This window comes from Calonectris borealis, chromosome 8 (assembly GCF_964195595.1).
Source record: "Calonectris borealis chromosome 8, bCalBor7.hap1.2, whole genome shotgun sequence".
NCBI lineage: Eukaryota > Metazoa > Chordata > Aves > Procellariiformes > Procellariidae > Calonectris > Calonectris borealis.
Window position 1 is genome coordinate 34,982,640 of NC_134319.1, and position 142,985 is coordinate 35,125,624.

Here is a 142,985-nt window from a genome sequence, read left to right on the forward strand (position 1 = left end):
GTTAGGTAAGTGTAATACCTATGTCTACTCTGAGCGTTTTGATCAAAGTGCCCTTCTTCAAAAGGAAAATGAAGAACTGGAACAGAAAAACCAGACAAGTTTTCCTTTTGAAAGAAGATTTACTTTTATCCTGCATTTCCATTGGACATATTTAAACACTAATATTTCAATGATAGATTAGGGTTTCTAAAATTATGTTGCTTAATAACTAATGTTTTGACAGTATTTTTTTTTACTTTACATTTATATTTATCAGTATTATAACCTTAGAAACTGTTGTACTGAACTGCATCCATGTTAAAAGCAGAAGACTGTGACTGTAGTTTTCACATACTAGAATTCTGCAAAAAATTACTTGTGTTATTTGTTAATAATGAATTTTCCTAGTCTTACTACAAAGTTTAACAGCTAATCGACTAATAACCAAGAGAGAATTTATGGAGTAATGCTAAATTAGCAATTTGTCCTCGAATAATTTTAGTATTAATTTTATGTTGTTATTAAACTAGTATTATGTATAAAGATATGCACTGCAATTTTTTAAAAATTATGAACTGATTAATTGAATTGCATGTAGTGATGTGAGATTATTTCTTTTTAGGGATGATGTCGTACCTGAAAGTAATGATCACATGGAACATACTTTGCGTACCCCTGGTGATCCTTTCACTGTCCTTGATTCAAGAAGTGTCTTCTGAAGGTACTGTAACATACAAAGTTGAAGGGAGAGTGTCTAGGATATCTGACAAATACAAAGAATGCTTCAAATGCATCTTCATAAAAATACTGAGTTCTAGAACTTTATATTTATTCAGACAGGCATTTTGATTCAGTTTTGTCATCACTGAATATTTTCATACATATATTTTGGTACAGCATGGTCCTCTTTTTGGAGGAATAACGTATAAATATGAATATCATGCAAAATGTGTATGAACCTACTTCTTTTTCTGTAGACATGTTCTACAGATCCTGTCGCCCTCAGACTGACATATTTAGCTCAAGTGATTTGCAGTGTGATTCAAGGAATAATCGAAAATTACAATATCCACATAATTTGGTTAGAAATATTTAACTACAATAGGCTCAGGGAAAGGAATGTCTATACCGTGCTAAGTGCTTTGCTGTTAAATGCACTGTTATTACCACCACCGAGGCCAATTTTGGCAATTATTTGTCTAATACTACATATTTTTATTTACTCTCAAAGCTCTGTAATTGATTTCTAACTAAAGTAGCACCGTTATGAAGAAACAGAAGAACTTGCAGCCTGGCAAGTCCTGTGCTGTCACAGTTCTCAAGTAGCTATCAAGTTGTAGTGATAACATTGTGTATTACTTGCTGGTAGAAAATAAGTTATTACTACTTGATAGTAGAAGACATAACGTTTGTGTATCTGAGCAGCTCCTCAGGGCGCAGCAGGTGTCAGATTTGACCTGCAGGGCAGAGCAGTCTGACACTGCACCCTCGGTAGCTGATGGGAGCCTTCCTGCTATTTTCAGCAAAAATCAAGATTCTTGCCAACAGACACTAGAACCGTTTAGGCATTTTTCTTAGAAGTAACTTCGTAACTTACAAGTCATAAACTTAAAACAAATAAATGAATGAAAACGTGTTACTTTTTGGACTTATCTATATTTTCTTCCCATTAGGGAAGAAGGGTGCAATATATTGGGCACACATCCATAAAGGAAGATGCCTAGTTTCTTTTTTCAACTCCCCTATTAAGAGTCCGTTAACTTTTCCATTTATTCCCTAGTCCCGCTTCATTGTTTGTAAAGAAGTGATAACAGACATTATATCTAACTGCTGAAAATCACAATGTATATAATTATTTGTTATCCCATGGTCTTCCTTCATACACACACATGTGGAGTGTGTGCTGTTAGAAACTGTCTTTGGTGTTGTGTTACATGTTATTTCTCGTTATGTTCTTGTTGTTCCTCAATGTTTCAGCAGATTAACTCTGTTTTAGCTTGCTGATTGTTCAGCTTCTTTGTTTGTATTTAGGGGCGCTTCACTTGTGGTCCTGCATGTTTCATTTCCAGAAGAAGCTGTTAGCATGTTATGTTAGTAGAGATTTCACGTAGGAAGGGGAGTTGTTCCAGGGTGAATATCTGATCTGGCAGTGGAAGGTAACAAACCGCTGCCGAGCCTGAATGTGTGCAGTTTGAAAGCAGACCTCCCCACGTCTTGCTTACCACCTGTAACCTGCACATTTACTATTATCTAGCATTTTCCAACACTACAGCAGTCTAGCAGTAAGGCTGTTGTGGGATGAGCTTTTATGTTACTCTGCTAGGAAGTAATCTCCTAATTAACAAACAGAAAGTACTTTATGGAAGATTGCAGGACTAGATCCCAACTGTTCCTAATCTCAGAGTTGATACCAAATTCCTCTCTGACCTCAGGGGGAAAAAATAACGTAGAGGGCAGGCAGATTTTGAAAACCGCCAATAAAAATGGCTCCGGGCACCTGCATTTATTATGACAGTGCTCACCAGTTTGCAAGCTAAACTGGTTTTATTTGGTTATTATGTAGAACATTACAAAAAGTAAAATGAGTCTGTCGGGTATGGCGGTGTGGGCGCACATCTATAGCCATACTTAGGGTGAATTAAGGTTCAGAATAAGTCTGCAAAACAATATAGTGCCTGGCTGACATACTGCTTAAGATAAATCTGCATGGGCTAGTTTGGATGCCAGAACTGGTGTGGCCATATTACTGAACCAGTCCGCAGGGATTCATTAATCTTCAAGAGAAACAGGAAAAGTTAACCTCCAACCTGGGCGCGCTGCTGCCGGTCCTCAGGCTGGCTCAGAGCAAACCTCTGGTCCATATGCCTTCAGGAGGGGTTGCACCGGGCCCACAGTTCTGCAATACTGAGTGAAGAAATGGCATTCTGTAGAAAAAAAGATAAAGCTTACTACTTTGCCGTTTAGCGTTTCCTTACGTACCATTTCGGTTTGGCAATGTTTACACCGGTGTTGTGTGATTTTAGATTTATCAAGCTGTACAGGGAGATGTGGGGAAGGGTATTCTAGAGAGCATGACTGCCACTGTGATTTTAACTGTCAACACTACATGGAGTGCTGCCCTGACTTCAAGAAAGTCTGCACAGTGGGTAAGTTCCCAAACACAGCCAGTTCCTATCGGCAAGACTTCCCCTCCCGTTTGCTCCAACTCCCTACCACACCAGCGTCTCTCCTCTGAATGCTTACATGTCTCCTTCAGTTCACTGTGTCCTCGTTCTCCTCTCCTATGTGTATTGCTCTCCTCCTCAAAACCTCAGTGATAACCTCTCGCAACCCATTCAGAGAAAATTGTGTATCCACAGGTTATCACCGAGAAAAGGATTTTGCTTTTCAGAAGAGCAGAGCAGGGCAAGAGCGGGGGAACAGTCTACTTACTGCTTGTTTTCTTCTCTTAGTGCATTTGTACTATATCTGTTTGTCTCTTATACAAAAATTGGTAAAAGCAAAGTCAGAGTTTCCCAGGAAGAAATTCTGGGACATTCCAACTCAAGTTTAAGAAGTATGGAGGCTGTAGGGTCTAATCCAAAGTCAGAGGGTGTCCTTCCATGGATAGAAATTGATTCTGGATCAGAACCACGTCCAGAGTTTGATAGAAAAGATGGTTGGATGAGTATTATTTTATATGCTTTATTTATATGCAAAACTGTATAGTGTAAAAAAATACAGGTGTTTCAGACTGTTTTACTGAGGGTTAAAAAAAAAAAATTTCTTATGAATCCCCAATGTCAGAAATATCAGTGATTTAGATAACTGCAGTTCGTTACGCTACACTGTAGTTCTAGTAAGATTACAGGTGTAAGATAAGACTTCTTAGATCCAGCAACACAGTTCAAAATGCAGAGGCAGTGCTTCCTAAAATGCTAATTCTGACCGGCACACTGGAAACACTCGCACTTCAGTCTTTCCCTGACCTGATTTTGATTTGCGAGGGGACATCAGCATTTTTCATAAGTGAAAGTACATACCGAGGCATTTTAATTATGTAGGCTATTTATTTGTTGTGGGCCAGATTCTAAAGTTATTCTGGCATCTACATAACATTTAATGAAAGGCTTAAGGCTAGAGGAAGTCTTCCCTGTTCTACCCTAAATCTCTGCATTCAGGCAAGCACAGTAGGCGCCATCCTTAAAGGATGCAGGCAGTCTGACTAAGGACTGTTGCCCAGTTAGTGCGTGATCGATGCTCACTAAATTAGAGAAATGCCAGATATTGTTTATGAATAAAAACTGCCCTAACATCATAAAATAAAAACAATTCTCACCTATGCATGTGAGATGAATCCACTGGCATCAACAGACTCACTCCACATCTACACTGGTCAAAAGGCGTTCAGAATCCGCTTATACAGTAACCCTAATTTTGCTAGTGATTTAATTGTAAAATATGATTTTATGCGTGCCACAAAGACAATGACTTCAACAGAGACTTATGTACAGAAAAGATACAGGACAAGAATAATAGATCACATGGTAAATTCTGGAAATACCAAGTGATAGTTAATTTTTGGCTCAGTTCTGTGAGATGCTAAGCATCCTCAAAAAATATCCACCTCAGGTCTAACATAATCACTTCCATTTAACAATTAACTAAGTACCTATTAAAGGTACTACTTAATGTTAATAAATATTATATTGCAATGTAATGTAAATATTTAGGGTCAAATTTTGTCCATGAAAAACACATCAAGCATGTTTTGCTGAAGTCTGTAATAGACGTGCACACACTTTCCAAAACAATTTGGTCGTTATTTGATACGAAACTGAAGTTTTGCAGTGACTGAAGTGGTCAGAAGTTAACCAATTATGAAATATTAAAAGCATGTGGTTATTAATCATGTCAAAACATGGTAGATACTCCTTTAGTATTAATAATTTAAGAACTGTATTAAATAGACTGGGATAACATTTCAAAAATGTAACTTCATTAACTCATTCACACAGTTAAGTTACAGTATTTGCCCAGAGACACCAGGTACACTTGGTCATGACCTATTTAGGTAAATTATTTTTCAGAAATGCTTTGGTAGACAGCACTCTCAATGCAAAGTGGTACCCTGATGAATACCTTTTTGAAAACCCAACCCAGAATTTAAATACTATTCTTGAGATAACTGCTATTTGATTAGGGAAATGGAAGCCTTCTGTGATGGGACCTAGCTAAAGTGAACTCTGAGGTCACATTTTATCCCACTACAAATTCTAAACGGTCTCAATATACTGCAATGGCAAAGTGCGGTTCTGGTTGTACAGCCTGATCCAAAACCCACAATTACACAAACAAGTTGTGGATCAGACCAGAATAACCACCTGATTTTATGAAGCTGTTCTTTACATCAGCTTATGCAAATGACTTCACTGTAGAAAGGTCCCAGCATTAAATGTGAGCTAGCCAAAAATACTAACTCTTGTTCTGCCTTATGCAGCAGTCTCCTGCAGAGGACGTTGCTTTGAAGCCTTTGAAAGAGGAAGAGAGTGTGACTGTGACGCAGACTGTGAAAGATATGGCAAATGTTGCCCAGACTACGCGAAACACTGTAAAGAGGGTAAGGAATTTCTTTATTGCTGTATTTTTTCCTAGATGTATTTAAATATAGATGCTTTGCATTACCATAAAACATTAACTGTGCAGGCTTCTTAGGACACAAGAAGTTAGCTACTGAACAAAAAACAAACAAAACCAACAAAACCTAATTTCAAGAATAGATTGGGCATTTTCTCAAGCATGAACACTTTACTGATGCATAAAGGTAGATATACTGGAAGCCATCACCAAGATACGAATTCTGAGGGTAAAGTTTTATTTTGCGTTAGCCTCTTTTGGCACTAGCCATACTCTAATTTACTATCAGAGCCGTCACCCAGAATACGTGTAAGGCCAGGTTTGGCATGTGCACTTCCACTCATGCTGCTTAAGTTACATCAGTAATAGAATTCAAGGGCAGAAGCTGGGGGAAATGAATGACACATTGCAAAAAAAGTCTAGTTCGTCTTACAAAAAAAGTAGTAATGAAGGAAGGTCCAACTCCTTTAAATTCCCCACCCATCCAAAAGCGGAGAATACCTATACCCTGCATTGGGATAGCACTACTTGAACTTCCAGACCACTTCCTTTGGGTTACTGCAGCCACTGGCAGCATATTGAGATCCTAGATCCTCCCCGCCTCGAATCCAAAATGGGAAGAGCAGCCCAACACAGAACCCCGTCTCTGGGGCAAGAGGGAGGAACTGTAGGATTTGCCTGGTTAGAAGTAGTTAGACATTCACTGCAGTAAGAGGCATTTTAATGCACATTTAACCTTTAGGCTGCAAATTCAGTTCAGGGAAGGATTACTCTGACCCACAGTCGCTTGTGTTTTTCTGTCCTTCACTGCAGAATCTGATGGGTTTTTGTTAGCTGAGCACAGATCTGGAGGAGCAGTAGCTTTAATGACACCAGCAATTAAGTTCTGGTCTAGAAAACACCAACAGAATATGTTTAATTTCATCATGTCCTTAAACCTTCTGCTACTTATGGACCTACATTCATTTCTGTGAACACACTTGGCAAACATGGCTTGGCACCGGGTTGCTGCATTCACAGACCAGACAACCTCCAAGGCAGCCAGTTTCCAAAGCGTGCAGTTCAACAAACAAGATGAGTTATGGATTATCATTTATGAACCACTCCCAGTCCCCAGGTGCTGGCATAGCGGCTTGGTTTTGCTACTCAGTTGTACAGTAATTTATACTGAAATGGACTCTGTGTTCAGCATTTTTTGGCTGGATGTCTAGAAGAGGATAAATGTCTTAGAAGTGTCTTTAGGTGAATTTCCTGCCTTTGAAGTTACTTAACTCCTCCCTCTTTCTGCTGGAGCTTAACACACATGAATGCTCACAAAAGATAATTAGCTTTCTCACTTGTTCTTCAATTCAAATACAAGGAAAAGTTAACCAACCGCTCCTAATCTTAGAGAGTTTCTTCTAATATTTTAGTTACTTAGCTTTGCTATTGATTTTTGTCAAAAACCCAACAAAAGCCAACAAAAAATCCCCAAAACCCAGCCTACAACTCTACTCAGTATTTTGATATTTTCTCTATGCGTGAGAAACCTGTTAAACCTTCTGGAATAATGCAGTAACTTAAGGCCATGCAGCGAACTTTCATTTTGCCGTTTCTGCATCTTCTGAACACTTTGTTCTGTACAGTGAAGCTAAGTTTACAATGTGTACCTCGAGATCATTTTTATCTTTCCTATCCCCCAGAAGCCCTGTATCCCCAGAATACACATGCACACGCAGTTAAGGACTGGTTAAACATTCCCCCTGCCACTGCTGACTCCTCAGAGAGCTGATTCAGCTCCCGAAGTGTTTTTATTCAACAATTACAATTTCTCTCTCTTTCTCACTAAAAGCTTCAGGATATAGTCCACCACCCAACCTTATTTGCTTTGCGTACTAGCTTGCTATGAAAGTAAATCCTTTGATACCATGGTCATCACCTTACGAGACAAAAATACCACTCCTTTTGTGAAAGGCTCATTACACATAACCTATGGCAGTTACCAACTCCGTTAGTTGGACCAAAAAGATCCTGCAGGTACCCTGAGCTCCATCATGCTTTTTTTACAACTAACAATACCCTTCTACAAGGCTATGCTAGCGGGGGGAGAGGGTCTCACTTCCAATTGTGCAATTTGACCCAACAATGAATTAAAAAATATTTTCTAGCTCTTACTGGATGCAAGTGAAATTCCATGCAATCTTCAGAGTTGGAAGATCTGAACACAAACCTCCAATTTCTCCTAAAACTCAGACTACTAGAAGCTAGCTTAATACTTAGACCTTGCATTGTTTCTTTGGTCCATACCTACTTTGTAGCTTCTGTCTCTTTCAAAAAACAATTGCTTTTAAGATGTCTCTCTGAAATGATCACTTATGTGCAGAATTATCACATGTCTGAAGAACTACAATGTAACTAAATCTTCAGGGGATTATCAAAGTAAATGCTTGGCTAATATGCTAGCTCTCAGAGATACACTGTAGTGAGTTAGCCCCAAGACATCTGTAAGTCATCTGTAGTGAGTTAGCCCCAAGTCAAAAAAATTAGCTAACAAAAAAATTAGACAAATTTTCAGAATGTAGAGCTCCGCTCAGAATTTGTCTTTTTCCCACCTCAAAATTCACATTAGCAAAGAATGCCTCACCTCAAACTTCCAGGAAAAACATTTCTCCCATCTGGGATGAAACACTTCGAGATCCAAGGGTTTTTTTTCCTTTTTTTGCCCTGAGTAATACTTTAAAGGATTCTACAGATAGGAAGAAACTTAGATTTATATGGAATATGGTCACTGAAATTTTGTAATCGCCTTTTTCTTGTACAGTTGACACCAAGCACCTTTAAAGACAAACGCTCCCATTAACAGATTATTTTATTTCTTTCAGCACACAAAGAAAAGCCATCACCTAAGACTCCTCCACCAAACAAACCAACATCTAAAAGGTCATCCAAAAATGAGGAAAAGAAGCCAGAGGAAGTAACGCAGCCCCAGGAAGTTACGGAAGGTAGGAAAGCATATGAATGAAACAGGATGGGTGTTACCTGAAGGAACATTAAAGACCATTTTCCTGCTCTGGAAATAGAAAGCCGATGCGAGACATTACCAGACAGTTACCAAGCTTGGAAGCGCTCGGTTTATAAACTAATTACCTCACCTAGACCTCAGGATACTGACTTTGGAGAGGTCACTTAACACAGATGTTGGAGTGTGGTGATGTCTCCTGCGTCTCTATTAGATTTTCACACACATCTTCCAAAAATATGTTACACGCCATTGTCAGCTTTGGACCAAGTCCCCGGCTGGAACAGGAAGGGTGTTGTATTTTGACAGTGATGAATTGGCAGGACCAGGACAGGAAAGTCTCCTAGAAGGTTTCTCCAGCTTTAATCAAGCCAGGCTTCATGCAGCTTCAGAAAACACACAGAATTTATTTTTTCTGAACGGAAAATATGTTGCTTTCCTGTGTTCTTTGATATTCTGTTCCAGCATTTTAAGTGATAACTTGGGAGATCAGTTTGAACTTGAAACCTGAAGTAACAAGTATGAAATGAGACTAGAAGTCAATTTTGGCCAATATTTTAATCCTTACATTTTTTAATTTTTATTTTGAGTACTTGCCTTTCTGCTGTGGCAATTTCCTATTGCAAAAATCAACATAGCGGGTCAAATGAAACAAAATTAAGGACATTCAAATAACCATTAACAGGATCCCACTTGGCTTATGGTATTTCAGACACTGTGGGTGGGAGGAAAACGTATTCTGCAACGCTCTGCTCATAGTGCACTGTTTCTACAATACATTTACACAAGGATTATTTCTCACACTGCAGTATTTTAAGTTCTGGTCTGCTGGGACAGACACTGCATCAGGGCTGCTAACAGTCGTCAGGCTGTGACCATCAGCAACAGCTCAGATCTTTTTAGATTAGTTCAAAAGCTGAACAACATGGCCCCAAACCAGATGATGCTACACTTGGGGTTTTTTTCAGGTTTTCAAGAAACAAATGCCCATTCAGTTGTAATAGTAGAGAGCAACACAGCAGGAATCATAGAAAAAACCCCTATGTGAAAACAGAACTAAATGGCAAAACATCACAGAGATAACACTTAGTGGAGAGATTAAAAAGCAGAAACATTTACTGTTAGTTTTTGCTGAACATAGCTACATTAACAATTGTACTTAAGTCAGTGTAACTACATGTACAAGTAAAGAGAGTCAAAGCTGTAAATCACAAGGAGGAAAACCACCCAAGATACACAGATACAGCAGGAGATGCAGTCAGGTGTCTGCACTCAGAAAGTTTTCCTCATTTCCTTAGCTCTCTCCTTCAAGCCAAGGTGATCGGTGCAGGCCATGTTATAATTAAGGCCAGAGAAAGAAAGAAAAGAACAGACTGAGGAGGGAAGTGCCTCATCAGAAGGACTATATTTTATAGCGTGGTGCCCCTTCCACGATGAAGGATGGAAACACCAGGTGGCCTTACCTAGAAACACCAAACTAAAATCTGCCATGCTGTACTTGGAGTTGCGACAGGTTAGCCAAAAGGATTACTTAAAACTTAACTAAGCTGCTGCAAAGTCCCATGCAGACAAACGGAATTCACATTTAACCCAGTCCAGGCTAGTATGGTTCTTCTAAATTATTTATCTTTTGACAGTTACCTAAGTCCATAAACTTGCATTTATCAATTTAACTTAGGTCTCCACATATCCTTTTTTTTTTGCTAATTTAAATAAATGTTTCAACCACTTTAAAGCTAATTAAGTGCAATTTTACACAGAAAGCTTTTGGAGCAAAGACCATAAATACAACTATTGCTATTCAAAAGAGAAGCAGCTATTTCTGATCTGGTATAATAAATTAATATGCAATAGGTGCATGCACTGCAATTCCAATATCTTACAGTAATATATATTTGTTCTCATAGATACTGGCAGTGGACTGGAAAACAAAGTGACCAGTCCTGCTCCAACTACAACCACACCAATCAAAGCAACTACATCTACTCCAAAACCCAGTTTACCTCCTACTACAAGTACTACCACAACAGCAACAACTACCAAAGAGACCACTACGGCTCAGAAAGATACCCCTGCGACAACAGAGGCACCAACAACCGAGGCAGACTCTCCCACCACCCCCAAACCTGAAGACACAACCCCAGAGGCACCAACGACCAAGGCAGACTCTCCCACCACCCCCAAACCTGAAGACACAACCCCAGAGGCACCAGTGACCACGGCGGACACTCCCACCACCCCCAAACCTGAAGAGACAACCCCAGAGGCACCAACGACCAAGGCAGACTCTCCCACCACCCCCAAACCTGAAGACACAACCCCAGAGGCCACAGAGGCACCAACGACTAAGGCAGACTCTCCCACCACCCCCAAACCTGAAGACACAACCCCAGAGGCCACAGAGGCACCAACAACCAAGGCAGACTCTCCCACCACCCCCAAACCTGAAGAGACAACCCCAGAGGCACCAATGACCACGGCAGACACTCCCACTACGCCCAAACCTGAAGACACAACCCCAGAGGCCACAGAGGCACCAATGACCGAAGCAGACTCTCCCACCACCGCTAAGGTTGAAGATACAACACTTGAGGCCACAGAGGAACCAATAACCGAAGCGGAGTCTCCCACCACCCCCAAACCTGAAGACACAACCCCAGAGGCCACAGAGGCACCAACGACCAAGGCAGATTCTCCTACCACCCCCAAACCTGAAGACACAACCCCAGAGGCCACAGAGGCACCAATGACCGAAGCAGACTATCCTACCACCGCTAAGGTTGAAGATACAACACCTGAGGCCACAGAGGAACCAATAACCGAAGCGGAGTCTCCCACCACCCCCAAACCTGAAGACACAACCCCAGAGGCCACAGAGGCACCAATGACTGAAGCAGAGTATCCTACCACCGCTAAGGTTGAAGATATGACCCCTGAGGCCACGGAGGAACCAATGACCGAAGAAGACTCTCCCACCACCCCCAGCGCTGAAGAGCCAACCCCTGAGGCCACAGAGGCACCAACAACCAAAGCAGACTCTCCCACCACCCCCAAACCTGAAGACACAACCCCAGAGGCACCAACGACCAAGGTAGACTCTCCCACCACCCCCAAACCTGAAGACACAACCCCAGAGGCCACAGAGGCACCAACGACCAAGGCAGACTCTCCCACCACCCCCAAACCTGAAGACACAACCCCAGAGGCCACAGAGGCACCAACGACCAAGGCAGACTCTCCCACCACCCCCAAACCTGAAGACACAACCCCAGAGGCACCAACGACCAAGGCAGACTCTCCCACCACCCCCAAACCTGAAGACACAACCCCAGAGGCCACAGAGGCACCAACGACCAAGGCAGACTCTCCCACCACCCCCAAACCTGAAGACACAACCCCAGAGGCCACAGAGGCACCAACGACCAAGGCAGACTCTCCCACCACCCCCAAACCTGAAGACACAACCCCAGAGGCACCAACGACCAAGGCAGACTCTCCCACCACCCCCAAACCTGAAGACACAACCCCAGAGGCACCAACGACCAAGGCAGACTCTCCCACCACCCCCAAACCTGAAGACACAACCCCAGAGGCACCAGTGACCAAGGCAGACTCTCCCACCACCCCTAAACCTGAAGACACAACCCCAGAGGCACCAACGACCAAGGCAGACTCTCCCACCACCCCCAAACCTGAAGAGACAACCCCAGAGGCACCAGTGACCAAGGCAGACTCTCCCACCACCCCTAAACCTGAAGACACAACCCCAGAGGCACCAACGACCAAGGCAGACTCTCCCACCACCCCCAAACCTGAAGAGACAACCCCAGAGGCACCAGTGACCACGGCGGACACTCCCACCACCCCCAAACCTGAAGACACAACCCCAGAGGCCACAGAGGCACCAACGACCAAGGCAGACTCTCCCACCACCCCCAAACCTGAAGACACAACCCCAGAGGCACCAACGACCAAGGCAGACTCTCCCACCACCCCCAAACCTGAAGACACAACCCCAGAGGCACCAACGACCAAGGCAGACTCTCCCACCACCCCCAAACCTGAAGACACAACCCCAGAGGCACCAACGACCAAGGCAGACTCTCCCACCTCCCCCAAACCTGAAGACACAACCCCAGAGGCACCAACGACCAAGGCAGACTCTCCCACCACCCCCAAACCTAAAGAGACAACCCCAGAGGCACCAACGACCAAGGCAGACTCTCCCACCACCCCCAAACCTGAAGACACAACCCCAGAGGCCACAGAGGCACCAACGACCAAGGCAGACTCTCCCACCACCCCCAAACCTGAAGACACAACCCCAGAGGCCACAGAGGCACCAACGACCAAGGCAGACTCTCCCACCACCCCCAAACCTGAAGACACAACCCCAGAGGCACCAACGACCAAGGCAGACTCTCCCACCACCCCCAAACCTGAAGACACAACCCCAGAGGCACCAACGACCAAGGCAGACTCTCCCACCACCCCCAAACCTAAAGAGACAACCCCAGAGGCACCAACGACCAAGGCAGACTCTCCCACCACCCCCAAACCTGAAGACACAACCCCAGAGGCACCAACGACCAAGGCAGACTCTCCCACCACCCCCAAACCTGAAGACACAACCCCAGAGGCACCAACGACCAAGGCAGACTCTCCCACCACCCCCAAACCTGAAGACACAACCCCAGAGGCACCAACGACCAAGGCAGACTCTCCCACCACCCCCAAACCTAAAGAGACAACCCCAGAGGCACCAACGACCAAGGCAGACTCTCCCACCACCCCCAAACCTGAAGAGACAGCCCCAGAGCTGGTGACTGCAGCTAGGACTGTAACAATAACTGACAAAAAAGACAAAACAACAGCTAAAACTGTTACTACTCCTGTAACGGAAGAGCCGACAACTAAAACAGAAACGACCACGGTGAACAGAGAGATAACAACACCTAAGAAAGACAAAACTACTGTGCTTAAAGACTTGTTAACAAGTAGGAAAGACACAACTACTGTAACTACGGTGAAAACCGCTAAGCCAGCTGACTCTCCTAAAGGTAAGGACGATATTCCAAATACAACTCCTACAGCCAAGCAAGCTGTCACTACAACAGCTCAATCAGAAGCAACTACCATGGACAAAAAGACTGCAACAACGGCTGCAGAAGAAGAAGCAACCCCAGCTAAAGAAGACAAGACTCCCATACCAAAAGAGACTTCAATAGCTCAAAGAGAAGAAAGCCCTGTGACAACAGCAACTGTGACAACAGCAGCTGCAGCAGCTACAACTCCCATGCCCAAGCCCACTGTGTTGACAACAACTGCCAAAACAGATGCAACTCCTAAACCCAGGGAGATTGTGACAACAACTAAAGGAGACACAACTATGGAAACTAAGCAGCCTGTAGCAGCAGCTAAAGAGAGCCCAAGTCCTATTTGTGTTGTTGTAGAGCCAACAACAGCTGGTAAAAAAGAGGTAATGACCATCAAAGAAACTAGTGTCACACCTGAGAAAGAAATGGACGATGCCACTGAAAAGGCCCCTAGTATTGACAAGGGAGAGGAAACTACAGTTACCAAAGAGACCACGACAAGAGAGAAAAAAGACACAATAGAGGAAATGTTTATTGTTTCTAAAGGAACATCCAAGCCAACTATACATTTCCAGGAGGTTACTGACACGAGAGATGAGCCTCGTCCATCCGACCAGGAAACCCTGCCAGTAAAAGAAGAGCCTGAGATAAACAACAAGCCTTTAATTCAAACTGCAGACTTGCCAATTTTAACTGGAGAAACACAAGGTAATTGCATTCCGGTAGGTACAAAAGCACCCATAACTCAACCAGAGGGCACAACAAAACACGTGAGTAAAAGACATGCAAGACTCTTCTATCTGGTGCCGTCGTGGCACTCCTGTGCCGGTGGCCAACCATGACCACGGTGCTAGAGCTGCCAGCATCCGTTTTCAATTGTGTTGTTATGGAAATTCTCCATGTAGTTAGAACAGTGATCTTGTTTCAGTAATTGGTCCACCTGAAAAACGTTTGCTGTAAGTACTGTGGAAGATGCAAACACAAAAAGTCGAGGGCAAAGAAGATACGTTCCTAAGTCTCATGAAAACATTGCTAGGGAGTCAGGCTGAATACCCACCATTACTCATGGTACCTAACCTGGCATTTGGAAGTCACATGCAAAAAATGTCACATAAGACAGACAAAAAGTCTTTTCCTTGTGATCTCTTTCCTCTGTGCTTTTTGCCACATTTTTCATGTCCTCACAGTTTATTTTAATCAGATAGAGCCCCTAAGTTCTTGGGCAATTTTTTATGTATTTTGGGGAAAAAAAAAGTTTTTTTAGATGGAAAGTACTTGGATTTTTGCCCAAAACAGATTCATCCTTCCTTTATATTTAACCAGAAGTAAATGTAAATGGTTTTTTAAGAAATAAGGAGGGGGAGGGGAACCCCCCAGAGCAGCTTGGAGAAACATCAAGTAACCATCCCAGAGCATGAAGAAATTAAATGAGGAACATAGCATACGATGCATTTATAGGTCTTTTCCTGAATTACAGGTACTCAGGTAGGCAATAAGTGATGATATCCATACCTACTCAGGTAAACGGCTGGTCTTGCACTCCTGGGACCAAAACACGAGAGCCAAACTTTCCAAGAATCTCTCTCAAATGAGTAATTAAACCCTTTGCGTGGCAAGGGCCAGGCAGAGGCCTGAACGACAGCGAGCCCCGAGCATCGCCCGCCACAAGCGACCGCATTTAACAGCCGCAGGCGGCGGGCAGGGCCAGGTAACGCACTTTCTCTGTGTTTTGCAGCGAAGGACGAGAAGGACCTGTGCAGCGGGAAGCCGGCGGACGGCATGGTGGCGCTACCGAACGGCACCCTGGCCGTCTTCCGAGGTAAGCCGGCCCCGGCCCCGGCCCCCGGCCCCCATCCTCCTCCTCCTCCTCCTCCCGCCCCGTCCCCTACCCCCCAGCGCCTCAGGGCTGCCGCCGGGGCAGGAGCCGCCTCAGCCGCGTGCTGAGGGCGGGAGCGCGGAAAGGCGGGAAGGGGACCCTCGTCTGCAGCGCGTCCCTGCGTCTGTCTGTCCGTCGGTCCACGCACCTTTCACCGCGTCTCCTCCCGCCGCGCAGGTCACTACTACTGGCTGCTGAACGGCAGGAGCCCGCCGACGACCAACCCCCGCCGGATCAGCGACGGCTGGGGCATCCCGTCCCCCATCGACGCCGTCTTCTCCAGGTGCAACTGCGACGGCAAGACCTTCTTCATCAAGGTGGGGAGCCCTCCCTGCGGGCAGGCGGGAGGGCGCACCGGGAGGACAAGGCCGGCTTTAAAGAAGGTGCAGGTTTTGAAATGCGGGCCCGCGGAGGAGGAGCCGCGTGTTGGTCATTAGAAGAAATGGTGTTTTCACACAGCGTGGTGGCTTTGAAACTCTGCGGGTGAAGGTGCCCCAGCTGCCCCTCGTCTGCTTGTCAGGGGAAAACTCAATTCAGGGTTTTTTTCCCCTGTAATTGGCTAGGAGACACAGCATTGACAGAATAACTGGTAATTGAGTAATATTTACACATGAGCCACACTTCAAAAAAATCCAGCTCTTTAAAATGTGATATTTTATCATGTCTTTCCCTTGCCCACACACGGCCTATATTAGTTCCCAGTACATTTCCCTTCCTGAAAGAAGATGATAATGAAATGCACACGCCTCGTTAAAGACATAATGCAGTTATGTCCCAATTAATCACTCGGTCCTGGAATTCAAGCAGCTTTTTCCACCTGCGAGAGAAAGCGAACCACTTTGTTCAGTAACCACTCTTAACAGTTCATTTCTAAGATACTCTATTCCTACTCAAAGGCGGTGTTAAAAGACTGCAGAAGGTATTTTATGAAGTTATATTTTTTTCCTGTTTTTAATGGATGTAGGAGGAGTGATTCCAGTCAGTTTTACAATGTAGTTATCAAAATCCTAGTGTTGTGATTATTTTTCATGTCTGTGTTGAAGCTTAATTACCAAGAATGAATTTCCTCTAAAGCTCATTCTTTCCTTAAATCATCAGGGCCCCCTATACTGGCGTTTCACTAACGGTGTTATGGATAAAGGCTATCCCAAACCTCTTGCAAATGGATTTGCAGGGCTAAGTGGGAAAATAGTAGCAACCCTCCCCGTGGCAAGATACAACAACAGACCAGAATCTGTTTATTTTATCAAAAAAGGTATGTCTCATATTTTAGAAGTTCACAGACGATCAGGAAGTGCTTGGATTGCATTAGTCAGGAATAAAACACCATTTCTCTTGACTGAAAGGCATCTTTCTTTCAAAACCAGAAAGATAAGTGATGTCAGAGTGTGCTAGGTGGTCAAAAAATAGCCTGAAGCTTTAAAAATTTGTATTAGTACTTACAGATCTTCAAGTGTATTTTAAATGGACAGGACTGTAAGGGATAGAATCCAGCATCTTAGTGAACAAACATTAAAATAAGTTTTATCTGGTGGTAAAACTATTTTAGTCTCAAGTTAGTTAGAGAAGGGGAGGCTTTAATCTTACTAGTTCATACCGATGTATGGAAATCTCCCTCCCCATTTCTTATTCCATATTACATTATGTAATATGTAATTTCCTTATCTTATATGAATGATGTACTGCCAACATAAGAATTGTTATCCAAATTTAAAAAGCAGAGGTTAAGGAAATGCCAATCTTTTTCTGGACTCCAGCCCTCCTCTCGTGCAGCCCAAAATGATGGTCGTACCCTCTCCTCGATAAGTAGGAATGATGGCAGCAAAAGCAGTTCCCCTGGAATTGTACTTACTACAGTAACTAATGAGCCCGCAGGAGATACCGCTACATCTAGAAGCACATGTTGGATTTGGAGAGCAAGGCTTTTATCTCAAAATGTAGGAATGGATATAAAAAGCTGAAGGCTGCAGCAGCTGTAGATGTATTAAAATGCTGCTATTGATTTCCTGTGTGATACGGATATCAGCGACATTTTCATCTCTGATCTAGCTGGTGGTTTGGTGGTTTTGTTGTTTTTTTGTTTTTCTTAACCAAATGAAACAAATGCCTATTTTAGATGGCAACATGCAACAGTATGTGTACAGACAAGAACCCGCCAAGAAGTGTCAAAGAAGAACCCACGTTACCGTAAGATACCCAGTTTACGTCCCGAGACTTGTAATAAGAAGACGCTTTCAACGTGCAGTAAGAATGCCAAGCGTTATTCAGACTGTCAGAATCAACCCATATCCATCTGGTAACTTATGTTTATTAAGTTTCTTTTATACAACCGTTTTAATCTTAGTAGTTTCTGAAACACAACATTCTGTTCCATTTTTTTTTAAATATAGTACTTTTAAAGTTTTTTAATCCAATAGATCTCGCTTGCTGTAGATGATACAAGCAAATAATAGCTTACAGCAGACACACGGCGACACCTCCTAACTTAAGTTTTCTTTTGCTTGCAGGAGTTTTGCGCAAGGAAATCAAAACAAATACCTACTGGAGAGGGCTCCCGAAAGTAATTCATTCAACTATATCGCTACCCAACTACAATAAGCCAGATGGCTATGATTATTATGCCTTCTCTTACAGTAAGTTAAAGCTAATGCAAGTTACTATACATTTCAAAAGACTAAGGGATGGGGAAGAAAGAAGCGTGAGGTTACTGCTTGTGATTCTGCAAGACTAATTTTAAGCACTACTAAAAAGTCCTGAGAATTAAAACGTTTCCTGTAATCAAGAGATGTTTCTATTAAAAATGAATAGTTACAGGACAACTAGCAGCAACAAGGTACAATGATTCAAACTAGCCAGTTGTGGAACGCATTGCTGTAAGAGTTCAGGCTTATGAAGTGACAACAAACCTGACATATTGTATTAATGATAGAGTGAAATCCTTGGACCACTACACATCGATAGTTTTTTCACTGGCTTCCATGGAGCTATGTTTCTGACAAAACAAAACAAAAAAGGGAGGGACACGAACCATTTTGCTTCACAGGAAAAAATTATTCATGATTCTAGATCCTTTCCCTCTAGCCAGGATCATGTAAAAGCATTCCTCAGAATTTTCTGTATTATTCAGAAAAAAAAGCTCTAAGAACTAGCCGTATCCAAATACAGGATACTGAAGTAAGTCTCTGCCAGTATGATCTAATTCCTAACCTGAAAGTAGGCCAATTCACACTCGGGGACCATGGAGTTCCCACTTTTGTAGTCAGTGCAGGATTGTTTAGTTTCTAGTTTGTTTGATTTCCGAATTCTTAAGACTATTTCTGTGTTCTAGCAGTATAAGAGTATTCGTCCCTACTCCCTGTTCTTGGGACAGATTCAATTATTAGCAGTACTGTAAAACTTAGCTAAACACAAAGAAGGACATGTAAAAAATAAAGTTGAGGACAAAAGTTCATTGTTATAGCTGCTCAACTCCATATATATATTTATGTGGAATGAAAAATCTGTTATTCATGCCTAAATGAAATTAAAAGGAAGGCTTTAACTTCAAGATTCTTTCCATGTATTAACTGTAGTTTCTGGAATTTAATTCTGACATATCTTCATTTCAGATCGGTACTACAGTCTGGATGTTGGCAAAAGAATAGCAAGACCTGTTACCGCTCTCACAGGAAAGACTGTATCCAAAGACTGGTACAACTGCCCTAGCAAGTGATGCACAGCAGAGGATTTTAAAAAAAGATGCCATTTGAATGTTGACATTTTGTCTAATTTTATTAATAAAGACATTGAAATGTGTGCACACAAATCTAAGTATAAAATGCTGCTTTAAGCTCTGGCTTCATTACACTAAAGCAACCACAGGCAAACTGGCACTTTTGTATACACAGCTGTAATTACTTTACAGATCATTTAACTAATATTTCCTCTGTTCAGGCCTCCTCTGCCTCCCATTGCATGAGTGACACCTGTGTTGGGAAGGAAAACAAATGCATTAATAGAAATCCTTTTCACCCTTTTAATCAACCATTGGTACATGTGATACTTCATCCTTCCGTAAGGAATTGCCACTGCAGTGGAGCACTTCCTTTCTGGTAAAATTGAAGCTCCCCCTTCCTCCCCTAGAGCCTGCGATATGGATACATTCTACTTCTGTCATTTAAAAGAAGGTTGCTGGCTTGTGATCCTATCTCGGGCCCCGCGCCAAAAGAACAAGTATAGCATTCTTACCGTATCTGAAATCAGATAGTCCCTCCCTTTTGTTATTAAGTGGTGATAGACTAGAAAGAAAATCTATCCTCGGTCCACCTCCTCGCCTTTTTTTCCCATTTAAAATACCAGATACCTGTATTTCAATGCTACTATCAAGTCTTCTGTGATGTTAAAATAATGCCAACCTGAATATAATTCATCTAAGGCTTTTTCTTAACAGAGAAGTTGCAAACAATAATTTATTGTCACGGTTTAACTCTATACTGCATTACAAAAATCTGTAACACTTCTATAAACTTTTTTTGCTGGTTTTTTATATCGGTGTAAGACATAGTGAGATAGTAACTGGAATCCCTACGTACTAAATGGGAAACTGAAATGTAATGTTAAAAACGAAGATTTCTAAACTTATGTCCTAACATAAATTTTTAAAATCTCCTTTTAAAAATTTGTGAAGTTTACGATCTACTGCACTTTACTTTCTCCCCATTGATGAGAACCAAGTGCCACGTAAGAAGAAAGTTTGCCTATCTAAAAACCGCTCAGGCTAACATACTAAAACGAAACTACAGAACTCTTAGGGTAACGTATTGAAAGCTAGGGTAGGGATGCTGTATTATTTAATGTCATACAAGCACACACAGACGTACACAGTAGTACTTCATATATGGTCCCCACAGGAAGAATGTACTAAAAACTTGTTTTAAAGAAAGAGAGTCTGAATTTGAGCACCCGCGAATGCTTACCCCTCTGTCTGTTGAACTGACGACCACGAACACCCGTTCTTAATGTCGGTGGCTGAAGTCTGACACGTCGAAATGGCTTGGGCTGATTACTGCTTGTGTCTGTGAAGAAGCGGAAACGCAGGAAAGAATGTCTGTGTCTAGTGGTTTCTCACTGTTAATGTTTACATGATTTGATATGCATTATGCTCTCGAATTTACTTTGAAATTACGAAGGCGCATCCTTATTTCATTGACATATTCTCTGATATAAATAAAAGCCTCAAAAGAAGTAAGCTTGGGACTTCTTTCATCCCCTATGCTAGGTGGTAAATTGGTAACTCAACAATGATTTTTTTCTTTGACGATTTAATTGAATTAAAAAATATTTTTAAATCTGATATCAAACATAACAGTGGATAGAATCACCAAAGTATCAATAACTTTGGCTCCTTGAAGCATTATTCTTACTATGGCCTACTCTAGTTACTGCGGTCCAAGTAAAAATTGTTTGCCGTTCAGACTATAGGCATCAAAACATGATGCTGCTCTAAGGGTTCTATCTTATTTTGTGTATCTTGGCTATCAGCAGTGCATGATGCTGGTCCAAAACGTTCCCACGCTTAATGAAATGGTATTGAACAACAGCTTCCAGCAATTAACCCGTACCTGCAGATGAACTAGAAGGAGGATCTTGACTAGTGGAAGGAAGATCTGACTCATCAGATGCTTGAACAGATTCTTCTTCTTGCTGGCTATCAATTTCTAGGCCTGCTTCTGAAGTAATTCTAGAAGAGAAGGAGAGGGAGGAAAAACATGTAAGTGTATTCATAGTTTCAAAAAGCTCAGGGAAAAAAGCATCATCTCAGAGCAGAAAGATTCCTATGCAAATGTCTTGCCCCAGAAATTCTCACTGGTTTTATTCTGTTTTCTCCTGTCCCCCCTGCTCCAGTCATGAGAGATTTTTCTGGCTTTTAGAAAAACAACAATGTAATTTCCTTGATATGCAGCCCAACTCCAGATGCATATTCAACATACTAGTTGTCTTTCAGAGGCGGTCACAGAACCTATTTAATAACAATAACTAAAAAACCTAACGTGATGGTGGTATGTTTAGATAGGGGAAAAGTGAAGCGGAGGGACCATACTGACCGGTTGTGCCTAAAGATCCCTCACTGGTGCAATACCTAAGTTATTTTGTCTTCAAAAGACAAAAACCAAACAGCATTATAGGGCTGGAAAAAAAATTAAACATTCAATTTAATTTAAATGCAGCTCACTTTCTGGTATACATTTTATTTACCTTGATTAGCATATAAAAACTGTTAGAAGATGATAACTAAAACTCAAACTGTGGGAAATACCTGTTCTCTGCTAGCAACAGATTGACTTGGTCTCCTATCAAGCTAAAAGCCTGTTCTGAACTACAGATTGTTCTGTGAACCACTTAGTTCCTCTATGGATATACTTCTCATTCACTAAAGATTAGATGGTTTTGTAAGAAACAAATATGAGACCTTAACATTAGAATAGCCATCCTATGCTCTATTTACTCGTAGGCAGACTATTGCAGTCCAAGTTGGTGCTGCATCAAGAAAACTGTGTGGCATATTTAACTTGCAGCAGTAACATTTTATTTCCTTATGACCAAACCTCCTACCTCCTGCAATCAGTAGATAAAAGTTTAGGTAAACTGTGATCTTTTATTATTATGCAACCAATAAAAATAAAAAGTAAAATATAGCAGAAAATGATAACCTACCCCCTTTTAGATTTGTAATGTATTTGATCATAATACAAAATATAGCAATTATTATAAATATTAAAAATTGCATTTGCAAAGTGGAAGACAAAATTTGTCTATCAAATTCCTAAGACCTGCTTATTCCCCTCCCTTGTGCTACATCTTTTGTACTTGCACTGCCTTAACTGAATGACCGAGGAGTCATTTTCTCTATTAACAAACAGGAATGCTTTAGCCTTTATTCTACAAACCTCAGTCCTTCAAACTGAGGCCTTTACCATCAGTATTTGATTACTACAGAGTCCTCTGCCTTCTGAAAAAATACAGGTATCTTTTTTTACTTGGTGACTTTTATATTAGCTATGTTAAATCAGAAGAAGAAAATCAGAAGAAAATCTTTGGTTTTAGACGAAAAGGTCAGATTGTACTACTTCACAAAATTACTAAATCCTGTTTGGACTGTCCTTCCTACCAGAAGAGGTTAAATTGAAAATGAACCACACACACACTTGGATGAAAACAAATTATTAAAACTAACAGGCCATCAAGTCTTAGTGAACCCAACAAGTCATAGTTTACCCTTCAGATTCTGCCTCTGCAAAAACTTCATCCCCATCGTCACCCGCTCCAGCCTCTGTAGTGGTGGACAGATTGCCAGTAGACGTCGTAACCATTGGAACAGACTGAGAAGCATGCTCTGAAGCGTCAGCTGATGCACTTTCAGTAAAAACGGTCACTGTACAGGGAAGGGTTCAATAAACATCGAGTTAGTTTGAATTTCCTACAGAAAAACTATGGAAATCTTAGGCGTTGCTACTCCTGACGTAGCAATAAACACTATAACAACAATAATCTAATTCTTTTCTGGAAAGTCAAGGTTTAAAACCTTGACTTCACCCTGCAAATTTCTTGCCACTTACCTGGTGCTGCTACTTGTAATGGTGTTGTGGGAACGCTACGACCACCTGATTCTTCCTCATGAGCAAGGAATAGTGGGGTCTCATACATTCCTAAACCTGCAACACAAAGTTGTGGTGACAATTAAAATAGCCAGCTGAAAAACAGGTCTTTTCTCTGTACACTTGATGAAATCCAGTGATTTGTACTTAAATATGGAGACTTTTGTTATTTTAAGCTGCCAGAGCTAATGATAATTTATTGAAAGGTAAAACCTTGATGAAAATATTTCTATTTGTTTTACTTTCATCCTTTTCTTATGCCACTATTTCGCTGTGAGCTTTCTTCGAAGAGAGAAATACTGTTCCATACTGTTCCATGCTGACAGGGATGCATGGGAAAGGGACTGATTCAGGACAACAGTAACAACAATACAGACAAAGTGCTTAGCCATCTCTTAGCAGGTAAGGATATATCCCAAAGATTTCTTTGCATTTGCTGTTTTCCCCTATTATTTTACCACAGGAAAGCTACAACCAACAGTAAAATTAAAGTTAAAAGCCATTCTTTCAATATTTCATTTCTCCTTAAATGAAGTTTCTTGTGCCCAGCAGGCAATTTGTCCTACAGAAAGTTTCAGCTTCTCTGGTTCAGGAGCCTGTTGTTCCCACCCACAGAAGCATTCTACTTTTTAAACCATATTACAAATAGAAGGAAATATTACAGCTTGAAGGAAACACCTTTTTACTTTCTGTTAGTCTCTCTCTGCTGACAATTACTTAAGAGTCACAGGTTTCCACACTTCAACAAGTGCCTGAAGTAGAATTGCATTTTATTAACTGCATTATTTGTTTTTTACTCTAGCAACCATGGAAAAGAAAGTACAGAAATCGTTTACCTCCTTGTGATGCAAGCTGACCAAGATCAGAGTGACTTGAGCTAGTTTGTGGCATATCTTCAGGGGGTCCAAATCTGAATCTAGGAACTCCAGCTACCTGGGGAGAACTATCCAAAAAAAGATATAAGGAATTCTGCAATTTTTCCAATGATGGGGGGAAGGGGAAGGGGCAACTTTCTGATCAGAACAAGAGAACAAATTATGCATGACACAACATAAATTAATACTGACCATAAAAATCAGCTAAACTACTGCTAATTAAATAGTAATTAGTTTCTTAAACTTGTTTGGACGGCATCCGAAATCAGTAAAACAGTCCTGAAGAGAATATTCTTTACTTATTCATCCTATGAATTCTCACAATTTTAAATAGATTGCTGAACATGTCCAGAACCGACAAAAACAGAGATAACTTTTCCTACTTTTATTGGTAATATTAGTGGGCAGCACGGGGGGGAGGGGTGTGTGAAATAAAAAACCTTTTTTTTTTTTTGCTTAATCTCTTCTTAAGTCAGTAAGTTACAATACATTGGAGATGATCTGCTTCCTAATTTGCTGGAAAGTTTCATGATACGCAGTTCAAATAATGATTACTTGTTCGTCGATGCAGTCATCTATCATACTACTTAGCACGTTTTAGCATGTTACTCCAATCACAAGTTCATTTCATTTGAATTCATTTTCATTCCACTGAAAAAATAGAAAGAAATAGATGCTTTTTTCTTTTTCTTGGCATCTACTTACTGAATGGCTTCTGCAAACCCATCTGTACGATGTGGAACTACAAGAGTTGGTGTGCTTGGAACTGTTCTGTCCTCATCATCAAAGAAGTGTTGCTGCTGCAAAAAAAGAGACTGATATGAGAGCCTACAATGTATTTCCAGTTTCTACCAAGCCAAGTTAATGGTTGGTTTGCTTTTTCCACATTGTCCAGCAAAACAAAGACAGATTTAGCTCTAACAAAATTCTTGTCTAATTTGAGACATCTAAATCCAAGCTAGTTATATACATTGCCCTTACAGACGGTAAAAAAAAAAAACAAACCCAAAACAAAACCCATACATTTGCAGGGCACCCATCTTTCAAAGGATTTTTAGACATTTACTCCATGAGATCATCATACCATCGAAGTGCCACATCTCCCTGTTGACTACAAAGGAATCTTAGGGTGACTCATTCATAAATAGATATGAATCATCTGTCTTAATCTGGATTGCTGTAACGTACCTACCATATGGGTTTTTTCACATATCAAATCATCTTTTCCCTATAGGCTTGTGTCCTTTGTTCCCATGTTGCCTAGAAAGCCAGAAACCTCAGCTCCCTCTTCCCTCATAAGGCATTCTCTTCATCTCCCTGTCTTCCTCCCACATCTTTCAAACCTTTTTCTCCAAAATAGTCCTCAACTCCCTGCCATGTGCTCAGTTACTGTCCAGGCAAAAATCAGTAGGTACTGAGACCAGTTCCAAGCAGAAATTGAACGACAGAATCAAAAGCAGAATCAAAAACTGAGCTGATGCCTTTGATCTCAGAAAAGATACTTCTTTAGTCAGTCATTCTTTCTCCCCTCCTTCACTGAACTTGCATTTGTTCTCTTAAATACAGTTAAAGTTGGATAAAGGGTTCAAAATTAGCTGAAGGAGACAGACAGAAAGCTTAAATGAATTAGCTTTGTTCCCTTAGGATGAGGCTGAAAACCTTTTTTCCCCCCCAGTAATATATCCACTTTAAAGATTGATTCTAAAAACAAGTAACTAAAACTGCCTTGGACAAAACAAATTCAAACTCTTTTGAAGAGCTTTAGCTTCCTGGGACTTTTCTAGTATTTGCCTTCCACTAACACAGAAATTAACAGGACTAAGACACTATACTATCTGCAAGGCTACAGAAACCATCCCACGTCTGAAGTCAGCAGCTAGACTTCTTTAAAAAACAAAATAAAACCCAAGAGTAATGAAAGTTCCCTCAATGCAGATTTTTAGTAGTAGACTTCAGAATACTTACCATCCCACCTATACCAGGAGTTAGCTGAAGTCCACGGCCCACCGACTGTCTTCGAGTCATCTGGATTCTCTTTATAGTAAAGAAAAAATGAAGTAACGTGAATGTTTTCCTGGAATTCTAATAACATACAATTGTTCAATCAGAGCCAAGGATAGTGGCTAAATGAGTAAGTGTAACAATGACAAGTCAGTGTGCAACACTGCTCAGTACAGGCATCATACCTTCTTACAGAACAGACCACGGCAGCAGCTACTCCACATCTCGTATCTGCTGCCTGGTCTAATCACGAAAAATAATCATGTAGGTTTAAATTCTGGGTAAGCAACATTACTATCTTACTCAACTTTCTACTGAGGACAGAAAACTTGAACACAGAAATATTGTGGCCCCAAGCCTCGGAACAAGTTAATGGTAAAGGATAATTTCAGTCCGGATATTTTTGCAGAATTCAGAGGCGGAGACTAATAAAAACCCCTGCCAACCTGTCTGAGTTACAACCTGTTCAAGAACAACTTTTGTAGTGGAAATATCAGCAGTCACTGACTGAAACAACATTGGTATAATAACTTCAAGATACAAATCCATGATGAGGGCCTTACTGCTTTTAATGTTCCCTGTCCAGCCATAACCTGCAGGACAAGACATGTTAAGTCAGTTTGCTCAGCTACCATTTTTAGGATGCTAAATAGATGTAATCCATTTTTACAATAGGCAGAGTACTTGGGTTTTATTTAGAAGAAATCATACAGTAATTTTTTAAGAGTCTTCTGAACTGCTAAAGATAGTTTATACCTGTACTGGAGGACCCAGTTCTTGAGGAGGAGCATGAATAGTTAGTCGTGGGGGCAGTGGATGTGGTGGTCTGCGTGGCGACTGTGGGGGCCGAGGGGCCTGTCTCTCCGAGGCAGATGACGGCTGCTGTTCTCTTGAACTTTCATGAGGAAAAGTGGACTCCGCAGCACTTGTACTCCCTTCTCCTAAAACACACGGAAGTATAGAGGAGTAAACCCGCGCCCTCCAAACTGAGTTGAAAACATGAAGGTAAGTCTTCAAATTCCGCTACTACATTAACACAGACATTGTTACCCTTGCAAGAGTGGGGACAGCTCAGTACTGTTATTTAAAATCACTTAAAAGAGGACTTGTGCCAGCTACGTCAACACCAGCACCAAAACAAACTATTGATTATTCAAGTGCTGATTTAGAGAGAGATTAATTTACTGACTCATCAACAGCAGTTTCCATAGCAACCAGAGCTTGCAGGGTTTCCAAAGGACTGTAGAATAAATCCAGAAAAGAACATTTCAAAAAAAATCTACATTTCAGGTTAAAATGGTCTTCAGCATTTCGCCTGATATTCTTACTTTTAAGTGCACATTTTAACACATGCAAACCAGCTTCTACATTTTCCCCCCTTACAGACACAAACTTTGAAGAAACATGGAATAACCATACCACTGTTTTGAGAATCTGCTGCCCTCTGGTTGCTTTCGCCTCCTCCCATGCTTTCCTCGGTTTCTGTTCCAGGATCTGTACCGTCAGCACCCTAAAAAAACCACATAAACACAGTATGACTTAGCACTAAACAACTTATAGGCTGTAAAGAGAATATAAAAGCAGTACAAAAGCATTCGGAAAGTAAACAAAGTAAAATATATGAAAATCTTAAAATACTTGGAGATACAAATCAGGTAAATCTACAGAATCAGGTAAATGTATACAACTGTGTGAAATTTCAGAAGTTTTGCATATCTGTACGTACACAAACGTGAACAATGTAGCCATCATCATTTAATAATAATAGACAGTGAAATATCCAACTTTTGAAGAAACTGCCTTACTAGCTTTGCAACTACAATATGTGTTGCTAGCTCCTGTACTTTGCATTTTCATTCAGCATTCTTAAACATTCAAAGTTGATTTTTCTTGTGAAAACACCAGTTATAGCAGAAATTACTATCATCTACTAGCAGCCTCAATTTTCTGGGATGAATTCATACCAAGATTTTCTCTTTCAACTATTCAAATTTCTGCAGATGCAATACCAATTTATTCCAAGAAATTTAACAGAATATAAAAAAAAGGTACAAATCTCACCTCAGCATCATCTGCTTCATATCCATCATTACCATCAGCACTACCAGTTCCTTCATTACTATCATCACCTTCATCTCCCATCCCTGTGTCTTCATCATCATCCTCATCTTCCTCTTCCTCATCCTCATAGTCCTATAAGATCATAAAAAAGCCTTAAGGAAGTGCGGAAAGGGTAGTGGAATAATTTCAAATCTTGAAATGCTACATTTCACTTTGTGGTACATAGACCACCTCTGTCTGTGGATCTCTTTCTGAAGATGTTCAGCATTTATTATCCACAGAGGACATGTATTTTTCAATTGCTGACCTTGGCTGGCTGCCACAGACACCCACCCAGCCACTCCTTCACTCCCTCTTCCACAGGACAAGGATAGAAAATACAATGGAGAAGCTTGAGGGTCAAGATAAAGGCAGGCAGATCACTTACCAATTACCATTATGGGCAAACCAGACTCAACTCAGGGAAAATTAATTTAATTTGTTGCCAATTAAAAATAGAGTTGGATGGTGAGAAACAAAGACAAAAACTAGAACACCTTCCCCCCACCTCCTTCTTCTTCCCAGGCTCAACTTCACTCCCTCATTCCCAACTCCTCTTCCTCCTCCCCCAGCCCAAGCAGGGCAGAGGGGACAAGGAATGGGGGGGTGTGGTCAGTCCATAACAGTTTCTCTCAACTACTCCTTCCTCCTCACACTTTTCCCCGTCTCCATAGACTGCAGTCCTTCAAGAACTACTCCAGCAGTGGGTCCTTCCCACTGAAGGGCTGCAGTCCATCAGGATAAACCTGCTCCTGCACTGGCTCCTCTTCATGGGCCACAGCTCCTAGCAGTAGAGTCTACTTCTCCATGGGCTGCAGTTTCCTTCAGGGAATATCTTCCTCTGCACAGGTTGCAGGGAAATACCAGCTCCATCGTGGTCTCTTCCATGGGCTACAAAGAATATCTGCTCCGATGCCTCGAGCACCTCCTTCCCCTCATTCTTCTTTGACCTTGGTGTTCGCAGGATTGTTTCTCACATTTTTTTTTCCCTCCTCACACTAACACTGCCGTGCAGCGTTTTGCCCTTTCATGTATATGTTTTCACCAGCTGATGGGCTCGGCTGTGTCCTGCACTGGGGCCACTGCGGAGCCAGCTGGAATAGGCTGTGTCCGGCATGGGGCAGCCCCCAGCCTCTCCTCACAGAGGCCACCCTTGTATGTTGAATAGTCATAGATAAACTAGAGGCACTGTGGAATTTCCTGACTTCAAAAAAAATCAAGATGAATCAGCAAGTATCTTTGAAACACTAGCAGTTCAGGCTACATAAATACAGACTATTTATACAGTCAAAAAAGAAAATTTGATTAAATTAGTCCTGCCAGGTGACCTTTACACCTGATCAAAGACAAAATCATAAATAAAGTAGTTCATAAAGAAAGAAATTCCACGATATACATACTTCCTGCTCGCCTTCGTTTTCTTCATCATCATCGTCTTCATCATCACTATCAATTACAATGACATCATCTCTCTTGGATTGACCATCCTGAGATGAAGAAGTATTTTGTTGATCTGACTGAAGAGGTCCAAGATCTATTGGGATAGACTGGGAAGTTTCTTCACTATCCTCCATGGGAGTGTACTCTCCCTGGGTAACACCCTGTAAAAGATAAAAGTAAATTACCAGAAGAAACAAAACGAAATGCAGCATATACAATTCTTAAAATCTTCTTCAGGAAAGCATCCATTGTATTTCTAAGAGTTTCTTGTTTCCACTCCTAGCTCTCAACCTCGACCAAACGGAGGCCTGCTCTGCAACACAAGTTCAAGTATTTTGTCCTTCACTTCCAAATCTGATTTGGGATGGGTGCCATCATTAGGGATACTGTATTCATATATGATGCATTTGAATGCACATCCACAAAAAGCTGCTCTCCAAATGCTTACCCATCTATTTCAGATGACCAAGGAGCTATCACCAACACCTGCACAATAAGCAAATACAGATACAGGGAGCACTGCTGACAGCTGAGGAAGCACCCTGCCATTACTGCACATCCAGCCAGAACAACTGCCTGCTTACTTAGAGCAGCACTCTGAGCACACCACCAACACTGCAGTTACTGTCAGTCCACAAGACCGGTGATGGGACAACGAGAACAGAAACAAGAGAAACACGAGTTATTGCTGTTTCTGAATAACTGCCCAGGACAGGAGAGGACAAAAGAGAATGCTACAGGTGATTGTCAGCAAATCAACTACAGACAACTGAAAGTCTCTCCAGGATCAAGGAACAACCATCTCTCTTCTAAGCATGAACTCCGAGCTGCTGTTTTAGAGTTCTTTTGGTCTGGAGGAACAGTAATGCAATTCACGTGATAGCCAGACACAGAGCTAGCAAATAGTTCTCTTTCCATTCAGCACGTATGTATATTCAAAGCACTTATGTATATTCAAAACATTTGAATGGAATCTGACAAGTATGACTAGAAATGTTTGGAAAAATAATGCATCAGGGAAAGTCCCCCACAACCTCTTTAAAAAACAAACAAACAAACACACACACATATATATATATTTGGGACTCTACCACATATATTTTGTAGCATTCAAGACTTTTGGTTTAGGTACAATAACTAGGTTCTGTTATTTTCTGAAGAACATGTCACTTTAATATTGCAAATGGTTGTCCACCAGCAGAATTCAAATAAACACACTGAGTACTAGAACTGTTAATTAAAAAACATTTAAAGATACTTGTGGAATAGAAAGCACACAGCTGGGATTTAATGGGGAGATAAATATATGTCATACCCTCTAAACATATGAAGGATACGAGGGGAAAAATGCCTGTCTGAAGACTCAGTACCCACCGCCGCTTAAAGAAAATAGATTCTACACCTCAACATGAGGTTTTGCCAAGTTAGAGAACTACCATAACGCTTTTGCTCATTTCTGAGGTAAAAGGAGACCAAATTCATGGTTTTCACTTATATTTGGCTTTCCTAACACAGCTACAATGGGCATTTTACAGAACTAGAACAAAACCAACTTTTTTTCCTTTGTTTATCACATCATGACCCATCTAACACTACGCTTGCTCAAGGATTTATCAGATCTTTCTGTAAAAGAAAAGCCAGAAGGCAAAGAGAAGTACCCCAAAGGACTAAGCGAACAACTGAAAACTCCAATTCCATTTTAAGACTGTGACTCATTTAGGCTCTACATCTCAGTTTTACTATATAAAACTGGGCTTAAGGATACCAGGATTTCTAAAACAACATATTGAATTACTATTCAAAATTGCAAAGCTTCATTAATATTCTGAATGTTACTTATATAGGTATGTGTAGAGTGCAATAAAAATTGAGTATCTATCCTTGAACATTGCCAGTCTAAACTTTAAAAGGTTCTAAGTGGTTTCCATTGGAAAACTGCAGGATCTGATGCGAGATTTCACTTCTAAAAATATTGAGAGTTTGGAAAAAAAAAAGATAGCTATTTCTGCTGAAATGAAGATTTTTTTTCTTTTCAAATATGCTTACTTCTCCAATTGAGTCTTGTGAGTCTTGATTGTATGTTTGAGCTTCTACCTCCCCATCTGTGCTCTCTTCTGCTGTTACTTCCTCCTGAAAGAACATGTATTTTTCTCATTTAAAACACATCATTAGCCCTAAAGTTCAGTTCTTTAACATGTTTGAGATTTTTTTTTTTTTTACTTTTTTTTAAAACTTACCTTTTCCCACAAAGATCACGGGCAACATTTTGTTCCCCTTTTACTATTACTCCTTAGCTCTGCTTTTATCTAACATCTCATTTCTCTGCCCTGGAAAAATACTATTTCCCCATTCCAGTCCACTGGACCTCAGTGTCTCTAAATCTTTTCAGGACCAAAAAAGAACCCTCAAGGTTTCCCACTCCACCTCCAACCTCTCAGCTAATTAAGTGATAATGTTCTTACACAATTTTGTCCTTTTCCATTATGCAACATCCCTCTCATACAGAGTTAATAAAACGTCTTTGACTTCCTTAACATTATTCATGAGTTGCCTGCTGTGAGGTTCTGTCTCAACTTCATTCCTCTTTTGCAGGACATCCCAGTTCCCTCACACCAGTATTTCACATGCAGCTCCTATACGCTTTTCTGTGGAACTCATCTTTGCTTCCCTGGCACCTCCTCAAGTACACTGTATTTTATTCCAGATAACTGTAGATAATGACCTTCCAGACCACACTGAGAAGTGTTTTAACTTCTTCCTCCTCAATGATAGCATACATCCCCCTCTCTTCCATCCTACAGTTCACTAAGATTTGCATCATTCATTGAAACTGGTATAACCTCTGCCTTTTACGATACCCAAACATAATTGCTTCGTCCCTGATAGATTAAAAAGTCACATTAAGGATTAACTGACTTGCTCTGAAGTAATATACTCGTTCTTCCCATTAAAAGCTTCCAAAGGGACAGATTAAGTAGTAGCATTTTATGTTCTTGCAAACCTCAGGTCCAACTCTCTGTATGCTTCTCAGTTTCTTTGGAAGAGGTACATCCACTGTTTCCTCTGAAATTTGGTCCGAGTTTTCCACAGTGTTATCCTCCTCTTCCTCTCGTGGACGTTTAGACAGTGAAGAACTTGGGGTAGCTGAAACTTAAAAGACCCTCTCAGTTATTTTCAGAACAACAAATGTACAAAACAGAAAATCAAAAGGTTTGGTATTTTGCTCTGGAAGACCATCTCTTTTTCTGCATTGAAGGGTAACAAATAGAATCAGATAGAATCACCTTGTGCCATTTCCTAGGACATGAAAACATCAGCCCCTTTTGTTACAAGTCTTATGCTCTTGGACCTATATTCACAACCTAATTGACCCCAAATGTAAGCTTCAGGGTACAACTAAAGTATTTTTTCCAACATCTTTGTTTCTGACAAGTACACCTAAAAGTTTAACAGAGTATCAGCTGGGAAACAAAAAAAGCAGTTTACAGAAGCGTATTTTGTTGTTCTACACCAAAATCTATGCTATGCAGGGCAAACAGATGTGCAACAGTGTATCGCACTGAGTAGCTTTAGAGTTCTTCTCTATATTTTATATTCCAGCGTAAGTAGCTTACTCCTGACTCCTAAAATTAACCTTGCTCCAACAGTACCATGGAAACAGGCAGCAAAGTTTAATGTATTAAACCCCAATGCTGCTTTGAATAGATAAACATGTGAGTTTTTACTTTCTACTTTAAGGAATGCAATGACAACAGCATTTCAGAGGTACCATTTCTGAAGGCTCAAGAAAGGAGCCTAACCTCAGAAATTTGTAAGATGTGCAATAAACTAAGGGGCGGGGGGGGAAAGAGCAAATTCTTTTGCTGAGGTTAGGCCTGGTTTGACAGGGGTCCAAATGGTGCTACTTAAAAGGAACTATTCAAAAAGGTAGGCTTATAAAATAAAACCAACCTGTGCCGAACACTGCGGTAGAAGTGGAGGGCCTCTCTATTTGAGAGCTCTGTACGACTTCTACAATGGTAGGGGATGGCTCCTGATTAGCAGGCTCAATCTGAGGATGACTTTGCTGAGTGGGCTGCACAAAAGCAGTCGCTTGCGTCTGCTGCTGAACAGTCAAGATGGGCTGAGAGAGAGTTGTCTGAACATTAGGACTGGTGGAACGCACAGACCCACTAGTGCTTCCAAAGACTGGAACATGCTCCACAGGTCCTTCTGATTGCATAGCTGAAAGGCAAACAGTAGCACATTCAACTGTCTTCATATTATCTAGTACAGTTCACATTCTTCATTTCAGAATGCCCTAAATAAGCAGATTCAATGTTCTGCAGATTCAGTTAACGCTGCTTATACCCGTCTTCAGTTGAGGAATCATGAACTTTGTTGCAACCGAAGTGGTCATAAAAGTGTGCAATATTGAAAGAGATGCAGGGACAATAAAACTATCTGAGGAACTTTCAAACTAATAATTACCAAGATTTCAAGGCAAAGGTAGCATTTATGATTACTGTAGATCCTTATACTGTACTAAAATACTTACCTTCCTGAGTCTCCACCTGCGTTGTAGGCATAACTGTGGCTGTTGGAGTAGTGGTAGGATTAGTGACTGTAGCAGGAGTAACCATCGGACGGATACTGGCTCTTGGAGTAGACTTATTCCCAGCTATTGCAGCAGCAGTCACTTTACTTGGAGTTGACACAACAGGAGTTGGTTTAATATTTGCTGTTGGTGGGTCTGAAGTGCTAGCACTGAAAAACAGGACATTGGTTTCATCATGGTAGGTCAGAAAGCAGATTTTAAACATACCAAATGTACATATATTATCATAGCCAGAAATAGTGATTTTTAAAGGTTTAAAATTTAAAAGCCTGACAAGGGCATAATGAATTGTTTTCCAAAATTTGTTTATAGTTAAAAAAGAAAAAAGACAAGACACACTATGCCATCAGTAGCACTTTGTCCAGCTTAGAGGTTTGACAGGTTTCTTCAAAGGTAATCAACTAGAAATCTATAAGCCGATCAAAAGGAGCAGTGCGTAGCTTGTACTATGAGCTGTGCTGGGTCTTTATTACAGTGAGTAATACATCTTACATTAGAACTAACTGATTCACTCAATACAGAGCAAGGATCTGCCAAATTTTAAGAAGCATTTTTGAAAGCCTTTCTTTCAAAAGGGTGCTGTCATAAAAACTGAAAGGGAGTTTGTTATCTAAACTTAGTAATACAGTAACATATCCCATTTTAGAGCTTAGTCATTTGACTATTTTATCTGTCGTCAGAGTTATCATCTATTTAGTCCATTTCTCATGTTTGAGATTCTTGCACAAGAAAGATCCCCCCCACAACCAAAAAGGTTAAAGGTAACAATCAAAACTGTACAACTTCAAGAATCTTGAAGTCTGAAACATTTTTAAAAAATCTTTTCTGTTTCCCAGATACCATGTTCCTGGTGGTTAATATGACAATTAAACAGCTTAACAGCTTTGTTGATCAAATGTAGCTGAGAAAACAGGAGGAACATATTGATGTCAATCAGTATCTTCAAAGTTGCTTTAGAAAAATTGTGAAAAGCCTGTGGTTTACTAAAAAGAAGAGCAAGTAGATAAAGACAAAACCAAGAAACACTAACCACAGAAACTCTGCAAAACCCCCAAACCCTTCAACTCACATTCCTCTTTCACCTGAAGCTGGAGTAGACTTGAGCGAGATTTGCCTCTGCTGTTCTGGGACCTATTAAGTAAGAAAGAGAAGCATCATGCCACGCACATATGAAACAGCGAGCAATTTGGTAAAATACTTCAGCAGACAGATCTCTACTAACAATCATTTCTCTAACAGACTTGTTAGCATACCTAGTCAGACTCCATGATCATTGCAAATTCTCCAAAACAAATCACACCGGTCATACCAAGTATGTAAACCAATTCGGTAATTTCTCAGGTATTTTCTGAAGCTATTGAGACAACAGCAGCTAGAATCCATTATACTGAATGCATGGATAAAAATACAAAAATAGAGAGCAGAGTGCAAACAGTTCATTGGCCGATTCACAGTGAATGATATAACTGTATGCTTGTTAGCACTGGGAATTCTGACTATGGCAGGAAATAAGTTTTAAATTAAGTTGTGAATCCTTACTAAAGCCAACTTGTATATTTCCAAAATCAGGGGACAGTGGAACTTGAATAGTGCATAGTTTGTTGGGCTCCTTGATATTTTTTAATTTCCTTTTTTTTTTTTTTAAAGTGTAGGATTCCTATGACAAGAATTTCCATCTGCTATTTAGGATCTTGAGAAAAAACACCTTCTCGTAAAGTAGTCCTGAGTATTAACTACAGTATACACAAAAACAAACCAAGTTGGACAATGGTGCTCGTACTCACAGCTGTTTTTCTCATTCAGTCACGAGACATGCAAGCTGTTTGTTTCCTCTCACACAGCCAGCTAAAAGGTTTTTGTACCTTATTTGTAGACTCTGGTGGCTCGTCTCGCTGTTCATGGTGTCGCTCTTGCTGCTCTCTAAGTTCTCTTTCCAGACGGCAGATTCGACCTTCATACTGTGATTTGAGTGCGCTCATCCGCACCTCCAATTCAGTCTTCTGCTCTTCTAATGAACTGCTCTTTTGCTTCCACTCTTCATTTTCTTTTGTTAGCTGTTCTTTCGTACCTAATTGAATAGGTAAGAATTCACTCTTGCCACTGTAAAGTTGCCTACTAAGTCTCTGCATACTGAATACCTGTCTGTTTTAATAGGTTACTGAAGCATTTTGAAATCTTAAAAATCTTAAGCTATCAAAGGAGCTCTTAGAGGTAATTTTAACTTTCACATGCCATTTTTCTATTTAATTGCAATTAAATAAAAATAAATTAAAAATATAAAAATTTATAATAAATATATATAAATAAAAAATTAAAGAAGGTAGTCACAAAAGAATAAGATGTTTTCAGCAAGCTCTTACACCATCATTCCTCTCATTCCTCTCAACATCAATTAAAAATAGAGGAGACAGTATATTTTGGACCCCTACGCTTAGGGAAGGGGACAATTACCTCAGTTGTTAGCAGGGTCAATCTGCTCTAATCAACAAAAGGATAAAAAATGGGGGTTATCACGTTGGCTGGCCAAAACTAAGCAAAACTTTTTTTACCTCCAGTGTACCTCTAGTTACATACTTTTATCATCTCCTGAAGGAATTAAAATTTAAGCTTTAGAAGAATTCCTGTAACATCTAACTTAGAAAAAACTTTGAAGTAAAATATGAAGTAGGCCATATTTTCCTAAGCATCCTGTCTAAATGCTTTTCCATAGGAATTATCAAAAACCTAAACAGAAAAAGACACCTTAAGGACAGAAAAAATATTGTAATACCAGCTAACTGTGCAATTTTCTGCTTGGCTGCAAGCAAGGTCTTCCTAGTTTTCTCTTCTTTCTCAGTGATCTGTTGTCTGAGCTGTTCTTCCTGCGTAGTCTTCTCTTGCAGATCTTGGTGAAAACGAGCAAGTTCTGATTGTAGCTGCGTTATCTGCTCCTGAAGATTTCTAACTTCAGTTTCCTTTTCTGCTATAGTCTAGAGAGAGAGAGAGAGAGATTGCAGCTATTGGCCATAATCAGCTACTTTGGCAAATATATAGCCTAACAAGCTCCAAGGACCTAGTATTAGCTGGCCACTGTAATAAGGCTAAAAAGCTTCTAATCAACAGTAGAGAAGTCCAGTCCTCTCTGAACGCAACAGTTGAGAGAACAGCAGTCTCTTTCCCACTTATTTATTCCAAGAAACAGCGTGAGACACACTAGACACAGGATTTAAACCAGATTTAAGGTCCCTCTTTCCCAACAAGGGAGAGGCACAAATAGGTCACTTCACAGTAATTTCTGTGCATACATGTGCACACACACACAGAAAAACACCCTCACATTCTTCAGTTATTCATTTAAGGTTGCAGTAGAGCACAATAATCTGAAATGGTTCACTGTTCTTACCTTATTCACTCTGTTCTTACCTTTTGTAAACTTTCAACCTGAGTCTCCAAAGCCTTTGTCTTCACTTCAGCTTGACTGAGAGTGTCTTTCAGCTCTTGTACTTCCTGGACAGAAACTTGTTCTTCTTGTTGTTCTACAAGAGACTGAGTTGATGCTTTGGCAACCATCTGAAATATGTCAAGTGGTATCAGGCTAAAGGGTACTATCTGTTTAGAATGTCATTACTTTCACAAGTTGCTTCTGCATGTAAACCAATTGTTTAAAAAGTTCTGGGCAAAACGACAAAACCCAGGAATTCTAATGAAGGCTAAAGTTCTGTTAAGAATACTGCGAAGTATTAAGTGATATGCAGCTCATGCTTTGTGGCAGTTTGAGCTAACAACAGAATAAACAATGTAATTTTCTGCTTTTCACAGATAAGTATTCATACAGTATTATACTAAGGGAACATGAAGATCATCAGCTAGATTATGCATGACTCTAGATGAAAACATACAAGTTTTTTTACAGAATTTCTTTGCGAACAAAGAAAAAGCACATCTACCTTATCATGCTGCGCTTTCAGCTCCTCGTATTGAGTCTTGTACCTGCGCCCAATTTTCTTGACCTGTGTTATAGTTTTCACTTTTTCTTGTATGTCAGCCACTTTAGCATCTAGTTCTTTCTGCAAAGTGTCCTTTTCCGTTCTTATTTTGGTTACTTCATCCTTGAGGCTCTGAACAAGATTCTGGCTTGTAGTCAAGGATGCATTAGTTCTAAATAACAAGAGATTGGAGGAAGATGCAAATGAGATGTTTGAAATTGAGCAATATTGAAATGTATTGATTTTTATGTAATATCACAGGCACTATCTGTAGTGAATTATGTTTTCTAGGATTTTACAATATAAAGTGAGTATCTGTAGAATACAAATATTCTACAATAGATTAGTTTAGAATAAGTTCAGCTAAAAGACAGCTTCCAAAACAATTCTCACTTCATTTCATCTGCGTATTACCAACCTACAGTAAGAATACCAAAGGTTTCATAGTTACATGGAGACGTTAAGAAGTTACACTTCCAGATACAGCTTTATTTAAAATATTTTGCTTTGCACAAAACTTTTTATTTATTGACTTATACCACACCTGGCTATTTCTGCTTTAAGCCTGCCTGTTTCTTCACTCATTTGTTGTATACGCTTGGTGTTTGCCTCCTTCTCTGAAAGCAGCTTCCGATACTCTTCAAGATCAGTGTCCTTCTGTTGACTCAATAAATGCTGAAAGGTTGAGAAAATAGTTTGCGTTTTCGTAAGATTTTTACACAGTTATATCCAGAAAATCTCTTTGAATTAGAGCTATTGCTTTCGCATTTTGATTTGGAATGCCTATGAATTAGAATAGCCTATTTTGAAGCTGCATAAACAATGCTTTATAATTCAAATAAATGTCTTAGTTTGTTTTGTTTTTAAGAAATTTTAGAACTTTTTTTTTTTAAAGTTTTTTTTTTTCCACAACACCTTCTCTGAAAACATGCATTCCCCACCTGGGTCCGGGCTTTCCAGCGTTTAACATCTTCTTCCAACAGCTTTTTCTCTGCCTGCAACATTCCACTTTTTTCACTTAGTTCAGCATTAGACTCTTGTAGAGGTAGAATGTCTGCCTCAAGCTTGCGTACCTGAAAAAACACAATTGGGGATTAAACTCTCTAGATCTTACGAGATTGAAGGAAATGGACTATGGTAGGCCTTGAACAATGACGGTAAGAGGGACAGAGAACACAAAACCAACACCCTCAAGAAGTCATGACATAGCTTCTTTTCCAACTCTCTGCCTTTCAGTGGTCAGCTTGGGGCAGGGAGAAGGATAAGGAGCAAGAGGAGGGGATGATCCTACAGAGAGGAAAAAAAAAAAAAAATAGGTATGCCTTCACAATCTTAGATTCTCACTCTTTGTACTTTGGTACAGGAAACGGATTATTAATTACATGTGAGAAGCCAAGCAACACTGCACTGGATTCCATTAAATAACTGACATGTAGAAATGGGAAGAGGCATGTATCTCCCTTTTAAACTCTTAATAAAGCTCTGGTCTGCTTTATATATATTCCTGTTTTGCATTTATCTGCTGATAAATGGTATTTATCAGTATAAATACCATTATTTATGGTATATATGGTATTTATCAGTATAAATATATAATGGTATTTATCAGTATAAATACCATTATATATCAGCTGGTATACCTCCAGCCAAGGTTAAATGCCGGTTTTCAGTTTCATTTAAATGAAACAGTTCAGTTAATCTTTCCAATATTCCAGGGGGACCAATGTCTTCTAAAATTCTAAATAGAACGTTTCCTCATTTGTATATGACGTAAAGGAATAATCACAATGTAAACAAGGTATTTATTGTAGTTAGCAATGATATATCCAGATGTTAACTCATCAGCTCGAATATCTGAAAAATATATGTGAACCTCTAACCTTTGCTTGAATTTGTTGTAGCTCTTGTTCTAGCCTCTCCTTCTCTTCTCTTAGCATCTTGTTGGTTTCTATCAGTACGTTCATGGTCTCAGTTTTTTTCATTAATTCTTCATGTTGTGCAATGGTTTTTGCTGTTACCTTTTGGAAAGATTTAACTCAGTCATTTGTTTTGCTTGCACATGCATATATACTTACCCAGATCTGGCATAACACCGTCTTTGAAAGCTACCATGGCATTCACTATGCCACACGTAGGTTCAAAACAAATAAATATTGCTTAAGAAATAGGAGATGGGAAAAAAAAATGAGAGAAATTATCTTTATTTTCCCTATTTATGTGATTTTGGAATTGCCACACTGCTTCACAGGACTCAGAACAAGACCCTCCATTTGGCTATATAGCCAATTTAAAAGCTCCCGATTCTTCCAAAACTCTCCATTTTTTGGGCACAGGCAGCAAAGACAAAGAATAGAACATAGAGAACAGCCCTCTCTACTTATTGAAATTATAACCAATAATATGCAACCATACCTGCACCTTCTCCCTCTCAGCATTGAGACTGTCCTGCAGTTCCTGGAGTTCCCTTTCCAGGTGCTCCACTCTCTGACGGTAACGTAAACTCTCCACCTGGGCCACCTCAAATCTGGTTTCTGCAATCTCCTTTTCTCGACGTATAAATCTGCAATAAGAAAACGAACAAAGCGTCATGCCAATGAAAATGCAAGCCAAAGCATTTTAACTTGAAGCATTTTATATCTGAAGGTCTACCGAGTATACAAATTGGTTCAGAAAGATCAAAAAGAAAATCCTAGATAAAAATTCTTGAAAATCTACATGAGCCACCTAAAAACAATGAGAAAAAATCACCTCTATGACACTTTCTTGCCAATCACATTTGCTAAAATCTGATTTAGCTTCCTGTCATAATTGACTCACGTTTTTTTCCTAGGAGTAGAAAGAAATCTCCTCTATTAGGCACTGATGTAGAACAACCACCTCCTACGTAGCAAAAAAGCGCTTAAATTTTATACATTATCCTCCAAATATAAAGTAATACAGAACTATTTAATTTGGCAACTAATTTATAACCACTGAGAGAATGAGCCCAGAGCTAAATGTACCTAAGAATTTCTAAGATTTGTTCCTGGGATTTGCCTTCCTCATTGAGAGAAACATTCACTGCAGTTGGCATGGCTTCTTTCATAGAGGTCACCATCTTATCACTCAGACTTTCCAGCTGTTCATGTAATAATCGATTTTGTTTTTCCAAATCTTCACAGCGGGATGCAAGTTTTGAAGCTTCATCCTACAACAAAATTGTTCAATGGCTGTGAATTCTGTGGCTGAATTTCTGTTACCTGAAAAAAACCACTGAAACCATAAAACCAATCATACCTTGATCATTCTCTCTCTCTCCTCCCAGGAGGCTTTGCACTCCAACAATTCAGACTCAGCTTTCTGAGCAGCTTCCTCTAGCTGCTGCCTTACCGCTGCATTCTTGGCAACTTGGTCTTTAATAGCCTGTAATGCTTCAACATCGGCAGCATGAAGCATTAATTCCCGTTCATATTTATTTTGAGCTTCAGAAGCCATCTTTGCCTGCAGGGGAAAAAAAAAATAAAGAAAAGATTGTTACCTTTAATGTTATATCTGTATGTACAAAGAGATTGTCAAATTCTAAACAAAATCAGTAACCACTAATCAAAAAGAAAATCACTGGCCAAAACCTTTGTCATTCTCAAGTATAAAAAAAAAAAATGGATGAGCTTAGTATGGTTCCCTTAAAGAAATCACTATTTTAAAAAAAAAAAATCAGAATTTGAAATAATTTTCTTTGAGTAGCTAGAAGGAGGATGTACTTCTACAGTTACTCTACAATCAAACCTCTTGCTGTAGATTCTGCATGGATAACAGGCAGGTATTAGTCTAAGAACATCCACTGGTTACTTTTACATGTGAATGGGCAAAGATATTTACTGCATGAGGTTAAAAAGCTAAGGACAGACTATGATCATACTATTAGCTGAAAAAAATGGAAATGCCTGTCTACTAAATTTTGGGTTGGATTAAACAACAGCCAAAAGTTTTTCTACATCCTTTACACCAATCAGTGTTGCTGGAATTATCACCTGCAGAAAACTAGATTCCCTTTAAATAACAGCTGGTAACAAGACAATCTTATCAGGTGCTGCTAAATATCACATTGCCCCGCAGTTTTAAAAGATGACAATTATGTTTCAGGTTAGAAAGATACTTTCCCCATTGACTTGTTGTGAGAGTTCAGTTTTCTTTTTTGCTCTCCCCTCAGAAAAGTGAGGTAGCAATTCATTAAAAACAGTTAATTACATTCCCCAATCAATTTTTTTCCATAATGAAACAGACCTCAGAAACAGTAATCCATTGCATCTTCTGTTGTTTTCTTAAACATGACACAAACTGTGCTTGCAGCACAACTTTATATTCAAAGTCAGTTTAATTGAGATTACCACAATGTTTGATCAGGCAGAAGAATAACGCACTAATAAGCAGCTGTTCACAAAATAGAGAAAGTGCTCTTACAGCGCTTTTCTTGCCTCCACAAGTCTCTGACCAGCGGCACTACCTTTAAAAAACGTTTTGAGTTCAACTGAAAAACAATGAAAAACTAACATTAAGTTTACTACCTCTGGCTAAAATAGGCAAATACTACAAACATACTTGCTCCTGGCAGTCACGTCTGGCTTGTTGTTCATTACTTAGAGCTGTGCTGGCTCTCTGAAGAGCTTCCTGAACTTCTGATTGCATGGTCGACAGACTCTTCTTTAGTTCTGATAGCTATAAGGGATGGGGGAGCGGGGGAACAACAAAAAACAAAACAAGAACAAAACTAAGACTAAATGGCAAAGTATTTCACAGAGTATTGAACACAGCAAGGCTTTGAATGCAGACAGTCATGAATAATGTAGAACCAAAGATGGTTATTTTATTTACCTTTTTTTTTTAATACAATTTTAATCTAAAGATAAATACTTTCAAGATTTTGACTTATTAATATACAGAGCGCTTTCCTGGTAAAAATATATTACTGTTCTTTCAGAGTCAGGCCTGCAGTAATTCTAGCTGCAGTCATCTTGTTTCTTTCAACCCCAGTATGAGCCCAAATATAAACCCGACAAATAAGGGCAGAGACCACTCTGGTTTTAAAATACGTGTATGCTACAAATTTGGTTTTGGCTCATGTTCCAGAAAGGGTTTTCTGAAACCTTTCTCAAAAGCTTTTACTTGTGTTTTTCTGCAAACAGTGCTCAAAGTTCAGGAAGATAGTGACGGCTTTAAATACACAACCACTGTAACAAAGTGATAAGGTTAATGTACTACTCATGTTTGGAAACCTCTCAAATTTAGTTAGCCTTCTGTACATCATAAAAGACTTAGTTTTGGATGCTACTATACTGTGAAAACAAATTGAAGTTCAGGGAATGATGGACTCTCTACAAGGGAGTTTAAGGGAGGGTGCATTCAGTGCATACCTGTTGTTCCATATTCTCCACAGCTTTACGTTTCTCCTCTTGCAGTTCTTGCTTTTCTTTCTCTGACTCCATCAGCTTCTTTTCCAGCTGTGCTTGATACTCTGAAGATTCCTTCAGACGAGCTTCAACTGTTGCACGAACTTCCTCTGTCACCTTCATTAAAATCCATCATAAGAGATCAATGTTTTTTTCCCTTTAAAATATGGTATTCTGATGTGAAACCAGTATTTTATTAACAATTTAAAGCCAGAATAGGTATTCTCAGCATCTCATTTACAACAACACTGAAAATGTGGAAAATCACAAATACCATTGAAAATATAAATTTTTTTTTAATTTCCCTTCAAAGCTGCAATATTTCATGAAGGACATCTAAGAACAGTTTCCGGTGACTGCACTCAAGAATGCAGCATCCAGCATATCTTTTTATTACACACTAAAGTCTCCAATGCTGTTAAAGCCTATCAAGCCACAATCAAGTTTTTTACAGTAACAGAACACAGACACAAGAGAGAACTTGGACACCAGACAAACAGCACTCCATCGTCTACTGATGCTGTAACTTCAGTAGAGAAAAAATTAGAATTCTGTTCCCCCAGTCTATCTTATTTTGATATGCTGAACAGCTTTAAGAACAGGCTTTGTTTGCTATTGACATAGTGGAGTATATGACAGATTGGAAGGCTGTTCTTAAGCTTTTCCCATGAATACCACATAGAGTGTTCTTTTGCATCACTGAAGACCTTAGTGACGCAGAAGGTGTGAATTTAACTGCTTTTGATTGAGAGCTAATTAATATTTTTAATCATTGATCACAGGGTTATAAGGAAGAGTTTTTAAAAGTCAATTCCCCTCTTTCAAAGGAAGATGCTGGCAGAGTACAGCTTTCAGTCAAATTTACAATTCAACATTTTAAAAATATGCTGCAAAAAGGTTTAATATTTCCATGATTAAAAGTGTTTTTAACAAAATTGTCTAAAATACGGTCTCACTAAATTATATTCTAATGCCTTCTAAACTAACTTTAGTTTTTTTGTAATTCCTCCCAAAATCCTACAAATCGTACTGTACTGTAGCACAAAAAAAAAAAAAACCAAACCATCTTTCATTTCTGTTTTCGCTCTAATAAACAATGGTAACTACTTACTTGTTTTTCCTTATTAAGGGATTCCTCTAGACTAAGAACCATGGCCCTGTACTGTTCCACATTACTAGAACTAGTCTTGAGTCTTTCTCTGAGGTCATTAACTTGTTCGTCAGCTTGTCTTAGTCGACTTACAAGATCATCCACATCTTCATTTGTATTAGGCTGACCTATAATATTAGAACACATCCATTAACCGATGAAGTTTAATTCAGTTTTTTAAACCACTGTTCTGTTGAAAACTGAAGTCTTTTTAGGATAATAACATGGAAAAAACAATCACCCTCACAAAGCTTCCCTAAATAAAATTGTCAGCCCTAACCAAAATAGTGGCTACAATATACATTGCTGATTCAGACAAAAAAAAATTGACTATTTAAAAATAAGTCACCTAACAGACTTAAGTTCTTTCATATAAAAATAAAAGGGATCCTTTAATAAGTTTTGCTTTATTTTTCCCCTTTGACAAAGACTGCTTGGACATTAATTTTACTTTAACAAATCATCCTGGTTACCATTTGTTTGAATATGTGATCACAATAATGAAGAGGTTTATTATTTAGTGTACTGTCCTCCTAATTCTAAATTATTATGAATTATGAATTTTACCAGTCTGCAGACAGCAATGTTTAACTTAAAGAGAAATTCAATGTAGAAAAACATCTTACCTTTCCCTGGAGCCCTCTGGGATGACTGAGATGCCAGCTGAGCCTCTGTATTGTTAAGCTGCTGTTTCAACATTGCAGTTTCTTTCTGGGCATTCTTCAAAAGTTCCTTCGTGTTTGTGTGACGGTTTATCTCAGTCTCGAGTTGCCTCTTAAGATCCAGGATATGAACCTGAAAACCCAAGGTTCTTAAACTTGTACTTATTCACAAACAGCACAAAACCAAGTATGTTTATAAATTTCACATATGAAAACCAATGCACTGTAAGCTGGCAGAAGCCATGCAACTGTAGCTTTATTTTCACTAAAACAAGTTCAGCATATTCATAATTATACTTACCTCTTGATTTTTGGTAAGGGAATGTCTTTGTTCCATCTCACTTTCTAGTTTCTTCTTCAGCTGAGCTATCTCACGCTCTAGCTTTTCTATCTGATTATTGAGTCTTTGTTTTGTTTCTGTCTCGGACCTCTCCAGTATTCCCTGATAAAAAAGCATAATGCACTATACTTACAATACACTTTAGTAATTTTCTTCTGAATTACTGCAGCACTTCATACAAAGTTGTCACAACACTTCTCCCACCCACAAAATAATTATTGTAGGGAGCAAGCAATAATAGGTAGATATAGAAAATTACAAAACAGTAAGTATTATTAGAAGAAAATCTATTATCCATGGAGCCTAATTCCAGGGATTAAAAAAAACCCCAAACGATCTACTACAGAAATAGAATTCAGTCACATGACAAAATGTGCAACCTTAAATATTTATGCTCTAATAGTCAATATACCTTATAATAGAAGATATAAAAGTATATAAGTAAATATACCTTAAAACAATAGGAAAATAAAATACCAAGGTAAATTTTGCTATCATAAAAATTAACATACAGATTTTTTTCCTTCCACTTTGTTTCATGTGTTTTGTTTCCATTTTATTGTGAAAACCATTCTCATCAACTCAAAATTCTCAGGACTTTGCCCAGGTAAATAACAGAGTATCATAATTTAGGACAGGAATAACAAACTTGCTTGAACAAGTTGCCCAAATATTTTATGTTCAATGTCAATTTGTAACAAAAAAAAAAAAAATCCACTTTAAGACCCAATCCCATGACTGTTGAAGTTGATTTTGACGGGTATTTGTTGAAAACTCTGAAAGATAGACTGGACTTGGATATAAGAATAATACCACATACCTGAATAGTTCGCAAATTAGTAAGCAGCAAGTTCTGTCCTCTTTGTTCAACTAATAAAGACTCACGTTGCTGAGTCAAACGCACATCTGACATCTTCAAGATATCTTTCTCTTTTTTTAAGTTTTCTGCTCTCACCTTTAAGACAGCAAGTAATAACAAGATCTTTGCTATCAATCCCAAATCTGTCCATTAATTTTAATTTGGACAATATTATTTTTATGATCAGTTAATACTATTTTCAAAAAAAAGCTTTTAAGATTACAATTATAAATTAAAATTCATGCAAATTAAGCTAAGAACAGTAAGAACACAACTGTTTCACTAATCACATTCTGTTTTCTCTGTAAATTGAAACACCTTTGGAATGCTGTTCCATCTTCACTCACTACCTGAGATATTTTGCAGAATGTTACAAATATACACACCAAACATACATGCACACAAGCTTTTACAAATTTAATTGCTGATGCACTCAAAAGGCCACACATTCAAGTTCTGACAGCTTTCAAGATAATCATAAGAAAAATTCTTGTGCGAACTTGACATATCTAGGAGTATAATACACTGTATTACTAACCTCTGCCACTGCCAGTTTTTCGTTAGCTCCCCTGAGGTCTTGAGTCATAGTATTAATTATCTGCTCTTGCTTCTGAGTTGTTGCTGTGAGTTTCTGGGTTCTTTCATGCAGAGATGTTATTTCTCGACGATAGCCTTCAACGTTATCCTGCAGCATTTCATAACTTCACATGGAACAACAAAGCAAAGTATATGTTTGCCACATTAAATTGTTTAATTGCAAGAGGTGTATGTACACAGCCATATGTTTCATGTTCTTGTGCGTCAGTTTTCACGTATGTGGCTCACTCGGCTACAAGGTATATTCTTGATCCCACTTTCACTATTTCCTTTGTGTTCTTTAATAGAATGGACAATATTAATGTTTAACTGGCAACTCTTCCTGAGCAAACGATATCAAGCAGTCAACATGATTCTATTGACAGAGAACGCATACATAAGGCAATGAAATAAAATAGCTGATTTACCGTTTGGAGGCAAATTCCAGCTGTGTGGATATCTTTGCATTTTGTGACCTCAAGTCTGTGACCTGCTCCTGAAGCTTTTCATTTTGTTCATTCAGCAACTTGTCATTCTCTGCCTTTTCTTTTTTATAGTTCTCAAAAACTTCCTGCAACTATATCAAAGAATAGACATTAAAGTGGTTACAAGAATAAAAAAGGAACAGTAATAGCTTTCCATAGTGTTTACTGAAAAATATACCTGCTTAAGTGCAGCCTTAGCCTCTACTGTCTCCACTGACTCAGCCATTGACACTGGAGCAGGAGTTGACATGGCTTGAGGTAAATTTGGGCGCTTCGGAGTAGACGTAAGAGAAATCTCCTCTGGTAATATACCTGAAGCTAAGAAAAGATAAAGGGGATTTTAAAGGCAACAATTGAATGAATACTTGCCAAAGCAGAATATCATATAATCATGCTGAAATACGGCTAAAACCAATACTGTATTGCCAGGAAAGTCTTGAGCTCTCCTGAGCAACTCATTCTTTATACCTACAATGTGCTACCAGAACACACTGTCGCGAATGTAGTCACCACTACATGTCAGTCATTATGTAGCAAGTTATTAAACTGTAAAAATAAAGTCGTGTCTAAATCCAAATCCATGGGTTTTCCAGGGAGTAAGGGTAAAAGTTGAATATCAGATTAACAGAAGTGACTAGCACCATTACAGCACCATTACTGAAAACTCACAACAAATGACAATTATTTTTTTCTCAACGTTGCAGAAATGTGAAGCTTACCTTGCAAAGGAATGATAGCTCCTGTGGTCTGTGCCAACAATATGCGGAACATATCACGCTGACGAACTATAGATTCAACAAGCTGCAACTGATGATGACGTGATTCACGCAGTTTTTCTAGCTCATTGAGAGCTTCCTCAAGCTGACTCTGAAGCTCAGAAATCCTGAAACCAACAATAGTTGTTTTCAGTAACATACACAGCGAGGCATACAACCCCTACGTTTTGTCCCAAGTCCTTCAGTGTACATTTATTGCATCTTTGAAAGTTAAGCACCACTGAGATTTTTGAGCAAACTTATAGAAAGATTGGCCTTTGGGCTTGCCATTTTGTAGATGACAAAGCAAGCAGGTCTCTTCCATGAAAAGCAGAACAGAGTTAATTCTATTCATGTGAATAACTTCAAACAACAGTCAGTAGCACGAACAGAGAATCAGGCTAAGAACTTGTAATGCAGAATTACAGTATCTGTGGGCTTTACAGCTAGTGAATTAGATATGCACATATTCAATTTTTTTGTTCAGCTAATGGGAATGAAAACTTATCTTTCTTTTTTGAAAAACAGCTCTGTTGTGTGAAATCACATTCACTAAAAGACCAACAATTATTTTTACTTTGGATTTTGATGAGAGGACCTATTACAAGATATATAGCTATAAAGCCATTTTAATCTAAAACTGCAGACAGTGTTTCTTAATAACAATTTGCCTTTATGAATTACATAGATGCTCATGAGCATATGCACAGTTACATATGCATATGCACACAACTAATAATGATCAGAAGCAAAAAATGAAGTGTTTGAATAAATCCCTGTTACTATTTAGTATAAACAGTTTACTAGAAAGAACAGATAATTTACTTAGACGACGTTGTTTCTTGCTCCTCTTTTTCTCTAGCCTCTCCCAGCTCCCGAAGAGCCACCAATAGACGCTGATTCTGCTGCTGAAGTTCTTCAATATTTCTGTAAGAGACTAGATGTTGAGATATCACTTCAGAAGAGCTACTGATGTCAGCGGAGCTCACTTCTTCATCACGAATCACATGATTGCCTCTAGCTTCTTCAAGTTCCATTAAAAGCACACGAATCTGAAAGAGAACATTCTAGTGTAAGACTTGCACACAGATTCAAAAGTTAGCTCTGAAAAACAGTATGTTAAAGTACTTGGAAATCAAGTAAATTTCTTCCTACAGCATACAAATTATTACAATCAATTAATACTCATAAGATAATTACATTATAGAAAAAACAGTTTGACAAAAGGAAACCACATCAAAATCAGAAGTAGATATTCTGTGTTCAGTTCTGCGAACAGATCACAGGACATTCCAATCAAACAAACAAAGAAGTTGTATATACAAGTTTTCCACGTAGATGTTTAACAATATTATCCTAAAGGAGCATCACTCCTATCCAGCTAAACTTATTCTAATTTTGTAAGCAGAAATGTAAATATCACATTGTCCAGAGGAGAAGTTTTTAACACCACTAAGGCTCTTATGACAACCAAAGTGTACATGACTGTGGCTGAACAAAACTTCCAAGTAAACTTCAGAAATACAGCACCATGTTAATAAATAAATTGCAAATAGTACATTTAACCATAGCAACATTTGTTCTACCTGCTGTGAAAGGTCTTTTACTTGTATTTCCAGTCTCTGGTTTTCTCTTTCAAGCAGAGAGGCATGCTTATTGGCTTTATCAGCATCCTCCTGCAATCGCTGGATTTCCTGCAAGCATACAAACATTAAGAAACACGTAGCAATTAAACTCAGACACATTTCTTTCCAGAGGGATAATGTAATTTAGAGAGACATGCCTTGTGAATCAAACTGCGCTTTACTTCTTTGAAGTTACACTCCAAAGGTTAAACTCCACATATTTAGGAATCAAAAGCCACGCTCTTTCATGCTGTATTAGTGTATGTATCAAAATTAATCGAAGGGGGCACCGAAGTCTAATTTTACTTCTTTGGACAGACAAATACTAATCTTTGTTTATAAAGAATTCTACTCTCTCAGAAAATCAGAGATTGTAAGTCACCACATTTAAGCCTTCACTATAAAAAAGTCTGAAAAATGTTGTTTTTGTAAAATACTGCGTACAGTCCAATAAATCACAAGCTAGAAAGTTCAACAGATATTTTCCCCACAATAAAAGTTGACCAAAAGATCCAATTTATACATTTACTAACAGTAATTAGGATTAAGGAATTAAAAATCCATTTTTTCCATAATTTTACATGCTCTTTTATTTTATACTGACCTTCATAGCTTGTTCAAGCTTTGCAGACAGACTAGCAACAGCTTTTTGGGAACGCTCAAATTCTTCACGCTGACGTTTTAAGATTGGTGCTTTGGCTTCTACTTCCTGCACTATTTCATCCAAATATTTATTGATTCTCTTATTCTCCAGCTTTTCCAAAAGCAACTGATCCTGAGTTTCTACATATGCATTGTACAGCTGCAACAAAAGATTTTTTTGGTTGTTTTTTGTTTTTTTTTTTTAAAATATGCCTGTCCAGATGTATCAAAGAACCACTAGTAATTACATAATTCATACCTTACGGTGGTATAATTTTATAAAACTCTAAACTAATTAATTCAGAGAAACAAGTTGGACTTTTAAAAAAATGTGGTTTTAGGACTCATACCATGACAAAGCAGTTATCCATATTAATTTAAAAATGTCAAACTTTTATAGTGCAACTGTATGCAATAAAAGAATTCTATGTAAAATGGACAGATCTTAAGCAAGTTTAAGACAACAGAAACGTCAAAACTAGCATCACAAAAGAAAGCAGCAAGCACAGAAGAAAGTAATTTAATGTCTGGACAGAATGACCAATAACAAACAAAATGAAAATAATAAATGCATAAATAAAAGTGTAAAAATACCCCTACAACCTATCATTACGTTAATTTCTTCCTGCAAGTATAAGCCAAATGCGCAGCAGTACCAATTAAAAAAAAAAAGCTCCTGCCAAAAATGTAAAAATTTATTTACACAAAAACACGCCGATATTTCAGAACAAGAACCAAAACACCCTACAAATGTTTTCACCTACTAAAGAAAAACTGTAAGGTATGTTGAAAAAATCCCAATAACTTAGCTAGCAAAATTTGCCTGAAATGCATGAAAAAAATTGCATCGACTTCAGTCAGACATTACACCAAGTCCAAAATAGTGAATGAAGCCTGCACCCTTATATTATTAACGTATTTCTGTTGGCATGTCAAGGGCCTTGAAATTGTAGAGTTTCTTCTCACTTACCTCAGTTAATTTCATTCCAGGCTTGACTACTTTAGCTACTGCTGCAGCAGTGGGAGACATAGCTGCCAGTTCCTCCTCAGACAATATGGCTCCTGAAGACATAATCCCACCAATTATCATTAAAAAGCTGCAATAATTCCCATCATAAATATTCTTTATTAATATAAAGAATGTCTTCACACACCTTTGTGCTTTATAACTATTGCATTTTAAATTACTATTTTAAGTCCTTAAAGTTGCTGGTTTAAGCGTTTTCTGTAATCTCTATTATACATATATACGTGCAAGTGACTGGTATTATATACAATATTCCATGCCATACATTATCAAGGTCTCTGACTAGTTTAATTTGAAATGCTGAAAAGTTTTTGCTCTCAGACTTTTAAAATTTAGATAATTTCTGAACGTAAGCAATTGAAATAGCTGGAGCAAAACTTAACATCAGATTTCGCAGCAAACTGCAGCAGGTCTGCTGTGGCAAAGCACTTGTTTACTTTCACTAAATTAACAAATATATTTCATGTATCTCTGTTCCTTCCTGCTCTGATCTCTCTTTCCTTTAGAAATTACCTAGATGCAGCAAACAGACTCTTTAACACAAAAATGACAGAACTAGAACAGTCGATACTGAGTAAGATTTAATGTTAAATAGAAATTTACGGACAGAGGTTTGTTTTCCATTGCTTTTTAAATTTTTTTTAAGAGGAAAGTAAGAATAGTTTATCAACCCCACTCCCCTCTCCAGAAAACCATTAAAAGCATGATGATTCAGCCTTAAAGAAATGTTTCCTCTCCCTTTTCTTTGAAAAGGTAAGTCAGATTAACAAAAGAACTTCAAAAAACATTTTGATAGAAATGCACTTTCTGGTGGGGAAAAAAATATACTTTTTGTATATACACACACATATATAAAAAAAAGTATATTTTCATAGATACACACACACACGAAAAAGCTTCTAAAATTCATGATTAGAAATGACCAAAGATGAATTTAAGATTAATGCACTTACTTCCTATAGAAATTCAGCATAGTATTTTCATGCAAGACTACTTACAATAGAAAGCCTAAGGCTTTAGGTATTTTAGTTCCTAGTGTGACCCTTACCTTTACGCTTTGTAGCGGACAGTAAATCATTAGCATTCTCCAGCTCCTTCTCCAGTTTACTGATCTTTTCTCTCAGTTCTTTTTCCATTACAGCTTTTGACTCTTCCACCTCAGCCAAATGCTCCTGGGTTGCTTTATTAGCTAAAATTAAATCAGACAAGCAGTTTGCTGTATTGTGGTTGTTTGTATTTTTTCCTTTTAAAAAGATCAAAATTTGTCTATGTGCCTTAAATTTTACTTTAACTTTATATAATCTGCAGAAGCTCATGCTGATGAGAAAATTCAGTAGCATGACAGAAGCATGAACTGCTGCCTATCACCTTTGCTTAGAAGAGGGCTAAAATATTGAACTGTCCTTTTATCAGTGAAAAGAAATCTAAAATGAGAAACTGAAATGAAAACATGTCTTGCAAAATTAGATCTTCTCATCAAAATCCAAAGTAACATTCCAGGTATATTTGAAGATAGTTCCTCCCCACACACACACCCTCCCAAGTAAACTCAACTAGTCACATAGAATTTGTTACAAAGCGATTGACGTTTCCACCATCCCAAAAGCCTAATGAAGTTCCTTTCATAAACACTCAATACCTATTTTTCAATGCGTCAAGGTAGTTACAAAGGAGCGTAACTGTTCTGTTCCATTTGCCATTTCTCGCCCACAGCCTACCTTCACCTGCTTCCTTCAGCAGCTTGTGCAGCTCTTCTACTGCTCCTGTCAGTTCATTGCTCTTTGCCTCTGAGTCATCAGCAGCACTCTAAATAAAAGCATTTTGTTTAACCTTTTATTACACAGTAAGAGCAACAATATTTTTGTAAGAAAGCTCAAACTGACTAAAAATCATGAACATGCAGCTTTTGAGTGAAATGCTGAAAGATTCACCTAAACTGGACAATTCTCCTTCCACTTGGATTAAGTCTCACTTTGACACAAACTGCCCATCTGAGAGTAAGAAGTGTCAGACATTGATTTGATATGACAAATCCAAATAAAATGTATGCCCTTTAGCTGTTTTATAGCTGGTGCTGGCTTTGTTCCTTCTCTGCACTAAAGAAAATTTGGAGAAATTTTAAGCACTCAATTTTGATCATTCTGAAAAATTTGGTGTTTTTAGGGAATCTTATATAAACAGTTTATATTTCTTTGCTTCCAGTTAGAGATCTCACAAGTGCAAGACTGTACAATACTTTAGCAATTCTGCAAGTCCATTAGGGACAACTGAAATAAAGTTGATTCAACTTTTCCTAATCAGCGAAGTCTCAGAATAGGCTCTCATGGGAGGGCACTCAATCTCGATGCTTTTAATATCAGGTCAGACAAGCACGTCAGCAGTTACAAGTACACAGCAAACCCTATGTTAAGCAGAAGGCAAACCTTTAAGCCACTTCAAATCAATGATTCTGTAATAAAAGCATGAATGAATAGGAGTAAAAAAAAAAAAAAAAAAAACCAAAAAAACCACAACAAACCAAACAAAACAGAATTAAAAAGTAAATAGTAATGCATTATGCTCCAGAAAAGTTAGCTATTGACTTGCTGTTCAATGAAGGGACATCAGTTTACATTTAATCAGACAAAAGTATTAATGCAGAACTTGGAATTACGCAGGGTAGAATGTTTATGTGGGTATCTATGCAAGAAAACTCAGGAAACAGAACTCATTAACCTGTGAATCTAATATGGGTAAACTAAAGAGCACTCGCTTGTCCTCTTTAGCTGACTTTGTCTCAGTCAATATGCTATAGGATATTTTTCACTCTCTGAGCTGACAAAATAAACATCACTTGTTTAGATGGTGCTTATTTGACACAATACATGACATTCAGCTGTGTCTTAATCAGATCACTAACACTTGCAATGTTATTTGAAATTAACTTCTACTATCCAAACTCAGAAAAATCTCTTGTATAGTCGTATTTTACATACACACCTTTACCTCCCAATACAACATTACAAGACATAACCATATCCTACAACATGAAGCCTCAAAACAGCGAGCATAAAATTACTATTTTAACCCCAGTTTTGCTTAATCTACAAAATGATCCAGGCAATGTAAGATTTCAAAAGCTGCCTAAGACAGCAGCAAAGAAAATGTTTTAGATGTTTCACAATGTTTTGCAATGGAAGTTTCCTCACATCCACATTTTGTGGGGAAAACAAACACAAAACTGGCCTGCATTACATTTAAGGCTAAGATTCAGCCCCAAGTAAAACTCACCTTATACAAATTGGATAATTTTATGTGGGCATTCAGTTCATTGTGGAATCTTTCCTCCATACCACCTTGCTGTTCTTTTGCCTAGTAAATTAAAGAAGAGACAGGGTGCGGGAGCATTCCACTATTTCTATTTGACACATTTTCTTTTTTAATTTGTAGAAGCAACTGTAATGCTGTTTCACATATATTTCAAGTTGTCTTACCTCCTTCAGTTTACTCAAAAGGTCTTCCACATGCTTCTGAAGATTTTCATTTGACTGTTTTAAGCTGTTTACCTGTTCCTCCATTCTGGAAACCTGTTCAAAGAATAAATGAGAACACCATGTATAAATTTGTCCTACCAGTCCAGTTTACTTTGGAAAATACCTATCTCATTGTTTTTTACTTTAAAAAACCCCTAAAGTTCCAGAAAGAGCACAAATGATTAAGTTTTCTAACAGTCTTTGCTCCCATGCATTCAGCTAAATGAAAAAGTGAGAGTTCCCAAATTGCTCCAGTTATGCATAACCAAATAGCTCCACTAAGGCTTGTGGGTTTAAGTGCCACAGAAAACCTGACCAATTGTCACAGGTGTTAAAGAAACTGCCCAGGTACCCAAAGAGAAGCTCAGTGAAACTGAGTATTTCCAAAATACAGCCACTGATTCTGCCATGTATTTTGTTGCAGGAAAACAAAAATATCATCACCCCACTCCGCAAAGAATGTTAAGTCAGATCCTTCTGCCCCTTCGCCTCATTAAGAATTGTATTCCCATACATTGTTAATAGCATTATACCATTATATAGCTTTGTTATCAGGCTCCAAAATTTCTAGATTATAATTAAAATCTTTGACTTTTCTATTTTAGATAATGGCAACTATACGTATTCCTTAAAATTCACAAGTTAAAAGAAAGAACATCTCCTTATCAATTGCAAAACATACTTCTTTTTTTCCCCACTCGGATACAGTTATGAAAGTACTTGGTTTTGTTTAATACAGTTAATCAGGAGGTGTAATTTGTAAGAAATGGCAAAAGCACAGTAATTACACTACCTCCTCCTTCTTGTTCTCCAGATTACATTTAAGCTCCAGGATTTCATTGCCTTTCTCCCTGGCAGTATGTAGAAGTTCATCTGTTTTGGCTTTCAACTCAGCATTCAGCCACGTGTTTTGATTCTGTAGTAGTTCTTTTTCTTGCTCCAACCTTTTCTCACGGTACTAAAAAGAAAATTGCATAGTGTAATTGTACTGGTTCCACAGAAAATAAAGAAGCTAATCAAAGTACTACAATCAGAGTAGGAGTAGCAAAAATGTACTGTAATTTGGTAAATAGCACCAAATGACAGGCAGTGTTCCTTATTACATTGGTAATACTAACTTACCAGTCTCAAACTACAAGAACTTCTTGAAACTTGAGTTAGTTTCCCATTAGCTGGGAACATTAACTAGATTAGTATCTAGTTAAAGGAAATAAATTAAGGTATCAAAGTTTTCTTCCTCTTTTCTCCTTTCCTCCTCTCTTTCAGCTCTTTACCGAGTTTACTCTGCCTACAGAGAAATGGTTCACAAATAATTATTTTTCTCCTTTCTACCTGCCTTCATGGACCTGGAGTGCCTCTTCCTAGCGGGTAGGAGCAGCCACCATTGCCACCAATGAGGCTCGGACATGCTTGCCCAACTTGATGCCCCCTTGCCTTCCATAAATATATTATAGAATCATGGAATCATAGAACAGTTTGGGTTGGAAGGGCCCTCTAAAGGTCATCTAGTCCAACCCCCCTGCCGTGGGCAGGGACATCTTCAACTAGATCAGGTTGCTCAGAGCCCCGTCCAACCTGACCTTGAATGTTTCCAGGGATGGGGCATCTACCACCTCTCTGGGCAACCTGTGCCAGGGTTTCACCACACTTGACCTACTTTCCAAGTCAATAATGACAAAATGGTGATTACATCACATGTAAACAACTACTTATTAGAACATTAACAAGTACTATGCATACAAAGTACTACTCACCTTCATGGAAACATCTGATGTTTGAAGCTCATCCAACTTTAACTGAAGTTTCACCTTTTCTGTGTTTGCTTCTGTAAGCTTTTCATTTAAGCGTTTAACATCCTCTGGAGGAAGGAGGAGGGAAATCAGTGTTTAAAAAAGCTAATTGTATAACAGTTTTGATTACTCAGCTTAACTAAGTTGTAAAGAATGAGAACAGGCAAGATACGATGTATGCAACTGTATATTGTGCAATAAGATATTGTACAACGTATGTTTTTATACCTACAATACCAAGCATCAAACTGCTGTCTTTTTCTGCAATTAGCGTGTAATTTCCTGCCGTGTTTCCTTTTCTCTAAATACTGTTTCCTGCTAATCCATTATTTGGTGCCCCCTCTACAAACTGGATACTCCATACCAGTTCAATAGTTCATGCGTGTCTTTTATGTAGCAAAATCATGTGAAGTATTTAGTTAATACGTTCTTGGCTATACCGTTTAAATGTTCAACTTCCTGAGATCGTCTTTCACTTGTTCGAACCAAATCTCTCTTTTCAGCTTCCAGTTCTTCTTTTTCTCTACTTAAATGGCTCTGAAAAAAATTGCAAAAGAGCAATAAAGAAACGTGATCAGCCTTCTGTAACAGTTTACAGTCACTATTTACACTTACCATCACAGAGAAGCACGCTGAACCACAGTAAGTTACCCCAGCCAACTGAAAACTGGGATAAGAGGCTTTTATAGCAGGCAGCTGAATCCGTCTAAACTACATAATATGAAAGCACAGCTGCTTCCATTTTTTCTATCATGTTGGGGTATATAATTCAAACAAATGCAGGTTAATGTACCTCTTTCTTCTAGTGCCTAATAACCAACACATTTCAATTAATGAGTTTTTCCCCCATAAATCACTCTGATGCTAATGGCCAGCTGGCCCTTTGTACTTAAATGAGAAATGCCACTACCACATAACATTAGACAGCAAAGACGAGAGAAGTATCGCACAGCTTTCAGGAGCAGCATACTGAATAGGTAGGTTTCATGCCTTTGCTTTTCAATTGACATAGAGAGGTCCAGACTGCCACAAGACTCCCCCTGGTTCTAGCTGTATTTGAATAAGGATTAGAGTAGATGAAACAAACGGAAGGCCTAATAGAAATCCAAACCAAGCAACAGGGACTGTTCAACACTGCATTCAATTTTAATATTCTTTGAAAGCAGCTTTGATAGTTAAGACTTCACTGAAACACTTTTATTTGGTTAAATAAAAGAGGTAATAGAGTAACCAAGGAATGAACACATGCAAAAAATCAATATAAAAATCAAATAAAAGTCAATAGTCTTGGATCATTTATAAGCTATGGTACTGCCCCTGCCTTCCAAGGTGTCAATCCAAACCACTTCAGTTAGGCCCAGGTAAGCCCCTCTGGGGAAACAATCAGATCCATCTTCTCATTGTGGACAAGCCAATCTAGTAATAATGTTTTTGATTCCTGCTCCAAAATCAGTGTTCTGCTCAATCAGTCAGCTGAAGTGACTCATCCTGCAACCCCATGACTTTTGAGCATAATGCAAGGAAAACTGTGCCAGAGTGTGGGGTAAGGATGGGGGAAAAAAGCATCTTCTTTACATCTTTGTCTCATTTTTGAGGTTCAGCTTGAAGTCACTTCACAACAGGTTTCAGCTAGAATGAAACAATCTATCCAAACTGAAATAAAAGCATCTGCCCTGACATATGTTCGCCTGTAATTCAGTTTGCTAAAACATCAGCATTTACTTAAACACAATTTTCCTGTACACACGGCCATATGGACATGTAAATATGTACATCAGTACATATTTGTACTGATATTGATACAGTCCAGTTTGGAAACTGACTGCATTCTTTGCTGCAATGAGAGAGGTGAACCAAAGTTTTTCACCTTATCATCAAGTTCTTTCAGTACCTGAGTGGCCGCATTGCGATCCTGAGCAGCTTCAAGTTCTTTATTTTTCTCATTCAGTGACTTCAACTGTTCATCTGTTGGACAAGAAGAAATAGTAGTGAGGGATCTCCACTGTAACGTAATGACAGAATCCACTTTCCAAATGCAATTAAGCCAAAATTTCCCTTAACAACATGAACCAAAAATAAAAAAAAGAAAGAAAGAGAAGAATTCAAGACTTCCCTATGGCTGGACTAGGTAGTATTGTGACAAATGAATGCAATCGTTAGAGCAGAGGCTCTTATTGTGAAGATCAATACATAATCCACTGCACTACCATTACTACAAAAATCAGAAAGCAAGTTTTTTGTTTCTATTAAAAAAAAAAATCCACTTAAAAACTTAAAACACAAAAGCAAAACATCTTTTAACTTGCAGAAATAACAAATGTAGTTGATGGATGGATTTTCAACCCCTATTTAAAACTTAAGGCATTTCAGCATAACGTTGGACTAAAGAATGAATACCCTGTCCAATCTTAAGAATGTGCAGTTATACTTACGAAGTTTTTTAAGCTCCTCACGGAGAGTTTGACATTCTTGTGTCTCATTTACAAGTCTCTCCTGACTTTGAGCCAGACGCTTTTCTACTTCAAAGTACTGTTGTTCTGCAAAATAACAATGTTATCTCAATGTCACTTAATAAACATTTCTTTTTCTTTCTCACCTTTATCAAGCATCCTTATTAATGGACATCTTTATTAAAGAATGGTATTTATAAAGAAAACATCTAAAAATAATAAGACTATAGCAGAATTTGAAGAAAAAAGTATTTTTGAAGGCAAAAAGATGCATTTCCACGTTGAATTAACATTGTTTAAAATACTTTGTTAGCATGGAAAGTGATATGTTTCCAGCAATGATCCATAAAATAACAGCCTAATTTTAATAGTTCTTTAACATTTTTGATGTAGCTAGAGAACGTATTATCAGCACAATTATGCAGTGTGGTCTCATCAACTTAAAACTTCTTTTACCTGTAGCGTATTTCTATACACATACAATAAAATCCACATAACCCTAGGTATCAAGAGATTTGATTTAGAAAATTTTTAATGAACACTTCTTAAAATGAACTCCCACAGCACTAAAAAAAATAATTAGATCTGAATTTTGGTTATCTGAAACAATAACTGTGTCATAGAGCTTAACTGTAAAATACTTAGTAAAAGCAGAACTAACCTCACTCTCAGGCACAGTGGGCTTCTAAGGAAGTACTGAGGGATTTTTATTTATCTTATGCTTCCTATCATATCCTACAATTTCAAATAATGCTGCCCCTCCAGCCACGTATGAGAAGAATGGATCTGAAAGGGACTAACCTGCTAAAATCTGTGGGTTACCTTAATTTACACTATGCTTTATTAATTTACTTTAGCAAGTTTTTTATCGTGAAAGAGACAGAAAGGCGGACGTAAAGTTTACATCACAAGTCTGTCACCTACCTGATAAATTAACTCATATTCACAACCCTGCCCAGTGCCTACATCTACATTCTTCTCTCATTTCTGCTCCAGTTCTCTACCGGTATTATTTTTCTGTGATCAAGGAACCTCCAAATCAATATCAACCCGTTGATTCCATCAGGAGCATTTTACAGAAAAGTCTTCAACATGGAATTTAACAGAAAAAGTATAAACCTAAGGTTATTTGAGAGTTGGGTAAACAAATCATTATTTCTCTTCCACAACAAGGATCAAAGCAGACTGAAGCATATCAATGCTTGTTAAAAACCTGGTGAAAACCTGTTCTTTAAGCCCATTATGAATGCAGTTTTAAGCCTGAATAGTCCTTTGCAAAAGAAAAAAAAAAAAACAGACCGCTCTTGCCAAGCGAATGTGAGAAACCTCCATCGGGCCCCAACCGCTGGGCCCCCTCCCAGGCAGAGGACGCACCCCCCGCCCCAGGGCCCCCTCCCCGGCAGCGGACGCACACACCCACTTCACAGGTCCCAGGCCACCCCCTGGAAGCCTTCCGAAGACAGCAACGACGCGTCAGGCCCAGCCCTACCTGCCTCACTCCTCTCATCCGAGGAGACCACGACGTTGCTACTCCCTAAAAGCGCGTCGGAGGACGGGACGCCCGGCTCGATCCCAGCCCACCCGTCCGCAGCCGAGCCGTCTCGGCCCGGGGAGACCGCCCAGCCCTTGGGCGGCGCAGCCCGCTCCGCACGGAGCACCCCGGGGCCTGCCCCGATCCCGCTGCCCCCTCGCCTCCATTCGCGTTCTCCCAGCTTCTCCCTCCCCGGACTCACCGCTGTCCACCTTGAAGCGCTCATGCCTGGCTCGGAGCCCGTCGATCTCGCTCTGCTGATCGGCCAGGAAGCGCTCCAGCTTCCCCTGCACCGGCTTGGGCAGCTTGGAGAGCTCGGCGCGCTCCAGGACCTGCTGCAGCACGGCCGCCATCTTGGAGCAGCCCACAGCACCGCCGCGCTTTCCGGCCTAAGCGCCACCGGCCGCCACGAGCCCGACGGCGCAGGCGCCACAGTGCCGGGCCCCGCGGAATTATGGGAAGTGTAGTTTTCCAGGAAGAACGCGCACCTCCACCAGTACTTCCGTTTCCGGTAGGGCGACTCTTTCCGCCATGTTGAGTGCGGCTACAGTTGCTGATTGAGGGGAGAAAGCCGCTGAAATCGAGACAGGAGTCCCGAATGCTTCGTCTCGAAGCTCGCCGCGGCCCGCTCGCCCTTCTAAGGCGTCCCGTGCGCCCGGGAGATGCGGGAGAAGGCCTTACCGCTTCCGCCACTCAAAGCATGGCGGCGCTGGCGCGGAGCTCTCCTTCTGCGCGCCCTTTTCTCGCGCTCGGGTCTGGGTTGGCGTGCGTCATCCCCCTGCGCCGCGGCGGGAGCGGCGCCTGCCGGTGACGTAGCCCTTGGCCGCCTCAGTGCTCGGCTGAGGCGGCGGCGCTGAGGTGGCGGTGGCCGAGCCTGAGGAGCCGGGGGTGGCTGCGCCAGTCAGGCCAGTGCGGGGAGCGCTGGGGGTGACCCGCGTCCTGAGGCGGTGGGGGAGCGACCGCCGAGCTGCGGGCCGGGCTCAAGTGCGGGCACAGGCGGGTGCAGAGGTGCTTTTGGCCCGGTCGCGTGGGCTGAGGTGAGGTGGGTGACAGACTTTCTCCTCGCCCCGGTCCAGAGCTTCAGCTCGGCCATCCCTGTGCAGCTTTCTCCAGCAGACACCTTTGCGGGGACTCAGAATGCCCTTTGCCTCCTCACCATGTGCTCTTTGGCTTCAGCGTTTTCGTAGTTGATTTTTGTGAAAGTCCTCAATGCACGAAGCCGTTTTCGAAATAGGTCTGCGTGGAAGGGAGGAGTGCCTGTGGCAGTCCCCAGGTCCTGGGTTCATACGGCTACTGATGGGAGCGGTGAAGGTGGCCTTTTGGGTAGTCCAGAGATGCTGTACTGTTAATGCCTTGGGAACTGGAATGAAAATTGTGCATGGCATGTTTAAGTACAAGTGTGGAATTTAGCAAGTCCCTCGAAGAGGAATGTGAACGCAAAAATGCACACTTTACATTCGGGCCTCTCATGAAACATGATGCAGCAAGAAATTGTTGCTTGGAGACATGTTTTTCCTAGCATTTGCTTGCATGACTTGCCATGTCATTTCAGTGGCAGGTATTTAAAATATTTTTCTTTCAAATAAGGGTCACATACTTTTTTCTCTAGTATAGAGAGTTATGTTTTTCATTTAAAAAAACAAACTTGCATATCGTAAAGCTACTTAACTAACCTTTGTTGACAGATAAAGTATTAATCTATTCAGGATCTTTGTGTGAGACTCTTATTGTTAGGTAACTGGTGTAGGTATATATACTTTCTTTGACTTTATGCATTATTTGTTTTGTAGGCTGAAACTGCAATACTTAGTCTTAAACCTGCAGCAATGGGTAGAACTTACTTTGTTGAGGAAGCTATTGGGCAGTATCTTTCAGATCTCAGCACAAAACTAAAGCCTTATGTCACTGGCCTGTTAATAGGACAGGTAAGTGTGAAATATTTGAAGTCTGTTCCATTCATTCATGTTAATAGGGGAAAACCCCCTTGGCCTTATTTATCTGGGATAAGTCTGTTAACATCACACTGAGCTTGTATAGTGCAGGAGGGTGGTAATATGACCAGAAGGGACTTCTGTGAAGGGTTTGCAGTGTCAACCAACTACTCAAGTCTTTTAAAATTGTTTTGTGAAAGACAGGACACACAGAAAAGAAATTAAAATCTTAAAGTTCAAATTTATCGCTAAACAAGGCTTTAAGGCAACGGCAAATTCATGAAGGAATAATTTTTGTAACATTACTATTGAAGTTAACGATGCCTCCTGTAAAGCACACCTTACAGTTACTATGTTACACAGTATATTCTCAGACTTGATATCAACCTCATGATATATTTGCTTATATTAATGTTTTTGAAAGTGTTCCCCACAAAAAGACTACGTAATTCGGGCTGTTCGAACACCTCCAAAGGAAGAGCAGAAGGAAGACAACATCAGTCCTTCAAATCTGGCATCCATTGATGAAGAATGGATAACTACACACGCCAGTCAGGTAGCACCGTTTGAGTTGATGAAGGGGGTGAGAGGAACAGAAAAGAAATAAGACTGAAAAAACTGTCTCCTCACTTGTGTAGTCTCAAGCCTTTTTCTCAAAGTAAAAGGACCTTCATAACCACGCTGGGCACAGATATTTTAAACCAAAATATCTGTATTGTTTTCAAAGTTTATGGTGAAACAGAGACTAGATAGGACCGAAGTGAGAAAATTTGCAAGGTGCTGTGCTCTTACATTTCAGAGGAACCCATAAGTGAAAAACAGTCTTGCTTATTTCATTTCTGCTCTTGATGCATACTTGTCTCATTAGAAATTTTTGATATATCAAGTTACATGGTTGCTAGATCTCTGATTCCTATTAATACACACCCATTCATTTCTATTTTTAAGGTTTCTAGAATGCTTCCTGGAGGCTTATTAGTTCTCGGTGTATTTATTATTGCAACTCCAGAACTGTCAAAAGATAGTCAAAATGCTTTGCGCAAGGTAAGTATACTTCCTGGTGGAAAGACAGGAATATCTTTAGGTGTGTAGCTGAATAATTTTCTATCATTGCCCTGAGTATATATGGTTGTTTTGTTGCTTTATTTCTAAAAGCACAGATGTTCTGGTTTGATGTATGGTTTTGAGACTGAAACCTCAGAAATCACTGTCCTGCGGGACTGTACCACAGCTTGTATTTGCTAACTTTCTGTTTCTTGTGATGTCTGATACTGCAATAGCAAATCTTTACTGAAAGATGACATCCTAGCTTAAGGAAAACATCTTCAAAGTTTATATTAAGCTAAATCCTTGTGGCACAATTGTTAGTAGGGGTAGCATGTTGGCTTTTTTTCGCTGAATAAATTGTTCAGATTAGAGATGTTTAGAATAGTGAAAGATCTATAGTTCTGATTCCTTTAAAAGGAATATCTTGTATAGAAATAGTGGTATTTGACCTAGGTATGTGGAGTTATATTTAAAAACAACTTAGAACATGCTACTGTCTGGTAGACTTAACATGCATTTTTATTACAGTATTGGGGCATCTAGCGCCACGTTTAGTTTCTGTTCTGTAGATGTAGGTTCATTGTATCATTTTCATAAAGTAAGCATGGTAAGTGATTTAAACACGAGTAGGTTTTGAAGCCGAAGGTCCAAGGTTCAATTTTGGCAGTGCAATGCAACGCATCTCAGTTGTGATTACTGAAACTAGTAGCCAACAAAAAAAGGTGAGCTGTGTCCAGGTGATCAGTGATTCCTAAATTAAAATCTGGGTTTTTTTGAATTAGTAGCTATTTTGCACAGCTGTCTTTCTGGATCCTCAACTGATAGGCATAAAGCTGTAATATTTTTGTAGGGAGAAAAGCTTACAGATTGTATATGTGAATGTCTGTTACTTGGTTCAGTTTATAAGGAAGCTGAATTAAGATTTCACAAGCAACTTTCGCTTTGGAGTAATTGCCTATGAATCTTTGTTGAATGTTCTTTTTACATGACATTTTGGTGACATGTAAGCTGTATTTCCTGTTTATACATAATTATGATATCACTCGGACTTAGAACTTTAGTGCAAGACTGTTTTCCAGAAATTATAATGCATTTTTTTTGTGGAAAAATCCATCATACTTTTTTCATCTTTAGCTAATCTTCTCAGTGGAGAAGTCCTTGACTAAAAGAAGGCTCTGGAAACCTGCTGAGGAGGAGGTCTCGGACAGAGCAGCTCTTCAAATTTGTTCTGCTACAAAGAAGTATCCTTTATGAGCAAGCTTTATTGCTACCCCCAACCTTGTTTCTTTAGTTATTTCTGAAGAAATAATAAATTGGGAGGGGAAACTTGTTTTAGTTCAGCTAGGCATAGATCAGTAAGTTGAAATCATGGAGTTTTCTGATTAGCCATGAGTAAGACTATTGACCCTCTTATATTTGCAAAATTTCCATCATTTCTTATTGTTAGGTTTGTGTGTGTGGTGGCGTCAAATTATGCCTTCCCCAGTCATGATTTGCATAAATTGAGGAAAACATCTGAAATACTGAATAGCTTCTTGAGCTTGCTGTTACCAGTGATACTTACATGGAAGTGGGGAAGTAGCGGCCACGTAGGATCTGTACTAGCGCTGCAGAAGAATGCTGGATCTGTTGATAATGAGATAATACGAGGAGAGAAAGCAAGGTTTTTCCTTAGGTGAGAGAGACGAGGACAAATTGCAAATTGGTGCATTGGTGATTCTCCCTGTGAATACCTATTGATCTTAATATATTTGTAAGAGATGGGACAGCATCACTATGATAGTTGGAGTTTACAGTCAAATGTTTTTCCACTTTTTTACACTAAGGAAAGGTGAGGACTTTCTTCAGAGCATAAATTAGCTCAACAAAGAAGTTAAGTAAAGGACAAAGTAATTGCAAATTGTTCCTATTTGGTTTTTTTGCTTTCCACTGGATCTTTTTCTTTAAGTAGCAAAGAGTAGTTTGCCGAACCTATGATGTACAAGATCCAAAGGTAAGCTCGTCATCCTGTGTGTCATATACAGCTTTTAATGCATGACAAGTAATACCTAAAAAACCCCTCTGAGTTACACAGTGTTTTGTATAGATGCTTTATTGCTTGTTTCTGCTTTCAGAGTTCAGCTAAACCAGCAGATTGGAAATATCAGTGTGCTCTGTCTGCTTCCTGGTTAGCTTTGGACTGCACGGTAAATGTTAATATTCACATTCCACTTCTTGCTACTTCACCGAACCATGACTTGGAGAAGAATACCAAGGTAACTAACCGGCTGCACCAGTTTTGTTGGTCTCTACACTACTTTTTCTGTTGAAAATTAAATGAGAGATAAAGGTTTGAGTAGTGTGAGTAGAGTGGTAGGAGTAATCAGTGGAGAATATTTGGCAGTTATTCCTCTTTTAAATGTAATTTGAAGTTACTATGAAGCATTCGTAGTATAAAAAAATGCAGATAGCTTTTCTTCTGCTGTGCTTAGTGTTGGCAGTTTCCTTTGCTGAAAATTATTTAGCAATTGTCATGATTATTCCAACTAAAGTCTCTTCTGCTTCACCTAGTAAGGGTTACATGCAATTAGAACGGGGGTATAGGGTGCTTTTAATATGAATTGACTTTCAATAGGCTGCATCCCTCTCTACAAAAGGAAAATCCCTGGCGTAGCACTGAAATATTTTGAAATGCTTGTTTCTTAATGGATATATTCTGAACATGTTGGTTTTAAGATTTAGCTTTGGAAAAACATAAAGACAGTTTTTTCAGAGACCTTAAAACTGTCTCGGAGTAACTGTTGAAACATGTATTTCTGTAATTTTCAGTATGATATTGTCCAACTCTTTTAGTGAGATTCTCTTTCCTCTTTCTTACGAGATTTTTGTGTTTTCACTTTCTTTAAAGAATGGGTTAAATCGATGGTCAAAACAGATAGAAGACAGTGTTTTTCTGATCAATGGACAAGTTAAAGATGGTGATACAGAACTACTGGAAGGGCAGGTGAGTACCAAACAACAAGGAATTGAACTCTAATAGATGTGTAGTTAGAACCTCCAGTGTGATAAAGCATTGACTGACATGTCTTCTGTACAACATTTGTTGATCTAATTGGCCTATTTCAAGTAACTAGTAATGCAGGACTGCTTATGTTTCCATCTTCGTTGCTGCAAATTGCCTCTTCTTTCTCTGGCAATGTGAACGCAATAATTATATGTGAACTCTGACTAAAAAATTTTCTATATGCTCTCTCCTCATTAAAGAACATGAGTAAGGTGTGAATGTAGGTGATGAGATTTCTAAGACCTATGTATGTCTAAATGTTTAACAAAGAGTGGAAACACATTGTTTGGCTGATGCATTCATCTCTCCTTTTAGTTTTGCAATTATAATCTCATGGCTGTTTTCTATGTGCTGTTTTTCTCTCAAAGCTATAAACTGGGGCACGTTTTATACCATAGTGAGAGATTTTGATTCAGGGAGGTTTTTTTCGTGTTTCATGACACACAGAATTCTTTTTCCTCAGAAAAAGTTAAGAGGAAATACTCAGTCCAGCACTCAGTTTTCTGATGTCAAGGTTCTGACACAGCTGGTAAGTATTTAGTGATTTGAAAAGTATAATCTGTCTGCTACCTTATAAAATAGAATAAAAAATAAAAGAACATTCTGAATTATTGGCTAGAAATCCAGCTTACTTTGTCCTAAGACTTTTTATCCTCCCATGGATACTGACTGTGAAACTGTGGACAGATCTGCATATTTTGTGTCTTTGGAAATTCTCATGCTGTGATAACCACGTTGTCTAAGAATTGCACAGTACAGCTGCAAGGAAAATTTGAAAAACTGGTTATAGAAATAGAATATAGAAGTCCCGCAAACTAATTCACTTGATAGTAGGATACCTGTACGTACCTGCGTACATTGATTTCAAGGTGACTTTGCATCGTTCTGAAGTTCAGAATCACCCCCGTGCTTCAACTTGCCGTGGCTAGCTATGGACATTTACTTGAATGCTTTCATCAGAAGCTCAGTCACTAGTTTTGGATTAAGGTACAGATCCCGTGAGCTGAATCATAATCTGGCGCTATTGGGTCTGTGTCAGGAGTTTCCTCTCTACCAGAGGTTATGCTGACTTGAAACCTGAATTAGATGCCCCAGGCTAGGTCCTAAAGTCAAAACGTATCCAGGCATTGTTTTGTAGGCTTCTTGCACAGCACAGGCCATCCTGTTTTGTCAAGTAGTTCCTGGTTTCTCTGAAATTACGTTTAGCAAAACTTTTGGAAGTGTATAAAATGCCATTTTAAAGACTTGATGAGTATCTCAGCTTCTTTTGTTGTTACATTGTTCCAGTGGTTAATTGCCTCGGAGAAAGGAAAGCTTTTTATTTTGGCAGAAGTAGTTTATGCAGTTCACGTGTAAGTTATGCACGCCCGTGTTTCCAGGTGTTGTCTTAGAGTGCTTTATGCAGCACACTCATTGTTTTGGTAATTAGGGCGAATATTTCTAGGCAACAGTTTGATACAGTTTTAAATGTGACCACATTTATAATTTAGTACTGACTGATGGGATGACTCTCAGGATACCGTAGGTTATGCTTGCTATATAGTAAACATACAAACGTCATTGTTTAAAAAAAAAAAACGTTAAAAAGGTTTCTAGATTGCAATACTAGTATTAGCCACAAGGCACCCACCTGAAAAGTTTTAGAAGTCTTATAGACACAAATATTTAAATCGCAAGAAATGGAATGTCTGGAAAAGTAAACACATTTTACATAATGGAATAGGAGAGAGATTTTCAGTCTTAACTAACAAAACTAAAAAAAACCCAACACCTTACAGATAGAAATTATGAGTGAAAACAGGTTATATGTAAACGTCTTAAGGTATGCTATTAATTTCCTAGTTCTGTTTTTTGTTACTCATGCTGCAAGTGCCTTGGTAACAAGGTAAAACTGAAATGTGTTTATTTTTCAGTCCCAGGGTTCAAGTCATAGATCAACAGCTACAGTTCAGGTCTGCAGTGCTTCCATAAATCTCAAAGGTGCTGTGAAATGCAGAGCCTACATACATAACAACAAGCCAAAAGTTAAAGAAGCTGTTCAGGTAGTGAAAAGGTTGTTAGTTCATTGGAAATGTTTTTTCTGAAATACCTGAAATTTGTCACACTGATTTTTTTTTTTTGCCAAAATGACATGGTCTAAACTGGGGTCAAATCGTTCATCCCCTTGAACATATGGATTGTTTTAGAAACCATCCGTGTGCATGTGTGATGGATTCAGTTCCTTTTTCACTTTTAACAGGTTATGTCTTCTGTTCTCTGATGAATCATTGCACAAATTGTCAAAGTGATTAATTTCTTAATTTCTTAAAATTAAGAAAAAGTAACAGACTATATTTTTGTATGTGTAGTGGGAAAATACAGATTTATTTGTTCAGTGATTTTTTTTTTTTTTTTTCCTTTCCTGAGTCAATGCCTTGTAATTATTTTTGGTTTTTAATAGTAATGTCTAGAAGTTGTCAGTTCTTACTCCAACAATACTAAAATTTTCCTCAGCTTTTCATTTTTGTTTTTGTTTTCTTTTTTGATTTTAATTCTTTTGATGTGAGCTTCTCTTTATTGGACTTTTTTTAGTTCTATTTAGAGTTTTTATTTTCTGGAAAAACTATTCTTTCAACACGGGTTAAACCTATGAGGGACTTCTTTTGTTGTTTCTTACTAGTCAAAAGCTTTGCAAATGGCTTTTATATTACTGATGTTTTCACTTTGTCCTTGCAGGCTTTGAAAAGAGACATAATAAACACATTGAGTGATCGTTGTGAAATACTATTTGAAGATCTCATTATAAATGAAGGACCTCACAAAAAAAGTAGGAATTCAGAGAAAAAACAGCTTACATTTGCAGTGAATTTTGGTTCTTGTAGAAAATTCTGCTGGTGTGCTGAAATTCCAGTATGGATAGAGCAGAATAAAAAGCAAATGGCACAACTTCTCTTTGGCAGCCTTGACTTTTTCTTAAATCATGATAATTTTTGTCAAGTTCAGATGTGTTCTTTGGCATCACAGCTTTCACACAAAGTTTGTGTTCAGTTCCCATGACCACAAAATGCAATTGCAGTTTCTTTCTCACTGATCTGAAATTTTGTAATTTTTAAAAATTCTGCACTTGAAACTCGTGTGGCTGAAGTTCTAACTGTAACTTGCCCATTTTTAATTTCTTTTTTTTTTTTTTTTTTAAAAATACCACTCTATGGTTTTTTTTTTTTTTTAAAAAAAATACCACTCTATGGTATTCCTATTAATATTGAACTATGCTAAAACTTAGGATTCAAAGAACCAGCTGGACATGGCCTTCCCTGTTCTTACATCACCTATGTTACAGAGGCTGGTGGATATGAGCTCTGAAGTTTGATAGTTCATCTCTGTTAAATTAAATATGGCATTGTGTGTGGTGATTATGATGTGAAGAAGTATCCTGATTTTTTTTTCTAAGTAACTATACAAATATATCATCTGTGTTGTCTCCGCCCCCTGAACTTATTTCTCTCTTATTTTAGAAGCTTTGTGTCATTTAAAGAAGTAGATCTTATTTCAGCATGATGAATAATTGCATTAGCTTGAATTTAACAGAGCACCATGCAGAGGCCAGAACACAATGCAAATTGATCTAATGAAAATAAAACTTCCTATCGTGATGATATTAAAAACTAGGGGGGTATATGCTGAGACCAGATCTCCTAGCTCATGCTGGGTGATTCTTTAAACATTCTTTGGGTCAGTGCAATGGTATCAAGTTATCTTCTTCTTCTTGTGTTGTTTTGTTTTGTTTTGTTTACCAATTTGAAGATCTTACATAAAGGGAAGCCTTTTAAAAGATACTATCTTTGTTAATGACCTTAGAAAAAATAGAAAAGAAATGGAAACAGGTTGATTGTGTAAGGAAAAACGATTCATATCCAGAATTACCATTTACTTTAGGATAATGTGGTTCGTTTTGGCGTTGGCCAACTTTAACTTGCATGATTTAAACTTGATGTTTTCAACTGCGTGCAGTTTTCAGTTTCCTCTTTAGGTGGCAGCCGTACTCTGTGGCTTTAAGTAAGGCATAAAGCAGCCAAGTGTTTGCAATCCTTTGTGGTGTTGAAATCATACGCTGTTCTGTGTATGCTCTTATCTGCAGTCTTTCCCAGAGTTCTTTTGCTAGTCATTCTAAACATGAAAAAAGGTCTGTTTAGCATTTCATGGTCTGTTTTGGAGGTCTTTCCGGTATTTCTGGAGAGACTAATGTAAGAACATAAATCAGTATAATAGCAGCCAAAACTTTCGTAAAATAGTAACAACTAAACAAGCCATGCCTGAAAACAGAATTTTTACATGGAAACCTTGAGGAGTTCTTTTGCAATAGCTTTATCTTATGGTCAGAGATTAATGAGGAATCTTATCATAACTGGCAAGGCGTTTATTTGGATGGTATTTTTCCCCCCTTTTCTTTTAGGTTTTGAGAGGGAATATCATGTCTTACCTCAAAGACTGTTTGTCCCTGTTGCTGGATCCAGCGTGATGCTCAGTGATTATAAGTTTGGTGATGAGGCCGCTGGAGAAATTCAGGAACGTTTTGTTGAGATGTTGGATCAATCTGTGCAAGCTGAAGATATCCATATAGCAGAGGAAATTAACACAGGTAAATACAGTTATCTGAGAACCAGGATAGACTGCATCACGGATTACGAAAATGTTGACTAATGGTATAGGCCAAGTTTTATCCAGATATGGATATACTTAAAGTTGGCTTACTTCATATCAAGCTCTAAGGGTTTATATCAGTCCAATTACAGTTTAAATATATTTGTGAAAAGTGGTAAGGGTTCTTGCAGTTTTTGTGTTTGACTTGTAACAGACCTCTCTTTCTGTCTTCTCTCAAATATTTTGCTCTTTCACTGCAAGCATGGTTGCAGCTCATGAACTACCGTTCAGTTGAACAAGGTTTGCATACATTACTCTGCACATGAATTAAGGATGATCCTATATTGGTAAATAAACTGTAAGAAAAACCTGTAAAGCTTTATATTCTGGTTACTTTTTCAGTAGTTCAACTTCGCTGGTTTAAGACCTGAGTAGTTCTTATACTATTAGAGTAAGTTAGAATAAGAAGTTGAGAGCTTTAGTCAAATTACTGTTTTTTCACTAAATATTAAAAAATACGTATGTAGTCTAATATGTCTTTCAGGAAGTTCTTATGCTAGAACCTGACTCTTTCAAAAATACAAAGTACCCTTCTTTTTTCTGAGTGTTTTAATTTATGTATCGAATGCAGTGCCCAAAACTGAAGTTTTGTGATTCACCCGAAATGGGAAGAAAATTGAGAGAGCTTTTCATTTTCTGAATGTCTTATAAGTTTATGATCTGATGATGAGACTGTTATATTCCTTTTAATACGGATATTTTGCTATAATCTAGTTACTGACTTTCTTTTTCTGAATATTTCTGGTTTATGTCATTTCTTGTTGAGTTTTTTCCCCCATACGGCTTTGATTTCAATGTAGGAGTCAAACCTGTAGTTGAAATGCATCTAATAGTACTTCCTGTGATCTTATGGAAGAGATTTCTTTTCTTCCCTTTTTGCCCCCATCAATGTCAATATGAGCTACAGGTTACAGTTTTATAATTTAAATTAAAAAAAAAAACCACTAATTCTCAGATAAGAACTTTGGACATTTTTTGATGCTGGTATTTAGGGACAAAAAATGGAAAATGTGGCCATGAGCTTGCTGTGTAGGGTGAACTGTACCTACTGATATTCTACTTGACCTATTTGTTTACTTGGGGGTTTTTTTGAGTTTCTTAATTTCAGAGCTAACCATAAATTGTTACGTCTTTCTAAATTAATCAGTTTTCCCAGTTTTTAACTAAATCTGTTAGCAGCGAATCTGACTCATTATCTTGAGAAGTAAAAGATGCACCCAGCTCAAGAACCTCAAGAAAAACAGGAAAACCAATAAAAATATCTCTTGCATTATAAGAGTATCTTTAATAATCTTAAAGCTAATTATTAGTGAGCTTTAAGGAATTAGTATAACTTAGGGAAGCAAATGAATATTGTTGTGGCAGTGGAGATAGGCGTGGGAGGGAGAGAAGATGATTCAGTTTAGCTTTATTGCTTATGTAAGGATGTGTGATCTGGAGGTAGGAAGAAAGCACGATTAGACTCACAGCAACGCATCACAAAGATTTGATGCCATTAATAGGTGTAAAATGATGTCCAGGTAGCTCACAAAATGAGTTTCTGTGTTCTTGTAGCTTGCTGGTTGTAGAGTTAGGTGTGTGGGATTTATTTTCTTTTTTTAAAAAGAAAGTAAATTACAGTAAGTGCATAGCAGAGGAAAGGGAAAAACATACGAAGAACGTTTTGGAAAAAAACTGAGACTGGCCTTGTCCCAGTGAACGCCATAAAGTTTGTCCGTAGAGCGAGTTCTGTTAATAGCAGTGATAGTAAGAATGCTATCAGCACAACGCTGTTTGATTCTGATAATTATTGTTACGGCATAATTAACTTGTGGTTTATTAAAATCACCAGTTAGCTATACATTTTTATTAACGCCTAATTAGACCTGTTAACTGTGTAAGAAAAGTGTTTTACATTGTAAGAAAAGCATTAATTTTGCAATTTGATTTTTATTGGTACTTTGGTATGAAGTGTCTAAGTATTGCTGTAAACATGTTTTTGTGACATAATGAGAGTTTGGGATTTCCCCTGTGTAAAGGCTTTTTCAATGCATCGTTCCAATTTGGGTAGCATTTGTTGTTTCTCAAAGCTTAGTGCTATGTTTATTAGTAATAGTCAATGTTCAGTAATGGTATAAAAATTGGTTTGTAGTGAATTTTGACATCAGCCTTTTTGTTTGTATCAAAATTCCTGTGGTCTTAGGCACCAACCTTGAATTAACTGGAAATGCTATTCATAGTGAAGTTCTGGGGAAAGTTCGCTGATAAAAAGGATTGTTTAAAATTCAAGAACATGAGCAGGCTTTTCAAATAATTTCTTTTTTTTTTTCCCCTCTTAAAAATATGCGCTTGAGAAGAAGAGGATCTAATCAGTATAGCCAAAAGATTTATTTTTAAGCAGCTTCTAGTCAAAACATAGGAAATAAAGGTATTTTGAGAAGGTCAGTTTTATGTGCTTGCTTAGTACGGCCTCTGCTGCTGTCTCCTACAGTTTTATTCTCTTGATTCCCTGTACAACTCTCCAGTGAGGTTACTACTGGGTCAAGCTTTAAAATTGTTACGTGGAAAATAGAAAGTGAAAACTGTCCTATTTATAATTGAGAGGTACAAATAGCTCTAACACTGTAGTTTAAAGGTATTTAGTGCTTTAATACAAGCAATTGAAAGCTTTGCATTTACGATTGGCTTTACTAAATCCCTGCTCCTCCTTGGTGCAGGGGGTGGTGGTGGTGTGTTAAATACCCTGAGTGGATAAACATAAATAAGACTTCAGTAGTGGTAATCACATCCTCATCTTTGTTGGCAAATTGAAGAATTAATGAAGAGTTAAGGATTCGTATAATTGGTACTAGAAGGCATCTGCTTTTGAAGACTCTTTGTGTGATTTATACTACAGCAGCTTCAAATGCAAGTCTTCATAACTTAATGGCATAAATGCCTTTGGTAACTAAATAGCTCAAGGGTGCTTCTTTCTTTTTTCTTTTTTCCTCTATCTTTTTTTTTCCCCGCTGAGCAAGCGAGCATTGCTGCCTTGATGTGCAGCTTCAAAAGTTACCTTCAGAAAACTGCAACAGTTCTTATGAAGGTGCAAAGAAACATAAAGTTAGAGGGCACAAACTATCCTACTTGCTCATCGAAACTAAAGCAGAAAGAAACCTGCTGGATCTAGACTTCAAAGGTGACCCGAGAAACGTGGTCAGCTTCTCTGAAAGTGATATGTTATTTTAGGGAATTGAAAATTCGATTAAGTAGTTTGGAGAGAATGTGGTGCTCTTACTGTGCTAGTTAAGGTACTTAAAAAGCTATCTTGCAAGAATTAATAATTCATCGACTCTAGTTGAAGATTTCTGCTCATATTTTAGGAAGATGAGGGTGTGTTTTCCTTTGCACAGAAAAAATAATGATGAAACTACGGCCTCATTGTGGACCAGTGGGCTTCAGAGAGATGTGATAATTTCTCTTCAAAAAAGCACCCATTGCATTGAAATGTTGTGTCGCATTTTTATTTTACATGTATGTGCAGCTTGCAGAGAGATCTCAAAGCAATGTTAATGCTTAATGTATGCCATATGTATGTGTGTGTATATCTATACATCTTGCTATACTGTTAAGTTTCATATCGGACAGTTATTAATTGCTCTGCTGTGGTACATCCTGTACGAAGTCAGTGGATTCAGGGATAAAAAAGGCTAGAGACAGGTCCTAAATGTCTAGCTTGAGTGCTTTTGTGTAACAACAGATCTTGTGCAAGTTTGACTTAAGATTTTGAAGACAATCATGCACATGACTCAGATGAGAGAAACAACCTTTCTGATCACACATCTAGATTATACATTTCCCCCATAGCTAATGATACGAGAGAGAAAGTACTTTTCCATGAATCATTTTCACATGAATCATACAAGGGATGTGCCTTATTGCTCAACTATATAATTTGTAATTTATAGGTGATTGATAGCCCCACTCTGCAAACGGGAGGTCTGTTTTTATTTAGATTAGTATTCTAGACTGCTAAAACTTGATATCTGGTACTGCTGTGGGTTTTTGTTCTTCATCTTCTCAACAAGAACAATCTCTTAGTCTTTTTTTCTTATCTCAGCATGCCCATTTTGTTCTTTCTGAAGACGTCCAGGTCTCCCTGCAATAGCACAAACACTTTCTCTTACTGTTTACTTATCCAGAAGGTGTCTGCAATAGTAGCTACTGAATTGTGATCAGAACTTTTGACAAGTGATGCCTTAGCAAACTATCCTGGGAACAGGAATGCAAATTGAAAACCTTTGGCCCACCACCATCAAGTAGCCTTATCACTGAACTGCATAGTCCAAAGCATGCTCACCCTGTGTGGGACAAATGAACAAATTCAACTACAGGACTTGAGATTAATCCCCTTCCTTCTCTCATCCCCCTCTCTAACAAGCTGGATATAGCCAAGTGATTATGGAAATCTTTGGAAAGGAAATAGATATGAGTTTGAATGCCATCAGTCTGGAAATAGTCGAGCTCTTTTACATCCTGGCTGAGCAGTCTAAGGATTTAGTAATTGTTCCAAAGGGGAATGTGTCCTCTATACCTGCTCTGAAAGTGTATTTTTAGGGGATCTTCAAAAAGGAATTTCTGTGCTTCGGAAAAAAGCATTTATAGCTGTTGGGTAGGGAAATGATGCTGGGCTCACTCTTTTAGTGGCAGTGGGTTTTGCATGTACCCTGAACTCCGGACAAATGGCTTTGAAGGGAAAACTTTGATCTTGGAAGGTGCTTAATGGTTCATTTTGGTGGTTTCCTCCTGGAGTAGTCAAATTAGGTTATGTAAAGGGCGTTGGATATGTTACTCTGGAAGCAGCGTGTGGAAAGTGAGTTTTGGAAGAGGAACTCTTTCCCAAAGAGTCTCTTTATTTTCTCTCTTCCAGCCATATAGAATAGTTTAGTACTATGCTGTTGCTACTGTACCATTTCTACTGCAATAAACTGTTTTTTTCTACCATAAATGTACTTTATAAAGTTGATATGAAGTTCTTGGCCTTTTGCATTAATTCAACTGTAAAACACAACTGTTAGCTTTTCGCTGGTATTTACTTTCTCACTTGATTTTCGTGCAGTTAATATTTGTCCAGTTACTGACAACATGGATGACACACAACAGAAACAACTGACAAAAGCGACATTGCTGTTGAAACTTCAACAAAATATGGGTACGTTACTTCCCTCATTTTTGCTATGGCAAGCCAGAAACTATGGGCCCTTTCAATACTGTTAGTTTCCACAGCATTATTAATAAACTGGTGAGATTAATACAATACTTTCCTAAAATGAGTCCCCGTTTCAGTGTTGTAAGTGCAGGGTGTTTCTGGGGAAGAAAGAAAGAACCACAGCCCGCTGTTGGAACAAAACCAGTGTTTGCATTTGTTCAGCCTGCAAGTCAATAGAAGAGGCTCATGTACCTTTATTTGTTTTCTGGAGAGCCACCACTTCTATAATTCTGTACTTTAAAAAAAAAATAGCACAGTTGAATGGCTTTGTCAAGTAGGCATCCATAAATCGGCTAGTGACTCACTAATCTTCCGAAGCTGACAAATACGTATGGGCTTGGGTGCTAATTGTCAGCCTCAGTAATTCAGGGAACACTAGCCACAGAACTCCTCTTTCAAATACAACTTCTCCATGATACTTCTTTGTCCAGCTCTCATACATCTGTCTGCACTTAGTAGAGTTCTCTCTGCTGTGAGTTTTGACTGTCTTTTCATATTAAAATACAGTTACTCTTTAGTCAACAAAACAGTAACTTTTGTTTTCTATTAATTCTTAGAAGTAGAACATGGTAACTGGAAGATTAAAGAGTAGTAGCAGTAAATATGTGTTCGCTTTGGATGTAAAAATGTTTTCCCTTGAATCATCACTTGGATGTTTTGGTTTTTTTGTGTGTCATCTTCTCAACTGCATCAGTAACAAGCATGTTAATCAATAGGAAAATTACTATTGTGCTATAGAGAGACTGACAGAGTAGATGTAGTGCCACACAGAAAAGAAAAAGCTTAATAAATAGCTTTTGTTTCTTAAAGCTTAACATTTTTGTTAGTTTTCCTGGTCTGATTCTTAGAATTAAGCAGAAGTGCAGAGTCAGTGCATTATTTTATGGGCCAGGACATGGCTAAGGTACTACAGAAGTATGCAGTCAGCTGGATTTCTGGAAGGATCCTGCTCTGATTAAAAATGTCATGTGGAGCTTTTATAATTTAATTATCTGACATCGTAGCCTTTAGATTTAGGCTTAGCAGAGGTAGATAATTTTCGGGGTTTCTCTTACTGTTTCTCCTCCTGCTTGTCATTCACCCTGACCCTGCCCCACACACCCTGGCTGCTGATGACTGTGCTGCCCTTGCCACTCGCTGAATGCATTTCCTTTGTTATTTTAGGTATGGTAATAGCAGCTGCTGTCGCGGTCTTTGCATCGATCTTCTCTTTCAATTACTTCAGTGATTAAACTCAAGCAACTGGAGCCTCATGGAAGTATTGGCCAGTTACAAGATGGAAACATCTGGATTTAATATATTAGTAATTAAGAATTGTTGCCTAAATATCACCAGTTAGATGTGCCATATAAATTGTAATGATAGGTTCGGTTACCTTGTTCCAGCATGCACTTACTATATCAAGTAGAATCATGCGGTTACAATACCAAGTAGAAGGTGAATCAAGTTTACAAGAAACTAACCTGTCACTCTGTATAAATGAATGATAGTAGTATTTTCTAGAAAGATCCCTTAAACAAATGTAGAACCTTAGTTTTCTTCCTACATGCTGTTTTAATGCAAAATGCTACTACTGGTGTTTTTCAGGCTATTGGTAAGACTAACATAGTTACCTGGTATGACAAGTCTTGCTTTAAGGGTTCCTTTGCTAAGAGAAATCTCATTTCATTAAAGTTAATTGGGGAAATACTAGAATTAATGAAGCCAACTTTTCACCATATGCATTGTTTTAGGTAATATTGGTTAACTAGCATAATAGGTATAGAAGTAGTTTCTAGTAGTTCGAAGACTAGACCAATTCAGCATGTAAATGCTTTAGTTCAAGACCTGGAGAACTCAGAAATCAATAAAATGCATAGAAATTTTGAAATGTGTGTATGCCACCTTTTACTCAGTGACTCTTGAGGAATTTCTCTGTCCAGCTCTGATTCAATCATCGTTCTCTTGGAATATTAACTATTTTAGCAACAGCTACATCTAGGCAGCCCTTGTGGATTATCTTGTAGATAGGTGCAAGTTGTCAAAATTGTTTGCTAATCAGGATTTTTAGACTATAAACAGATAACATACCCAGCAGAATATCTCATAATGGAAAGTTAGGTGATAACATTACTGTTTACTTGCCATGAGGAGAGAGGAAGGAGGGAAGAATTCTAGTAAGGTTGATAAAGATAATTTGTATATGAAATGTGATGTTTACTTGGATCTGAACTACAGTAGAAAAGACTTCCAGATTTTAGGGCGTTTTAATACCACTGCAAATTTCTTTTTTGTATAAAGGCACTGGAATGCTAAGAAAAAATATAAACACTTTGGTTCTAAAGCATAATCAATGCTTTTAATAAAAGGCAACTGTGAGAAAGATGTCTTAAATACTATTGCCTCATCTGTGTATTCTGTTTTTACATGTTTGGAGAAAGATCTGCTTTTAGTATTGTAACTATATTTTGGAATACAGTGTTGATCTGTTGTGCTCAGTATTGCTCAAGTAGGGCCTCTCAGAGGAAAGTGAATGTTGTAACGGAGGCACTGTTTTCAGCTGCTGCATGTTTTATAGATGCATGTTATTCTGTGCAAATGGGTGGAATCGATAGGCAACATGGCATTATGCAGAAGCAGTTGATGCCATGGGAGGTTGAGCGCTATCCAGAAAATGAGATTAATTTTGTAATGTGCTTCAAAATATGGTTGGTTTAAAAATTGCTCTGCAAAAGTCTCTATTAGAAGGAGGAGCAGGAGAGTAATGAAAAGAAATAAGTTTGTCTTTTGTCTCTTTTTTTTTCTTTTTCTTTTTTCTTTTTTTCTTTTTCTTTTTTTTCTTTTTTTCTTTTTCCTTTGTTTTTTCTTTTTCCTTTGGTTTTTTTCCTTTGGTTTTTTTCCTTTGGTTTTTTTCCTTTGGTTTTTTCCTTGTTATTTTTCTTTTTTTGGGGGGCGGGGTGGGTATGCTCTTGGAGGTAACATGCAAAATGGTTATTCTGTAGTTGGCTGTTACTCGAAACTCACGCATAGAAGTGAAATACAACATTTGAGATGCTAAATGTCTTACACCAGAGAAGAAAATTGTTAGGAAACACCCTGCCAATAGTTCTTGTTCAGCACCGGTAGTGTAAAAAGTAGAGCTTGATTGGGGGTGTTATTCCATGGAACCCCTAGGAAAGAACTCTGGTTTTCTTCCCCCCGTGCAAGCTTATTCAATGTTTAGTAAATGATCCTTTTCTTTGTGGTGTTATTACAGACTGTCAAATTAATCCTTCATCTTATAACTAACTAGGTATCAAGGATCTATGGGAGTCTAATTTTCCAATTTGATTTTGGAAGAAGGCAAAGAAAGAAGTTGGTTTGAATGAGATTTCTGCTTTAATACAAGAGACTGCATTTAACCACCATCTGTGCAATAAGAAAATAATTTAACCCTGTCAAAGAAAAAATGAGTAATTTGACTTGTATCTACAGCTTGAGCCTTCGCGTCATCCTGCCATGAGGAAATAGTGGATGTAGAAGAAAGCAGGTTCTTGCTTGTCGAAGAATTACAGCACTAACCAAGAGGGGATTTCATTGTCGTCTTGCTTCCCATCCTTTTTGTACTGCTAGCCATTGATAACGTAAGAAAATGGGTTCTTTAAGAAAAACGAAAAGGTGTGTGTAAGAAAAAAGGAAAGCAACCTTTTAAAAGTCTATTTCTTGACTGCTGCTTTACTTTTGCTCAGGTTTCATAGAGGTATATCCTTTTCCTGCTACCTCTATAATCTTCGGAAGCTTTCAGTTTGTGAAAACTCCATCATGACTGAAATTGAGCTTTGTTAACTCATATCCATGACCGCAGATATATTTTTATTTTAATATGTAAAAGTCTGGAGGAACGGATGAGACTTCCACATCTGAAAATCTGGCTCTTCTAAGTGTAGTTCTAAAATTGATATTATGGGATAATTTTACAGAAACCTTATTTTCTGTGCTATGTAGTTTTAAAATGTAGTTTTAAAAAGCCTCAGTGGTCTTGTACAATGAGGTTTGTAATTCCTCGCATCTGAGGGGTAGCATTTGGCATGCCAATAACAGACATGCATCTACTAGAGCTTCTGTTCTTAGTTTCTCCTTCATTTTTGTCTGCCTCAGAATATTTGAGGACACTCAGGGTCTCAGTCACTTTGAGTCAAAAGGAAGAGTAACCATAGCTGAGGGCGGCAGTAAGGCTGCTCCCATCTGCTTATGGAAGCATTTACTTTTTGTTATTCAAGAATCTTCGTACAGTAGTACGATGTCTGAGTCAAGTCTTGCTTTTTGTTATTGAGGGTTTTTTTTTTCCCCTGCAGAAATAAGGATGACTGCTGTGATCAGAGCTTCATTTGCAACTTCATTAGTCACGAGCTTCTGTTGGGGCTTGGCGTCACATGTGTGTTTTCTTTTTCTTTGTTTTTTTTTTTTAATATTACAGGTTGAAGGAAATCCTGCTTAAGCATGCTTAATCTGTCTCTTAAATTGGAGCATCAGCTTATTTCTTGCAACTAGCTATAAATGTAGTTTCTGTGCTCGTTATTGTTTGTTAGGGTTTTTTTGCTTTCAGCCTGGTTTCTCAAAGAAATGAAGCTTACGTGATCAGGCTGCTGATGTGCAGCCTAATAACTTTTGAACCAAGTTTGACAAAGAGGAAAAGTTCTCAAAAATGTTAAGTTCCCACCAATTACATGGAGATTTTCGAGTGTGTAGAGGACAGAAATTTTTCATGCCTCTTCTTTAAAACATATCGTCAAAAAATACAAGACAAATATTGTCCCATTACTCAGGGAGCTGGTTATTTTTGTGATGGAAGAGCAAGGGGAAAAAGGACTGCTCTAAGGGAAAAGCTTTATTCCACCTGGAGTTCCGTCAGAAAAACTTATGACAGTCTTGCATTCAGAAATTTACAAAACAGAAATCATAACATTTTGGGAAGATGCTATCTCAATTCTTGGTGGAATAAAATCATTAATTGTCTTACAGGTTGAAGGAGATTGTTAAGAGATGATAGGGAACATCATTCGTATTGCTTAGTGTACACGAGGCGAGGTTTCTAGTGCTCTGTTAAAATATTAATCCATGGCAAAACAATATTAAAAGTAGAAATTCAGTAGCATTTTGATCGTCCCTAAAATGGGACAAACCAAAAAGATTTTTTTTTTTTTGGCCATTATTTAAAACAAGGCATAAGTTTTGTTTAAATTGTTTTGTTTGAAAGGGTATCTCATGACTCCTTCAGTAATGTTTTGCAGGGTTATATTTCCCAGATCTTTTTGAGTAAAATTATTTTGTTGTATAGATCTGTTGGAAAGTAGTGTAACTTTCAGCTACTCCTGTGAATTTTCCATGTGAATGAAAAGTGGGGGAAAAAACGTGTTTAAAACAGTGATAAGAATCTGCTTTTAATGGGTGGGTTATATCACTGCAGCAATGGTTGCTTGATACTGGTCACTCAATTCTGAATTCTTACTTGGTCCATGTGCAGGATTTTGCAGGGTGACATTTCCGTGGTGGGATCCTGACCTGAAGCAAAACTGAAAGCTCCCACTCCAAAGTGAGCAAAATGTGAAACTATCAAATCAGATAAAAAATGGTGAGTCATATGAGTACTGAAAATAATCTTTAACATTTTGACAATATCAAATGTATCAGCAAAATTGTGTGCAGTTAAGATAGAGATACTTCTGTCCTCAGAGTAAGATACAGATATTTCTATCCTCAGAGTAAAATTCAGCCTTCAGCTTTGCCAGTGTGCAAAAGAAGTCATTGAAATGTTTCTAATGTTTAGCTGTCTTGTATCAGAACTGGAGGATGTGGATATTCTACACCTACAGAGAGAGAGAGGAAGGTTTATAGTGAGTTTACCCTGTGCCGTCTTCTCAGACGAATTGTTAAATTGTAGTTCTCAGCAGCATCCCTTTAGCAAAACTTAAAACTTTGAGTTTAGTAAATGTCTAACGAGTGCTTACTAATATTTCATGTTTTTAAGGTTAAGGTTATATACTACCAATATATTTCACACTTCCAATGGCAGGTTTTGAGAGCTGTTAAGCTTTATTCAGAGTTATTACATAAGCACAATATACTTTTTCAGTAACTCACAGACATTTTAAATATTACCGTTCAAAATATGGAGCAACAATGAACTGAAATTAGCTGATGATTTGTCTGTGTTAGCTGTTTGGATGACAAACTTATAGAAGTGCTGAGCTAACTTCTGTATTTTCATAAATATTGAAAGGTAAATGCAGAAGCGTGAAATAATATCCTAGATACCTAAACCATTTAAGAATGCAAGGACATTGGGCTATTTGTTTGTCCTTAAAGCTGCTGGATGAAATCTTGTTCCTACTGAAGTCGGTAGAAGTGAATCTGAGGAGCCAGGACTCGCCGTAATTCCAGAGCATGGAGACGGCTTTTTGTGTATGCAGAGGGATGGATCAGTCCTGTTCCTGTTATTAGGTTCTTTTTGTGCTAAATGGAGACACGCATGGGCCCTCAATTTTGAATTTTGTTTTCCCCTTAATTTCTTAGAGACCACCAGTATTGTCTCCTGTTCTTCTATTACTTGTGGCTGGCATAGAAATAATTATGTACAGGACTGCCAGTTGTATGTGTTTTAAGTAAAATTCACATACTAACAGTTAAGCAATGTTTATATATGTGTATCTTACAAATAAGTTTGCAAAGACAGCCTTCTCTAAATGAGATGGGCGTTACTGAGATTGATTTACAACATACTGAAGAGGAAAGGGAGACAGTGAGGACTATGCCTCTCTAATTATTCAACATCTTGCTCATCTGTGTTGCCATTTCCCAGTGCTGGAAGCTCCCTCTCAGGTAGCAGCCCATACTCATTTAGGAAAGACTCCACATCCACAGCAAAAAAATCCTCATTGAATTGTTCAGAAATGCTAATGAAATTGCTCAGAAGCTCCCCACCCTTATAGACAAGTAGAGTGGGAAGCACTTCGTTTGAGAAGCGGTCTCCAGCACCTGTGCTGGAGGCCTTGATCTTGCAGAACTTCACGGTGGGGTACTCAGCCGCCAGGCAGGTCAAACTGTTGTTGAGAGCATCGCAGCCCTTGATGCCATCTTCGTAAATGTGGACAATGACAGTGGTAGTTTTACGTTCTTTCTCGATGGCTTCCAGGAACTGTTCCCCGTTCTGCAGCTCAGACAGATAACCATATTTCGGCCCAAAACTCAGCCTCTGGTGCATATCCTGCATGCAGCGTTTGCGGTATTTTTGTAGGCAACTTTCATCTTCTTGCTCATCATGAATTAATTCATACTCCTGCACGCTCATCTGTGAATATTGAGAGAATGTTATATTAATAAGTGGTCATCTGTTGGCGCTGAAACAGGAAGAGGCTAAGTTGTCTAAAAAACATTGCATCGAAAGCTTAGCCAGAAGAGCAGTCACTTCCTACAGTGACTCTGGAAGGTCTCTTCAAGAGACGGGTGAAGATCTTTGCCTCAACACTTGCATGTCAACTTGATGGTATTGAAGAGAGTTGCCATATTTGGCAAAAACTTCGGCATCTTCCAGAGTTGGTGGGAATTTTGCCAGTGACCATAGTGGGGTCAAAGTTTAATTCCTGTGGTTTTTTGGGTTTTGGGTCCCCCCCTTTCAGAACTGGTAAATGGTAACGAGTGACGTTCAGACTCAGAGCTCTATCCTGACGAGCAGGGGTTTAAGCATGTTAAAAATTTTCAATTGCCTTAACCAAGGATAAAGCATGGAGGGGAATGGAGGAAGAAAGGTCAAACTGTGTTGAGTGATATGTTGTGAAATACACAGGGAGAGAGGACTAGATAGGTGGTTGGACATGCATTCGTTCTGTCCATACTGTGTGAGGTCTACTAAGCTGCGAAGGAATTGAGTCTGGCAAATTCGGGGTTTTCTAGCTTATAACCAGTATGTTTTACATAGAATCAAAATGAACTTATTTTGCTTTTCTTCTCTTACCTTCCGGCAGAATCTGTCTCTGGTGTCTTTATCCTCTTTACTGAAAGATCTGTGCGGTGAAGACATTTGTCTAAGAATTTCTTTCTTGCTCAAGGATAAGGAGTCTCTGTCTTCGCTTTCTAATTTAAACTTCCTCCAGTCATTGATCACGCCTTTGGGCCCTAAGAGAGATGAAGTTAGGTGAGAAACTGGCTCAACAAGAAGCTGTCTTAAGAAGTTTCTGCCCTTTGCTGGTTTGTCCTTCTGTGCTGCAGTTTTATCCATCTACCTCTCTTCCTTCCAGAGCACTCTCCAGCAGAGCTGAAAGCCAGAGCTGTGGGACCAGTGTTACATTAGCCTCCAACAGGAGGAAAGAGTTCTATTTCTAACCTGGATCACTTTGATGGTCTGGTTCGTATCAGGAGCCTGTAAAAGGATTTTGGTGAACTATTTGAGTAGTTAACGATTCTAAGGATGTTGAAACCTGTTAAAACTGATGTTTTGGCCAAAGCCAGTGTTTTTTACAAATACATTTGCATTTCTCTATAGACAGTGTCTTTGAATACATAACATGCATAAGGACTATTTTAATATATTGACAGTAAAACTAAGAATACAGGACACTGGGTTTTTTCTTTTGGGGTTTTTTTGTGAGTTTTTTCTGTGTTTTTGTTTTTTTTAAACCCACACCTGTTCCACACCCACAGGAAGAGTAACCTGTAAGGCAATGCTATGATAATTCTGATTGTAATGCAGATCTTGCTCTTTGGAGCTGGTTGATTAAAGTAGTTAAATTTTGAAGCTGGGGGGGAGGGGAGAGGGAAGGTCTTTTCAATTCAAAATTCCAGTGGTTCTTTTCAAAATCAAACATTTTAATCTGCATCTCAGATTATAAAGCAAAACCAAGGAAAGGCTAGGTAAGCAGCTCTCCCTCTCGTGAGAGAGATGTGGTGTTGCCAGCTGCCAAGAGTCTGTTTTGGATTAAATTTCAACATCTTGAAGTGGTGGCTCAAGGCACTACACCGCTTGGTGGAAAGGGAAGGTGAACTCATCTTTTGCAACCAAGATTCCAAAGCAGGAATTAGCCTGAACCTCTTGGCATAGCGATAGCGATTAAGCGTGCAGTAGCCTGATTTCCAAAACTATTTTGAAGCCTAGGTGTGGATGTAGCGCCCTAGATTTGCGTCACTAAAAAAATATATATATAACAGTCTTAGCCAACAGTCCTTTCTGGTTGGGAAAGAACCCCAAAAAGAGTTATTACAAGAGCTGCATTTATTATAGCACAAAGAAAAAGAACCCCTCGGAGCACAGAGAGGGAATGATTACCATATAGTTAGTTGTTGGTGGGGTGGGATGAAGTGATACCTGTCTGTAGAGCTGAATGCAATGTCAGTCCTCATAAAGGTCACAGTGATTGAGTGCTGGATTAAAAAGAATTGTGATTCTGAGCAAGGATGCTTTTAAAGCCTTTACATGCTATGCTGTGTTTACCAGAAGGATTTATAGGTACACTTTTAGCATTGAATGTTCCTTCTATAAGAAGGAAAAAATAATTCAGCCTTTATAGTGAAACCTTGTATCCTAATTCTAGCCCGTGAGTGTCTTTTTTGTTGCTGTTTTGTTTTCTTCTCTTTTCCCCAGAAGAAGAAAGGCCATTGTTCATGACTGAAGCAATAAACCAACAAGAGCTGCGTTGGGCCATTGCTGTTGGTGGCTTCTTCAGGTGTCTTCTGCATTTGGCATTTGCTTCAGGTATGAGGAGGATTGGCACAAAGATCAGTTTGGTGTTACCTGCCCTTCCATGAGGGATGTCACTTACTCCAAAATACATTCTAATTGGCTTTGGAGCCTATGTTTCTGTGCAAGGGGTTTGGTAAACCAATTGGATCTACTCGAATTCTGGGCTTCCCCAGTGAACAGGGATGGTTTAACTTATTTTTAGAAAAAAAATGCAGTTAGTTTCCTTGCCTGTGTGTATTGCCTGTCCTTCAAAATCTTCTTCGAAGCTGGTGTTGGCATTTTCTTCCATTTTGGTGGCTGGAGTAGGAGACGCTGCAAGTTCAAAAAGGAGAATGGTTAATAACAGGATGGAAAAGGGATAAGCTTACAGCAGGTACAGCGCAGTGTGTAATTTCCTGCAGCTGTTAGGTATCAGCGAAGATCAAAATACACATGATAATTGTAGAATTTCTCATCGTCTCATAAAAAGCAATTAGGATATATGTCAGTCTTTTTAAAAAGATGTCTGGCCAGATTCTTACTGAAAGTGCCTGGGCAAGGGTTTCTTCATTGTACTGTTCCTTCTCAGTCGTTGGAGAATATTGGGAACATGGTGTGAAATAGTGGTTGTAAAACTTTCTGCAATGGGAATGTGTAGTGAGGTTTTGTTCGTTTTTTTTTTTTTTTTTTAATCCCCCTTGGAATCAGGAACCTATTAATTTCCCAAGTCCTGTAAGTATTTATTTTTAAGGGTTACCTGAACTGCTTATTTCTCGTACAGAAGATGGAGCCAAGTATTGGAACCTGTTGGGCAAGAGACCTCTGAACATCCTGGAGATAGACTGCTTGTACTGGTGGGGCCGTGTTTGTTACAAAACAGAAAAAATTATGGGGGTTATAAATCAAAATCACTTTTTTGTTCCACCCATTCTATAAATAAGGCAACCAAAGGAGGCAGACAGCAGTACTCAGGCAACACCCTTTTTATCTTTTACAGTGGACTTTTTGAGGGGTGAAGTAGAACCACTGTTCTTTGAGGGAAGAGGAGAGGTTTCACTTAGTATATTCCCATCGACAAGATGAGCCCAGTTGGGAGGTCCCAGAGCATTACACAGCAGCAGGGTTTGGCCAGAGCATCGAGCTCTCAAGGTCAGGCTGGTGTTCTGCTGGTTCCCAAAAGTCACAGTAAATGTTCTTGGGGTCCTGCACCTTTCTTGAGATCAATTATCTGTTTCAGGAGGATATGCTGGGGGAGAAAAGTACCGATTCTTCACATGCATTTTTACTACACTGCTGATAGACATCTACATAGCCCTCTGCACAAGCTCTGCCACCACGTAGTACTGAGCCTTTTCTCTTATTGCACATCAGTCACAAGTTTCCTTTTTAGTCAAAAATTGTAATTCTAATGTTAAAAAATGTCCACAGGAGCCTTAAGGCAGACGATTTGAGTGCTCCCATTTAGTCTAGACTGGTTTTAGCTCTTCAGATATTAAAGTAAGCTTTATTTGACTTCACATCTTCAAGCAAATCAGAGCCAAGATGTTATAATGCCATGAATGCTGTATTTAAAAGCTACCGATGAGTTAGACTAGAGTGATGTTAGTGTTGTAGCATGTATGCACAAGAGGAAATGCGCTTTCATTTTTACCTGCCAGCATCAAGGGATGAAGTGGAATAACGGCTGAGCAAGACACAAGGAATCCGATTCCTGTGTGTATTGGGACTAAAGCTAATTAGTAAATGTGAGAATAAATTATTCCATACATATACTCATGGCAATTAATCAAAACTTGTGGGAAGTGTTGCAGATAAGTTTGGAAGAAAAGCAGGTAATGAATTATACTTTATTAATATAAAATCTTTCTGTAGATAGATCTGTAGATAGATTGTTGTCAGCACATAGATCCAGATTACTGGATCAATTGCTATTCAGTCAATTCTGAAATAGAAATATGAAGCTAATCCCTTCTCACATAGGCAAAACTAAAAACCTTTGTCATGTCAGTGATGGACTGCTATGTGGATATGCTGGGTCAAAGCCTCGTAAGTCATTCCTGTGACTTACATGGACATCTACAAAATGCTCTTCTGTCTGCTGATGCTGAGGTTTTTCTTTGTTCCATGAGGAAAGAGAGGGTTTGATTCTCTGTATGCTTTGCTGTTTTATAGCTTTTAGCCCTGAAAGGCACTAAAAATCCAGTATATGAAACTTAAACAGTCTGTTGCAGGCTCGAACCAGAAAACTGACCACACTTTTGGTGAAACATTAGAGATGGGAACTGGTTGCTTAACAAATGAAAGCTCTCCATAAAGTTTGTTACTGATCTGTTGTAACTAATAAATCTGAAAAGATTAGGTGAATCATAACAGCATGGAAAGCTGTGTTTCGCCATTCTTCTGCAGCGTGGCATGAGGCAACGATCCTGACGCTGCACAGGCTGGTAAGCTGACCATAGAGCTGGGAGTGGGGAACTCCTAAAACTTAATCCTGGCTCTGCGACTAAATCAGGCTGTGAGCCTGGCGCAAGTCACGCAAACCGTTCTCCTTTCTGCTCAGTGAAGTTATAAATATTTATCGTTCTTATCTTGGTGCTGTGAGAATTAGGCCGTCCAAGCCAGATGTTTCCCAATTAGGCACCTGAGGACAAGGGCATATGAACATGTAACTGCAAGGTGATCCGTGGGAAGCTCGGTTATGGGATGAGCTGGCTCTCCTGTAGTACATACTCTTCCTTTCAAGAAAGTGCAGTGGAAAAAGGTGTAAGCTATTGGCGTTTAGAGTGTGGGCAAAAATGGGCAATCACCAAGCTAGGAAATTCTTCACATCCTTGTGAAGGGTTTAGACAGGGGTTTTTTTTTTGTTGCTGGTTGGGGTTTTTTTGGGTGGTGGGGCGGTATTCTTTTATATGCTTGGCATGCAGCATTTTCCAAAGAAAAAATCAGGTTGCTAATATCTGGAGAAATGGTGCTACCAGCTCTGAAGCACGTACCTCCATGAGGAAGTGTCAGTGCGCAGTGCTGAGGCAGTAAAGCAGATAGCATAACAGAGCAGTTTGTAACGACCCATCACAAGGTGTCTCAGATCTGAAGTTGCCACCTCCCCAGCTTTACAACTGCACCAAAATCCGGTGTGCCCAGCAGTGGGGACAGCTAGAGCTGTCCTCTGTGCCAGACAGCGGCTCTCCTAAGAGCAGCTGTGCTTTGCAACCATGCGGACAGACCGCAGCACTCGTGTTTGCGCACCCAGCTGCAAGTGGGTCCTAATTAGTTGACTGACGGTGCTGTCTTTCAGAAATTCGTTAAGGTCATCTGTTAATACAACCCCCTTAAACCTGAGTCAGCCTGAGAGCCTCGTGGAGCGCAGAGGTCAGACGCAGCAATTAGCTGCGTGGGGATGATTGCATTCGATAAGGATGGGCTTGCATGCTGGAGAACGTACATCCTTGGCCACTGCAACCATCTCTTATAAAATCCTTGCTGCTTTAAATCTAATTCATTCTTTTTCATGTAAATGTGCAGTCTCACCTCTCCTGGTGAGAGCAGAATATCCTGGGAAGGCTGTCAAGTCAAACAGCCACATAGGATGATGTGCAGTGATGGTAAAGTGATAATGCATGTCATTACGAAAGCTGTTTGTGCCCGTCAGTTCTAAGGAAGTACCGACAGACCTTTCAGACACCAGCTGCATTGATCTCAAGTTTTCCCTTTGCACCGTTTTAACAGCATGTGACATGCCAGAACAGCAGCAATCTTTGTGGGGAAAAACATCACTGATTTAGAAGATGTGTTGCATTTTCATTAGCTTTTGTCATTGTTTTTGACAACTGAAAGCTGTTCCTTACGTTTTTGTTTGAAAAATACTAATAGGGTGAAAAAAATTTTCCTGGTTAGTTCTGCTGATCATCAGTGTATTAGACCATATTTTATAATGCATATGGTGACTTCACATACATATTTTAAGAGACTGATCATTCTGTAAATTCTTTACTTTCCTGTCTTTATGTCAGACTTTCTGAGTGAAGAAAGCAAAAATTACAATTTCTTCACAGAGGAGATTTGAGACACTTCTGTTTCCCAAAAGTCATTTCTTCAGCAAGAAAAAAGCCAGGAAAAAGCCCAAACCCTAAGTATATGCCTGAAGCTACCATTTAATTTCTATGAGCTTTGGATCTGTTGTAGCTCAAGAATAGCAATTCCTATTACTGATGCTCATCCTTCTGTTGTCATTAGACCAGATGGGCCAGCCTTACTACAGGGTAGAAATGACCATTTAATAAAGTGTTCCCTTTTTATCTGATATGGAAGAATGCTTTCTACTTAGTAACAAATATTTTGTGCTTTTGGCCTTCACAGAGAGTTTTCTGTTTACCCGAAATTACAAATTTTTTTACTATTTTCTCTTATGCATATTGAATTTCTGAAGTAGCTTAGGAAGAAAGCACTGTGCCTGTGTATTTGTAATGAAGGCTTATTTAATCCTTGTAATATACTGTAGTTGTAAATACAAAAATAGTGTCTTCTAGTGGTAAATTATAGTTATAGGAGAGAGGGAAATTTAAAAAAAAAATCTCTAAACAAACTGTAAAAGGCAAGGTGCATTCTGCAAAGGATGAAGTCAGTAAATAAAACTTGCTTTCTAAAGTAAGAGTTTTTGCTACTATTCCAATAAGTAAACATGAGAAATATTTTTCTCAAAATATGAACATGCTCTAGGCACAAATTTGCTGCTCTCCATGTATGCAAATCCCGCCGAAAATGCTGTTGTGTGTCTGCGTTTACGTAAGGCTATAAATCAGCAGCATGCTGCTAATCCCCAGCAATCGGTGGGACGTTGCCTATGAACTGGGAAGTATGAAATTTTGGGAACTCATGGAAGTGGAAGAATGAAAAGTAAAGGATCCTTGTCAGTGAGATGTGATTGCACATTTACGTTTAGAGCCACGTGGGGGTGTTGGTCAGCCGGTACGTGTGCCCCGAGTGTCCCCTTGTCTCTTGCCTCTTGGGAAAAGTGTCTGAATTTTAACAGCATTTCCCTCTACCCAAGCGCTAATTTGAATCTCGCTTCTCTGCCCATTTTTCCTGGTTTCCATTTGCAGAATTCCTTCCCTATTTATTTTTGTCCCCTCTGTCAGATTATAATGGCCACCAAACTTACCAGTGGATGGGCAGCTTCTTAAGCAAGCAAGCCAAGAGAAGGAGCAGCTATGGATTTAAATTGCTGGAGTTTGGGGGAATCAGGTAAAATAACACGGAACTGGAACAAGGCATCGCTCACCCCTACCTAGGCAGTGGAAATGTCCCAGTGTAGCAGAATCACACCGGTCCTCTGTGTGTGCGGCTCTGCACCTACTCTTGGGAGGGCAGGCATCCTCCCGTGCTAGCAACAGTGACAGATTTCCAAGGACCCTAATCCAGAGCTCACCAATGTCACTGAAGCCTTAGTAGCTTCAGTGCACAGCAGGGTGTGATCTGCAGCACTGAGCAGAAGTGGTTGAACGTGGATTTGCATGGTTAGGACGTGCGTGCTTCAGCCCCGGCCGTGATCCGTTTCGTAGCTACTATACGAAGTGCTACATTTCCAACAGACTTTCATGCCATGTTCTGTAGGTTGTATAGTTCTTGCTGTTAGTCAAAATGCATGTTTTCTGAATCAGAGACTGGGCAGGGGGTTGGAGCGCATCAGTATCATATGAACCAAGTGCTTTTCAGCTGGTCCCTTTTTAAAAAAAAAAAAAAAAAGAAAAAGGAGAGGAGAGGAGGAAGCGAGCGCGCTATCCAACCTTGGTCATGTGTGCATTTAGATTTGCAAGAGGCATTAGCATCAGTACGTCAGCAAAAGCACTGTCAAGGTCAGAGGTCAGAATTTCAGACCTGTTGCCAGAGCGTTCCGGAGGGAACCGAAAGCCGTAAGCATCTTTAGGGATCTGCTCCCGATGACGACTGTCGGGCACCAAGCCAGATAGCTGCTACTCAAAAACACGGAGCACCTGCAGCTCCCTTTGCATTCAGAGACAATCAGGTCCCGTACGTTAAGGTGGGTAAAGACAGATTTCAGAGCCGCGGTCACCTGCTTTGACCGCTTGCAGGGGCGTTGTGTTACCCAGATGTGCAAAGACAGGTTTACATGGATAAATGGAAAGTTCCTGGGCTTACCTAAAGGGACAAACATGATGTATCATGTAGTGATTAGATCATGGTGTTTGGGGAAAAAACATAATTTCAAAACACTGGAACAGGACTGAATTTGCTTAAAGAAGAGGTCATACGATAGGAAGAAAATACAAACCAGGATGGGTTGACGTAGAAAGCTGTCAGCTTTGCTGCAGGACACTATGAGTGATGAGAGGGTTATGGGATTGGATTATTCGCTCTATCCGCTTTAGGAGAGTTACGCTGTTCCTTATTTGTGAGATGGAAACATTTTAAATAGATGCAGTCCAGTGTTTCATTTATCCTTAAGGCTTTGCCAATTAAGAAATTCCCTATGTGACTATCTCTGGCTTCAGCATTCCGTTAGGTTAAAAATCATAGGATTAAAAAAAATCCCTTTCTCCTCTTTTTTTTTTTTTAGTCTTTCAAAACCTGGCCTATAGTTATGCACTGGAAATTATTCATCTTTTATGGATTGCACGTTTGTTTCTGGATTTCACTCTGAAATGGGAAATTAGCTCAACGTTTTTCACATCAATCAGCTTTACTTCTACCACAGTATCACTGTGTTTTGTATGGAAAGGCAGAATGCAGATATTTTAAAACATGACTTGTTTTATTATTTCCGAAAAAATATTAGTCGACATTAATAGTGTCAAATTTCAATTATCATTAACCAAATTTTTTTATTTGAAAAACCTTAATTTTATCTATTAAATGGTGAATGTCTTTTGAAACTCAGGATTTGAATTTTTGGAGCATGTTACACATTTGTTGGAGCCGTTACATAGTTGTTACTATTGTGATGAACTCATCCTTTTTTTTTTTTTTTTTAAAAAAAAAAAAATTCTGTCAGGAAACCTATTATTCATTTATCTTCTTTTTAAAAAAACTTGGATATATCAAGTGGGGTGGAAGAGGAGGATGGCTGGATGCTAAGAAAATGTCTATCTGAAGTGAAAGCAGAACAGCCAACGTTTTCAAATGCAGATATTTAAGGGCACGAACCTCAATCCATGTTTAACCTCAATGCCCAGCCCGATTTATCAGATGGATTGAGCATTTCACCACGGTTCTCTGAAGGTCAGGACAGAGTTTTCAGTTGATGTTTAAGTACATATTTAATTCCTGAACTCTAACTAAGTAAACATCTGTATGCCTGCTAGAATTGACATGTCCTTCAGAGTTTTGGTTGGAGTTTATTGCTGTAATTAGCAAAGGCATGATAAATTGCAGAAGCCCAGGGAGAGATTTTATATTTTTTTTTCCCTAAGCTCAACAGATGTTTGGCAGTGCGTATAATCCCTATAATTTGTCAAAAATCACTTATGTCAGAGCTGTAACAGACGTTTAGAGAGGTTGATGGCCAGCATTTTATGGAAAAGGGAAGAAACTTAAATTTGTAGTGAGGTTAATTAAAGATCTAGAAGAAGTAGTACCCTGTAGGGACTTTGAACAGACTCTCACTGCTCCTTTCCGTCAAAAAAAAAAAAAAAAGGTGCCTGCAGGGGAGGGCTGGGAGGAATTAAAGCTTGTGAAGTTGGGACAACATCCACTGTCTGTTTTGGGGTAGGGCTTGACCAAGAATGCCTCCTAAGGCTCTGGATATGCCAAAAATTGCCCACAAAAAACAGTTAGCTAAATAGGTTTGGCTCAGAAATGATAATACTTAATTCTGGTGTGGGTTGGTTTGTTTTTTTTTTTCCTTAGCTTGGTTGAAGTTTTTTTCAAATGTGTATTTGTAACTGTAAAACTAAATCAGTAAGAATTCTTGCTTTTGCTTTCTTCATATCTACAATTTGTTATCATTATCTGCAAAAAGCAGACTTGACCTAGCCAACAGGCTCCCTATAAATGCAGGGTCTACCTAAGCAGTCTTCCTCTCAAATTTGAGAGAATTAAGCACTTTAAAAACCAGTGTTATTCACGACAACTTTCAAATTCATGTATTCTCCATTCCTGGCTTTCTCTGAGCATTAATGTGCATCCTCTGAGATGCGTGAAGATTTTGTTTGCTGCTTTCCCATCCTTTGGAAAGTTACATTATCTTCCATTTCTGACACCCTAACACTGAATTAGTACCTTTCTCTGCAGCTGGACCTACTCCCCCCAGCTGGACAGTGCGGCATCTAATGCTTTGGGCAAGCTAGGGCAGTAGCTCTTGACAGGGAGTATTTATTAACTTCTTGGCAGTTTAATTAGATTTACGTATGTCTTGTGGTGATGATTCCAAAGTAAAGTAAGTCAGAGCAGACCAAATATCACCGTGCTACGGTGAGGAAAGGGACATCGATGAAGGAGATGTCTTCAGCCTGTGCTCTCAAGGATCTCTTGTGTCTTCCAGCCTGCTGCCCTGGAGCTGTTCGGGTCGGCTGGCAGAGCCCAGCAGATCGGGCTCGCTTGTGACTGCCAGGTGCTTGCTCTTCTTCCAGTCCCTTTCCTACCCTGCTGGTGAAGGGCCCTGAGACTCCACCAAGCACATCTCCGTGTTTTAGAAGAGTTGACAGAGGAGTCAGTTGTTCACATCATCTTGTTCCAGGCATTTAACTTAAGGCACCAACAACGGGAAGCTGGTTTTTCTCACCTTTACCTAGTCAATGTGGGTAAGCCCTCTGGCTGGCTTTGCAGAAGGTGAGTCCCTATGGCCTTTTTCAGCGGGAGAGACCAGCTGCGTGACGTGGGTGATTGGGTTAGGCTGGTGTGAATCTCCCATCCTCCCAGCTGTTACGTTATCAAGTGGATATTCATTCTGTATTAATAGCTTTCAGCTACTCTGTTAATACGGGAAGAGCCACTACCCAGAGGTGGGATGGTTCTACGGTTCTGTGATGTCTCTCCCAAACATCCACTAATGTTTCTTACGCGTGCAGAAATAGGAATAAAATGTTTTTCTTCTCTCCTGACACTTACACAACACCTGTATAGCTATCTACACGTGCAGCTATCAGATGCAAAATTGTCTTCCCTTTACAGAGCAGAAAGTGAAACTTGCTCATTTGCATTAATTTCCATATTTATCTTAAATGGGAAGATCCATATGTAAAAGTGGTATGTCTGTATTTGTCAAAAAGCAGCAAAGTCGCTGTGAGGAGGGCGCAGGCCATCTCGAGTCGGGACAGTATATCCAAATTAGAAGAAAAAATTTCCTCTGTTGAACTGTAAAGCGGTTGCCAGCTGGATGTGTTACAACAGAATGGTTTGGGGTTTTTTTCATTTGACCATTTACCAAAAAATGCAGTAACCATTGATAATGTAATTGATTAAATGACGGACGTCCAAGTCCTGTTCCAACCAGCTGCATCTCCACAGTGGGTGCTGCAGGGCTGCCTGCCCCCCTTGCTTGCAATACCTGAAATAACGTCGTCTCCGCTGTACGATCCTGACATCCCTGTGGCAACTACAACTGCATGAAGTAAAAGCAGTGGTAGGAACGTATTCCTCATATTACCTTTATTAATCAGAAGATGAAAGCCAAAGCCGACAACATCGTGTGGCCACAGAGACCCTGGAGAGCTGTAGCTCCTGCAGCGGTTACATCAGTCCATGGCTTCTGCTCAGCTCATTGACACCGTTGGTGTCATTCCACAGGCTTCATGTTTTTCTTTGGATCCTATGATCGACTCTTAATTATAAATGGTGAACTTTCACCAGCTGAATTGTAAACAGCTTTACATGGGGCCTGTAAAACTGCATAAAACTAGAATTAATGTTTTCGCTTCCTTTGCAGACCAAAATGAAGCAAACTGGGCTTGCAGTTATGCAGCACCTGAGGCATTTACACAAGTTTCTCTGAAGGTGTAAATAAATGTCTCAATTTGGAGAAAAGGCCGATGGCTTAAAACACATGCTTTTCCTATCCTGCTCCAAAACATAGCTCAGATAAACAGCATAGGAAATCCTTTCCCCAGGACTTGCTTTTATTTATGTAGAAACTGGAGCGCAAACTCTGGGCCAGTTTTTCTGTGTATAGTTAGTTGTTTCTAAGACTCCTTCACAGGGACTGCCGTGGCTCTATCCTGAAATTAATTCCAAATATTTTAGCCTTCCTCATGGTCAGGCTACGGTCGTATCACCTCGTAAGAAGCCAGCCTGCCTGCAGCCATCTAACAGTGATCTTTTCTTAAAGGCTTCTAACATTCATCGGAGCAGAAGAAGAGAGCATCAGCAGAAAAGGGCTTGTTGTAACAAGCAGCAGGAGGTACCAGGAAGCTTCTTTGCTTAGGGGAGAGCAGGGGAAAAGAAGGGAAAGGGAAATAGGAAAATGAAGGGAACAAAATGATCTTATCGGAAAAGATCTTACTGTAAACACCTCTGATTCATTTCATCCTTTTCGTATGTGCGCACTGGCACAGCGCTCCAATGCCAATTCACCTCCTAGAGATGGGATTTGGGGCAAAGCCCAGGTGAAACATTACTGTCACCTGCGTTTTGTGAAAATGCGTGTGCAAAACCCGAGAAATGACAGTATCACAGATACTGTGGTCCTCAGTATGGGCAAAGATGCCTGAATTCCTTTGCTTCCTCAGTGCTAATCTTAACGGTAAATGGAAAATATACTCCACAGCGTGAGTTTCTAGCGAACGAAATAGGAAATGGGTGGTAAGTGTCTGAACACGGTGTTCCTTGGGTTGTAGGAAGGTGCTGCAGGATTTAGGTACCTTCTGCAAAGCGTCAGAGCAGCCCCGTCTCTTTGCTGTTGTGGCTGACGTGATAAGATAAGCCAGGTCCTGTTTGCAGCAGAGAAGGATCAAGAGAAGTAAGAACAAGAAGGTGTTCTGATGGTGGTTTTTCTCTTCCCTCCCGATTTGTTTATGCAGCAGGGCGTAACATTTGGTTAAACCTGAGCTGCTGTAGGACCCTGCCTGCAGCTGTGGAATTCGCTGCAGCAGACATGGGAGGTGGATGGAGCAGCAGCCATCTGCAGTGTGCTGTGTTTAGGAAAGGAGAGGAATTCTGTGAGCACTAAAAGCAATGAAATCTGATTTTCCCAGGGTTTTTCTTTCTAATGATTTTGCTGTATAAAAGCTTTTTGCTGTGGCTTCAGCACTTAAAGGGGCTCTATTTGTGGATTCTCCAGTATTAAAGAATAAGATGTGAATGCATGCGAGAGCACTCACTTTCCCTTTGGGAGAATGAAACTCAGATACAAAACCAGAGAGTATCATAAATCAGAAAACAAACATGCTATTTCAGATCACCATGATGTCAGTTATTTGGATTTACATGATAAATGACTGTTACAGCATTAACTGTCCCAATAGAATAGTTCAAATGTGAATCAGTTTGTAAGAGCCTCATTTATTGATGTGTTCCAACAAGCTCTCTAAAAAAAATCAAATTATAATTCATTTAACTGTTTAACAGTCGATAAACACTAGGTTGGTCTGTATGACAGCAAGTCTGTATCAATCCCTGTATTTTAAATATTGTAGGAGGGTCTTGGATGACGCATCAATATTCTTACTAAACAGAAGAGTATAATAAAATTCTAAAGTCCTAAAATGTTTGCTACTGTATTTTAAATAAATAGCCGCTTTCTAAAATGATTTATTAAGTCGTCTAAGTAAGATCTGAATAAATGCATTCTAGTGTGGTGTTTACCGTAGGTTGTGGATTACTGACATCTCCAAGACAATTGGTTCAGTGGCCTGAAACCGTTTTGCATCCGGGCATGGATAATGGGAACAAAAATTTGCATTCATTGGGAGAGTCGGTCTCCTGAAAAGCAACGAGCGTCTGGAGGTGGCTGTAGCGTGGGCACTGAGGAAGTCCCCAGGGTCTGAAGGCACTGTGTTTAGACCTCGGATGGCTGGCATCTTTCCTCGGATGAAGAGCCTGACTTCTCCTAACTCTTTCTGAGGGTTTACTTCATCCTGTTTGGCTTAGGGCTTAGCAAGGTTACTTTTAGCTAGGCTGTATTTTCAAATGTGCCTCTTGCCTGCGACCAAATGCGACGTGTGGCAAAATAAACCTGGATGGCACCCAACACGCAAGAGCACGAAGGTGAGCAGTTGCTAAACGCTGCCTTCGGGGATCTCTTCTCAAGAAAGAACTGAGAGCTCCCCATGGCCAGTTTGGCATGTCATTGAGGGTTCAAAGGACAGCGCTACTGAACTTCATGGTCAACGGTATTGACCATGGATTTAACTTAAAATCGTCAGTGAAGGCATTTCATCATTGTGTGCTTTCAAAGAGGTGAGATCCAAGGCTTTATCTCATAATTTCTTTCAAAACAGTCTCGGTTTGCTTTATTTAAAAATTTCAAAGGCCTTCCTTACGGGATCTCTGAGAAAAGGAATAGCTAGTACCTTTACTGCTTTAAGCCTAGACAGCATCCCTGCTATAAGGAGAAATAGGAATGTGTGGTTATCTTTGGGTACCGCTGGAGGCAGCTATTTTAATAGGATTCCAGCAATTATGAAGGACAGGACTCAGCACTGCAATTATATTATTTGATACTTTGTGTCAAAATGACAAGACTTTATTATAACATGCTTTCATCTCAAATTAAGATAAAATATTTAATTCCATGCCAAGCAACGCTCCTTAAGATATTGCATAAATGGAATAATTTAAGAATATTTTAATTATGATGTCGTATTATGAATGACATACTACTGAAATGGTAAGGATATGCAAATAGAAACGTGTAATTTCAAGATGCCATTTGAATTTATTACTGTAATGTTTTCAAAACAAAGATATTGCTTTTGTGGAAGATCTCATCAACACTGAAACAATTACCAAAAAAAAAAAAAAACCAACAGTGAATTTTTTTTGTTAAGAACAACTTTGATAGCACGTTTTCACCTGGCTCTGCGCAAGACCCGTTAGCCAGTGGTTTTCTATGGGGCTGAGAAAGACCAAGAACTGACTCTGCCACCCCACGTGGCTGAGTTTAGGCTGAAGTCACCGCTGCTGTTACCGTTCACGGAGCCTTCCTCGGATGGCTGGCTTAGGTAACAAGAGCGGTAATTGGGAAATGTCTTGGAGGGGCTTTGGCCATGTGGAGTTTTGTAATGCAGCGGGTACTTTGCTCGGAGCAGCTGAGATGGCTCATTAAAGCCCAGCTTAGCTCTCTGCTGGAATCGCCGTTCCCGCAACGTTGCCATCCCTTCCTCTGATTGAATGGAGTGAGAAAAACTACGTGGCATTTGCTCACTGCCATTTCTTGCATTTTCCTTCTTTCTCTTCTATTATCTGTGGCTGTTAGAGTGGAAAGGGTTCTGGGTCATCAAAAACAGTTTCTTGTTTTGGCAGGCAAATATATGGAGCTATTTTTCAGGCTTATCATACTTCCTCTACTTGTCGTTGCCCTCATCTTGCATGTCTGTCCGAAATGAAAATGCCAGTGAAAAATTGAAATGTTTCATTTCCGCTTAAAAAAAAGAATTAATACGAGAGGTGACATGAATTCACAAAGTCTTTCATTTGAAATAGGAAGGGATTTTTTTGTTTTGTTTTGATTTTTGTTCTTTTACCCACAAAGTGCTATTCCCCTAATTTTGGCCAACTCTGCTCATACCTGGTATTGGGTAGACCCCATTTCTCTCTTTCATTTTATGTTCTTCTACTCATAGTTCTTTGATACCTTCCTTCCAGTAAGCAGCAGAATAGGAATTGCTCTGTACTTGGATACTGATTGTGAGAATTGCTCTACAGCTTTCACTTGAACTCTGTAGGCATTGAACATTAAAGGCAAAAACTGTGGTGTGTGCTTGCCGCAATTTAACGGAGCTCTCTGTGATGATTTATAGCATGTTCCAGCTTGCATTTAAGTCAGTGAGAAACGTTTCACTGTACTGGGACTCAGGCTAAATCTTTGTGTTCATTCAAGGAATTCAGAATTAAAGTTATAATTCAGTCTAACTGTGGTTAGCCATATGCCTTAAAATGAAGCCTTTTTTAAGATGGGATAGCACTGAAAGCTGGTTACCAGACTCTCCAGCTGAGTTCCCCGCATCCTTTTGCCACGTTAAATATACCAAATCGTGGGGCAACCTGATTTTTCTTTCCGCTCCTTGCTCACCAGTGTCTAACCGGAGTGCTGTACAGTCTCTGGAGGGTTTTCTGTCCGCAGGTGGCTTGTGGAACACGGGTTTGTTATTCTGGTTTTATACCGCTGGCTATCTGAAAGTGGTCTAAGAACACAATAGGTCTAAAAGACGGATGGATTTAAGGGTGATGTAGATTTTTCATAAGTTCTTGCGTCTTCTGTATCTAAGACTATCCTGAAGTGGCACAGCTTTTGCATATAGTGAGAATCGCAGCCTCCTATACGTGCAGGTAGTTGCACAGCTGAGCTGACTAATCCCTGTAATCCAATCTAGTGCAATATTTACTGAAAATTATTTCCCCACTGAGGTGGAGCTACTGATTGTATCAGTCAGGGCCTGTTTTCTGAATTGGTGCTCTCTTTGCTCTTTTTTTTTTTGAGGGCTGGAAGGGGGCAGGGATGTCCTTTAATACTGTAATTCACCCAGGAAAAAACTTTGCAGTTGAGATGAGGATATGAACAGATGGCATCATAAGTATTTTGAAGATGTAAAATACCTGAAGGGTTTTTGCACTTTGTAAATTAGGAATAAGGGAACCATGTGATGGCTTCAAGATCCATTGCTGCTAGTGATGAATTCCCTTTATCACTGAAAACCAGTAGTTGCATATATTGGCATATAGCAATCATCTTTAGCTATGCAATTTGCTCTCAAGTTGTATTATTTTGATTATTATCTTTCATTCCCTAATGCATTTCCCCATGATTTTAGCTGTGCTGTAATTAGAATTGCTAGGATTAGACGTTAATATTTATAACAGAGATCAGCTTAAAATCCCATTCTGAAATAGGATGAAGTATTCACGTATAATTCTAGCAATCTGGTATATATCAGCTGCAGAAGAGTGACTTTATGTTCCCTCCGGTCAAAAAAATTTCAAGTACTTGCAGAAAACTTGTAAAGCTGCTGATTGTGAAGACCATATTGTTTGTGTAAGCAGGTTGGAAGCAAGCATCTAAAATGTAATTTTGCCCCATGGTTTCTTGACCACTGAGACCTGTACAATTCACAACACGCTCATCTTCGGGGGATCTCAGCTGTAGAAAGCAATCTCTCAGTATCAAAAAATGGGGGTTTAGTGGACCGTTATATATAATAAGTTTTCTTTGTTTGCTTAAGTTATGGTTATTTCCTAAGGAGAGAGAGATACATATGTATAAAATATGGCTGTTCTTACGCGCACTGCCAAATCCAAATCTGAGTAGAGATGACACAGACGTGCCGCTGAGAACAGCAAAACACTGACAGGTAAGTAAAGCAGTCTCTGCATCCCCACTGAACTGTGGACCCGATGGTTTTTTCCATTGCTGTCAATGGCAGATTGCCCTCAAAGTAGGTAGGCTCACCAGCTAGACAGGGACATTTCCTTCATCTTTTCATGTAACAGATCATTTATACCTTTAGTTACGTAATTGCCACCTGCCTAAAATTAACGCTGTCACACCAGCTACACAGCAAAATTTCTTGTCCGGTACATTTGGTTTATTATTCTTTCACACCAATATTTATGCTTACCACACCATTCCTTTGCAAGAAAACAATTCTGAACCTGAAATTAGATAACCCGAGTAAGAAGGATTTATTCTAAAGTTAGGATTTAGAGTTTCTTGGAGGCTCTGAAAACGATGGACCCAGAAATGAAAATTTTCTGGGGATTATCCCAGACATTTAAGCCTTTCGCTCACCCTTCACCAGAGCAGAGAACTCCATCCCAGTACAGGCAGAAGAAACGGCGTGTTTATATTCTCTTGCAGATCCTTATGTACAGGTTAGTATTCAAAGATAGGTTACAAAAGAACAGAAATCCCATTTTGAATTCAATCAATGTCAAAATCAAATAAAGAGAGATAGGATTCTGTGCAAGGAATATAAAAGCTTTGTTCAATTAGACATGGGTGTCGCTTCCGATAGCCTGGGCACGCACCGCCAGCAGCCCAGGGGTCAGATTTCTAATATATTTCCTCTTGCCCAAAACGACTCTGTCTGGAGTGAAGCACCACTTACTGTCCATGCTAGAGCAAAACCTGTATTTATTTAAAGCATGAATAATGACGGCTCTTGTACCTTGTTATTCTCAGCTTAATCAAAACAGCCTGCCAAATGCATAACTGGAAATCTGGCATTAGTTTTTATCTCAACAGCTACATCTCAGCCTGATACCGAAGGTGAGGTTCTACTGAGAGACTGTATCAGTTAAGTTTATCTGTTAGAACATTTAATGCGCTGCTAATGAATTTTAGCAGCTGTGGCTATCTTTCGAAACACCATATTTTGTTACCCTACTAAAATAAAACTTGAAAGGCACCGAACATACAGATCGCTCTACCTGAGAGGCTCAGTCGCTCAGCTCCGCCTTTTCCGAGGGCCGACAAATGTCCTTCGTGGTTTCCAGGAGAGGAGCTGGATTACAACTGACCACGGATAGACCTGCTCTCAGATTTACATCTCTGTGTAATGATGACCCTTGCAGAAATAGCTTTGGACAGGTAATAGGATTATCATAAGTGAATTAGAAAATTCTGTTCATTAGTTTGAGCCAATGAAGTTGCAGACTGGATAGAGGTTTAAAGGATTTAGTGCATAGATATAATTGGGAAGGGAGAAAAACAACTGAGCCTAAAGAAGAGATACAGATGGCACCTTGGTATTGCAGAGCAAGGTGTATTAAAAATGCTGAAGATACACAGGTGGATTACAAGCAGAGTGTAAGAACCCGTTACTGTACGCAGGAAAGCTACCCTTACAACCCTGATGGCCTTTTAAATATTTCTGAATTGCGTAGGAGCCTGTTTATAAAAAGGATAACACTATTCATGGAAAGGATGCTAATATTTAAATAAGTGACCCAGTCATACCTAGCTACTCATTAATTTAAAAAATGAAGTACTTACAGAGTGCAAATGAAAAAAGGGGGAGAGGGAATTTTATTCTATGGAAAACTATAAATTATGTCTTATGTGGTGTTAAGAAGCAGTGAAATTCAGAGCAGCTTTAAATGGAAGACTTGTATTTAAGCATCTGCAGCTCTGGCTCTTACATGTAGTTGGATGCTTTGCAACCAGGAAGGTCCCATCTCTCACCCACTCTGCTGCTCAGAGGAGCTTCAGGAGGGGGCTCTGGAAATACCAACAAGTAATGAATGCCAACAGAGGTGAGGAAGGGGTGGGGACCCTGGCCTCAGTGTCCCTGCCGGTGTGTCTCCTGGTGAGGCAGTGTGGAAATGACCCCAGTGCGGTGCCGTACCTTACCTGAGAGTCCTCCTCCCCTTGAGCTCGTGTCTCATCTCGGTTGTGCAGTCAAGGAGAACTGGGAAATGCTGCCACCGACGCCCCAGGGATGGTGGGAACTGCTGTGCTTGGAGCAGTTCGCTCTTTCTTGCGGCACGTTTCTTTTGGAGTTCTTCCTCTCTACTCGGACCCTGAATTAGCTGGTAAGTTTATCCCACTATAGGTCTCGTAATGACTGCTGGGATAAAGCTAATCCAAAAAATTAGTATGAACTGCATTCCTTTTATGGCCCGCATAGTTTCAGTCCATCGTTAGCTTTCAGCTCATTCAAAGTGCTTCTACAGCAGGAATGGAGATTGTTGCACCAAAATCAGCCAATCTGACTCAGTAAAAACCCCATATATATAGGGAGAACATGCCATATAGGTGCAACATGAGGGATCCTGCCCCATGCGTATAGTGAGCAAGACTTGCAGGATGCTAAGAGCTGTTGGAAACCTGGCTCTGAAGGGGTTGCTGGAGTGGCTGTCTGGTACCTTATGTTAACCGAGATTTTGTATGATTTGTGACTAATATTAGCAATAAAGCGATGACCAGCTTTCAATCAACTGCTGCTCTTGCTTTTTTCTACCCAGCAGCGACCCTTGATAAAACTGCAAGCTTGCCACAAGTCTGAGTCCTCGTGAAGACCAGGCTTCAGGAGCACCAGAAAGCCTGGCACAAGGAAGACTCCTCCTTCTTGCAGTGGGGGAGGATCGGGTTAAAATCAAGAACATTTCAACAAATCGGAGGTAAACAAGTCCATGGGACCTGATGGGGTGCACCCACAGGTGCTGAGGGAGCTGGCCAATGTCATGGCAAGGCCACTGTCCCTTATCTCAGCCCTGGAGAGGCACATCTGGAGTGCTGTGTCCAGTCACGGGTTCCCCAGTACAGGAGAGATGTGGGCTTACTGGAGCGAGTCCAGGGAAGGGCAGCAAAGATGATTAAGGGATTGGAGCATCTGTTGTATGAAGAGAGGCCAGAAGAGCTGGGAGTGCTCAGCCTGGAGAGGAGAAGGCTCAGGGGGATCTTATGAACGTTTATGAATATCTAATGGGTGGGTGGATAAAAGAGAGAACCAGACTCTTCTCAGTGGTGGCCAGTGACAGAACAAGAGGCAATAGACACAAATTGAAACACGGGAAATTCCTATGAACATAAGAAAATGCTTTTTTCCTGTGAAGGTGGTTGAACACTGGCACAGGAGAGATTATGGAGCTTCCATCCTTGGAGATACTCAAACCCAACTGGCCAGTCCTGGGCACCCCGCTCCAGCTGACCCTGCTTGAGCAGGGAGGTTGGACTTGGGTGATCTCCAGAGGTGCCTCCAATCTCAGCTATTCTGTCGTTAATTATTTAAGTTGTTAACAGCGTAACGGTTGTTTAAGAATTAGTTACAAATTATTGAAAAATGGGGTCAGTGTTTCCTCAGAAATAAGATTGTAGAGAAGAACGACAGAAATTCATTTTCCCCTGTATCAATAAACTCTTTTTCTTATTAAAGGCTGGTTCATCCCTAGAAATAACATTGTAAGTGTGTTGGGGACCTGCCAAAATTCTTCACTGAGATTATTGCAATGGAAGACAAAGCTACGCATTATTGTAGGTTTTTCTCTGTCTCAGAATTTAAGTTGCAGACAGCTGACGCAGTGGCTGCAGAGCTGCCAAGTGGAGAATGTGGGACCGTTGCCCAGGAGGAAATGCCGTCCCGCTGGGACTCCTAATCTGGGTTTGATGGGATATTATCCTGGGAACAGAGCACTGGGAGTAAGGGGCACAGCTCTTCAAGCGTTATGCCCCCATTTTAAAAAATGCACAATTTTGCGAAGCTGAAATGACAATATTTCCTTCTAAAATGAGGCACTCCAGTTCAGTGACTTTTTTCCCCCAACTTCTAGCATTTATATAGAAGTTTATATACATCTGTTCTTTGTTTGTTTGCCTGTTTTTGTTTCCTGCTTGATTATGTCTCTATTTGCTAAGCCTGCCCGGAGCTATTTCCTACCTGACATGCATTAGCTGTCAGAGATTTCAGGTGCTTCATTTCTTTCACTTTTAAATGTCTTTTATGAGACAGTTGTTAATCTTTAATGGAAGTTCCCATCAAATTGGGAAGCTCACCTGGCTCTGTTCCAAAGGGCAAAAGCAAGAAATTTCGTGCCCTATGAAAACATACAGCATCGCTGTTTTCAGACGGCGGCACGTAGGCAGAAGGCAATGAAGTAGTTGATGGGGCTTTTCCAGGGCCCGACAGGAGGAGGACACAGGCATAGGGAAGAGGGCGAGCAGGGGATTTCTAAACACAAACTTGCCAATTTCCGTTTCTTTGACGATAGAGGGTGGCATTAGATTTGAGACTGCTTTGTATTTGAGCGTGACATTTAATATCGTTGTTTCTAAATGTTTAACCTTCTACTTTTATCTGTTTCATCCATTTTTACAACTTCAGACTGTGGGTATTCATTTCTTTCTCTGTGACAGCATTAGTTCAGTGCAAGGCTTGGGTGTGACTTAACTCCATCACCCTCTAGCTTTTCCCTACTGCAAGTCACAGGAACGTAAAAAATGTAAAAAAATTCCCAGTATGCCTTGTGGAGGTAGCCTTTTAAATTAGCATGGCCAAAAAGCTTTTTGAGGCCTAAAAATACCGTTTGGAAACAATTTACAGTCTTCTGCAACCAGGAAGTTCTCTTAACTATTTAGGCTTTCCCTTTTTTTTTTTTCTTTTTTTTTTTTTCCCCCTCCTTGCTTTTGATGAGATATCACTTCTACAGTTTTAGGTTAAAACGTGCCCTTAATGTCTTTAATTTAAAATTATATTTTCTCTGCTTGCAAGCCCTAGTGTACGTGCCATGATTTCAGAAAAATATCTATTTAAGAAATTGATTACTAGTGTTATTTCTTATAGTTTTATATCTAATGATGAAGCATTTGTACTTGCAAAAATATTTACAAAATTATAGTCATTCGTCATCGGCTTAAAAAGCCCTTTGTTGCAAAAAGATGGATTAAATCTTGACATGGAAAGTGATCCTAAACCAATTAGGAAAACTCTGTTTGTTTGCATCCCTGTCATTAACTTAAGGAAGATTAAAATAAAGAGCAGGAAGAGGAGCAATGTGTTTCCCGTGTCCCGTACATCATGGAGCTGCAGTGTCTTGCCCTGGTGCAGCTCTGAGGCATAGCAAACCTTAAAATTTTGGCCTATTTAATTATTTTTTCACTGAAGAGTTCAGAACAGCCTCCTGCAACCGGGCGATGGTACTGAAGGTGCTGGGGGACAGCCCAGACCTCTCGGTCCTCACGCTGTTGGGGTGAGACTTGTCCCACCTTCCTGCTGCCATGCACTGCCGTTTCATAGTTTTGCATTTTGTATCGTAGTTTGTGTCTTGGTTTCTCTCCCGGTGTGGCCCGAGTCTCCGTCACACACAGAGAGATGGTTCTGCACCCGCTGGCAGTGCCCTGTGTTTGAAGGAGGAGATGCCATATTCCCAACCGGCCAGCCTCCGGCACCATGACATCTGCTCCTTCATCCTGGTTGCCCATCATTACATCCCCCGTGTGACCCCGGGGCCACCGTCACAGCCTTGGCAAGGAGGACCTCAAATGTTGGCATGCTGTCGAGGGGCCGTGTTTCCTCTTCGTCCTGGGGGCTCAGGACCACCTGCAGCGCGTGAGGTTGTGATCCGGAGTGGTTCAAGCACTGGGGGGGTGCTTTTGTGAGTCGTTGCCTTGGTATTAGTAGTGCTTTGTGTGGTGAATTAAGTCTGTTTACAGGCAAAGTCTGTTGCACTGAAGGACCTCAAAGAACTGATGAAAGCCGTTTTGGTGAGGGATGTAACTGCTTCTGAAGTTCATCACCGCATCCAGAGACAGGGTCCTTATCCGTACCCTACTTCAGAGTAATGACTTTGTCTTACGGAGAGGTGCACAAAGCTTTTTGAAATCTTTTTGCATGCACGTTTGGCCTGCCTTTAGTACTCTATTTTGCACCATTAGATGTTGCCCATAGAGGTCGGTGTTTGCCTTTGAAAAGGAGAGCCGTATGCCTGAAGCACTGCAATATCTGTCACATAACCCGCAGCTGGCTTTCAGATCTGCTTCTACCCATTTCCCTGGGTTAATAACGTTACATTGATCTCTTCTGAGGTTCTAAAGATGTGACTGAGAAGGAAAACGTTAGCGTGTATTTTGGTACATCATTAGGTTTTGCTCTCTTCAACATATTTTAAAAGATCAAGCATGGTGTTTAAAAAAAACCCCAACAACTTGACATTTCATAAAATATTTGCATATCTAAAAGAGGAATTGAGGATGATTCAGAGTGCGAATCATATCTGTAGTTATCATCTTACATATATTTTATGCAGTCATTTGCTGTGCTTGTAGAACGAACCCCTCCCTCTTTATCCTGAGACCTATTTACCGTTATTTGTCAATGGTAGTAACAGTTGTGGCTGTATGAGAGTAATTACCTGAACGAGTTGCCTGAGATTATGGAAGATACTTTGGGAAATAAAGTCTGTAGAGTGGTTTTGAGTGAGCGTTGCGTGAGGAAAGTATAAAAGCCGTCATTCAAAAACCGAGGACTGCACGTTGTGTTTTGTAAGGACTCTTCTCAAATGTTCTTTGCATGAACCGTAGCTAATGTTACCTAAACACATTTAAAAAATATTACTTTGAATTAGTTTCTGTATGCTTTCACATGGAAAGTGAGGTAAGAATCGTGTGGATTTTACCATGCTTAGTTATCGTCTCAACTGTATTTGTAAACTGCCCCTAGGTTGTGTGCATTGCAGTTTAACTGTCTAAAGGCTTTTTAAGCAGAACTGTTAAATGAATTTACTGGTTGGATAAAAATCTTATGTTATCATATCAAGATGTGGAAACTTTGTTTACTAAAATAAGCATTCCTTAGCTTCATTGCGTGTGATAGTTGGATTTTGAGCAGTATGACTGGCTGCAAAATAGTCTGAATTCTTGTGTTTCACGCCTGTTGATAAAAGAAAAACTACCATTAATAGTTCTGTGTGTCCCTTTAATGAAGTTGGCCTAATCCCTCTTTGAAGAGTGACCGTTTTTCTACAAAAATCAAAACAACTGATTTAATTCAATAGTACTTAGTATTCCATTCATTGTGAAGTTTATATGAATGATAGATTATTAATGAAATATTTGCGGAAAGCATGGTGTATCTAGTGATCTTAGAAATGCATTAGTGGAAATGTTCAGTTGAAAGTGCTCATACATCTGTTCTGATATTCTTTTTCCCTCCTTAAAAAGTGTTTTACCTCCTTAAGTTTCTTGGCAGTGGGCTGAGGGGTTCTGATAGTCTTGAAATACTCTGTTTGCACCCAGGTGTGTGTGTCGTAACTTTTTTTTTTTTTTTTTAAAATTAAGTGCATAGGACAACACGATGCATGACTTTCTCAATTTACAAAGATCGCTTCTTTTCAGATTTTCTTCTTTCAGACCAGTAGCCAGAAGGGAGCACTCTTACCTAAGGCATAGTAACGTTCCCCTCACCCCTTGGTTTCTGCTGGCGTGGTGTATGTAGGCAGCAAAATCTTCCACCAGAGCAATGGGTAAAGGGTGAGGCTGGGAACTGTTCGACGACGCACTTGCAGTCTCTGTACTAATTTGTTGCCATGTAATAAGACTTTTCTGTCTCTGTCATTACTGGTGGTAGCCTTTGCTTGCTAAAATTGAATAGCAATTCAGAGTAAGATGAAGCAATTCTCCTATTGTCTTCTCGTAGGGATTTGCCACATATGTTTTTCCAGGACAATGCTATACGTCCCTCATATTGCCACTCCTCAATATATTCAGAGTGGTTTGGGTTGGAAGGGACCTTAAAGATCATCTAGTTCCACCTTCCCTGCCATGGGAAAAGCCCCGTCCTACCTGATCTTGAACAGTTCCAGGGATGGGGCATCCACAACTTCTCTGGGTGACCTGTTCCAGTGTCTGACCACCCTCACAGTTAAGAATTTCTTCCTAATACCTAATCTAAATCTACCCTCTTTCAGCTTAAAACCATTACCCTTTTTCTTGTCACTACAGGCCCTGGTAAAAATCTCTCTCCACCTTTCTTCTAAGCCCCCTTTAAGTACCGAAAGGCTGCAATCAGGTCTCCCCAGAGCCTTCTCTTCTCCAGGCTGAACAGCCCCAACTCTCTCAACCTTTCTTTATGGGGGAGGTTTTCCAGCCCTCTGATCATTTTTGTGGCCTCCTCTGAACCCGCTCCCACAGGTCCATGTCTGTCCTGTGCCGAGGACCCCCGAGCTGGACGCAGCACTGCAGGGGAGGTCTCACCAGAGCAGAGCAGAGGGGCAGAATCCCCTCCCTCGACCTGCTGGCCACGCTGCTTGTGATGCAGCCCAGGACACGGTTGGCCTTCTGGGCTGCGAGCGCACGTTGCTGGGTCATGTCCAATTTACCACTTCACCAGTCCTTCTCTGCAGGGCTACTCTCAATCCCTTCATCCCCCAGGCTGTACTGATATCGGGGATTGCCCTGACCCAGGTACAGGACCTTGAACTTGGCCTTGTTGAACTTAATGAGGTTTGCATGGGCCCACTCCTCAAGCCTGTCAAGGTCCCTCTGGATGGCATCCCTTCCCTTGAGCAAATTAACTGCACCACTTGGCTTGGTGTCACCCATAAGCTTGCTGACGGTGCACTCAATCACACTGCCTGTCTTGTTGATGAAGATATTAAATAGTACTGGTCCCAGTACGGACCCTTGAGGGACACCACTTTTTACTGGTTTCCATTTGGACATTGAGCCATTGGCTGCAACTCTTTGGATGCGGCCATCCAGCAAATTCCTTATCCATCAAATAGTCCATCCATCAAACCCATCTCTCTCCGATTTAGAGAGAAGGATGTTGCGTGGGCCCGTGTGAAAGGCCTTGCAGAAGTCAGGATAGATCACATCAGTTCCCCTTCCCTTACCCAGCAACACAGTCCCTCCATTGTAAAAGACCATCAGATTAGTCAGGCACACTTTGCCCTTGATGAAGCCATGTTGGCTGTCTCTAATCACCTCCCTGCCTTCCATATGCCTTGACATAGCTTCCAGGAGGATCGGTTCCATGATCTTACCGGGCACAGAGGTGAGGCTGAGTGGTCGGTAGTTCCCAGAGTCCTCCTCTTTACCCTTTTTAAAAATGGGTGCGATGTTTCTCTTTTTCCAGTCACTGGGGACTTCACCTGCCCTGACTTTGCAAATATGATGGAGAGTGACTTAGCGACTACATCTGCCATTTCCTCAGGACCCTGGGATGCATCTCATCAGGTCCCATGGCCTTGCGTGGGTTCAGGTTCCTCAGATGGTCTCAAACCTGATCAATATGGTATCATCTAGGATGTTACCAGCTTGGGACTCCCACTGCATTTACCATGGGCTATGTGTAAATCTGTTGTGAACATGTGTAATACGATTAAAATATTTTGACGGAGAAAAGGGTCAGGTTCAAAACTGAATCGAGTAAACTGACCCGTCAGTCACCCCATTATTTAAAAACTTTCAGCAGTCAAGTGCAGACAGCTTGCATGTGTTCGTTTTCCTTCCCAGGGATTAACCAGAGCTCCACGCGTGGTTCAGTGAAGGCTTTAAAACCAAATAGGAGGTTTTGCCCTAACAGAGTCCAGGCAACACAGGTGATCTCATGTAGCCACTGGTTTACCAGATAGACAATTGTTAAGGTGACAGCTAGCTGCAGGCAGGCAGTAAGTGGGTGTCTGAATACAGGAGGTCGCAGTTCCTGGTCCAAAGAGTTTGCAATGAAACAGGTCTTTGCTGGTGCCAGGCTCCCCTTGCTCTGGATGGTGTCTCCAGGAACCAGAGTACGCCTGGGTCTTATGGTAGGGAGCCACACTGGCCGTACAGTAAATCCCTGCTGAGAGCCCAGCAAAGATCTTTTGGACCTCTCTCCTATTTTGAAGAAAACCCAAACAAACCGTTTCTAACGGCGAGGGAAGCGCAGTGCTTGCTGGTCTCCTTAAGCCCCTTCTCAGATTTCTCTCCAAGGGCCAGCTGCTCCTCCGAAGTTTATTTAAAGTTGAATGTCCTGGGCGGCAGTGAAACTCTAATTGCCTGTGATAATGGTGGGGGGGGGGTTGCAGTTTATCAATCAAAGGCATCTTTTTGGCAGATGTTCGGAGATTGTACCATGGGAAGGTCAGACTGCTTGTGCCGGCGCTCCGCGTGCGGGGGCCGGGTGGGAGGGCTGTGTGCGAGGGCTACGGTTATAACACGGAGAGAGCAAATCACTATAAAACCAGGGGGAAGGGGAAAAAAAAACCCAGAGGTGACTGGGGCAGACACACAAAGGAGCTGGGCAGTTATTCATAGGTCCTGATATAATACTGGACGTCATAAACGGAGGCAGATCCAAGCCTGCCCGATGATTTTTTTGGGAAAAATGGGGAAATACACACAGGCATTTAATCAGCATATAATCACAGAAAGATATTTGGAAGGAATCCTTCGTTGGTCATCAGGTCTAGTCCCCTGCGTCATGGAAGAGTTTAATTACACTAAGCCGCTCCTCCTCAGATGGAGGCCAAGTAGTCATTATGTCCAGCAAAGATGTTTCTTGGCAGCTTGCTGCACTATCCATGACTTGGAAACAAAAGCACTGCAGCATAATGTTGTTAAACTCTGGGAAATGACAGTAAAAAATGGCATAATTTGGGCTCCAGGGTTACTGCTTCTCAGTAACTTCCACCAAAGCGTTTTCAGTGGATAAGTAAACTTGTAATTTTGTTTCCTGAACAGGAGTCCTGGAAAATGTCCTCTGGGAGTTGAAATTCTGGCTGGGTTGTGCTTTTTCTGTCTTGGCTTTTTACTAAAGAATCTCTGGCTCAGATGCACATGTTGGTTTATGTTGTCATATATATATGTGTGTGTGTATATATATCTCCTGCATATGTTCATGTTCCACACATATTAGACATAGCAGAGCGTGAGTTGTTTCTGATTCCTTGGAGGAACTGAAAAATGACAGTAAATGTTTAATTCATTGAAAATTACTTTTCCAATCAATATTTGCCCTTTTGGTGCAGTGAGTTATCTGAACAGACTGTGCCTTATTCACGTGCAATCCTAGATAAAATTTTGCAAAGAATTTTTGGGCTTTTAGGTCCTTTGTGCACACTTTGCTTTGAGTATTTGAGATTTGAATTTCTTTTTTGTGCGTGTGATTGAGTAAGCAAATCTGATTCCTCTTCGATTGGGTGGGCGTAACTTCTCCGTCGGGAAGACACAGCACAGGGCACGTTCGCTGGTTGATGCCAGCAAACTTCTGGCAACTGGGAGCGTAGTGAGGCATCACCTGTGCCCAGCATCGTGATGCCGGTACAACTCTATTTCTATGAAAAGGAACAGAAAAAAGACACACAAATTTCCAACGTGTGTGCTCCACGAGGCTCTGCTGTGAAGGACATGTGGAATAAGCGTGTTCAAATTATTCGTTTTTCTTAGTTCAAATAACCATACCCCTCTTCTGGATTTTTAAATCTGTTATGGCAAATACCAGGCGTTTTTCCGTGTGCTTAGGTTCTCTGCTTCCAGACTATGAAATTAGTGCAGATTGAGCGAATGTTAAAGATAAATACTGGCCTTGAATCATCCTTTCCAAATTATGTTTTTCTGTATCTTTTCAAGGTAATACTGATCGATTGGTCTATTACATTCAACAGGAGCAAGTGTTTGAAGTGTTTTTTCCCCACATTATGGTCAAAACAGAAGCCTTAGAGCATAAAGGCCTTAAAAATGAAAGCTAAGTGCATTGGTTTATCAATTAATTTTTCATTGTCTCAACAGAGAAGAACTTGAAACCAAAACATCTTAAGAAAGGTAATAAAAAAAACATCCTTTTTTAACACATTATGTTCTCATGAATAGACAGGGATTTCCTCAAAACGCTTTAAACTTGACTGTGTCAGCTACGCTTTCTTAGCAACGACACTAACATTTCATGATGCTGCTGGGCTCGTGGCTGGCTGATGGATGTAAGGCATTTCTTGGACATTTTGTGAAATGACATTAGATTAAAATCAACACTTTCATCTGCAAAATCTATTATTGGCTCTTGGCCTCTAGGTCTTGTTTTTTGATTTAGAGGGTTTTAAAAAGCAGTAGTAGGATGCTGTCCCTACCAACTGGAGAGAAGAAAATAAAGGTGTACCTACACCGACAGGAACATCTCTGGATTTGCTCAGAACAGGTAAATTTGAACCTGCTTAGATTAACTTGGGCACAAGGTTATGCCCAAATCCCATATATCGTATGGTCAAAGAAAGGAGTTTGCATCTATCTGTACCTGTCAGCCATCCTGCGAGCGGGGTTCACACATCACTCCTGCTGCCGTTGCAGTCCGTGGCAAGGCACCCGAGGGAATCTGCGGGAGCAAGCAGAGTCCAGCTGAGTTGGAACAGACCAAAGTGGGTAGTGTAAGAGAGGGCGTTTTGCACACAGGGCATGGGATTTATTCTAGTGCTTTATTATATACACCTTTTACAAATATTTGTGTGGCTTCAGGCTCATTATAATTTCCTCCGAGCCATACTTGTCTCAGGATGGTGAAGAGGTAGGACTTGGGATGATGGAACCATTAAGATATATAGATGAGAAGCATTACGTACTGCTTACGAGACATATTTGAAAAGAAGTGTTCAGTAGTCACTGGTTCTAACTTAGTCTGCGTCGCCACTTACGCCAGCTCCCAATCTGATCCAGCGTTGCCTGTTGCTAAGGGCGTTTCTGAACCCTTGATTGGTGACAACCATCCTGCTAAAAAGTGATTCGTGACACCAGGAAAATCAGACTTCAGTCTTAGGTTGTGCAAATACTTTCCTAGAGGAATTGTGAGAAAGCAATATAAAATATATTCTATAAAATATAAGAAAAAATATGTCATGAAAGATGCAGTAAACATGAAGAGAAAACATTTCTTTTCTGTGTAAAAGCTGTGGAAGAAGAGAGGATTTTCACAGATATGTTATTGAACCTAAGCGGTGTTGTAAAATAATTTCTAGGCCTGACATTGACTTGCACTTTTTCGTTTTATGCTAAACTGAATTTGAGTCTTCCAGCTTGAAGCTGCAAGTGGATTAGTGCAGTCCTGTGGTATTACAGAACACCTACCGCTCTCTCAGCTGCAGACAATCGCGCAAGAGGCTCAACTACGACGAGGACTGCGCAAGTCATGTATTGTAATCTTGGTAATGTGTTCATGATAATCTTCTGCTTGCATCAATAAGCTCTTATCTTGTTTTGCTTAAGTAACCTTTCCCTCCTTGCAAAAGCAAATTTTTTTTTTAGATTCTTAGTTATCATCTCTGGCTTAAGCCGGATGCTTAAGCCCTTCTGTAGGTGTTGAGGACAACCATACCAGATTCTCCTGCAAGACTGAGGTTTAAAAGTAGTTGTTGCTCAAGGCATGACAGTACAAAGACAGTCTGGAGTAAGATGATGTCCTAACTTTGCTTTCTAAGGCTAAAGGACACATCAGGAGGTTCCATGGTATAAACTTAAGCTTCGAACATGTTTCCTTCATTTACATTCCATTTTCCCTTCCTGTACCACATCGGTGTCCAAATTCCCATTCTTGCACCACCCAAGGGAACTCTTGCCGTCTATGAAGTTTTGGTGCAATGACAGAGCCGGAGATGGAGGAGAGACTTGGCTGGTAGCCTTTGCATTAGCATCCATTAGCGTCTGGAGCCTTTTTTCAGGACTTAGTTTGATGCTGCTATGATGGCAACTCCTGAGTTCTTGGCCTGGTCTCACTATCTGCCTGGGTTTAGTACCCTGTCAGCCCTCTGCTGCCACTCCAGGCAGTAGAACCTAGTCATCTCCACTTTCTGCTATCTTTGTTGAGGCAGACGCAAAAATTTTCATGTTCTAGTTGCTGCATCGTGGCTCCGCTGTTTTCTGAGTGAAAACTTCTTACGGACTTTCTTAGGGTGAATTGTTTCTCATCAGGGTGACTGTCTTCTGGGTAGCTTTTCTCCCTTTCTCAAGGGTCTTCAATTTCTCTTTTACTGACTCCTTTTCATCGATATGCAACATTTCTTTTTTTCGTATAGCAAAAACTATAGGGCAAAATTTATGTAAGGAGAAGACAGTTTGGGGATTTTATTCATGAAATGTTGGAGCACAAGAAGTTATTTCAATTAGAATGAGAAGTTGGCACAACAATCAGATGTGCTGGATGTTATCTTGTGTAAATGTATTGGTTTTAATGTAAGAGAAAAGGAGGCGAGATATAATTAAGTTTTGCTGTGGGAATTCAAAGTGCGTGGTTCTTGGTAGAGAGCACAATAATTGATCAAGGGGTAGCACTCGGACTTTTATCAGTCCAAGCAATCTCAGCGTAGTCTTTGGCTTTGCTCAGGTACTGCTACAGTAATGGGCTAATTGACTTCATTTGACTCTCTGGTGTGTCGGATTCACAAACTTAAACAGATATGAACGGACTAGAAATAGCGCCCTGGCCTTTTCTGATTTCTTTGGGTATTTATATTACCTCATTTGACTTTAGAAAGAGTTCCTTTGTTGAACCTGCCAATCATTGCCTGAGGAAGAAGATTCTTGCCTAGTCTGGCATGGTGTTAATGGCACGGAGCCCAGCACTGCTATAATCTGGCAGATTCCAAATTTTAAGGTAAAGAGTTTGCTTTCTCTGTGTCCTGGGGCTTTCACTTTCTTTGTTATTTGAACTAATGCATTTCTTAAATCATACTTGTGTTGGCTCCGATTCTTGCCTGATTTATGTGATGTTAACATGTCTGTGCTGAAGGCTCTTTCCTTTTTCCATAAACCTCTAAGGGTTTGGTTTGGATCTTTGCTATACCAGCCCTGTAGCCTAATCAAAATTGTGTATTACAATATTGCGGTTCTAAAAACTTTTATGTAAAATAATACAAAACCAGCTACTTCATTTTCACTAGCTATGGAGGACGCTTACAGCCGTTAGCTTTTCTGTGTGAGAATTAATGTTTGTGGATGTCTCTCACAAAGTTTTATTTCCTGAAGAGTGGGAATGGTGGGAGTGGGGCGTTCCTCTGCTCAGAAATCCTCCCCTGTGCCATTGCAGCAGGCTGGGTCCAGCTGCAGAATATGTCAAGGCATTTTATTTAGATGAACGGTTGCATGCTGGATGCAAGTAACGAGAATGATCTGAAGTAAATTTCTGAATATATCCTTGGTTACCTAACTTCTTTAAAAATCTAAGGTCATATAGATTTTTTTATAGATTTTTATAAATGGACCTGTCAGTATCTGACAGGGGTCCTTGTAACGTGACTTCTTGAAGAGGTTTTAGAAATGCGTATTGGAATCACTCTTGGCACTATTTCTTCTGTTATCAATTGCATTACAATGCATCCATGGAAATGTTGAGAAATGTTGTTGTGGTCATTATCATTTTATCAATAATGATTGCTTGGCTAATCACCCTCAGTATTTCAATCTCAGTTTCTCTTCCACAAAAAAAGATGCTTACTATCCAGCAGGAGGGAAAGGGTCTGGAGGGCTTTACTTTTCATATGTATTTAGCACAACAGTTTCCTGATTCACCAGTGAGGTGCTTTTAAAATAAAATGCTTTTAAAGCTGAGAGAAAAATCCAGGGTGTAAACTGCAAGAATTCTTTTTGCTTCTATTTTTGTGGCTTTGATCTTGCCAGGTTGGACCAGATCTCTGTATCTTTTGCTTAATGAGCTTAAAATACAAATAGACAAGATAAGGGACATACGTGGTCAAGACTCTTGTTTAGCTTGGAGTAGGCTCCCCAGGTGTGATGGCTTTGTCTATTTTGGCAACCTTTCATCTGACTCTGGCTTGCCCAGGAAAAGTTGGACCCCTGCCCATCTCAAGATTTAGATATTAAGAGGAGTTGCCTTTTTAAATTTCGGTGCTGTGTATGATCTATGTAGCTGCGTGTGTTGTTTCTAAGTCAAGAACCTGAAGCCTATGACACAAGCGATAGGAATTCGCTTGTAAAATGGCAGTCTGGTTAGGACATAGCAAAGAATATAAGATGCGTGTGTAATATCGGTGCTGAGCGCCCATCAAAATCCACTGACCTGGCCACCTAACTCCCTTAGCCTCCTCTGAGAAATCCCAGTCTGCGAAGCTGAATGGGTGAATTACAAGTTCACCGTCATCAACGGCTAGATGAGAAGGAACATGCTCAATGCCTCACGTCATCGATCTCGTGTAATACATCGTGTCTCAGGAGGCACAGCTGACCTCCAGAGTACCCGAAGTAAACTCAACGCATTCAGAGAAGTCTCAACAGGATATGCACTTGTATTTTTGTGTGTGAAGGAGAAAATGAATATGTAAAACATTGTACAGGCGTGCTGGGATGCTCTGAATGGAGAAATCCGGGGAGGTGGGGGTTTATTGTCGCACCGTTCCCCTGTTGCACATCTAACAGGAGCAAGAGGACAGTGTCAAGTCAGGTTTCAGCTACTTTCTCGGTTACGATCAACGGACTTCTGAAGAGCATGCCAGCTGAACAGGAGGTACCAGCATGGCCTGGGACTGGGTGTGCCGAGAGCCCACAAATGATTTACTGAAGGAACTACATGGAGAGAGAAAACTGTGTACCCTTTTGGTTTATGTGAAACGGTGACCATTTGTATCTCAAGACAAATATCAATGATGTTGCGGAGATGTAGTCCTTACAAGTAATGGGACTTCTAGGTAACGAGTGAAAGGTAGCTAATGAGGAAATACCGTGCAGATGATGCAAGTCCCTCAAAGGAGGATGAAAGGGAAAGGAAGGCTTAAGGTGAAATGAATGTATCTCGCTCTTTCCAGGTGTAATAAAGAATCACAGTTTTACAAGCTATTCGAAATAGATTAAATGCTTTAACAAGACATCATCTTCCTCCTCCATTCTCTTTCCATCTTGGCAACAGGTAGAGAGAGAGATGCTGCAAGGGAACACCTGCTGCTGGCGATGATCTCCAGCGGCCCCAGGGGCCGTGGGTAACGGGCTTAACGATAGCAGGATGCCGTGCGTGACGTTGCACGACTGAACAGGCACATCTGGCCTGGGCTTAGGGGACCACGGAGATGGCTTAAAGCTTCTTCTACGTTACCTCTCTCCAAGTGAAATACATCCCACAGCTGTTGCTGAAGATTGCGGTCATTATCTTTTCCTGTATTTTTTCGGTCTTTAGAGTTTGTTGTGTAGTTTCATAAAATGAAACAGTTGAAGGAGGGGCTTGTTGGAAGGAGGTCAGCGTGTTGTTGCTGACCTTCTCCTAACCTCACTGGTAGGGTTTGAGAATCTTTTCCAAACTGATGGAGAAAACTCTGTCTAGTAATGGAAAAAACTCATTACCATGTTCCAGTGGTTTAAGTCTGAACTCCTTCCAGCCCTGTATTTTGGCTTCTCTCTACTGCAGCAAGAAAACAAGGAGATGAAGGAAGTAGAACTGGCTGTCTTCTCCAGTTTCAGGGCTTTTTCTGTATACACTTGCATATTTCAACAGGTTGTTCCAATATAAATATTTAAAGAAAAAGGACGGAAACCCCAAACTGGAGCGGATAGCAGTTTCCAGAGCTGCTTCAGAGAACGTCTGTGCAGGAAAGCTCTTGACTGCGAAGGAGCAGGGTACAGCCTGTTATCGAAAGATAGAAGATAATTGCTAGGCAAAATCACACACCAGTCTGACACTCACGTCTGCCGTCCTGATATCCAGACGGTAGGAAAACAGGCTTGGTGTCAGACGGCGGGGGGTGATGGAGAAGGGGTGGGAGGAAACCCGCAAAGCCGCAGTCCTTCCTTCCCGCTCCTCAAAATGTCAAACGCCAGAACGGTTTTTCCTTGCCTTTCTGTACCACACGCGTGCAGCTGTGCAAAAACGCGAGTACCTTAGCGCACATCCCGGCACAGTCATGCCTGCGTGGCTCGTCTGCCTGGCCGTGATGCATCGGGCTGCAGCTCGTGACGGAGAGCCTGGGGACGGGGAGGGGGACGGCCACGTCTGCAGCATCTTCCCCCCGGCCGCCCTCCCGGCTGAGCCTGTCGAGGGGTTTAAAACTGCCTGAACCATTATAAACCCTGCGGGGAAGAGTTCCTTTCCAGATAAGAAAATTAGAAACAGTTAGTCCTGTAATTCTTGTACGTGAGCACTGGAGCAGCTATTGCCAGTGATCGATAAAGGACGATGATGTAACTCTACATTACAGCCGAGGAGTTACCCCAATAAAGACACTTTCGCCTTTGCTCGCTTGTGAAGCCTCGGCGCAGCGGTTTAGGAATCCAGCACAAGGAAAAATAGCGATTTCTGTTTTAGTTTCTCTTCTTACTGACCTGCTATGACTTCAGTCTCTGAAATAAAAGGAACACTTGTGCTCTGAAAACATCCTTTGTTTTGTGTTTTTTCTTTCTGAAGAAAAAGTACTTTAATCTCCTAGGTTAGCTGAGTGCACGTGAAATTGAGTGTCTTCAGAAAATTCAATGCAACCGTCTTAGCTATGAATCCAGTCCTGCATGCCAGACGGATTTCTGAAGAAACATTATGAACATATAATTTTTTAAAATAAGGAGATTTAATTCTCTTTTCTCTCCCCTTTAGTAGGCTAGTTGTGAACTTCTGAAATTGAAACAACACTTTTTTTTGTTCTTCCTGCTGGAAAATCCCTGATCCAATCCATGCTTCCTATGTTAGTTACTCCAATCTATATGCAGTGTTGACTTTACAGGTCCTGTTTTCATAGAGTTGGGCAGAAGAGAGTCGTGGTTCAGCGAGGTAACTGAAACTTGAAAAAGGAGCTTTTTTTGAGTCAAAATAACATCTTCAATGGTTTTTGTTGAAATGAAAACATCAAAAAGTTATTTTGGCTTAACTCTGTGCCACATGAAGATGTCTTATTTAATTTTGAAATCATTGATGCATTTGGATAACATTTTAATTTTAACCAATTTTAAAAAAAAATTCTTAATGATTTTGCTTTTGTTTGAAGTGAAACTTTTCAGTTCAAAATGTCCAATGGTTTTGAACTTTCTACCTCCCTTCCCCCACCAAGTGAAAATAATCGAAAAATAAAACCAAAATTCTGGGCATTTTAAAATCCTCGCCTCACCCTAAAGTTATTTTATATTTTGTTTCGTGGGGTAAACTGAGGAGGGTGGAATTCATGTTGCCGTGCATACCGTCTACGAATGTTTTTTTGGCCCAACCCTATTCCGTATTGACTTTCTTTTAATTCTGTCTGACGTTGGAGGTCTGACCTTCTCCGAGGAGAGCTGCTGGCTGCCGTGCCCAAGAGATGCTGAGAAGCTTGAGGGATGTTGTGTGCCCAGAAGGCAGACCCTCTGGATGGCTGATGGTTAAACTGCGAGCCCCGCATCTCCCCGTGCTGCATGAGCCTGATTGCAGGTCCAGTTCAGCCCAAAATAGGTGGAATTTTGATGAGATCAGTAAAATTACGCAGATTTGCAGGAGGTGTGACTGTAGTCCGTAGACTAAGAGACGCTGTCTCCTAAGTAAACGAATTCGTGACGGTCATCAGACCGCACTACCACCAACCATGAACTTGTTTGTATGGAGCCGGTGATTGATGCAATTACCTTGGATGTTTTGGCAAGAGGGATGTTTGCAAGAGCTGACTGCCGACTGTTGTTTTATTACATCATGTAGTAAAGGTGTGAGCCGTATTTTCATGTCATGATACAAAACAACCAGCCTCTGTTGCACAAGTAGGCACTTTAAAACGGGTTCAAAATGGTATAAGCAACGGTATAAGCAAAGCACGTTTAGAGTTATTGCTTGTTTCTGACAAAAGCAATTCCCTAAATTCTCCTTCCCTCCTATGATACCATTGGTTTTATTAGGGAAAAACGGTAAATCCTTTCACTTCAGACGTAGGTGCCGTTAGTTAGCTATGCCGTCCCTGCCGACAGCATGCCTCTTCACTTCCCTGCATCTTGCTGGCCAGCACAATGTTTCTTCACGGAGATAAGTCAATGTCTATCTGTACTCTGTTCCAGGCTTGAAATGAAAGGATTTACTAGTTTAAGTGCCAAATGGGGCTTGCAAAAACTCTAGACCCTGTTATTCACTATGTTTAATACTTAACATCATCCCGAGGAGTATGATGTTGCCTAATGTCTAGGAAGAGGTTCCTGTGGTGAAAAGATGACTTCTCCAGTTATTCTTTCTTCTTTTGTCCCCTTATTTTCCTACTGGACTCGTCATTACGATGTCAAAGCACCCCTTCAGCAATGGGGCTGTGAAACCCATGATGTGGATGTGTCACGCTCATTTGCTGATGCATACGCTAGTTTGGGTTTCTTCCTCTTGCTGGCTGCAATGCTCTTCTTCACAGTGTGTCCTTCAGCATGGTATGAACGCATGTAGCCACTTAACGGTGAAAGAATGAATCACAACCTATTGTAGTTTTTTTTTACTCAGTTTGGGTTTTTTCCAGGTTACTGATTCATTCAAGCAGAACAAATTTCCATGGTAAAATTTAAGGTGTCAAAATATCCACCCCAAGAACTCAATGCTTGATTATCTTGGCTGCTGTAATTTCCTTTTTTGAATGTTTTGACTGGAAACAATGATGGTGGACCAAAACCTGATGACTCATTTTCAGAGAACGGGGACTTATTTTAATTCTTGGAATTAGTAGGGTGATAAGTAAAGTATCTCTCCAGATTTTCAAAGGGGTCTAGTGTGAGCAAGCCAGGTGGTGACCATTAACAGGTTTTAAAGCGGATAGCTTTGAACTCATTAATTTCAGAGTTGGAAGAGAACATAACAAGTGCGTGGACTTTCCTGTAGGAGTAATTAATAAAATAGATTGAGTTAATGCGATCATTAGTGTTTCTGTATGGACCCCCCCGTCCAACTTGTTTGGTTTATTATGGCACAGCAGATAATTTGTTCCCTGTTCAACAATAGTTCTAGTAAATGTTTTACTGTTGCTCATTTTGCTTTATAAATTACCTGGCATGTGATATGCAAAAAAGTATTTCTAAAGATGTGATAGCAGAAGGGTAACAGATGGAGAGCAGGGGAAAATCTCTTACAAAATGTTTGATGCAACTAATGTTAATCCATGCGTGCCTTAAGATTTTCGTGGTCAGCTTTCTGACCGCCCGGAGAGATGTTTCGCAGTTCCAAGTCCCAGTCTTGTTAGTCCCACAGGGATGTAACTGGGCAACCTCCGATGACCCCAGTTGTGTCTCCTGTGGCCTAATCCCTTTCTGGCTCTTGCAATGTAAACCTTAATGGCTAATAAAGGTCCCTTAGGACTTCCAGGTCTAACTGCTATCTTAGCTTTAAGCATAGCTAGGTGACTACACCTTAATAAAACTTAAGTTATTAATAAAATTTAAGTTAGTTATTGCTTTTTATTTCGGACTTTTGTGTTTTGCGGGGTGGGTGTTTGTTTGCAGTCAAAGCAGGCTGAACAAGGTCCATCAATCGTCACAACTGTCATCAGGAGGATTACAGACATAATGCAGGTGGTTCCATTCTTCTTTTCTGACACCGTATTCCTAACCTGAAAGCTGACCTCGATCGCGGCTTACAGTAACGCCTTCAGCAAACGAAATCTTAAGCTCAAGGTGCTGGGTTCCCTTTTGTGACGTACTACCTGTTCTGTATTAATTTATTGTATGCATTATGAGTGCAACCTATTTGAAACGATTCACGCTAATTTAATAGAATACTTCCAAACAAATAATTAACTGCCAAGACTAACCATTGATTCCCTTTTATCAAAGGCTAAGGTAATATGTCTGAAACGAATGAAACGGTAATTCTTCATTGCTGCTGGGGTGTCTGTACCTGATTTAGAAAACATTACGCAGGCTGTAACCCTCTTCTAGCTTCCAGCCTTCAGTTCTGAGGCTGAAAAATCCCCAAATTATATGAACGGTCAATTTGCATTGGTACCAGTACGTGGGCGATGTGCAAATATCTTGTAGGTGTGCTGCTGCCTCCTCCTGCCCGCGGGGCAAGGGAAACCAGTGACATGGTGGCAACTCCAGGAGTCCCCTATAGGTAAAGAGCTCGGATCGTATTGGCCCCCTGATGTTTTACCCAGGGTGAGCAAGCCCACGGGGCAGCGGTTCTGGGCTGAGCGGCCCATGCCTGGAAATCCCTGAGCTGCAATCCTGATTGAATGGGTCCTACTCGCACCGGAAAAGTGGCTTTAATCACTCTTTGTTTCCCAAAATATGTCTCAAATTCTAAGGAGTTTGGGACTATGAGTTGAATTTTCTGAAATGTCAGCCAGAGGGCTGTTTGCTATTATGGAAATAAGATGAAGATAAATCTGGTTTTCCTAATAATTTTAGTCTGCATCAGATTTAATTTCTTCAAATTCTTCTAATCTCTACTCAACTTTGCACAAGAGAACTAGTAAAATAACCTTCTTGCTGGTCTTAAGATTGGTTCCCAGTCTAAACTTCAGCCAGTTTAACGAATTTAGTTTTAATTGTTCTTAAAATCCTAACACAACTTTGGTAACCGTGATGAGTGAGTTTTCTCAGTGTCTGTACAGATGCCTTGAATAATACCCATAAAAAGGAAAATTCCTGTTCTGACTAGCCTGTTGCAGTTGAATAGTAACAAAGAGAAATAATCCAAGATTGTAGGAATTTGCACTAATTGCTTGCATAAGTTTATTTGATTTTGAACAATCCTTCTCGTTTTAATCCCTGTTTAAAGACAGAACATGCCCTGCCAAACCGCACTCTGGTGTGTTTTTTTTTTTTCCTTTTCCTCACCCTGTGATTGAATTGTTCCATAATTGCAGCTATTTGAATCTGAAACTCAAATTAGAAGAACTAGAAAGAGAGGGAGCGTGGGAGAAGACATGAATAAAGCAGTGTGATGAATTCAATGTTCATTTCCCTGTGTAAGATAGAAGGATTTATACTCTAATCCCTTATAGCAAATCCCATTTTAGTATGAGACCGAATAGCTCCAATTATATTTTTCAGTGAGGAGAGGTTGCACAGTGTATTTATGCTACGCTGGCTGTAAATCTGTTCCCTAAAATATTTATTTTAATAGCTATCTTACTCTAGATATCTAACACCTTACTCACAAATCTTTTTTCAGGTGTTGGAGATCCGCTGCCCCCAATCGATGTTGCTCTGGCTGCTGTGCTTGCGGTAGGTATTTTGTTGGTAGGTATTTGGGACACGGGTTCCCCGGGTAGAGCCAGCGAATCCGCCATGTCCTTAAGATCTGGCGACCCGTAGATACCAGCTGGCCTGCGCAGAAACCTCCTCCTGCCATAACCCATATATATTTAATCTTGTCTCAGTTTCCTGGCAATGTAACTTGAAATGAACCCTGCTGCACCGTATTTCATCAGCCATTGCTCCGTGACTCTCCTCCTTCCTTATGGCCCATGTATACATACGGTAAAGATCTCCCAGCCCAGGAGCAGCTGCTAAGGAGGCCAGCTCAAGCATCTTTATTTTGTCTAGAGACACCACTGAGAAAACAGCATTGAGAAGTGTTCCTATTTGTTTTGATAATTTTCTGATAAAATTTCAGAGGGACATTATTAACGTGCCCTCTGCAGACTCATGGAAATTGATTTTGAAGGAAGTCTAGAAGGAAATGAGGAGATGAGTTTCTTCTCAAACCTCTGGTCCAGGGCTGTCCCTGGGCATCACCGAGAGCAGCAGTTTCACTACAGCTGCCTTTATTCCTCCCGTGATTTCAGTGTGAATTCTTTAATGCCAAATGCCATTCACATTTGTAAAGCACAGAGAACTAGGATCAAATTTTGATTCACCTGCTGCTAATCTATTTGTGGTTGTCTTGAATTACAGAACATTTTTTTATTTATAGAACAGTAGATTTTTTTTTTTTACATGCGTTTCTCCCATTGCTATATGATACAGGATATATAGGATATCAATAACATCTGGAGCATAGAGCAAGTAAAATTTTCAGATTTGCTTCTTTGGTTGTACATTTCTTCTCTGCTTCATTTGAGCTGATGGACATTTGTTGGAAGTACTTAGCTGGAGGCTGGATATTCATTAGTGACTTCACTGTTAGACTGAGGCTGGAAGTCTTTAACAGAGGAAATTAAGAATCAACTTCCTTTACCAATAATCATTCTAAAATTGTCTAAAGGGCTATTGATATGATTCAACACCTTCTGCTGAAATAAGTCCTTCGTTTCATTGTTTTACCCAGTAAGAGAAGAGAACGGTATTTTCTTTTTTAACTTTCCTAAGTTAAAATCTTTTCTCTTGAATCAACCTTCTGGCAAGTTTTCCACGGTAGGGATCCCACTGGGCTGAGTACATGTGAATTCCCACACTGAGTATGCATTCACGCACTGACTATGAATTACACTCAACAGTCAGCAGAAACGAACCTTGTCTCTTGATTTTTATTTTATATTTTGCCTTTGATTGCTTCAGTATTTTGGATGGACTCACTCTGGCCTTATTCATCAGAGGAGCTTAGTCCCGAGCAAGTGCTGCTGGAGCACTGTGCTGCGGTCGTGCTGATTCTGCTCCACAGTTAAGGCAGTTCTTCGTAGGAAAGAGGGAGGAGAAAACCCCGTTTTCTTTAAGTGAGATAGTGTATTGTCATCAAAATTACAGCATTTCATCTTTCAGAGTTTATTCAGTTTTCCACATGTTCATAGCAAAGCCTATTTTTCTTTGTTCAAACTTATTAAAAAGAAAGTCCTTTGTGAAATTCAGTTCCTAGTATCAGGCCATTTTTTTTTGGTGGAGTAATGAAGATACTGTTCAACTTTCCTATTCAATTTATGGCCATCCTTTGCCTAACCTAAGTTTTAAAACATTTTTTAAATTATTATTTTCTAGCCATAATTCTTCATAAACCAAAACCTCTTTCCTCTGATCTGTAAATTCTCAGAGAAGTTTTCTTCTTCATGACTTGTTCCCAGGAAGGGTGAAATCTGTACACCAAAACAACCCAAAGCTGCCTTGGAAGGATACTGTAAGAGGGGAAAATGTGGGAAAATATTTCGTACATGTCTATGAGATTTGGGACTGAGGCTTTTGTGCCTCAAATAGAGGCATAATTGCTGAGTACATATATTCTTTTTTTACACCTTGCCAAGTGTGAATTTTGTGTTAAAATGGACTTTAAATTTCTTTATTTCTTTATAATAAAGAAATTTCTTTTATTTATGTATTAATTTTATTTACTTAGTTTATATTTTTTATAATATTTCTTTATTTTATTACGCTTACTTTTGGGGTAGCATCTTTCACACAAAGTTACAGTTTTGGAATATCAGCTTTAACTCCATTTTAACTTAATTTTTATCTGATGTGAAAAGTTTTGTATTTTATGACTTTCTCTTTTCATTTGTGCAGAGTTATGTTTCTGTTATGCATTTCTAGCTAGTATTTGCAGCTGGAAACAGATTCTGCTTTGTTAACAATATTGTTTCCAAATTGGTTGGAAATTTCTTAATAAAAAGGCAAAGAAAAATAAGGTCTTTGTTGGAAAAGGCTGTAATTTTTAGAAGCAATCCAAGAAATATAAAATAATAAACTGAATAAGCAATTGTGTAATTGCCACACATAAAAGAAATGGATTAAGAAAAAAATAAACTCTTCAGAAGTATGAAAAAAATTAGACTCTTTCTTTGACAAAATATTTGTGTGGGCACCTTAATTCTCCACTAATAAAACAATTCTCATTAGCTTATAAATTTGGAAATGGTTGGAAGAGCTAAATGCAAACAGAAGAATTAAAAGATATGGTGATAAAACTTAAACAGTGATATCCTTGTGCTAACTCAACATCTAAAAAATGATGATATTAATAAATAGCTTGACTGCATGAATTCCAAGGATTTTAATTACAAATCTATTTTCTATTGGCTCCTTGCCTATAGACAGAAGGGGGTTAGAGCAGAGGAATTTTGTGTGCTGAATAAAAATCTGAAACTGTTTATACTTCAGAGGCAATACTTGCCCCAAAGGTTTTTCTTTTTGCTATTTTTAGTTGCTTGCAGTTCATTTCAGGAGATAGACGTTGCATTACAAAAGCAGTATTAATAGAAGTATTCCTTCATTTCTTAATTAATGTGTGGTTTGAGCTAGCATCAATTATAACAATTTTATGAGTTTTTTCTCATGAAACACAAGTAATTGTAATAGAGGAAGATTAAATCTTGGGCAGGTCGTTTTGCAAAGGAGAAGTTACTTTCAGTAGTTTCCCCTGAAGAACTTCTAAGTTCCATTGGGATGAACTTCTGCTTTAAAAATGCAAAACAGAAGTTGTTTGCTAGTGATGAAGTTAAGTCAATAAGTCAAGGTTATAGGTGGATATTTGGAGGATAAATACAATGTAAGACTTTTCAGAGGACAAATTTAATTGAACGGCAATAGGAGCTGCTACTCTTGAAGTCTCTGCATGGCGAAAGAGCTAGAAATACTACAAAATTGTATCAGGACATGTGTGTATGTCAGCTGTTGACATTCTCTCCATGACGTGGCCTCCAGGACAGCAGATCACTGTGACTAGAGAGCAGCAGAGAGTCTGGTGCTCTCCCGTACACCTCAGGAGCAATATACAAGTGTCACGTATGGAAATGGGTATTCCAGAAAAAGATTAAGAAAAGCTATAGAGTCATAGAATCATAGCATGGCTTGGGTTGGAAGGGACCTTTAAAGGTCATCTAGTCCAACCCCCCTGCCGTGGGCAGGGACATCTTCAACTAGATCAGGTTGCTCAGAGCCCCGTCCTACCTGACCTTGAACGTTTCCAGGGATGGGGCATCTACCACCTCTATATGAAGCCCGAATCTAATTTGCTTTACCAAGCGTTCCTAACCAACTGCAGCCAGGGCTTCCTTTTTTCTTCAAGTAGTTTAGTTTATCTGGTATAAGAGCTAGGCAACCTCTAGGCTATCAGTTTAAAAGGCACCCGATTTTATTATTAGAACTCCAAATCGTGCTGAAAATTAATATGGCCAACATCATCACTGGATACTGGCCATCACAACCGAGGTGCAATTGGTATGCAGCCTGGCTTTGTCTGATCTTTTTTCTGTGTTAATAAATAATAAATGCAGCTTTAATCCATAAAATACAATCTTAGTGTAATAATTCTTTTCGAAGCAGCCTGTCATAACTAGTCCGTGACTATGTCAGTCTGTATGTCTCTCTTGCTCCCCTGAGATCAATCGTCCTGCTGTTTTCCTAGGAAAGTCCAGGGAAATGACCTGCTGGTTTTCTGTGGAGCTTGGTTTTGTTCACATCTGCTGCTCCATCCTTGGGTGAAGCGCTTGATGTCTTTGTGTCGAGCTTTTGCATTTTGTCTTAGGGATAAAGATATTTATTTCTCAGAAGTTTTCCAAAGCTTAATACATGTACATTGTGGTCACTGAAGAGAATGGACCGCTGAGGTGCTCAGATATTTGAATGTGCCATCAGCATGGTGGCACTGGACTTTTACAGTTTCTACCTAGTTGTCTTAACTCGTTTGTTTTGTCACTTTTGGACTTCGGGAAAATCTTTAAATACTTATGCTTCTGTTTCCTGTTTTCCACCTTTATAAAATAAGAGTAAAATATTGGCTAATGAGAAACTTTGAATTTTCAATTGTCAAAGATGTCGGGGCACCTTTCCCAAAAGTTTCTTTTTCATAGATTCATTACAGTTTCTGTTTCATCTGAAGAAAAAAAAAAAAATCCGAGCAAACAAACAAAACCTGAAGCTAATTCAGTGTTCTATTTAGCTTCTTATAAATACCTCAAATGAACCTGCTTCCTGATTTCACCAGGTGAAGAACCAGAAAGAAAGTCTGTATTTTTCCCTAATTTCCTCCAGGAGCCACTTCTGCCCAGCATGGTAGCTACCTTTTCCTTTCTGTACACTGATTAATGCCTTTGGTTCCACTCATCTACATCTGTGATCCCTTTACTTACCAAATCTGGAGATGTATAACTTCAGACAAATGTTTGCTTGGAAGCATCATCTTTGGCCTTAAATACCCAACCGAAAGCCATCCCTTCCTCTCTTTTCTCTCTCAAACCAAACCACAGTTCTCATGATTTGGTTTGATGGTAAAAGTTTTGATCAATTTGAGGAATTACAGAGATAGTCACTGAGGTGATCACATATTCCTTTACTATGAGTTCTTCCATTCTTGACATTTATGACGGCTCTTAAATTTCACTTAAATGACATCTCTTACACCAACAGATGGGGCTGGAAGCTCATTGCATTTCACAAAAAACAAATATTTGCATGCCTATTAAATACAGCCTGATTTGTAATCAGTAGCATATGCTCAGTGCCAATACCTGATTAAAAGTAAAAGATATTTCATGGTAAAATAAGGACCATAAAGAAACTGTCAATCACATGGGATAACGAATCACACAGGAAAGGCTGCAAGAGAGTCCCTGGGTACAAACATGCTGTTAATTAGCAAATTGAGCTATGACCTGAGGGTGGAAACACTAACTTTTTGTTCTCTTAGGCTTGTCATTTGTGTATGTTGTTTTTCAGATGGAGGATACGACTGAATCTTTATAGTGTCTGTGTCTGGTCGTAAAGATTCAGCGGAGAGGTATCCATTTTCCCATCTCTTGCAAATGTTTGCATTTGAAAAATTTCATCCTCCATCTAGGGATGCAACAAAAATTTTTGGACTTTTCCTGTGTTATGTAGGCATGGACTTGAATGTCAAATCTCGGTATCCTAAACACGTGCTCTAGCTTTTGGGTCATTTCTACTTCTAACGTGGCTCTGTCTGTGGTGAAGTGGCTGAGTTAAAGAAAAGCTGAGTGCACGGTCCACTGGTTACAGTCCTTACATGGAATATGGAAAGTATAAATTAATGGTATAAAAGGTATAAATTCTTGCTTCACAGAATGCTTTATTATTGAAACATTTTGGAATAGCTCCTACAGAAAGCTTGGGGTAGGCTGACAGGAGAATACCTAAGAGCCGGCTGCTGCTAGGAGCAATAACCCTGGTGGGGAAGCTATTTTGGCCATAAATGCTAAGTTAGAACTGATTTTTTTCCTGCCAGATTTGCACATTTTAATGAAAAGACTGCTTTTGTTAAGTTGTTTCTCTGTTGGAACTGCTGCGAAATTTTAAACATGTTCCAAGTATTTGTATGTTCATAATTATGAATTTTTGTTGGACCTTCCGTCAAATTCATACAAAGATTACGGTTGAAGATTAAGTTGTGTATGATAGCAAGGGTGTCAAAGACTGTAAGCAGTCTTCTCTTCTTTACACTTTTGCACCAAATCTGGAAAATTTGGAAGTGTCGTGGTGCTATAGCACTGTCCATCCTCCCTGCCATGCTTCCTGGCTTGAGGTCAATATATTGAAATAAAAAATGAACTTGGTATGAACTTGACTTTCCAGACTGAGGAAAGGAACTTCAAAAGGCAGAAGAGAAACCAGAGAGGGGTTGTATTTCTAAGACCCGTTACAAAATTTCACAAGAGGTCTTCTTGTTGTTGCTGAGGAGCTGGTGACAGCCTGGCTCGTCACGCTGCTCTGTTGTGGGTCCTGTGAAACGAAAGGGGGTTGTGACAAGTTGGGGTACAAAGTCATGGGTTTCTTCAGGTGGACAGTTGTCTACAAAAGCCATCATGTGTGAAGAACTGTTAGTCCCAGCATCCGTGAATTAGGCAGGTCTTCATCCACGTTTTCTCTTCCAAAGGTTTGGGAACCCATTCCCAGTTGCTGAGAAAAAGCTCTGGAAATGCCTCCAAAGTAAGAACATTTAAAAAAAAAAAACCCACACCAAAGAATGAAGAAAGCAAGCCCCCTCCCTCAGCCCTTTTTCCAGCATAATTGCCTAAATAAGCATGGTAAGTCAGCCAGCCAGGAGGCAGTGAGTTAAGGTTGGGTTTCCTGTGTTACAACAGCTAATACCTATTTAATCTCAATTAATACCTATTAATTAATCTCAATTAATACCTAGATAGCAGTCTTCTGTGCTCCTTTTTCCTCCCAAATGCCATTGATACATTGCTCGCTGGAGAGAAACTGGTAAAAATAATTCCTCCAGCTGCATTTTGAATGTCTGGGGACGAGGGTAAATTTTTTTGCTAAAAAGCTCTTTTCTTGCCTTTAGAGGGAGCAGAAACGTTGGAAATTTCCAAGGCTTTTTATGTTGTAACTTTGGTGCATTGTCAAAATGTGAGAGAAAGAGGCCATTGAAGGCTCCCACCTCTGGTGTGAGGGAAGGTTTCCTCATCAAACTCCTAACACTTAATTACAGCGATTTTCTGCCAGAGGAACCGAAGAAGGCACAGAGCAGCCAACTATGGTCAGAAACGGTGAGTTGTGGCTGGGAACCCTTCTCCTCTCCTGGTCTCGCTTCTCAAAGTAAAAGGGCCTGATTGATGCCGGGGATTGAAAAAACCACTGATGTTTACTTGAGAGGGACTCTCTAAGCAAGATGAAATGGGAAATGACTGTTGTTCCTGGGGGCTGGTGGCAAGGTCCAGCGCGGCGGGCGTAGGTGGGCAAAGGTCTGCAGGAGTTGGGGAATATTTGGGAAACTTCAGCGTAGACAGACGGTGCCATTTCTGTCCCCAGAAGAGCTCAGGAGCATGAGGCTGAGCTCCATCGCCATCCCAACGAGACACAGATGATGTAGGAAGCGTGGTGGAGTCTTACCACCATTTCTGTTACCTAGTCCAAGGCCAGTTTTCATTCCATCTATGGACAATAAGACATGATCTGAGGTAGATCTTTACTTTTATGCATTTTAACGGATTGGACCAAAGCTTTTAATGGGGAAGCGCTTTGTGGCCGGGGGGACTCCATGTCTTAACTGCTGCAGGAGAAAAGTGAATATGATGATGATGAACATTTTGCGCAGTGATGAAAGCCTTGTGGAGAAGTATATCCAAATATTTTTTTTTAGTCACAGTGAAAGGCAAATTGCATTTTCCAAATTGAAATTTTGAACTGTTCTAACAAATTCCTGTTGGCATTTTCACCCCTTTAAATCCAAGGTTTTAAATTTTTTTATATTAAACACCAATGTTTTTCAGCTAGCTTGTGAGGCCATGCAGATAGCCTGCAGTCCCTGCATTTCTCGCTGTGGTTGTGTAGGTATTAAAATACCAAAGAATGATGTTTTCCTCTTCAAGTGGTGCTCGCAAATTTGCTCTTCATGTAGCTTTTTACAGTCGTTACATCGCAAGGGCTTCGTTTGACTTTGCTATGAGCTGCAGGCTTCGGTAGGGTGGTTGGGTTGTAGGGGAAATCACGGGAGATCTAGAGGACTTCTCCTATGACTGCTTAATGTGAGAAGGAGGAAATCCATAGCTTTAGGGAAGGTTTTGTGAGTTACAGAAATACAGTTCTGCATAGAACGAAGTTCCCATTTTAGTGAGCTTTCTCTCATCCCATGTGAGATGGGTCCCACGCTGCGTAGTGCATATTACAGTGCTGCAGAGTACTCGGTGACCTTTTTTGAGGGAAACTATAAATACCAGCTTTGGCATAATAGACGGGTGGGCTGTATTTCAAGGGTGGCGTGCCAGAATGTATTTTTCCGTTCTCAAATTAGAGGCTAAGCATGCTGCTGGAAACTCAGCAGAGGCAGGGGGATGCTCTGTCCCGAACAGGTAAGGTGCTTTCCAGGCACTTCACAGGTAGGACCTTGCTTCGGAGCCGGACAGCATCTCCCCAGCCCTGCTTCTCGTGTGCAAGCACTATACCCCACGTAGGAGGAAAAAAAAAAAAAAAAAAGTGGAGTTATTCAATTTTCCGGGAGGAGAGAAGAAAAGGGCGTTAAAATGGTGACCCAATTAAATCAATGTTGACGTGGTTGCGTGCGATGGAGCGCTGTGCGTGCACGAGGTGCCTCTGTTGGTGATGTGAACCAGCCACGGCCATGCCTTAGAGCTGCCTTGCCAGCCGGGGCGGTCTGTGTTGGTGATCAGCCCCACACAGCCCTTGTGCGGCCGGAGAGAGTAAACGTTCAACAGGAAATAAGATCATCCTGCGTCTGTCATTTTAGTTTCAATTCTTAAGGTTTTCTTTAAAAAATTAGGCAAGATGAGTTGCGTAACAAGGAAGTTTACTTTCTACTCACGCTAGCTTTCCCTCCGGACTTTCTTACTTTATGTAAGAGATGATTGTTTATTTTGCCGCAACTCCAGAGTGATTCAAGAGGGGCATTCTTGTGTTTAACAGTTAAAATGTTGGAAGGCTTTAAGAAAAAGGCTTCCTGCCTTCCTAGCAAATGGATACCAGATTCTGCAACCGTAATACTCAAACGTATGTGATTTACCAGGTTCTTGCCCATATTGCGGGCAGAAATACTCTATTTTTAGTTGTTCAGGAACAGTGAAATCAAGGAGCTCCTCACTCCCCTCACTGTACAGAGCAACATAAAGCATAAAGAAATAGGGAAGAAAGGCGGGCAAGAAGCCAAGAGACTTTTTTAAGCAAGGAGGGAAAGCGGAGAAACAAGTCGCCGAACTTACTGTGTCTCCAAATAGGCAGCATTCGTATAGGCTTTTCTGTTGATTTGAGAACATGAACAGTGGTGTAGGGAGGAGTGAGCTGGAGTTTGAGACATATATGCCATTTGCGTACGCTATGAGACACGTGGGTCGTCTTTCATCCACGTTCCTTGCCCAGGTGGACCTCCGGCATCTACCTGGAGCTGGTCCCAGAAATCTGTTCGTACCATGTTCCATGGGCACAGGAGGAGAAAATGCAGAATTAGGTCATGGTAGCAACAGATTCTTGACTAATTATCTAGAAACAGGGATTTCTGAAACTTCCCAGTCTGCGCCAGGGCTTGTTTTCTTGATTTAATGGAGGCGTGTGCAGGCTACGCAGGGGGAAAGCACTGGGAGATGAGGCGGCTCGAGGTGGTGTGTCCCAAGTGAGGGAAATACAGGGGATGAGGTGGAGACGATGGTTGCTGAAGTATGGAAGAGAAGGGAGAAGGGGGGCAGGCGGAACATCTCAGCCAGAAAAGCTGGTGTCTGAGGAAAAATACACCTTCCCGAGGAGTGTGGTGCTGCCTCTCTGGCACCGTCTCTATCCCAAGCCCTGTGAGGCTTGCGTAGTCTGAGGCATTTCTTTCCCTAAAATGTCCAGACAACTTCTCTTCTGTGGCCACTACATAAAAGGGGAGATGCTTGTTCACCTGGTTTCTGGGAAACCGGCTTTTTGGCATCCTGAAGTTTCTGTCTTCTCTGATCAGTTTGTGCTACTTGGTAGAGTGTGAATGGTCCTCCAGAGAAGTTAACCAAAAAAAAAAAGTAGAAAACTTCTCATTATCGGCCTTTTCAGCTCTCTAGACTGGTTAATGCATGGCAGCTGCTAGTTTGTGTGCCTGCCTCGGTCCTCCGGGAAGCCTGTGTCCTGCAGGCAACCTGACCGGCAAAAACAAGACGGGTGGGATGAGATAAACCGTCACAGGAATTATTTGGTCTCAGCCTCAATTGCTAGGGGCAGTCGGCTGTTTTGAAAATACAGCCTCCTTGCTAAGAATGATAAAATGTTATTGATGATTTTTTTTTCATCACCCGCTTTGAATTCTGTAACGCGGGCTATTCCTAGCCTGGGGCAGAGCTGGAGATGACAAAACATTTTCCCAATCGTCCCCTCGGACTCCAGCCTGTGGTTTGAGGGAAAGGCCATTGCCCCACGCGGAGAAGCCCATGTGCGTCCAGCCCAGAGACACCACGGCGCGCCGGCCCGTCACGCCGATGCCCGCCTTTCCAAATAGCGTGGTGTGGCCACAGGGATACGGGGAAAAGTACCTTCCTGGTGGGATGATGATGCGCTGACCACACGGTGTGTGTGCAAGTGGTTGCAGACCGCACGGTGCGGAGAGGCAGAGCATTTGCAGTGGAGTCTTCATTTCTTGAGTTGCCCACTTACCTCTACCCCCTACCAGGTACTTAGGCTGGTATTTAGACCATCTCAATCTAGAAAATAATTACTGAGATGGATTATTTTTTTTCTTGTGGGTATCTTTTCTCACTTCCCTGCCTCTGTTTCACTTATGTTACTAAAAAGCACCTCCTTTACGCGTGATTTTTATCTCCCTTGCAAATGATTGCACATTGTAATTTCCAAATTTCAGCAGTGTAGCACGTAGAAGAGGAAGAAATTGGATAGATTTAAACTGCAGACTTCACCCAAAACATGATCTGAAAACAAACTCTCTTTCCTGATGGCCTTATTTGCATTTTCAGAGGCTCCTCCTTCTTGCTGGGGCTGTGAAGGGGGATGGCGTGAGAAGCGCCGGGGTGGGATGATGTTTGTCCAGCGTAACGTGGGAAATGCTGGGGATGGGTATCTTTCAACGAGATTTCCTGGTTGATTCAGGTTGACCAGGAAGAAGTGCGTAGGCTCAAAGAAGCACTAGAAATGGGTCAAAATAGGGCAATGCATAAAATTTCTTTGATATGTGGAGGAAAGTGAAGAAACTGCTACATGTGTGCTGGTTTTCACAAACCTGTTTCACTCCTCTGCCATCCCTCTCCAGAAGACAGACATTTATGAACGAAACACGATGACAAACGCCTTTTTTCCCCTCCTAGTATTTCAGACGAGCATCAGAAACACCAAAACCCAGGTCTGACACCTATTTATATCCCCGAAGTCTGGCATTTTCCTTCTGCTGTGCATACAAGGAGCTGCATCCACTTGCCCGTCTGCTCCAAGACACGTAAAAAAACCAGAGAGCCACAAGAAACCTAAACGTAAATGCAAGAAACATAATTGCCAGTGTGAGTGGCCTCACACATCTCTGCAAAACGTTTTGAGGTATGTCCTGGGCTAAATTGGGTTGCCCGTCCTCCCTTGCTCCGTGCTTGCAAACCATAGCCCTCGTTCCCCGGCAGACTCATACTCTCCGTTTGCAAAAAAAAAAAAAAAAAAGAAAAAAAAGAAAATAATAAGATAAATAAATAAAATAACCCCCCCACAGCGTTGCGCTGACTTCACAGTCTCGGCAGCCCATAATGACAGGGGTTTGCTGAAGGGCCGCGTACGTCAGCGGGGCTCTCCGCCGCGCAACCTCGTCCCGCTCCGAGGCGCCGTCGGAAATATCCGTCTCCAGCCGCTCCGCACTGGAGGACCCGTGGCGGCGTTCTTGTTGGACATGCTTGGAGAGTGGTGTCACGGAGCTCTGAAGTTTAATTATAGCCTCTGATGCTAACCCTGCCCTCCCACGGCTTTCTGGCAGGGCTTGCATCCCAGGCGGGGACGCGGGCAGCCGAGGGAGAGAGGCCACGGAGAGGGGCGGATGCGCGGGAAGGAAGACGCCTGGGATGGGGGTCTCTTCCCCGCGGCCCACCAGCCCTGTCCCGCCGGCGAGGCTGACCAGCGAGGGCTGGCGCGGGTCGGCAGCGGCGCGGGGCGTTACGGGGAAGGGCGCGGGGCGGCCTCGGCAAAGCGTCAGGGTGCACCTGCCAGCAGGGCAACGCGAGGGATGCTAAAAACCCCACCTCGAAACCCAGCCAAGAAGTTGTTACTGAAATAATCAGTTTGTTGAAAGCTGCCTTGATTCATTTTTCTTTTTTTCTTTTTCTGTGAAATGGGAAATTTTTTGCGTTTTTCCTCTGGGAAAAATATTTGCAAAGAAAAAAAAGTTTTAGATAACTCTCATGTAAGCCTGAAAAGGTGGAGTTCAACTTATTCGTTCTTCAAGTCCGTATTTTTTATTTTCTGTATGACGTTCCAGTGGCAGCAATGAAATTTTATTTTTCTCATTACTATGATCATGTGTTTTAATACTCTCCTTTTTCATCTACTTAGATTTTGCAAGGGAAGGCAGCCAAAGTACAGACTGGAGCATCTTTGCTATCTCAAGAGTTTCTCTTTGTGTCTTCGGCTGATCTGGTACATCACACACAATTCAGCATGCATCATTAAGGTAAAAATTATAAAATATTAAAACACAAAACACAACGAACCACGTAATGCCGGGGTTATTCGGTTATTTGGTGACCCTGGCAGAGGAGAGCTGGCGCGGAACAAGAGATGCCGTAAGTGTTAGCATCGTTGTAACAGGACAAACAGTAACTCTGCGATTTGACTTTCAGAATTTTAATTAAGCTAATGAAGAATCCCTTGTATATAAGGTGTGTTCCTCTGGGCAAGAGGAACGGCGCAAGTTGTAGCGCTGTGGAGTGATGGAGAGTTTGGGCAACGTCGTATCTTGGAGGTGACAACTGGGAACACGAAAAATTCACCTCGTCCCAGTGGTGGTCCCAGTATCTCTGCTCGTGACGAGGAATACAGGAGGTTTGCAGCGCTTGTATTCCTTACGCTGTATAAATTAAACACCAGCCGTTGGTCTCCGGACCATTGCTATTACAATTCTCACATCAAGAGGGTGTCTCAGTGCAACCCCCTGTTTTCACTGCCAACATCACCAGCAAGGTCAGGTAGAGCTATGGTTAAAAACAGACTTAAGTTAAATAAATCTGTTAAGTAACTAGCCAGAAGGCTAGTTATAACCTCCAGAGTCTCATACCAGGTGGAATGGATTTAATCAGAACAATATCTCCCTGTTCACTCTGGGAGAAGGGGCTGACAAAGCAGAATGAAGCCATTGCAGATCAGCCGCGCTTCGGATGGAGGATTTTGAGGGAAAAACACACAAAAACGAATTAAGGTCTCCCGAAACAGCTGTGACTGTGGAACACGTGTTGGGCTCCCCTTTGTTCACCCCTGGCATTTTGAACGGTCTGCAAGACAAGGCGAATGACTCCAAAGGACTTTTTGTGCGGAAAACTGATTTGTTGAGTTTTATCTACCCCCTAAAATCTTCTGAATGATGTAACGTCATCATGCCTACAGAAAATGCAAGAGTTATTTCCATCCTTGGCATGGTGGCATTGGGGTGCCACTGGTGTGTAGGTCCCCATGTGCTGACGAGGGAGTCCGGTGTCTCTCTATGTTCCAACTTGGAAGCCGAGGAATCAAGAGGCAGTGATTTTTGGGGATTTACACTGCAGAGCAGCGCTAAGGCCAGGAAAGCAATTCTGGCTTTTGGGGTCTTAGGAAGGTTTTTGTAGCACCCCAAAACCTTCACATACCCCTGAACTCCACCCTAGTTTCTCCAGAAGGCAGTATGGCTCTGGAAATCTTTCTGAGAAAGGTTTTCTTCACGACCACTTCTCAGAACGTAGGCATGGGAAGCTTTTTCATTGTTCAAGAAATTCACCTTTTCCACAATAATCACTGTGCTAACCTCGAGCAAGCTGGAGAAGACCTCTTGAGTAAGTCTGGAGCCTTCCTTGTGTGGTTGTGTCTTACAGCCATGCCACACCTCTGGACCTGCAATTTTTAGCAAGCTTCGTGATACTTCAGGGAGATTTCCTGGGTGAAGGCCAGAGATAGCCCAGGAAAGGCAAAAAAAGGTGTAAAGGATGGAGGAGGACATGGCTGGAATAAGCTGTGTGGCAGAGTGTGGCTGGAGACAGCAACCTTGTAGATGGTGCAGAAGAATAGGAAAATGCTCTGGCTGTCTGGGAGAGAAAGATGACACACAGAGAAAAAATTCGGAAAATATTCCTTCATTGTCTTGACGTGGTAATAGCTGCCAGTGTCTCTTCCAGCGCAGCTCAGCACATTCCTCTTGTCCCATTCATTTAATTCCCAGTTCTTTGCTGGGGCTGGAGTCCTCGTCCTTCAGGTAGGGGTGCCACCCCCTCGCAGGGGGTGCAGAGGGCCACGTCAAAGAGGACACATGGAGAAACTTCTCGCTGTCCTTGGGGCTGTACAGCGTGACGGCAAAAGGCAACGGGCACACACTGCAACAGGGGAAAGCTGGGCATAAGGGAGAAGTTTTTCATAGAGAAAATGGTTTAGCACTGGAGACCATGCAGTCTCCACCCTGGAGATGTTAAAAGCTTGACTGGGAAGGCTCACAGCAACCTGACCTAGCTTTGAGGCTGCGTTCAGAAACGTCCCGCTGGGGCCCACCGAGGTCTCCTTCTTGTTAAGGGTCTCCCCCGGGCCACCAGCCTCGATGTTTCCATTGGTGTCACTACGCACCTAAATAGTTGTGGAGAATGGCCTTGATCACCGCTTTGGAGTATTTCCTCCGAGGAAAGCCACCGCATGCACCTGATTTATTGTGGTTCTCTCTAGAGCTGCAGACCTCCATTTATCAAAAGGAGTTTTTTAAGTACCCGTTCAAACAGGATGATCAGGATGGATGCTGCCAGCCTGGGACACAAGGAGGTGAAGGACAAAGAAGAAGACATGCTCCTACAGTGCTTCAAAGGCAGTTTGATTTTTATGGAATATGAACCTGCTGGCTTGAAGTTTTATGAGCCCATTAGAAGCGCAGGGTGAGTTCAGACTAGCTGGGGCTTTGAAGACAAGTCAGCCAGTAAAACCGCCTGTGAGACTAAAGCACAGTAAATAATAATGCAGCAAGGCATATTATTAAGTTTGCTGTTCCCGGTGCTCTTTTTTTAAACATTTCTCAAATGGAAACACTTTGTTTCCTGAAAGCTTCATTTCAACTTAAGTGCAGCTCTTCATCTGTGATGGTTATTTTATGATTTAAGCATTAACATTGGTGAATTTTAAGAGACAGGCCAAATAAAATTAAAATTATGTTTGTGGGTGCAGCAAATGCTTTCAGGAAAAGAAAGATTTTATAGGGTGCTATAACAAGTAACACAGATGGGATACTTAAGTTAATAAAACCCAGATACTGAGAGGGATGGAAATACCTGTAAAAGCTGAATTTAACAGCTAATAAATATGTTCACGGGTATGTATGTGAACGGGGCGCTGGGTGGCCTCAGCTGGGGCCTCTTGCACCCCTGCCCGTGGCCCCAGAGCTCCAGTTAAGCTCAGCCCTGGAGCTTCGGTCCTGGTTTGAGTTTGATCCTAGGTGTGCCAATGAGTCGAGATCTGAAAATCCATGTGTTCCCGGGTTAAGGATGGGAGAAGAAAAAAGGGTTATGAAGCCCTGTTGTGGAGGGGTACTGGCGGCACTGTCGGGCCCCTTCCCCGGCCCTGCTGGCTGATCTCCTGAGTTGTCTCCCAAAGCGGCGTCTTGGCTGACTCTTGGTGCTGCGTTAGGTGTTGACTGGTGGATAGGGCCCTTTGTGTTTGGGGTGCTCAGGATGTTTTAGAATCATAGAATCATAGAATCATACAGGTTGGAAAAGACCTCTAAGATCATCGTGTCCAACCGTCAACCCAACACCACCATGCCCACTACACCATGTCCCTAAGGGCCTCATCTAAACGTCTTTTAAATACCTCCAGGGATGGTGACTCCACCACTTCCCTGGGCAGCCTGTTCCAAGGCCTGACCACTCTTTCAGTAAAAAAATTTTTCCTAATGTTCAATCTAAACCTCCCTTGGCACAACTTGAGGCCATTTCCTCTTGTCCTATCGCTAGTTACTTGGGAGAAGAGACCAACACCCACCTCGCTACACCCTCCTTTCAGGTAGTTGTAGAGTGCGATGAGGTCTCCCCTCAGCCTCCTCTTCTCCAGGCTAAACAACCCCAGTTCCCTCAGCCGCTCCTCATAAGACTTGTGCTCCAGGCCCTTCACCAGCTTCGTTGCCCTCCTCTGGACAAGCTCCAGCACCTCCATGTCCTTCTTGTAGTGAGGGGCCCAAAACTGAACACAGTATTCGAGGTGCGGCCTCACCAGTGCCGAGTACAGGGGCACGATCACCTCCCTATTCCTGCTGGCCACACTATTTCTGATACAGGCCAGGATGCCGTTGGCCTTCTTGGCCACCTGAGCACACTGCCGGCTCATGTTCAGCCGGCTGTCAACCAGTACCCCCAGGTCCTTTTCCTCTGGGCAGCTTTCCAGCCACTCTTCCCCAAGCCTGTAGCGTTGCCTGGGGTTGTTGTGGCCGAAGTGCAGGACCCGGCACTTGGCCTTGTTGAATCTCATACAGTTGGCCTCGGCCCATCGATCCAGCCTGTCCAGGTCCCTCTGCAGAGCCTTCCTACCCTCCAGCAGATCAACACTCCCGCCCAACTTGGTGTCGTCTGCAAACTTACTGAGGGAGCACTCGATCCCCTCGTCCAGATCATTGATGAAGATATTGAACAGGACCGGCCCCAAAACTGAGCCCTGGGGAACACCGCTCGTGACCGGCCGCCAACTGGATTTAACTCCGTTCACCACAACTCTCTGGGCTCGGCCGTCCAGCCAGTTTTTTACCCAGCGAAGAGTGTACCTGTCTAGGCCGTGAGCCGCCAGCTTCTCTAGGAGAATGCTGTGGGAGACAGTGTCAAAGGCCTTACTGAAGTCCAAGTAGACCACATCCACTGCCTTTCCCTCATCCACTAGGCGGGTCACCTGGTCATAGAAGGAGATCAGGTTGGTCAAGCAGGACCTGCCTTCCATGAACCCGTGCTGGCTGGGCCTGATCCCCTGGTTGTCCCGCACATGGCTCGTGAGCACCCTCAAAACCAACCGCTCCATGATCTTCCCCGGCACCGAGGTCAGGCTGACCGGCCTGTAGTTCCCCGGATCCTCCTTCCGGCCCTTCTTGTAGATGGGAGTCACATTGGCGAGCCTCCAGTCGTCCGGGACTTCCCCAGTTAACCAGGACTGCTGGTAAATGATGGAGAGCGGCTCGGCAAGCTCCTCCGCCAGCTCCCTCAGAACCCTCGGGTGGATCCCATCCGGCCCCATAGACTTGTGAACATCCAGGTGGCATAGCAGGTCATGAACTTCATCCTCTTGAATTATGGGGGGTTTATCCTGCTCGTCGTCCCTGTCTTCCAGCTCAGGGGGCTGAGTACCCTGAGGATAACCATTCTGACTACTAAAGACTGAGGCAAAGAAGGCGTTGAGTACCTCAGCCTTTTCCTCGTCCTTGGTGGCAACGTTCCCCCCCGCATCCAATAGAGGATGGAGATTCTCCTTGGCTCT

At 40.4% G+C, this 142,985-nt stretch overlaps 4 protein-coding genes and 2 long non-coding RNA genes across 11 annotated transcripts; 4 read left to right on the top strand and 2 right to left on the bottom strand.

Moving 5' to 3' along the window:
• The first annotated feature begins 11,063 nt into the window (after positions 1–11,063).
• On the top strand, positions 11,064–20,781 carry LOC142085226 (uncharacterized). The gene is made up of 8 exons (XM_075157017.1): positions 11,064–11,609; positions 13,368–14,397; positions 15,425–15,508; positions 15,743–15,882; positions 16,664–16,820; positions 17,682–17,861; positions 18,073–18,198; positions 19,174–20,781. Exons 1-8 carry the CDS (start codon positions 11,064–11,066, stop codon positions 19,275–19,277), a joined length of 2,367 nt encoding a protein of 788 aa, XP_075013118.1. The 3' UTR covers positions 19,278–20,781.
• TPR (translocated promoter region, nuclear basket protein) lies at positions 19,310–61,764 on the bottom strand. 3 transcript variants are annotated; one of them, XM_075156975.1, is made up of 51 exons: positions 61,210–61,764; positions 59,459–59,563; positions 58,918–58,991; positions 57,467–57,563; positions 56,991–57,094; positions 56,030–56,194; positions 55,198–55,290; positions 54,995–55,075; positions 53,443–53,530; positions 52,773–52,913; positions 51,668–51,759; positions 50,660–50,857; positions 50,017–50,124; positions 49,256–49,482; positions 48,395–48,558; positions 47,854–47,993; positions 47,619–47,767; positions 47,153–47,315; positions 46,576–46,710; positions 45,717–45,857; positions 45,380–45,548; positions 44,715–44,881; positions 43,568–43,720; positions 42,756–42,872; positions 41,454–41,657; positions 41,180–41,364; positions 40,590–40,737; positions 40,058–40,195; positions 39,119–39,250; positions 38,722–38,852; positions 38,139–38,349; positions 37,615–37,761; positions 36,983–37,181; positions 36,075–36,280; positions 35,282–35,343; positions 34,153–34,361; positions 33,567–33,839; positions 32,617–32,765; positions 31,662–31,745; positions 29,576–29,776; positions 28,137–28,268; positions 27,495–27,585; positions 26,832–27,016; positions 26,040–26,108; positions 24,780–24,871; positions 24,036–24,142; positions 23,161–23,256; positions 22,820–22,976; positions 21,166–21,284; positions 20,521–20,619; positions 19,310–19,530 (listed from the first exon to the last, which is right to left on the bottom strand). In XM_075156975.1, exons 1-51 carry the CDS (start codon positions 61,358–61,360, stop codon positions 19,475–19,477), a joined length of 7,104 nt encoding a protein of 2,367 aa, XP_075013076.1. In that variant the 5' UTR covers positions 61,361–61,764; the 3' UTR covers positions 19,310–19,474. The 3 variants fall into 3 exon arrangements, with proteins under 3 accessions (XP_075013076.1, XP_075013075.1, XP_075013074.1); XM_075156974.1 differs by having other exon boundaries at positions 24,780–24,874; XM_075156973.1 differs by having other exon boundaries at positions 24,780–24,889.
• ODR4 (odr-4 GPCR localization factor homolog) lies at positions 61,499–109,966 on the top strand. 4 transcript variants are annotated; one of them, XM_075156979.1, is made up of 22 exons: positions 61,499–61,518; positions 62,798–62,932; positions 63,363–63,494; positions 63,887–63,982; positions 65,120–65,226; positions 65,942–65,978; positions 66,100–66,240; positions 66,873–66,968; positions 67,492–67,557; positions 68,942–69,070; positions 69,744–69,834; positions 71,461–71,646; positions 71,910–71,948; positions 76,786–76,878; positions 78,100–78,372; positions 80,389–80,571; positions 82,418–82,525; positions 84,915–85,084; positions 85,188–85,294; positions 86,528–86,638; positions 104,678–104,833; positions 107,466–109,966. In XM_075156979.1, exons 2-15 carry the CDS (start codon positions 62,834–62,836, stop codon positions 78,165–78,167), a joined length of 1,380 nt encoding a protein of 459 aa, XP_075013080.1. In that variant the 5' UTR covers positions 61,499–61,518; positions 62,798–62,833; the 3' UTR covers positions 78,168–78,372; positions 80,389–80,571; positions 82,418–82,525; positions 84,915–85,084; positions 85,188–85,294; positions 86,528–86,638; positions 104,678–104,833; positions 107,466–109,966. The 4 variants fall into 4 exon arrangements, with proteins under 4 accessions (XP_075013080.1, XP_075013077.1, XP_075013078.1 ...); XM_075156976.1 differs by lacking the exons at positions 61,499–61,518; positions 80,389–80,571; positions 82,418–82,525; ... (3 more) ...; positions 104,678–104,833; positions 107,466–109,966 and adding an exon at positions 61,788–62,049 and having other exon boundaries at positions 78,100–79,310; XM_075156977.1 differs by lacking the exons at positions 61,499–61,518; positions 71,910–71,948; positions 80,389–80,571; ... (4 more) ...; positions 104,678–104,833; positions 107,466–109,966 and adding an exon at positions 61,793–62,049 and having other exon boundaries at positions 78,100–79,310.
• PDC (phosducin) lies at positions 83,714–86,915 on the bottom strand. Its single transcript, XM_075156980.1, has 3 exons — positions 86,855–86,915; positions 84,905–85,065; positions 83,714–84,241 (listed from the first exon to the last, which is right to left on the bottom strand). The coding sequence occupies exons 1-3, from the start codon at positions 86,913–86,915 to the stop codon at positions 83,714–83,716; spliced, it is 750 nt and encodes a 249-aa protein (XP_075013081.1).
• A 15,235-nt stretch (positions 109,967–125,201) lies between the features above and the next one.
• On the top strand, positions 125,202–131,025 carry LOC142085297 (uncharacterized). Its single transcript, XR_012674603.1, has 3 exons — positions 125,202–125,249; positions 130,608–130,668; positions 130,770–131,025. It is a non-coding gene; the product is annotated as an uncharacterized LOC142085297 (long non-coding RNA).
• Positions 131,026–131,491: 466 nt separating this feature from the next.
• Positions 131,492–139,219, top strand: LOC142085192 (uncharacterized). Its single transcript, XR_012674585.1, has 3 exons — positions 131,492–131,932; positions 132,199–132,403; positions 136,649–139,219. It is a non-coding gene; the product is annotated as an uncharacterized LOC142085192 (long non-coding RNA).
• The last annotated feature ends 3,766 nt before the right edge of the window (positions 139,220–142,985 follow it).

Coding starts and splice junctions, on each gene's coding strand:
- TPR (XM_075156973.1), bottom strand. CDS start 61,360: ATGGCGGCCGTGCTGCAGCAGGTCCTGGAGCGCGCCGAGCTCTCCAAG. Junction 37,182..37,614: donor AGGTTGAAAGTTTACAAAAG/GTAAGAACAGAG, acceptor CTCTCTCTCTAG/ACTATAGCAGAAAAGGAAAC. Junction 21,285..22,819: donor GCAGAGGCAGAATCTGAAGG/GTAAACTATGAC, acceptor CTTCTCTTCTAG/AATTACTTCAGAAGCAGGCC.
- LOC142085226 (XM_075157017.1), top strand. CDS start 11,064: ATGACCACGGCAGACACTCCCACTACGCCCAAACCTGAAGACACAACC. Junction 11,610..13,367: donor CAACCCCTGAGGCCACAGAG/GCACCAACAACC, acceptor CCAACGACCAAG/GCAGACTCTCCCACCACCCC. Junction 15,509..15,742: donor CACCCTGGCCGTCTTCCGAG/GTAAGCCGGCCC, acceptor CCCGCCGCGCAG/GTCACTACTACTGGCTGCTG.
- PDC (XM_075156980.1), bottom strand. CDS start 86,915: ATGGAAGAAAATGCCAACACCAGCTTCGAAGAAGATTTTGAAGGACAG. Junction 85,066..86,854: donor AGGACAGGCAATACACACAG/GCAAGGAAACTA, acceptor CATCTCTCTTAG/GGCCCAAAGGCGTGATCAAT. Junction 84,242..84,904: donor GAGACAGATTCTGCCGGAAG/GTAAGAGAAGAA, acceptor CAATATTCACAG/ATGAGCGTGCAGGAGTATGA.
- ODR4 (XM_075156979.1), top strand. CDS start 62,834: ATGGGTAGAACTTACTTTGTTGAGGAAGCTATTGGGCAGTATCTTTCA. Junction 69,835..71,460: donor TGAAGGACCTCACAAAAAAA/GTAGGAATTCAG, acceptor CTTTTCTTTTAG/GTTTTGAGAGGGAATATCAT. Junction 71,647..71,909: donor AGCAGAGGAAATTAACACAG/GTAAATACAGTT, acceptor TTTCACTGCAAG/CATGGTTGCAGCTCATGAAC.